Here is a 144,179-nt window from a genome sequence, read left to right as displayed (position 1 = left end):
ATGCAGGTTGTACAGTAGCCATAGAAGCTAGAGAAAAGAATGCTTTACAAGACCACTAAGCTGTCTGTCGTACATTTGTGATATGCCAGTTTCCTTTGGCACACCTGGCACTTCACTTTTTGGGGGTCGTCTTCACAAATTTTTTCAAATCATATCTGTAACCCCTTCATGTAGTCAAGCTTTCCCAGTTTCAGTTCTACTGGATCGCTGGTGGTTGACATTAGATGAGGGAAAGTCAGAATCACAGAACTATCACTAAGTTTAAATGTCTTGTCTGAGAAGAACCAATAATAGAGTCTCACTCTGAAGTTATCAAAATCAGGCACTTGGGCAGTGACTTGCGGCTTCAGAAACCAACAAAAAAAGGCATCCTTTAACATCGACATGTTACGCTGCCGGTTGCCGTTATAGTTTAACAGCGCCCGGCGGCTTCAGGGGAAAATGCGGCAGCACAAGGATGAAAGTTAAGGCAGTGAAAGTCCAACTGGGGCGGGCGGCGGGGTGGTGGTGGTGGATGAGTCCAGCAATCGCCAGCCTTCACCCAAGAGAGCAGTGCTCATGTCCCGTAAAATTCTAAAACCAAACTTTGTTCTTTTTTCCTAAACCTAGCCACATGCTTTTGTTGTTGAAGGGGGGGAAAAAAAGTCAATTCGCAGCGTTGTACTGACGTAGTGCACTTATTTTGAAAGACACAGTATGTAAAGGTTAAATTTCCTGTGAAAATGGAAGTGTATTTTGAAAAAAGACAATGCATGTAACAGGCAGAACTTGACACGGTGTCGCCAAACGTCAGCAACCAACGCACCCAGGGTACCTTGCATGTCGTATGTGGGTGTGGAAAGTCCATGACTAAAACATCAATATGTGATGAGATCGGAGTGAGAATGTGTTGAATAATACTTAATGTTGGTGCATAATAAATAATTTTGCATTAGTCTTTATTTATGGGCTATTTGGGATTTTTTGGTAATACATACTGTGTATATATATATATATATATATATATATATGAAAGCTGGAGCATTTGAATACTGATTTGGATGTCGATTACCATGGCAACGATGGAAGTGTCAAAGCTTCAAAGCCTTCGGGCCAGCCCTTGGTTCCAGCAGCAGCAACACTAATCTTAGTGTAATAGAGAATTTACTTTGCACCTTGTTTGACACCTTTAGATACTCAGACTCATCATCTGGACGTTTAAGAAAACTCAAAGAATCGCAGTGTGGGACAGACATTTCTGAAAAGTGACCTCTGGAATGCGCTCCCACTAAAATATGAAAAGCACATTTTGAGATCCGCAACTGCAACAATTTATTCTGTGTGTCAGACCTTTTAAATCCAATGTCATGGCTCCTCAGTTGAACATCGAATGCTTGTGGATCAGTCCAATGTTTCAATGCCAAAGTGTCTGTTGCAGCCAAAATGAACTGACTAAGAACAGCAGGGTATAATATTCAAGCACCGGAATCACATGCTGGATTGTTTTGACTTTTTTTTTTTTTACTCTATGTAAGTTAGAGTGTAGCTTTGTTATTTATTTTTCCGACCCTAAAACAAGCTGATGGAATAAGCCAGTAAATATCTTGTAATACTTAAGCAAATTACATTTTTCCCCTCATGGATTTTGGAACATTTGTGCAATTCCTCTTTACATTCCTCCACCAAACATAAACTTGCATCTGTGCATTAACGCTTCAAACACAGACACTCACACATATACACACCAAGCAAAATCCATGTGCCTGTACCTTAGAAAGAGTCTGTCTGTATGCAGCATGCAGTAGTACCTAGGCTATGTTCCCTTCACCCAGCCATCTGGTTTCAGTTCAGACCCATCTGGATCTGTCTCCAGCCCAGGCATCTCAGGAATACATTTTGGAGGGGTGCCCACATCCGTTCACACAGACAAGTGTTTTCAATTACTCAATTTTAAATGTCTCTAAAACCCAAGTCATTGAACTTCTTTTTTTTAAAGGCGGCAGCGGTGGTAAACACTACTCTAAAAGAGCTGCTTCAAAGGGAGATGGCTGACCAGTACATAAGACGTCGGCTGAGTTACACCTTGACGACTGCGGCAGCGGCGTGTCACCACTGAGCTCTGCGAGCCGAAGCACAACCGCAGCTTGCAGACTCTGGGATCACAACACATACTTGTTTGCTGATTTCAGAGCTACCGCAAAAATCCTCTCAGCCAACATGAAGCAACTGGAGAGCCGAGGAAGTGATGAGAACCATGCAAAGGGCTCATCTCATATTGTAACTGACAGGATGATTCCACAAGCTCCCACACCAAAAGGAACGCGTTAGCTTTATGTGTAGTTGAGGTTTGTATCACTAAACTCAGAAGATAGTTTAGGTTTATAGCAATTTATCAATTTTATATGAGCCCCAAGCTCTCATGAATTGATATTGATGAATATCTGATCTGTGTTACATCAGTTACCAATTTCTTAATCATAATTTATGGCCACTGCTGATTCCAATCTGCCGCATTAATACGAATCAGAAATTGGATAAAAGATGGTGTTTTGGATTCTTCTCCTACATTCTTCATTTTTATTTAATTTTCTAACATTGTCTGATGCTTTTGTGTTGATAGACAGTGTACAGACAGACAAAAAAGTAGGAAAAGAGGACAATGATAGCAAATAAACTGACACACAGCACAACCAAAGGTCAGTTTTTATCTGTCTTAGCCAGCCACATTATCTATCACTGACAAAGAACTTTCCCATTTCTGTAAGTGTATGTGTGTGAGTACATGTGCGTCACATTAATAGACCCTGATGAATTCTGCTGTGTCAGAGTGACGCTTGTACCTGAATCTATTTTAAATTGTAACCAACAGCACTTCTATGACTAAACCAGCGGAGATCTTCCTCAGGATGCCCATGGGCATGTGCTCACACAGCTACAGTATTTCACATGGCTGCGTGATATGGTCTATAGTGTAGCACTTATACATTTTCACAGGCAGTGGCAGTTAATCCAAAGGAAATACTGCCCCTTTTTTTCAATTTGCATGCTAATACCGCTGCAGATTTAATCTGATATGAGCTGCACAGTGGTAGCCCTCATATAAGTTCCCCATCAGGCATCCAGTCCCCATCGTTCACATCTGTCTTGCTGTAGTCCTACAACAGCATTCACGTTCCTTGTCAAATGTTCGAGGCCTTCTTCAGACCGACAATAGCACCGCCTCAAAAATGTAGCCTCCTCATTCATTTCGATGAGATTACCGCATTGTCATAGAGAGGAGCTCTCTGACAAAAAATGAGAGACAGGAATAAAAGAAAAATGCAGAGCAGTCCAGGAGGAAAAAAAGTTGATCCTGGCCCAACTTCTGCGAGCACAGTGCAATGTCATCCAGCAATGCACTTTGTTGGCCAATGAAATACAAACAAGCTTCAGCTTGTTAAGCATTTACGAGGCTTGGATGCACATTAAACTCTCCTGGTTGGATTATCTATAGATAAAATTAGCAACGGCTTTATAATAAATCCCGTTCTTTTTAACACAAGTCTACAGCAATGCTGGTGGCTCTGTGAGGCTGACGTTAGGCACAGAGGTCCTATCAGTTAAACAATAACATCAACAGGTACGTTTACAATGGAAGTAACATTTATTAATTAGTAAACATAGCTAGGGCTGATGGCAATGTCATGTCTAATGCATATATTTGGTAATATAACAAAGTATTGTACAAATTACAGGTTTGACCTGATGGTGATGCTAAAGGAAAAGCTTCGGGATCATCAAAGTCATTAGTATTCATCATCTGAGGACCATGAATGTCCGAATCAAAAGTCATAGCAATCCATTCATTAGTTGGATTATTATTATTAAACTGGATCAAAGTGGACCAACACTGTGTGCATGGGTTGTTTAACAACACTTTAACTAACAACACACAACACTTGACCAGAGAGAGATGCAAAACAACTGTAAAGTCTGTGTGTCTTGCTGTTGTGTAGGAGAGGTGGTGGAGCCTTTTGCATATCTGTGCCCAGAGGCCCATTGTCACATAATCCGCCCATGCTCACTGCATAACAATATTTTACCCTTTTGTGTCTCCATTTACTGATCCAAACAAAAATGGTAGCTTTAAATTATATTCTTGCTCAATTTGTTTGATGTGAACAAAGACTAAAAGGCCCTTCTGTGCAGAGTTTATATGTTCTCCCCATGTCAGCGTAGGTTTTGTCCGGGTACTCCGGCTTCCTCCCACAATCCAAAGACATGCAGGTGAAGTGGTGACTCTAAATTGCCTGTAAGTGTGAATGTGATATCTATCTATATGTTGGCCCAGCAATAGTCTGGCGACCTGTCCAGGGTGTACCCTGCCTCTCGCCCAGTGCCAGCTGGGATAGGCTCCAGCCCCCCCGCAACCCCCAACAGGATAAGCGTTTACGGAAAATGAATTAATATTTTTATTATGTTACACGAAACAACCAAGATCCAGAAAATCATTTCCAACTTCGCTTTATCTTAATAAGGCTGTCTATTGTAAATGAAAGACAAGCATTATTTCAATCCACAATATCCATGTTACTAAATTAAGCTGTGGCGTTGCTCTATTATTATAAGTGTCTTATTCTATAATGAATAAATCTTAATATGAACTTTGTCTGTGCACACATGAGCACCTCTGCTTGCAGTCTGTCCTCTGTGGTTAAATCGATTTCCATTAAGAACCAGTAGTTAATTGCATGAGTTTAAAAGTTAAAGAAATTCTCTGTGAGGCTCTTCTGTCTACTAGAGTTTGAGTGTGTGTGTGTGTGTGTGTGTGTGTGTGTGTGTGTGTGTGCGTGCGTGCGTCTGCAGGGTGCTGAAAAAGTAAATAAAATCTTAAAAATCCCCACATGCACCAACAAGCCATAAGTCTCACCATTACGCTAATTCCAGCGTTGTGTTTTATATACAGCTTTAGTTCTAATGACCAGAACTGAACAGAGCCTGAAATCTGGAGAATCATTGTGGTTTTGATTTATGGTGCTGGAGTGTTTCTCAATGGTCTTGTGGTATTCATCGCATCTATGCGTAATCCCTAATCAGGGTTATGTACATAGCACTCCATCAAGAGGCCTTCAACATCGCTCAGAGAATGTTGACTCGGTAATTGAATTTGAGCGTAGCTTATGATGGGAACATAATCCAGATGCCAGGATGTTTATGGCGTTGTTGCTTTGTGGGCAGCAGTGTACACAACCTCTGTCTCTCGCTGTAGCCAAATTTTCCATAGCCAGTGCATCCTTATGGTCAAAAACATCTTGAGTAATTTATAGTAATGAACTTGATGTTAGCAGTGATATGCATCATGTACATTAATTACCGCGCTGTGTCAGATGCTGGCGGAGAACACATGATTGATTATCGGTCTTGCTCAAATGTGTCTATTGTTATCTTCTGTGACTAATTAAAGGAACATCTGAATGAATGAGTGGAGATGATTCCCTACAATGCATGAGGGCCAATGATTAGATTGATGAATATGAAAATGGTGTGAATCACACGTGCTCTCCACCACCTTCATCAAAGTACCAAGCAGGGAATGTCTTTTGGAAGATTGGTGGTTAGTCACAGGTGTAGATTTCGGGGAGATGTAGGGAACAGATGTAGGGTGTCAAGCCTAGTATTTCAAACAGTTACATACATAACGTCATGATTTATGTCCAATGCCGACGTTCAGTGTTAATGTAAGAAGTAGTGTGTCCTTTAATGTTGTTGTTTTATTGGCACTTGACTTGCCACTGATCATATCCCCTTGTTTTGAAGAATCTTGGCCAACGCAGCTGACATGCACCTCCTCAGTAATGTACGTACACGTCATAACAGCGTCTCAAAGATGGGGATTCTTCACTGCAGAAGTGCAACCACCATGACAACCACAAATCAAACCAACATTACTACAGTCATTACACGTAATTAGACTGTAACAAGTAAAAGGCTGTGATCGATAGAGCACAAGCGAAAAATAAAACAATAAACAGAAACAAAATTTTTACTACTAGGCATAAACGAGCTGGACATGGAACACAAGGAACATGCGGCTCCAAAACCAGCACGTACCGATCTTGCACCCACTGTAACTGACTCCGCAGCCACCTCTGCATGCAGCAGTTTGTCATTAACTGTTGCTTTTATCAGTTCTTTTTCATTGCTCTGTTTATGTATCCGAGCCGCTTGAGCTAAATGTGTGGGTTTCACTTTCCCAATGCTCAATTAAGATTGATTACATAACTTGTTTTGGATTATGCAAAGTGCTTATGAGAGGAGAATTTGATATTAACAATTCTGGTGATTACAAAAGGACAATTATTCACTCAATGGCAACATAAACTACTTTTATACACTGCTGCAGTGATCTGGAGGCCTGTGAAGCACAGCCTTGACCTACCTTTTTGCAAATTTGAGCTCCAAAAGAGGCAAGAAGCGTCTTACCAAGCCACAGCCCACTGGTTTCATGGCAGACACCCTAACCACACAACCGCCGCAATGGATAATGGAGAAAGCAATGGGATTTGTAGTAAAAGCGCTGTGCATCCTCACTGAAATACAGCCTCCATGTCTTCCAGAGCCTGAGCAGCTTGGCCAATCGTTGTGAGTGAACGCAGATGGGAGAGATGCCCAGCAATGGAAAACGGGGAATAAACTAGCTTAATGAAAGCATCATGGCACAGTGAAAAGCCAGTCTAAGCCATCAGTGAGAATGCCCCGGGGGTAGGAAGATGGGCTGGTGTGCGTGCTGGGGGCTGGAAGCTTGCCTAGATCCAGGAGCTCTGTTGGCCCTCTGTGGGCTCATGGCAGTCCACTGCGTCACCATACCCTCCCTCCTGGGAGCAGCCAGAAAGCTGATACACCATGTTACAGGTTAGGCCCCGAGGTACCAAGTACCGTATCAGGAAAATTAGATGCTTAGTTGAGAATGGCAGCGGCCCAAGCTTGTCTTTTACAGATGGAGTTGCATCTGCATTCAATGTCCTTGACAGTGTCTGGAGGAGAAAAAACACTTAAGACTCATGTTTTAATTCTTGTTACAGAATAGACACAACAGTTATCATGACTGATGTTCACCATCAGCTGTTCAGTAAAGAATTGCAGCCAACAGATAGATTTCCCAGCTGTTCAAGGTTGCGTGCAATTGTCACCTGATAGTTTTCTTTTTATTTCACAAAATAATGCCTCCAGGGATTTACTGTGAGTCATGCTTGAGCTGGATGTTTTACTGTCACCTCTGGTAACAGCTGGGTGCCTCATTTTAGGAGCAACATCTAAGCTACAACTTCTGCCTTTTGCTATATCTGTTTTTAAGAGCTGAATTATCAGTATTTGTATGTTGGCCGAAAGGCTCCATGTATGTGAAAGGTGGAAGTTAGCAGCTAGCAGGTGAACATAGTGGAGCATTTAGCAGTGAAAAGCAAGACAGAGTTTGTGGAAACCAGAACAGAGTTCAAATGAGAGTGAATATTGCACCTTTACCCAACCAGCCCACCACTTTCTTCTCACTAACACTCATCAATTTTTTCTTAAAATCCACCTAAAGTCACATTTAGTTACTGTATCACTTTTTGTAGACAAAAAAATTCAGTGTGTTTTTAAATGTCTTAGTTTTTTGTTATTAAAAGAAAATCCAGCTGGAGTGTGTTTGTTTGGCAGCAGCTGGCTGCCAGAGTGCTGGTGTTACACAGCAGGGAATAAAAGACAAAAGTAGACAAACTTGTGCTATAGCACATGTACCGGGCAGACAGCATGTTGTTAATGGCACTGATGTGTGAGGACTACTTATCTGGACAAGTGCAGGCATACATTTACATGCTGTTTAATTAGCTAGCTAGCCTGCAAACTGATGTTAGCGGTGCACTTGTCCCACTGAATGCTTGTTTGGTCTCTTGTTAAACAACCTAAGGTGCAGGACTATGCGCATTCATGTTTGTGCACATATGTGAAACGACCACAACCTCTTAACATTATGTAATGTGTTAATTATGTGACGAAACAGTCTCAGTTTTAATCATAATGTTTGTGTTTCAAAATGGTTGCAGTTTGTTTATTTGGCACCAAACATAATTGATTAGGTTTAGGGGCAAAAAAAAAAAGGTCAGCCTCAGAAAAAGATTGTGGTTTCAGTTGGGTTGTAACTACATTGAATACATAAGTATATATGAAGTTAAATTAAGTCAACACTGACTTTTGGTTTCACATGGAACACGAACAGCAGACTCCTGGGTGAAAGTCCTGTGTTTGACCATCACCCCGACCACCTCTGTACACAGACTGTCTCACTCTTTGTAAGATCTATTGACCACCAGCCACTGGATGAAGTTGCCCATTCCAGGAATTTGTGTGTCCATCACATGGATGTAATACTAGATGGATACCGGATGAGATCGCGGATACAAGCAGCTGAAATGAGTTTCCTCCGTGGGGTGGCTGGGCTCAGCTTTAGAGATAGGGTGAGGAGCTTGGACGTGTGGAGGGAGCTCAGAGTAGAGCTGCAGCTCCTTCATTTCGAAAGGGGTCAGTTGAGTTGGTCCTGGCACTTCCCACTGGTAGGAGGCCCAAGGGTAGACCCAGGACACGCTAGAGGGATTACATATCTCATCTGGCCTGGGAACACCTTGGGGTCCTCCAGGAGGAGCTGGAAAGTGTAACTGGGGAGAGAGACGTCTGACGTGCTTTGCTTGGCCTGCTGCCCCTGCAACCCGGCCCCAGATAAGCGGATGAAAATGGATGGATACAGGACCCAGTCCAATGAAACTTGCTCACCTAGCATATACGCCCAAAAAGTTTCTAGCTTTCGGATTATGCAGCCCATTGAATATACACAGTAGTGCTTCTCCCGCTGGCCCTGCCCAGGAGTTCGCGCTGGCTCATACACTTTACACTGTGATGATGTCATGGATAATTAAATTGTTTTTCTCGGCTAGAGGAAAATTTACAAATTTAAAACCTCAATGGATCAAAAATTTGCAATAGAAGGAGTCATTAGTGATCTTGTTTGCATTTCGAATGTTCTATCAACAGTTTTACAGATAATAGTGATCTATGGGAAAATGCTTTTTGGCCATGGGGAATTTTTTTGCTGCATTACCGTGATTGGCCACAGGGAAAATTTCTAAGCAATGCTGAGCAGAATGGGGGCCTGGTCCACCTCACGGGATCTTTATTGACTTTCCTTTGGCATTTCTTCCATGGTATTGGTACATTATTATAACAAATGCATGCCACCACCATCGTGAGGTTGTGGTCATTTCATGTATTTATGTGAGGCCAGGTTGTGTTTGGAAGTTAGATAAAAGAAAAGCTAATGTGGGTTGGTGTTCAGTCTGTGGCTCTGACTATGGCTCTGGCTGATGTCTGGCACAGTGTGACTGCTCTGCCTCTGATAGAGCGCTGTGATCGGTTGTATAGAAGGTCTCTATCTACATAGACGGACACTTAATGGTGTTCCATTAAATTAATGCAAAACTAACATCATGAACACACACAAAAAAATGAAATATACATTTCTTCATTTTGGTTTCAGATTATTTTTTCAAGGGAGAACACAGGAGAAGTGATTTACAGAGCAGTATGTTGTAGCAGACAAAAAAATCTGTTGGACTTTAAGGGTTATATAATTTTCATTCACAGTCCTACATAAAGATCTTATTCATGGAAAAAGGAAAGTGATCTAACATCTATTAGTCTCTGTCAACAGCCTTTTAATTTAGTGTACTTAGTATAAAGGGTTTTTTCCTCTTTGACTTTCATTCCTGTGACTATAAATAAAGTCTGTCAATAGAAGCCATTTTTCCCTCTCCACAGGGTGAGAGCAACCTTCATGATGAAGTTATCTTCTCCAAGGCTCTGCTGCACAATGCCACCTATTCACTGCTTGCTGTCTCACCTCGACAGATGTCTAGCTCCTCACCTTACCTCATCATCCGTTTATATGCATGTATTTTATTTTTCTAGAAAGCACAAGACTGTTTGCCTGGGAACCAGACGAACCTGCAAGCTCATGTTTTATTTGCTTTGGCAGATGTGTCTGGTCCCCCTCTGCTTTGGACAGTTTTCCAGCAACTTGAGATGTGCCAGGCCAATCACAACCATTTATCTAATGTGGGGCGTGTTTGAGACAAAGACCATGAAGAGGAGCGCTTTTGAGGTATTACCGAAATAAACCAAGATAGCTGCAACTGATTTGGAATTTTCTGTCGAAGCCGCTATTGCCTCAGTATTGAACGAACTGGACAGTGTATTTTCACTGGAGGAATAACAATTAAATGCACTGTGTTTGCCTTACCTCCAAGAGGATTTGTCAAAAGTTAAATATACTAACTCATTATATACCATCCCATCTACTCATGCTGCAGTCTGTTCACATTTTCCTGTAGCTCAGGCGTTGTTTCCTTTCCATCTGCCTTGCACCAACTCCCTCCCTACTGTGCTTTGGTCATCTACAGCAGGCGAACGTGGTCATTGGTTGCTCAGCGCTACGTCAAATGTCGATAACTTGTCGTTGTGTTAATACACTGTATTCAATGCAATGACAAATAAAGCTTCTGTTCTATTCTAATAACGTCCCTTGGAAATTGAAAATGAACTTAGAGGTCCAAGACTAATTATCTCATTTAAGGCTCATTTATACTCTCTTTACTTATGAAAGTAGATACATCCATGTCAAACATTATAAATTTCACTGCCCTCATACTTCATGCATTCTTTATGATGACACAGATACAGCCAACAAATGGACCTAGAGGGCAGAGTCAAGTTTCCCACAACAAACAACAAACAAGGCGACGGTGAAGGATTATAATACTGTACCTTTAAACTGGGACAGTGGATGGCACAAACTACTGGGCCAATCAGCCTCATATTTTGTGTGCACATTTATGACTGTATGCTCAAGGATATCTCTTGGTCGAGATGATTAAAAATTGCTGACAAATCTGTTTAATTGACTGTTTTATATTGTCACTGACTGCTGACTTGTCACTCCTCCTAGCCAGCCAGTAGGGACCGCAAGCATTTATACTGTACACTGCTGGACCTAGGTAAGGAATTTCATTCCCTCATGTTCTTTAACATGTTTACATGACGATAAACTAAACCTTGAACCTTGAAGTTTTCCAGAAATCATCTTGGCTAAAAAGAACAAGACTTATCATGTGTTACAAACCACATTTTAGCCTTTGTCGTGAAAAACTGACATCTATAGAAAAGTTTGGTCTCATTTTGAACGAGAGCATCTGTAGATCAATTCCATACCCAATATGTTATGATCCACTAAAGTTAGGCACGTTACGAGATTAGTAAATCCCCATTTTTGGTTCTTTGCTGCCATCTTGACTGTAAGGGAGCCAAGAAAGACAATTCCACCGAGTAGAGCTCTACGCAGTCGGCTGCTCTGCCTTACCCATGGCGTCATATTGTTGTGCTGTAGTCTACAGACAAAGTTAATACTATTCAAAGTCCAGAATGCATGGATCAAAGATTTGTGTTTATTAAAAATACATGACTTCTCATAATTACATAGTGGGCTATCTGTGTTTCACATACAGTACTTGTTATCTGGAGAAATCGATCTGCTCAATGCAACAAGCTGCAGCTCTGTCAAAAATAAACTTGTATATTCATTAGTTTCTGGCACTTTCTAATGCGCTGCGGTGCATCTGAAAATTACAAACATTGTCCAGAGTGGCCGTGATGAGGTCTAACACCTGCCTAACAGAGATCTGCAATCCACGGAAAATACTTTTCTAAGTTGCTTTTGTGATTTGGTCCAACGATGTCAGGCTACAAGACCATATGGTTTCACTTGAATTTTATTCTGAAATCAGTAGATAGCATAAAGTTTGGGTGTGAGATGTTACCAGAATTGTAAATTCACACACTTTATCACACTTTCATCTTTTATCTGTCACACCACCAATACATTTATATAACACTCATTTACATAAGTTAGATTTCTACTGCACATCACACAACAGAGACATATGGACACATCAGTCATATGTATGAATTTGCGGTTCAGGGGAGGGACAGTCATGCATTGTCTCAAAGGCACAGAGTGAAAGCAGTGTTCAAGAAAACATCTGTTAATTGTTAGAGTCATGTGGGAAGAAGATATTATGAAGATTGTCCCCTTATAAATGAAACTGAGGGACTAAATCCAAAAAGGCTTAATGCCTGCAAGAGCCAACGCTGTGTCAACCAACAGCCACGTGTCCTGTCAAACTGTCCTTTTTTATTTCAGACAGCACTTTTTCGCTTTTTGTAAATCCCTCTGTATAAGCCAACTCAGCTAAAAGCCATAAATGTAATAGTTGCTGTCTGTGGACAGTATGGGGCATTATCCTCAGTCTATTCAGTGTCAACTCTACTGACAGAAAGGCCATTTACAACTTCCAAATATATCCTCCTACATCAACCGGCAAAGATGGTGAAGTTGCTATGCATTTTCCACTGATCCATCAAGAACTGAATCAAACTGAGAGCCAGAGAAGTGCAAACACGGCAAGGCTGGTTCACGGTCTCTTTGTCTCTTTGTCTCTGACAGCAGGAGGGCGGATATTAACACACAAACAGGAGATAAGGCAGATGAATTAAAAGGTGATACTAAAAGACATTCAGGAAAGACACGCTCAGTTATTTTGTCGCTCATCACTCATCTCTACCACAACAATTACTCCTAAATGAGATTAATAACCACTGTTGAAGCTGTGTAATATTTTCCAGAAGATGCAGCTTCACCACATGTTATTCCAGGCATAGAGATAAAAGTTTTGAAGCACATATTGCTGCCGGGGCTATTGTCAGTGTAGAGTTGGACTTGAATTGGTGTTAACTGATTTTTTTGGCCACTTAAACAGTGGAACAGACACAGCACTGAGACAATAAGTTATAAGTTGATGTAGCAAAATAAAAGTTGCCCGTTTGAACATCCAGCGAACACAGACAAACATTAGCATTCACTATTATTTCTGTCCATCTGTAGTATAGGCCTACTTCGTCTCCTTTTAGCTCTGTTTTTGGTCTCCACCAGAGAGACATTTACACGTATCTTTTGAAAGCATTATTCCAGCATCAGCAGGTAACATGTTTGCTAACTTAGTTAAAAGCAGAATGATCAATCATCACCTCTGACCCACTAGTGTGTGTGGCCATGTTTGCATTGGCAGAAACCATGCCCGCTGCTGTGTTTCTTACTTTGCTGGAAGTTTCTGGACATCATCCTTGGGGCAGTGGTGTGTAGCCCTAGTAGCTGATTTGAGGGGGGACAAAGGGGGACACCATCTCACTTGTTAGCAAAATGACCAAAATTCATCCCCCTTGTTAAAAGAATACTTCACTTGCAAAATGACCTTTTGTATATTAATTACTCACAGTCTGTTGTGTTTCATTAAGAAAACTTTGTTTCTCTCACATGCCCACATGGGTTAGGGTTAGGGTTACCCTAACCCTAACCCCACAAAAAAGGTAAACATTCCCCATGAATTGAAATCATTGGGGATCACATTTAACCACACCACAACTATATCAAAACATCTCTTTTGTTTGTGAACAGATGTTTTGATGTAGTTTTTTGAATTGTCCATTCACTGTTTCCTTCACAAATTCAAGGTAACACACAGTGAGTAATTGATATACAAGTGGTCATTTTGCGGGTGAAGTATTCCTTTAACCAGCATGCAGGGTGTGAGGGCAGGACTCTATAAAAGCGTAGCGACCAAGAAATATCTGTGGGTCACAAATTTGGCACAACTCACCCTTATCTGCCGTACTCTGCCTCTAATTAGATTACCCTGTAATTCTTACCCTAACCCTAACCAATCTAACTCATCTTGCCTAAATCTTAGCAATCCATCCAACTAAGGCAAGGAGTATTAGCCAATTAGAGGGAGGGTCCAGACCCAGAGCTTTCACCAATAATAATCAAGAATTGTTCAATTTTGACAGAGTATTTCTATTTTAAGTGGCACGACATTTGTAGCACTAGTTTGGCAGACCAGGAAACTCACAGACCAAGTGAATGAGTTAAATCTACTGACATGATGCAACTGAAATCTGTGCAAATCTGTGCATTCCATAAGCACTGTGACTCAAGTCAGTGAGTAAGAAACACACATACAGGGTAGTGAACAAGTGAATCAGAATGAAGTCATTTCACATGGCGTGTTCTAAAGAGAGAAAAGTAGAGCTTTTAATCAAGAATGGGCAAACTCTTACATGTTCACTTCAAAACCAGTATGTTTCATCACATGCTCTGAGACCATGGCGATTATTAAAAGCAGGAATGGGAAGCGCCAGTACCAGACAAGAAACTGAGCATCTTTGGAGCAAACATATCCACTCAGATCCGGGCACAGAAAATAAGATATCTTGCGTATTTGTATGTATATATATTTGTCACATGAAATCATACAAGGTACAACTCCACAGAAATGGCACTAAAACATCATGCAAGGTTGAAAATGAAAAAAAATTACTACTGTGTAACCCCCAGCCATTAACAGCATGAATAGTGTGAGGGCAGGACTCGAAAAAATGTAGCAGCCTAGGGTTATCTTTGGGTCACAAATTTGGCACAACCCACTCTTATCTGCCTTACTCTGCCTCTAATGGGCTTACCCTGTAATTCTTACCCCAACGCTCACCAGTCTCACTCAACTTGCCAAAACCTTTCTAATGGCCAGCCGGGGGCGACGCCACTGCTTGCAAAAAGAAAAAAAAAAGCTAGACTGTAAAGAAGTCATAGAGAACGCGACATTCTCACTTGATTTATTAACTCAGTAAATAATAACTTCATAATAACTTTATCTTTATCACTAGTTTAAAGTCTTCTTCAACAAACCATGGTGTTCATTTTGTGAATTATGGTCCTATTTGGTAGAGTAAAACATGCGATAAAGTGAGGTAATGTTTTACCACAGTGGTAACATTGGGTTCTCAGTAAGATCCACCTTTAGCCCCTCCACAACTCAACCCTCTTATCCAAATATGGTCACTTCTGGCTATGACTGCAAAATGCTGAACTTGAGGCACCCATTGCTCACCTATGTGGTCCACAAACCAGTGGGTGAGGTCACGGTGGCTATGTCCATTAGTTTACACAATCTAAGGTGCCAGATCATAAGCATGCATCCAAGAGGGGCCCATTGAGCAGGTGCCAACTTTGAATGTTGTCATTCTACTTTAAAACTGTTAGCATGCTAACATTTGCTTAACAGCCCTAACAAAAAGCATAGCTGAGGCTGAAGGGAATGCCATTAGTTTTTGGTTAAATATTTTGTTATAGAACGAACTAATAGGCTAAACAAAGATTTTGACCTGATCATGGCACTAGAGAATGGATCAGCAGATCATCAACGTTATTACAATTCATCCTGAGGGGAACATGAATGCCTGTAGCAGATTTTATAATCCATTCAATAGCTGTTGAGACACTGAAGTCTGGACCGACGTGATGCACCGAGTGACATTCCCATCCTTAGTGCTAAGAATATATTGATTGGTGCAGCTTTAAATGTAAGGAACCCAGCATTAAGACACTTAACAACATGCAGGATTTTATGTTGAATGAAAGGTAAGAGTGGGTTAAAGGGATATGAAACACATACAGTCATAATTAGTAAATGGTTCATTGTTTAGAGATTTATCATCTTTCAGTTGGACGTATTGTGTCCAGCGGACGTGCTTGATCAGAGAGTTAAAACCATGCGTCCAGTGGCTTTGGCGCGTATTCACAACATCTTTCTGTCTTTTCATTAAACCTGTTTTGGAAAGTCTGAGACCAGTTTACTCCTTACTGTCCACAATCATTAGATTTAGAAGAAAGGGGACAAGAAAGTCTTGCTGAAGGTATTTTCTTGCGTGGCTGGTGTATATGTGTGAGTCAAAGGGAAAGTAAATGAGTGCTGTTTTTATGACTCCTTTTCTGTAGCACTTTGGTCCCGTGGGTTTATATAACTTTGCAGCATAAACCACATCGAACACTCACAGTGAGTGGGACGAATAACGAAAACAAGAGGGGTCCTTGTAACCTTTCATGTGAGCATTCTTGGCAAATCCATGTTCACTTCCCTGAGACATTTTAAATTTCAGCTGCCCAGTTGGAGAGCTCTTGAAAGGACTGGAGCTATGATGCATTAATTGGCTCACATGTTGCTCAGAAGCACGTGGGAAGCGCTAACTTAAGTGTACTTTAATGGTCATATTGCAGATTTGATAGTGTTAGGTGTGTTTGAGGCTAGGAATAGGCAAGCATGTGTCCTTTCCTTACTCCTACATACCACATGTGTCCAGAAAGGGACACAGTGAAACTGATGATCTTCACTCTGACCAGTGTGTTCAGAATCTTTGGTTAATTATTAGAGTTCAACAGACTCCACCAGTAATGTTCACGGCCTTCTCTCCTGGTATTTGTTAGTGAGTGTGTTTGCATTCTTGTCTAGGATGACAGATAAACCAGCTTTGCTTGCATGGAAAGCAGAATTGAAGAATGGCTTTGTGCGCAGTGGGGAATGTGTAAACCACAGTGTCTACAAATGTCCTCAGTGGACCCTGGTGAGGTCTATCAGGTCCCTGCAGTTTCGAGATGTAATGGTTTACATACGCGGCACAGCGGGACATCATTACCAGCCGCGACAGTGGGGCTGGTATTGTTTTCACCTTGTGATGCTATGTGTGTGTGCGTGTGTGTGTGTGTCATTATAGCAAATTGTGGTCATGGAAACACCAACTGTAGCGGGAACTACCACAGAAGTGGTTTTGACTATTTAGTGGACAGATTTGTCACCGCGATAGAATCATAACCGTGCAAGATGCAGTCACGAAACTTTACAGGTGCGCTGTTGAGATCACAGTGAAGGCCAGGTTTGAAGATGTGTGTGATCGCAGCAAGGGCTCTGAAAGTAGGTGCAGGAAGGTGGGAAATGGTTATTGCTCCAAGCCCACATTCTTTGAAGTTGCTGATTGTTGTATCGTGGCTGGTGTGACCCCACTGCAAGATGATCCAAGTTAGATTTGATTTGAGGCAAGTGGATTTTCTTCATGTTATTTATACAAGGCTGTGCTTGGTTGGAGGCTTTGTTTTTTTTTTTATAGCGTAATGATAATAATCACCTTACTTTTCGTTCTGGCGTGTAAAGTATACCCCCGCAGCCACAAGAGGCAGGAGGCCCAAATATCCAGTCCAAATGGACCCAACCTCAGCCCGTCAACAACTATTATGATAAGAATAAAAAAAATGTGTTTATTGTTTTTGAAAATTACGATTACATAGAGTGCAGATCATGATATTGTCTGCATTTGCAGAACCAATATTGGCATGAAATAAAACAAATATTTAAAAAACAATCTTTGCTGGTGCATAGTTTTCTTTGTTTTACATGTCAGAGTCAATCAGGGAGGTTAGGAGGGCAACAGGTCAATGAGGATGCAACAGGAATACTTGATTGTAAAGACGTTGATCAACAGGAGGAATGCATTACAAATGAGGAAGACACCACATTAGTGTTAGCATTAGATGAGAGATAGCTTCAGCATCAATTTGAGCTACATAACCTCTGAGCACGAGGTGAAAAAAACACTTTGCACCGAGTTTCTGAGTGAGTGTGGACACTGAGAACTGAGATAAATAAAATATTTGTGGTTTAAAGAGAGAACTTTTATTAGTATTTGTGAATTCTGTGGATAGTGTGCTTCGGAGGCTGTGACCAGAGCTGGCGCAGGAGGAGTGCTCTGGGACTCGCCACTGTAAGCCTTAGGACCCAGACTCACATACCCCCAGAGAGCGTCACCTCTATCACATTAAAAGCTCACCTAGCAGTATAGCTTCATAATGTGCTAACTGGCCCTCTTTACACCCTAGTCAGATATATATGCCCATGGTAGACACATCACAGTTTTACATTTTATTAGACCCTTACCAGCTCATCTCCCATGCTAAGTTTGTTCCATACGTTAAAAGAGGTGTGTATAACAAGTTTAAACAAAACTGAATTGAGTCAGTGGGCGACACCTATAATCTCTGTCCAGTGTTCTGAAGTGGTCTGTTAAATTTTGTTGTCCGTTAAAAATTATGAGTATCCTCACTTTGAAAGAGATTAAAATTCGTCTGCTCTGTGCTGCAGGAAAGGGACACTCTCAGGGTTAGCTGTGGGGAGGCCTCACCTGTTTCCCTTACGGTGCTGTTTCCTTCAAATCTTTGAGAGGCGATAAGGGTTTCAAATATGATAATGAATATTAGCATTGTCAAACTTATCACTTTTTCTTGCATGTAACACTTCTATTTATTCTTAACATGCAGCATTTAGGACATGTGGGCACAACTTTTGCAGAACATCTTCTCACATTATTTGTGTTGGTAAAAGATTTATTATCATAGAAGAGAGCCAAACAGATTTTTCAAGTGATGATAAATCTGTTTCTTCATCTTCAGTATTGTGGTGTTGTGGGGGTTAATAAAGATTTTATAAAGTACTTGTATTTATAATAAAAGCTCAGATGGCATATGTTGTTATCTTAGCTGATGTCATATAATCTGAATAAGATAAAAAAAAAAACAGAATATTTATCCTTGTCTATTTTTGTTAGACCCTTTTGAAATACTGTATTGTATCACAGTGAAAAAGGACCTTGGAGAGGATAATGTGAAAGTATTTAATTCAAATAGCATATAATAAGCTTTTGATTAGTAGCCCAGGCAAATTAGTGGTACGGTTGTTTCAGCTTGGCCTTCTCTTTAGTGGTTGCAACTCTTGTTGAATCGACTGAGTAAAGGGAAAGAGACATCTGAACTTCAATCTGCCGGTGCCGCAGAATTGCTCCTCTTGATGTTCAGTCCACTGGTAAAACATAGAATAATACTGTTGTATTTTTTAAATAATTAAAAGACTTGTCTGTTGCACTCAAACAGCAAAACACAGGTCTAGAATGAAGTCATGCAACATGAGAAGTTATCTAATGTTTGTTTTTCTCCTGTTTTTCCTCCTCATTTCTTTTTTTTTTCTCCTCTGTCCTTCGTGCACTGGTTGGGGAGGAGGCATGATAATTCAAAGCGAGGTTAAACTGAAAACTGCACAATTTAGAGACAGCGGTTTTATGTGGAAAAGGAGAGGCATGCACTTAGTAACACATCCAACAACACTGGCGGTGACTTTGTTGGGGGCGAATATTTTCCATTAAGAAATTCATGAGCTTGTAAACAGCTCAGATCCTGGGAAGCATAGTTACATCTGGGTTGATAACCAGCGTGTTTGGAGAATGCTACTCATTTTGTTTTCATTGACATACCGTTTTCTGTTGTTCTGCACAAGAACAGCTCCCGGCTCACTTTGCAATAAACCTGGCACTAATCCTGTAGGAAGCTCTGCAGAATCCACCTCCGCTCCAACGTTTGTTAAAACTTTTTTAGTAGATTACAGATTAAGTGAGTGTTTCTGTGTGTTTGCATGTTCACATCGTTCCTTTCTTTCAGTACTTGGCAACCTCTGCCTGTGTGTGAGCATGCAGGTGCACACAGAGAACGGGTGAAGAAGATGAGTCAGTGCAAAGTCAGTTAGCAGCTTTATAGAGGATGTTTGCAAACTTTAAAGGGCCACCTGTGAACAGCCATAAAGCTGCCATTGTGCCAACCGTGTGTGTGAGCTGAGTCACATTGTCTTGCCATTCTCCGCTTGCATTTCTCATGCTTTCTTCTCTGGCCAGAGTTCTTTGAGGTGACACTGCTCTCTGTGACTGATGCTGACATCGCAGTGGAAAAAATCCCCCCCATCTGTGGATGACGTCTTCACGGCTTGCACGCGATAGATTTTAAATTTGAAGCATAAAATCAACCAGAATTTTGTTTCAGGTGGGGAATAATTACCAGGGTCAGCGCTAATTGAAAATAAAACTAAAAGAGGCAAAGGGGCAAACATAAAATAAAGCACTTTAGGAAAATTGAGGGCCATTAAAACGCCTAAAGAGGTCTTACCATGTCTTCATGCTTATAGTCTTTACTGAAAGTGATTACTCACAAATGCAATGTTGGTCCATTAGAATATAGCTCTATAAAGCATAGCATAAGGTCATGCTCTGGATCCAAAACAAGTCTGCATTACAGACTAACTACTTATTGTAGTGGATATTTTTTAATGCTGTATTTTATCTCTCTTTTTATACCTTTAATTGGGTGCAAAAATCTGGCATTCATTTTCTGTTCCCCCGTCGCCATGTGTGGTGCCAGAGGTTTTCAAGTTAAAGTATCGGTTATTTTGCTAAATATGAGCCCCGCTGTTACTAACTTTAGTGCGTCTCGTACACTTTATTTGTGTTCTGTGGAAAAGTCTGGCTTTTATGATTGAGAGTAAAGATCATTCCTGCAAAAATCCATAGCAGAGGGAGTAGTAACAGCAAATGCATAGGTGAGTGAGTCTTTGTTATGAAACAGGCAACATGTCAATTAAATGACAAAGTATCACATTGTTACGTGTGAGAGCATTACTGATAAATGTGCGCAAATACCAAGAAGCTGTGAACAACTGCCCTCTCGGCACTCACAATCATTAACACCAATTATTCACATCTTGAACGGGAAGCTGGGCAGCTTCCCGTTCACTTGACTTCATTTCCTCCTGTTGCTGTTACTGCGTTGTTTATCCTGTGTTTCTTCCTCTACGAGTCTATCCGTCATGAACACTTCAAACGCCTTGCCCTTCAGTTTGCACTAAATAGTCTTTCCCTTTCACACTTAAGTTGGTTCCCATGTGTCTGGAAAGCAGTTCAATCCTCACTTGCTCATACTGGGACTCATCAGCATCCCAAAGATCCTCTCTCCAGTCCTCCCAGGATGCACAGCTGCTTTTCTGCGCTCCACTTGCTGGAAAGTCTATTTTTGTGCAGATAATATTAGCTACATCCCCTGTTTACTCAATGCTGAAAACTGAACCATTGTATGTGGAGCAGTCAGGGTCTCTGGTGGCTCAGAGTCACGGCTACAGGCAGACACTGTTAAGGGCGTAGGATTCCCTCAAAGAAGGATAACACCGTCCTCCCTGCTCAGTGACTCGGTGGGTGTAGAGAGACTGCAGGGAAGGAACAAAACCTGTGAGAAATATAGGGTGACATGGTTACGTCCTCTAAAGTGGAAAAAAACCTACTAACAAATCAAGCATTTACCTGTACTGACTATCTTGTTGAGCATGCAGTTAATAGGCAGGCAACTGGATCTGTTCTTACAAAATTATAGATTATAGATTATAGACAGATACAGGCAAATATACATGGATGTTGGCTTGTACAATCTGCATGGTGATCACAAAATGTAGGCAGATGGCAAGATTTAAGTTATAGGCACCCTCACTACCACTGATGCCGAAAGTAACAAAGCTTTGGACTTTTAAAGGGACAGTTCACCCCAAAATCAAAAATACATTTTTTTACATTTTCCTCTTACCTGTGGTGCCATTTATCAGAGCCCGGTCTCACTCTGAAGTTGTCGAAATTCGGCACTTGGGCAGTGACTTATGGTGTCAGAAACGAAAAAAAGGCGTCCTTTAACATCAGCATGATACACAGCTGGTTGTTGTCATAGTTTAATGGCACCCGGCGGTGAAAGTCCCACTGGGGCCGGCAGGAAGGTGATGGACGGGTCCAGCAAACACCGACTTTACCTGAGAGGCTGATGTTTGCGTCGTAAGATTCCAAAGCCAAACCCTGTTCCTTTTTCCTGAACCTAACCTTGTGTGTTTGTTGTTGAAGGAAAGAAAAACGTCAATCCGCCATGTTGTACTGACGTAGTGCATTTATTTTGAAAGAGACTGTATGTAAACAGGAAATTTCCTGTGAAAACGGAAGTGTATCTTGAAAGAAGACAATGCATGTAACAGACAGAACTTGACACGGTGTTCCAGAACATCAACAACCAACACACTCATGGTACCTTGCACGTCGTATGTGGATGTGGAAAGTCCAAGAGCAAAGTCAATATGTGACGAGGTCGGAGTGAGAATGTGTTGTTTATCAATCTAGATAGTTTTGGTATGAGTTGCCGGGTGTTGGACATATTGGCCGTAGAGATGTCTGCCTTCTCTCTAATGTAATGGAGCTAGACGGCACTTAGGTTGTGGCGCTCAAAGTGCCAAAGAATACATCTGAAAAACTCAACAGCAATTACCACGCCGCAGGAAGCGTGCATCTACTCATATACAAGAGACTCATGCTCATGACAGCATAAGATTTAAACATTAATGGTGTCCTCCTCAGCTGAGTTGTAATGTTAGCTAGTTGATGCACACTTCCTTCTGTGTGGTGATAAAATTGGCGGGCCTAGTTTGGTAGACAGAAAATAGTTCCAACATGAAAGTGTGCACAACAAAGTCTGTGGATTAGTAATCAGCTTTTGATTTCTGGAAAGCGAGATACTGATGTTCTTCAAATGTATTTTATGGCCCTTTGAGCTGAGTGCCATCTATTTCCATCATATTTAACAGGATGCAGACATCTCTACGGTTGATATCTCCAACACTCAGCAACTCCCACTTAAACAGTCTAGATTGATAAAAAGAAAAATATGTGTTTGTGATTTTGGGGTCATCTGTCCCTTTAATGGTGTCTGAACCATGCTAACATTATATTGGTCAATAAGTCACATTTCCATCATACTCCTGCTGTTGCAGATTATCACAGTGGTTAGATGTCAGCAACTGAGACTCTAACGACTTCAAGAGGGGGATTTGTGTTTTCTAAAAGTTGTTTGGAGTGGTAATGTGGCAACGTGGAGCTGTTAATTTGAGCATTCACCACTTTACAATCGGCGCCTGATATAAAGAAAGTGTGGAAGTGATACAGTTTCAAATTTACTTTATCTTGGTCAAACATTGCTTCCAAGAAAACCACAATGAGTTACTTGTAGAGTGGGAAATATCCTTCCCTGTTGCTGCTTTGTGACTCAACGTGAATAAGGTGGAAGTGGTACAAGGCAACAGGGAACGGTGCTTTCCTCTGGGTTATGAGTGCAAAAGTTTGGTGTGTGTTCTCGTTGAGTCACAGATCCTTTTCCAAACCAAACTGGACGGGGGCCACGTTACATCTTAAAACTGCTGTACAAATGAGATTCAAAGACTGGCTCTGGCCCACCGCGCAGCTCTGTATCACCTCAACGTTGGAATGGACTCAATTTTAAAGATTTAAAACCTGCAACCTTTTATTAACCTGTCTGACATTAAACTGGAGACTGTTGCTCTACCACCTTCCGCACAGTCAAGATCAACAACATCCTTTGTGATAGTGGAGGAACTGACTGCTTTCCTTGGCATCATGTCATACACAGGGAGATATTTTTAGGCCGTCCTGTATGAATTAGGCAGTGTTTGCTGTTCTCTCTGTGGGGCAGTTCAGATCTACCTGATTCTAAGGTTGCTATTAGCCCTTCTAATAAAGGCCAGATTGTGGGAAAACTGGTAATTAATGTGACCCGGCTGTGGCTTGCTGACAGACGTTCCCACCAGCGGTGTAGGACAGAGGCTGCTCCATTTTCCTATCCACAGGAAAAACACTATCAGTTCCCTCAGTGCTGCAGACTCTTTACTTTGCATTATTTTCCCTTGAGAGATTTAATAGCCTTCTATCTTACTCTTGACATCAGCTGCGAGATTCAATGGCTCCATTTTGAATATGAGTCCATTCAGTGCTTCTGTGGCAGAAAGGCAAGAGCAAACCCAACGCTGCAGACATAGACACAAAAACCCAGTCATATGTCTAGATACCGCTGAAAGTCACAGTGACAAATGAGAATAGTGTTTTATCATGCAGATTATCTTCAAGGTCTCAGGTTTTTAGAGACCTATACACTCTTGGTTAGTGTCACAGACCCTACCGGGATATTGATTTATATTTAAACCTTATCTGATTGTACGAAGGTGGAGTTACTGTATGTGAAAAAGTGACAAACGTGGACCTTCGTCTCTTCTTCAAGAACTTAACCATCAGCCCAGACTTTCTTGCTCCTACATGCTGGCACTTGTTTGAGCTGTATATACCTGGACTGGCTCCTCGGGGTCTGGGTTTTATCTCACACATGTATTGTCTGATGTTCTCATGGCTCACAATACGCAGAAAAATACTATAGTGGAGATTATCCAGAGAAAAGTAGGGGATGTCCACTTCTCAGAGCTCGGTGGGCTGCTTGGATTTCCTTTCTAACAGTGTTAAATAAACACTGTAAACTAGCACTTTTTTTTAATATTAGTAAAAAGCAGCTATTGTCATTTTTATATTGACAATGGATGAAATTACTACATGAGCATATAACGAATTCTCATCGGCTCTGCAGTCACCTTCAACTCTACAGAACGTTTTAGCTGGTGTAGTGGAGGGTATATGCAGGTATAACCACTTCTTTGTTTGTCCGACAGTATACCCACCTATCAGCCAAAAAGCCACTGGAATATGTGGGAGAGTATACCATTTCCTCTTTGGTAACCTACCCATCTACCTAGTAGTACGTCCACTCCATCAGCTACCACAACACCTACACATACATTTCATATATAAAGATATGGTGCGCATACTGTATACTGCACATGTTCCTTACACTTACTTATTCTTACCGAATGTTGCATTTAAATATAAAAGATAACCATGTATTTTCAAAATGTAAAAAAAAGGAAACTCCACATAAACATACAGAATTTTTGCTAATATGTTGCTTTCATAAACTTGCTTATACAGTATGCATTAAATATATATTGTCAACATATATAATGGCAACATATAATACTGAATAAAAATTCACCATTTAGAGACATGTGTAATATACAGTATGCTATATATGCTACCGTATGCTATTGTATATATATTGTAGACGTGGTGGCAACATATAATAGTATATAAAAAATTATCTTTTACATATGTACATGTACAAATTTTACTATGGGTATGATATATTATAAATGCATATCTTTGATATTTCCAGAGAATGTATGTATGTGTTAATAAGATATCGTTTTGTTGCTGACATATGTGGTAATGTAACACTTGTATGTACGGTGTATATGGTATATATTACATTTCCGTATGGGAAATGTGACTGAAAATACAAAAGTTTATGATATCAGCTTATTCTGCTGACATCTAGAAAGAAAAACAAATTTAAAAGATCTGTTAATGCCATTTTCACTAGAGGGGCACTCAGGGAGCACAGACCTTCACCAAGGCCAAATGGCCAAACTCAAAATGTTAAAGAAAGTGAAAAAAAAATTGTGTATCCACCCTGTGATTCAGATTCCAAAATTTAATGGGTCCTTTCTTGGCCAATGCTGAACCCTAACATGAAGCTTTATAAAAATCAGGTCAGTTCATATTTTTCTTAGACCTGTTGACAAACAAACCAAAAGAAAACATGACCTTCTTGACAGAGTTAATTGATAGCAATGCCACTTCCTGTACTTTTTTTTTTCACGGGATGTTCTTTTTAATATTCACCAGAGTCTCATCTATTAGTATAGCTTGGCCTTATTACGTAACTTATGATAGTACTTATACAACTTCTATAAAAGTCAGTCAAATACATGGTGCTAGCATCGTGGGTGGTAAAAGGTTAATTGACAGACTCCATAAACCAGGATGCATAGCAGCCACAAGACCCTGTGGGCTAGTATTTTGTGGATCAACTTTTTTTTTGAAGTAGAAAAGCTGTGTTCATTATGCTATGGCTTACGATATTCTACAGCTGAATGCATCTCCAAGAGCTGTCCTGGGGCACTGTGGGGAATTAAACTATGATGTAAAAGTTGGCAGAGAAAGCTGAGATTAATGATATAATAACTAAAAATAACCCGCTGAAACCAGTTATAATTTCCATTACTTTTGACAAATTTAATGCCGCTCTCTGCAGCGCCACACTCTACCTCAAACGTCAGATCTTTTCCACCTAAATCACATTACAAAGCCTCTAATTGGCATCCAGCTTTGCACCCTAAAGCATGGTGAAACATGTCTGTCTCCGTGGTCCTCTGTTAATGGAACAAGCTTGTCTGCATGAGACCGTTTAATTCAAGCTGCTGCGTGATAATTTCTTCTGGGTCTGCTTGGTGCCAGGCCAGCAGGTGAGGACTACACAGCCAGAGCATCCTGTCCCATTATCCACAGAGGACCTCGACTCTGGTTCCCACAACATGGTTTTTTTTTTGTTTTTTTTTAATAATTTGGCTTGTTCCTTTGAGCTCACTTCAAACACACAGGTATGGATTTCATTTGTTTGGAAGAAACAGCTACACTTTCCAGGCTCTTTGTTTTTTATTCACAAAGAAAATATGCAGCAATTACGTCATTTTGAATCTTAATGATTTTTAAGTGCTTTGTGGAAATTGTAGGGAGCTGGGAGGCTTAGAAACATAAGTTACTGTGGTTGCTTGTGCTGCTTTAGAGATGATTTTTATTTATTTATCTTTTTAAAAGAAGCAAAACTGTGTTTAATTCATGTATTTTATTTATCCTTTAAAATCCTCCATGTTTTAAACATGAATTTTGCAGCACCTCTGCAGCAGATGCACCGACAGAAGTATGTAACAAAGGTCGTCAGCTGGAATCAAACTCACCACTCTGCTAGTACACAATACAGAGTGTGCTGAGCTGAGAGGGACACAAAAAGTCACTGAACCTCATAAACATCACTCAGCATACTGCTACAGTGGAGCTGAGGCACAAGCATCGCTCACAGCGGGACGATGTGCTCGAGGATAATCAGCTCAATAAAAGTACATCTGCCTTTCACACTGCTGTATACTGGGACTGCACAGGGACACAATGTCCTGTTGTGCTTTTATGTGTCGCTCCTCTTGACAAATACTTTCATGCTGGAGGATGAACATTAATCTATCCCTCTGTACATGAGGGTTTTCTCCTAGGGATGCGGGTTATTGCTGGGTTTATTGAAGGGAAATGCCAAGCGAATTTTGGAAGAAGTTCTTTTCATGTTCATGGGCAGCTCTGTCTCTTTTTTTTTTTGGAAAATGGTTTCATTAATGAGCCTTTTACTTGTGTGTAAACAGAGACACTGTCACAGCATCCATTTTCAAGGCAAGGTAACTGAGTTTATAAATTTCATTAAACGTGAACTCAGTGTGCTTTGCATTAAAAGGGATACAACAAGATAAACAGAAGAATAAGAAGAATAAGAAATATAATACAGAAAAAAAACATGGAGATTTGGGTACAAGCTCCACTTACTGGAAATTACCATGTGCTTTTAGTCACATCTTGTGGCCTTCATCAGCAGATGGAGATGGATCACAGTCTGCCCCCAAAATTCCCCCAAGTTTTATGTCATGACTGAAATGTCATACTTAGGTCATATGATAATATCTGCATCATCTCCATGACAACTTTGCTGACTGATAAAGGCCACATGCAGCTGACAGCTCAAAACAATATCCATAATTTGATTTTGTTCTAATTGTTTGTCACACTGCTATTTCCAAACTCAAGACACAAGACATTTTCTGCCACAGATCTGACAGTGCTTTTCATGTGTAAAACTGTAATTCTGATTTACATCAAGAGTTATTGGGAAGTCTCAACTCATTCAGCAGAAACATTACATTTCAGGCTGTTCTCATGCACTGTTGTACATTTTCCTATGAAAAGTGCCAAAATTCGTGCATATCCCATGTAATGATAAGCAGTGTTGGGTAAGGGTTACTTTAAAAGTAATCAAAGTACGTTACTGCGTTACTTTTTAAAAAAGTAACCAGTTACTTTACTGCGTTACTCCCTGAGTAAAGTAACTCAATTACTTTAAAAGTACTTCCAACGTTACTCCCAGAGAAAAGTAACTCAAGCACTTTTAAAGTACTTTTGAGTATTCTACATTTCCTATTGGGCAATGGACCACAGGGCGCTAAGCCTACATTTTTTTGTCTCCAAAATTAAAGTTATGGACCACTTGCCCTTCACTGAGATCCAATTCTCCCATCACAGCCGTCACTTTGACCAGTAGAAACACACAACGATCTGCTGCCGTAGACAACTGTATGACAACAACACCCCAGCATTTTTAATATTTCCTCTAGGGATGTTACCACACAGAGTAAAAGGGGGAAATGATGGTGTGAAACAGCAGAGGCACTTTGTCAACCCGCTGAGTTAACGTTACTGTCATTAGCATCAAGCTAGCAAACAATGGTACATCCTCACAGTCGGACATTAAGTAATAACATTTACAAATAGCAGCAGGGCTTTTACTCACCACAAATGCAGAGGCTCCCAGCTTCATTTGAAACAGACTACATTATAGACGGTCCGTTATTTATTAATCCCTCTGTGTGTTTATGTATTTACTCAGGGCTGCCCCTGACCAAATTGGGGCCCTAAGCGAAATTTTATTTGGAATCCAACATCCCAAATATATATAATAGGTACAAAATGACTGTACAACAACTTGCCATTTAACTTGACAACCTTTACTGGCAATAACAAATGTACTGTAGCTACAGTAGTTTGGCTGTATGAGTCAAATAAAATAAAAAATTCAACCTGAAATAAATAAATAAATATTAAATAAAAATAACTTCAAACTGAAATAAATAAATAAACAAATCTGAGTCACAAATAGCCATCAATTACTCATCAAAAGAAAGTAACTTCCACCACCTCAATCCCCCACCCTTGATTAAACACTGAAAATAAAAAAAAGAGGGAGACAGGTTTTTCCTATTTAATCTTATTTTGTAATATTTTTCCCTCTCCCCTCTCTGGAGGTGTCCGATCTCCCTCAGCCCTCCGCCTCTCCCACCTTAATTAAACACTGAAAACAGAAATAAAACACAGAGACATTCTTTTCTATTTTCATCTAATTTAGCTATATTTCTCCCTCTCCCCTCTCTGGGAGCATCTGACCTCCAGGCCCCGCACATACTCCCGAGGCTCGGGTCTCCCCCTCCGTGGAGCCCGCCCGCCCTTCCGTCCCCGCACATACTCGTGAGGCTCTTTTGGACGACATGTCGACAACTCTTCACCTGCTGCAGCTCTGCAAGTGCCTGCCAGCGCACCCCTCTTATAGTTCAGATGTCGAATGCTGTCAATCATTGCAGCGATGCATGGGCGGTCAGGTCTCTCCTCTCCTTCCTCGAGCTGATTCTATGCGCGCCTCACGGTAGCGCATGTGCGCATCCATTGCGCATATGCGCAAATGCGTCCCCTCGCGCAAAATGTGGCCCCCCGTGGAAGATGAGGCCCTACGCACAGCGCATGTTCTGCGTTTAGGGAGGGTCAGCCCTGTATTTACTTTTTATCCGCGCCGCTGTCTTTGTAAAGTTAACATATCGCACCGTCATTTCAAACTCAACACTTGTTTCAAATTAAAAGCCCCTTATAACCTCGGCTAGAGAATCTCTCCATTTTCTAAATAGGCTTTTATTCTGAAACATTTGTCAGAACTTCCTGTGGAAGATACAAAAGCTTGACCGTTTACGTGTGGCGCTTCAAATGAAGCTCCTGCCATCTGCTGACGCTTTTAGGTGACTACAACAACATGTCGGCTGGTACATGAACAGACACACAGTGACTCAAATAATAGTAAAATAAAAATAGGACAAGAATAACCCGATGATATCACACACGCCATGAAAGACGACCGGGGATAATTGATGAGTAACAGCGTGTAGTGTGTACCAAGCATAATGCAAGTCCTGAGTCTGAAATATGTCTGTCAGCGAGTCCTGCTCCACCTATTTAGACTCCACCGTAGACAACGGCAGCATTTCTCCTACCACGTAGCGAGCCACAAGCTCCGTGGCTTCTTTCAGACTGATAGGTTTAACGTCATCTCCGTTATTAGAACCAAACGACAGCCGTTGCTGTTTCAGAGCTGAAGGACCAGCGTTCTAAAAGTAACGGAAGTAACTGATGGCTTGTTTGAAAATGTACTTAAGTATTTGATTACTCAAACAGCAAACTAACGCGTTAGGTTACTCGTTACTGCAAAAAGTAATCAAAGTACTCTAACTGATGATGAGCCAATAATCTGTGCATAACCCACATATTTTGGAAAGTTGTGGTCACGTGTGAAGTAGAAAGTAATGAAAGTTAGGAGGCAGGTCGGATGGGTAGATTGGTCTCAAAGCACAGGACTTTCCCCCTGGACTTTTCCCCAGGAGTCCGGTGTTCGGAACGGTGTGAACTCTGAATGAACTTTGAGTCATTTTAACATACGTCCTCACCATGTTTCTCTGTCTAAACATAACCACAGTAATTTTACGTGGCCTAACCTAAAGATGCCCAACCATGTTTCTTTTCTTGAAGCTAACCACAGTTACTTTACGTTAACAATGTAACTTTATAATAAGGAAATAATGTCATTCGTGGGGCACTAATTCGAAGGATATCATATGAAGCACTGTATGAGGATACATTGTACATTTGTACCTAACTATGTAGCATTCATTCATTCAATCATTTCCGTAACCACTTACCCTCTTGAGGATTGCGGGGAGGCTGGAGCCTATCCCAGCTGACATTGGGCGAGAGGTAGGGTACAGCCTGAGCAGGTTGCAAGACTATCACAGGGCTGACACATAGAGACAAACAACCATTCACGCTCACATTCACACCTACGGGCAATTTAGAGTCACCTATTAACCTGCATGTCTTTGGACTGTGGGAGGAAGCCGGAGTACCAGGGGAAAACCCACGCTGAAACAGGGAGAACACGCAAACTCTGCACAGAAGAGCTCCCTCCCGGGTTTGAACCAGGAACCCTCTTGCTGTGAGGTGACAGTGCTAACCACGAAACCATAGTGGCACAGGTACTTTAAGATTCAATACTGTAATTAACGTGTGGTTAGGTTTAGACACAAAAAAACTTAAGGTTAGAAAAAGATCATGTTTTGGCTTGAAATACCCAATTTCTGGGGTACAATCCCAGCAGGAAAAGCAGCAATTTCTTGGCAAAAAACAATTCCTTTCTGTGGCACTAAACCCACTCGAAGCATACCAACAGGTCACCACAAAACACCCACATTTGTAGCCTAAAAAACACTGGAAACAGTAATGACTTACTGAAACAACCAGTTTTGTTGTTCTCGAACAGTGGCCGCCTCACCTTTGCAACACACCATCCATCGTCCCTTCAAACCCTCCAACGTCACTTTACAAACATTGATATGATATGTACGAGGCGAGCAAAGCGAGCAGAGACATGTTACGCCAACATATTGTACTCACAACTGAGCGTGGTGTCTTCAAGCTTCACAACATCAATATGATATCTTTTCTCGGTTTGATAGTTATTAGTCTTTCAGTATTTACAAATATGATTAGGACTATCACAGGTTGCATCAAATTTATTTTATGACAGTAATCTTGAATATTTGAATGTGTTGAGCAGGTCATAGTGCCCTGCAGTGTTACCACAGTCTGTTCAGGGTAATTACTTTTTATAGACCTCTCTTGCTTAGAGCCTGGTGTTGAAAAGTGAAGATTCGGCCCCTGCGGTTGAGGATTTACTTCCTGTGTATGTGCGTGCTGTGTGCACTCTTCACTCTCATGTCTGCTGCCGCTCGCAACGCTGATTTCAAAACATGTCTCTGAATAAGAAAAGGAGAAAATGCCAAACACTGTAATTTGTCAACTAATTTTTACAATCGAGCCTGTTTAAAGTTACTGAATTAGCTCTGGCCAGACACACTGTCTTGACACAGAAGAGAATCATTTCACTGAATTATTTTTGGAGAAAGTTTGCATTTAGTGGAGGAGAGCAATAACCAGCAGCGTGCGATGCTGCAGACGATGGGAGGAGGACTGAGAATGGTGTGCGGAGACACTGTAGACACGGGATGCCAGCATGAAAGTCCTGGAAGTTGCTCACATACAAATGAGTAAGGATGAATAAGAATAAAAATAAATGTAAAAAGAAACCTGGTGTGAGAGCCCAGGACTGCCAAGGTGCCACCTGATGTCTAAGAAAATGGTTCGCCAATTTATTTTAGTAAATAAAATGTAATTCTTTTAAAGAGGATCTGTGAGCTGTGGCTAGATCTTTGAGTCCTGAACATTTTTATTTCTTCCACCAGGCTTGTCCACTTTGTTCAGCGTGTTCTTGTGTGTCAGCTCTGCATATAATGGTTAATATAAATATCTGAGCACAAAGGCCCTCTCAGAGTATTTGACACAAGCTCAGTTATTTGATTATACAGCAGCAGACTAGATTATATAATTACACAACAGAAATGAGAAAGAACTTTTCGCTCTACTACTGTATATTTGCACTCCACAGCAGTAATCCAGATGACACCACATAAGAGGTTCCCAGAGCTGGAACAATATTTTTTGGATTTCCTGATTTTTGCAATAAATAGTATTTTAGTTCTCAGAAACTAATTTTATCCATGAAAATAGTGAACAAGTACATTTGGCAAGCATCTATTTATATGTTTTGCATTAAGCCCACTGCGGAAAGTAACAATGTTGGCTCCCCCAATTTTGTAAATTACATGGCAGAAAGTACAACGTCTTAAATCTAAATTTGGTTGTTGTTGGCTTAGGTGAACATGTTTTGGCAGAACAAATTGTAATAGTTTGTTTTATGAATACAGTTTTTCAGGACATGGTGCCTTGGGAGCAGAGACGAGCAAAGTGAGCTCGCGCTGTGTGGGCAGCAAAGGGCCGACCTCGGGATGGGACAAAAGGTCTGAATGTTCTCTTACATAAACCAGTCGAACCAGTGCATGAAGCTTTTCAGTCCATATCACCAGCTTTATGTTGATTGTGGTGTCAGTCAATCAATATATATGTTTAATTTGTTATCAGATATTATCTTAACACAATTATACAATTAAATTAGATCTATAGTGATGTTAGTTTCCAAGGCAACCAAACCAGACCGTTGCTTTTTAACCATGGGATCTCAATGTCCAAATGAAATATCTCAAAAACACTAAGGATTGCTATGAAATTTGAGATTAAAGGGACAGTTCACCAAAAAATCAAAACTACATATTTTCACTCTTACCTGTAGTGCTGTTCATCAGTCTAGATTTTTTTTGGTGTGAGTTGCTGAGTGTTGGCGATATCGGCCCTAGAGACGTCTGCCTCCTCTCCATTATAATGGAACTAGATGGCACTCGGCTCGTGGTGCTCAAAGTGCCAAAAAAATACATTTGAAACTCAGCAGCAATGTCTCTTTGCAGAAATGATGACCCGGTTACTCAAGATAACCCATAGAGCTTGTTGTGAGTAGTTTCATGTAGGGACTATTTCTTTCTACCAAACTACACCCACCGACGATATCATTGCACAGAAGGAAGCGTGCATCTACTCATGGATGAGAGACTCGTGTTTGTGACAGCACAGGATGTAAACATTCAGCTAGCTCACTGATGCTAGGTGAGCTACATAGATGCACGCTTCCTTCTGCGTGGTGATACAATTGGAGGATGTAGTTCGGTAGAGAGAAAATAGTTCCTACGTTAAACTGCTCACAACAAGGTCTGTGGATTATCTTGAGTAAGTGGGTCATAATTTCTGGTTTTCAAAAAAATTGCTATATTATGTTTATAGTGAGTTTTTAAATGTATTTTTTGGCTCTTTGAACACCAAAAGCCAAGTGCAGTCTAGTTCCATTATACTGGAGAGAAGGCAGGCGTCTCTACGGTTGATATCTCCAACACTTGGCAACTCACACCAAAACAATGTAGACTGATAAACAGCAGGTATGAGAAAAAAGCATGTATTTCTGATTTTGGTGTGAACTGTCCCTTAACATTAACATTCCACTCAGGATGAATTGTAATAATTTTGTTGATACCTCAACTTTTCCTTCAGCACCATCGCCGGGTCAAAAATTTAATCCCTCCAACACTTTTGTTTATGACCAAATCCTTGCAAAACTAATGACATTTCCCATCAGCCTCCTCTGTACTTTGTGTTTACCGCCTTTGTGATGCCTGTAAATGAATCATGCATAAAAGTATGGATACGGTTTCTGTCAATCATGAAATCTGGGCATAGAAAGCAGGGTTTCTGGGATGTTAGCACAGTCTTTGGCCTTCTTGAAGTGTTGTGGTAATTATCAGTGAAAGTGAAAGAAGATGCCAGAACCTTTCACCCTCACAGTTAAAGCCAATGAGTGAATGTTGGTGCCTGTTGTATGAAGTGCTGTAAGAAATGTATGATGCATTTGTTTTGTTACTCTTTTGAACAAAGTCTCAAACTTTCATTTAGTAAGATAAGATCCTGTCCTCCATTCTGAACAATTTGGAAAAATTCTTCAGCTGATGAGAACAGAACAAATCTGTTCAAACGTCTCCATGTCCATGGTAGGACAGAGCAGCTCCTCATGTCAGTGGTCTCCCCAGGCCTGTAAGTTGCACCTGACCGCTCCTCCCATCTGCCTGACCCTGTCTGTCTCCAGCTTGTCCCCCGGTCAAAGCAGCCCACCCTCTGCCTGCCTCAGCACTGCATGCGAACAAGTCCGGATCTCGCCTGGGAGGAAGTGGAATGTTTTTACTGGGAAGTTTGGGATTTGACGACCATTGCAGGATTTTCATTCCATCTCTCGGTAGCTGCACTCCAAAGGAAGCCCCCTTTTTTTCTTACATAAGTAAGCCATCGCCAGTGTGGATTAATGAGCTTTATCCCATGCAGAAAAAGCAAACTGGACTGGTTTGTCCAAAAATTGCAGTACAGAGTGTCCATGACTGAGCTGCAGCAGGGTCCAAGAAGAAAGACTCTCCTCTCTCTGCTGTCCATTGACAAACTGCCATATAACAATTTTGTTGTGAATTACAGCACTTTTCTTTTCACTGTTTGGAAGCCTTTATTTATCAGTGAAATCTGATCTGCCAGTGTTTGTCCTTTTCAGTCTGTCAAACCGTGTTTTATTTCTGTTACGGATTTGGCTTGTCACTCAACCTGTGGTAAAGCTTGAGTGAATGTTGCTGTTGAATATGGAGGTGTGAACATCCCAGTGCAGACGTTATCTCCAGTTCCTGAGGTTACTGGTATTATCTTCTCACACTGTGTAATCTACCCCTGACATGCAGTGTGTCGGATGCAGGGATACACGTGAGTGTGTGACAGGGAGAGATGGACATTTCTTTTCCACGCAGGAGACCCCCGGGGAATTTCCTGTATTTTTGTAACCCGGATGAGAAGCTGTTGATAACACGAGTGTGTGGGCGCCAGCAGGGAAGGTGACATTAGCGACAACTCAGAGGAAGAGGAAGTCAATCAGCAGAGCGAGAGGGAGGAGGACAATAGCTACGTGGCATGAGAGGAAAGCCAAGTGGGGAAAGTGGGAGCAAACACACACATACACAAGGTATCTCTGTCTGCAGGTCAGAGGCAAAGAGGTGCTGCGTCTGCACGTGCATGCATGTGTGCTCATTTGGGCATGGCGTGTGTCTGCACATTTAAGTGCATTTGCATGTGTGTGTGTGTGTGTGTGTGTGGGAGTTTGTGTGTGGGATTGCACAGTTGTCTGTTTCGCACCTGGCCAGGCCAGTAGTGAGTCAGCAGTGGTGAGAGGTTGAGCTGTATTCCCTGTCACACAGCTCAAAGTTGTGTTAACCTTTAAGACAAAAGGCTGTGACGTGTGTGGGCTTCTGCTAATCCTGTGAGGAAAGCCATCTGAATGTCATGTATTCTTCTAGCTGCCATCAAAATCTGATTTAAAATGTGTGGTTGAGGTCTCTGGGGAAACCATTCAGCAAGTCTAACTGAATCGTAAGGGCATTTCAGTCTCTGTGACTCTTCCTGCTCTAATAACACTTAGGCTACAGTTCAATGAGAGCCACCCAGAGCACACAGGAAATCGTTTAGTGGAAGCTTGCACTTCCAAAATGATCTGCTGTTTTGATGAGCTGCTGTTTGTCAGTAATTGAAGCCGACTGAAATTCGTGTTGATAAAAGCATTTGTTACAAAAAGAATCGAAAATCAAACCTTGTGGGGAAAAAATGACTCTGTAATAATAATGAGTGAGGGACACACTCATGTACTTTTATCTCTCCAAACTTCTTTTTTACTTCTCTGTTCAGTTCTTTTCACAAGTGTAGATTTTAAAGGTCTAACGTACAAGATTTTGCGGTGGATATTGGCAGAAGGGGAATGGGGGAATACAAGTATGTTTTGTTTTTTTTTTAAGTTAAAAATCACCTGAAATTAAGAAGCCGTGTTTTCATCACCTGAGAATGAACTGTTGACTCTAGATAGGGTCATTCACATTTTTGCGTCAGCCACCGCAGTTATATTTTTAACATGAAACAGCTATATTCATTGTTTTTACTGGTTTAAATCAAGATAAGATAATTCGGCTCCCAGTAAAAACATCCTAAACGTCTGGATTTGAAGTTCATTCATCAAATTCCGTAACCACTTATCCTGTTAGGAGGTCACAGGGGGGCTGGAGCCTATCCCAGCTGTCATTTGGCAGGAGGCAGAGTACACCCTGGACAGGTTGCCAGACTATCACAGGGCTAACACATAGAGACAGACAACCATTCACACTCACATTCACACCTACGGCCAATTGTCACCAATTAACATGCATGTCTTTGGACTGTGGGAGGAAGCCGGAGCACCTGGAGAAAACCCACGCTGACACTGGGAGAACATGCAATTTCTGCACAGAAGCGGCCTGTCTACGACGAGCCAAACAGCATCGGAGAAACACTCATTTTTTTTAACCTGAATCTGCTTCCTTTGTTTTGTTCTTTGTTGTTTTTCAGTTTAAATCACCTGGTGCAATTGTGTTGGAGAGGAGGAGACCTCGACAGATAGTTCGGCTCCATGAATGTCTTCATCAGAAAAAAGGTGAGCACACATTTGCAGGTGCTGAGTAAGCAGTCTGTCTGTGACATGCCAAACAATGAGAAACACAGATTTTTAATGGCAAACTGCTTTGTTAGGTGTTTTTACCAGTTTTAATCACCTGGTCTGAAGAGACCTCAGAGGATCATTTGGTTATTAAATTAAAGCAATGAACACTGAAGGGATCCTAACCTGGAATTCATGCCTGGCACATGGGAGAAGTTTTAGCTGGTTGAAATCTGCAGTCCTCACCTCTAGATGCCACTAATCCTACATACTGCTCCTTTAAGGTGAGACTGGAGCTCTTCTCAGATTTAATAACAGGTTTTACTATTGAATTTACTAACTGGACAGCAGCCACTACAAAGACATGAAAGTATGAAGCAAATCACTTGGGTTACAGTTTTCTGCACCACATTTCCTTGTTTCATTAACCTTGTCAAAGCATATTTCACAGTCTATATGAAAGAAAAAAACACAAGAGGTTTTTAAATTTTGCTGTGTAAGGACATTTATTTGAAAGAGGCCAAATGTTTCGCTCAAATACAAGAAGTGACTTCAGGACAGGTCAACAAACTGATTGTGCTCGAGGGCACTATAGTGCGAGGGTTTCGTTGGACAGTATTTCAACCATGCAGTTTCATAACAGAAAAAGGATATCAACAGTCACCCTATTGAAGACGGAGAGAACACCCCCCTACAGAAATTCATGGTCCTCTAACACTGTATCCTAATGAATTTGATGTTCCTCTTACTTTTCATCTAGCATCACCATGAGATTCACCTTTGTGGTTTTCAGTGAAATGTCTCCACAGCTGTTGGAATTTAGTTCAGACATTTGCAACTCAGGATGAATTATAGTTCATGTTTTCATCTAGCGCTGTCATTGGGTTAAATTTCTAATTGTACTTTAGCTTTTGATCAAATACCTGCAAAACTAAAGACATTCCCATCAGCTTCAGCTGTACTTTGTGTTTACTGCCAATTTGCAAATGTTAGCATGCTAACTAAGCTGGTAAAGGTGCTAAACAAGTATAAAAGTATCCCTCCCATATATTCTTATTTTATTCTCATTTTGCTGGTGAGCATATTTACAAACAGTTACTGATTATTCTTGCATTGTATGTCTTTAAAATACTCCATTTGGTCACTACAAACATGACCGGATATGTTCAAAACTGTCATTAAAAACACCCACTTTTGTTGGTCTCTAACAGTAGTCTGCTTCTGTCGCTTGGCAGCCATCTTGCCTAGGTGTCACGCCGTCTACCATCCCCTCCTGCTGCTGGTGAAAAACTCAGCTCATTTACATGTAATCTAAACTACATCATAAATATGAAACCTAGAAAATGGAACATATCCGTGGTTTGCAGAGATGTACAATGCCAACATTTTTTGCTGGTGATGGGGCTGGAAAGAATGCAGGTTTAAGGCACTTCTGTATTGGCTTCACTTTTTAGACTCAGGGATAACCCTTTGATTAAAACTGATAAACATCAGGGTGTTAGCATTATCACTGTGAGCATGCTAACACGATGATGTCAACATTTAGCTCAAAGCACTACTGTGCAAAGCCACTGGCATGGCTGCAGGCCAGAAGGCATCACAGGTGACACAGCAGAACTGGCACAGCAGTCATTTGTAGGCAATCTCCTACGTTTATCCGGCTTAACAAGGATGGATCATAACTACCCATTTTTCTCTGGAAGAATAAAAGCTCCAATGTGACGTGTGCTTTCCTGTCACGTCATCTGGGCTGGACCATCAACACTGGCAACAGTAATTCTACACCTGAAAAAGCAGCCTTTCAAGCTGGCTGTGAACATGACAGTTCCTCTTTTTTCAACCTTTTTCATGTGGGCATGCTGTTTCAGTCGAGTCAGTGGGGAGGAAGCGATAAAGTTGCTGTAAGATGACTACATCAAAAGCCTTTAACCTGCCCTAACAGACCGCACAAGTGATGTACAAAGAGAAGCTGGGGTTAGAAAAAACAGATTTGAAAGACGGGGTAAATGAAAGATGAGCTTGATGTCTTGTTTAACAGTGACAAGTAGGCAGAAAAGTGAAGTCTGAAAACCATCAACACAGTGAATGTTGGCTGCATTTGCTTGTGTTTAGAGAGGCTTCTATGGAAACCTTCCAAATGAAGGTAAAGATGATTCACCAGTCTGGGGGTGATCATGACATTAGGAGTGTTGTTAGAAACACTATGAGTAAAAAAAAACCCTCTGCCCGTGGGATGAACTGTCACATTTCTTTAGATTCTTTTAGACCACTAAATGGATACCCTTTGGGAGGGGGAATCAGAGTGATGACAAGCCAGAGTTACTTTCAGAATGAAACTTAATTATCCTCTATAGACAGATTTTGAACACTGGTTGTGAAAGAATGGTGGTGACAGCCAATCATTAGGATATATAGAGCTCAAATTATACTGAGGGTGTGCCCAAACTGATCACTAAGTGAATTATGAAGACATATCTGACCCTTGGGTGTGTAGACACAGATGTTTGACAAAGATAGTGATGTCCAGATGAGTAGAAAGTGGTAACACACCCAGAGTCACCTACTGTACTGAACACTCAGCCCATAATTCCAGGCTACGCCCGTCATGTGCATGCCAAAGACAATCAATCCCTAGTTGCTGCCATCGTGGCTGCTCGCTCCCAGGGTGAGAAAAGGTCCTAGCTTTGCTTGGCTTGAGGTGAGCAGCAGCATCATAAATTCAATTTTGAAATAACAGAATCCAGGATATCCTGTGGTTAACCACCAAGGCACAGATATCCGATTGTCTAACCAAAAGGAGAACCCACGCCTGTAATCCTGTCGGCTCTGATAGATGGAATATGGATGTTTGAGGAGATTTCATGAAAACAAGAGTGACTCCAGATGCCCTTTGCCGTGAGGAAAATTACTTATTTAGTTTGCTGAGTTGATTCTTGATAGCACTTACTTGGCGAGTTTGTACTCACATACTTCAGAGCGTTAGTTGATTGCTTCAGAACATTTAAAGGGACAGCTCACCCCAGAATCAAAAATACATATTTTATCTCGTACCAGTTGTGCTATTTATCAGTATTCCCTCCAATATAATGGAAGTAGATACCACATGTCTTGTGTTGATCAAAGCAGCAACAAAAACATGAAAAACTCAAAAGTGATGTCTCTGTCCAGGAATCATGCCCCAGATCAAAATAATCGACAGACCTTGTTGTGAGTTTCATCTACCAAACTACACCCACCAACAATATCACTGCGCAGAAAGAACTGTGCATCGACTCATGGATGAGCGGCTCACGCTTGTGACGGCAAGAGATGTAAACATTAATGCCGTCCTCAGCTGAGCTGTGACATTAGCTAGCTCAGTGGTGCTAGACGAGACATGTTAAGTGTGCCACCTACCACTGGGAGATTTGAAAGGCATCTAGAAGCAGTTAGCAGCTAACTCAAAGAAGGAGAACAGCAGCTGAAAACATCAGAAAATTGGGAGAACAATGAGGTTCTCCAGGAGCTCCTTACCCTCTGAGCAGAGGACGAGATCAGCCTCCTTATAACAATGATGGTAAATGATTGTTATTTCAGGTTATGCTCTTAAGCCATTGTTATTGTTGGTAAAGCGCTGCCAATGCTCATGTTATATGTCACACTAGAGCTGGTGCTGTTGTGTTATCTGTCACCCTCGTCATGCCTCTTTTGCTTCCAGAACACTGGCATGCTAAAATCACACACCAGAGCGGCAATATGCCACCACTGTTTGGTTCTTAGTAAAAAATAGCATAGACAGTGCAAAAAAGGGACTTTGTAGCTTTGTTGCTGCAGAGATTTACTTTCTTTTTTCTTATTTTGCCGCTGTGAGCGCAACAAGCTGAGTGCCATCTCGTTCCATTATATTTGAGAGAAGGCAGACATCTTTACAGCCAATATCTCCAACACTCGACAACTCATTAAGAATCTTGAGTGTTGCTGCAGAGATTTACTTTCTTTTTTCTTATTTTGCCGCTGTGAGCGCAACAAGCTGAGTGCCATCTCGTTCCATTATATTTGAGAGAAGGCAGACATCTTTACAGCCAATATCTCCAACACTCGACAACTCACACCATTAAGAATCTTGAGTCTAATAGGACTACAGGTAAGAATAAAAAATGTTTTCTTTGTTTGTTTTTTTGAGTGAACTATTAACTATTAAGCCAAAATATTACTACTGTATACAGCATGATGATCAAAGTTGACACTGTATACTCTTTTATTTTGTAATATGTCTCACAGCATTGTCAGTACAAAACAAGCGGGTTTGTGCATACTTGTGTGTCACGTCCTACACTGGAACCAGCCACTGTTGTGATACGAGGTGAAACTTCAGCAGCCATGCAAGCCCAGCCCCGACTACACAATGAAGACATCCTTAGAGATGGCCTATGTTTACTGCCGGGTTGTCAGGGAGTCCTCCACAGTCTGGCAATAAGGAAGGGGATTATTTGCTTTGGCTGTGGAAGAAGGTTCTAATCAGATCACTGTGACATTTGAACACACTATTTGTCCTGCCCGCCAGCCAACTCTCTCCGTCCCTCTCCGTAGTTTTTTTTCACCTTTCACCTCCTCACCTAGGAGTCTTCCTACAAACAGTGTCTCAGGTTGTGAAACGTGTCTGAATGAAGGGTTTGCAGTAAATGACTACCAACCCAATGATTACACTTTTCTGTTGTACATCAATCAGAATAAAATGGCTTTGTTGACTAAACCACTCTCGCACTAAAATCTTGCCAGGCTGCATGTGTAATTGTTTTCTCTCTCATTTGCTCTTCCATTGTCTTCCCTGCTACCCAGCATGTGAAAAGAAAGAGGGCAAGATAAAGTAGATCGCTCAGGTTGGGGAGAATTGTCATGTCTAATTGCCACATCGTCTGCCTTATCTGATCTCGCGAGGCTGTTATTGTAATGAAACACCGGTGGAGACGAGCCAGGAAAGGTGAAGATTACACAGCGTGAGCCATTCATGGCACAATCCATCCCTTCATTGCTCTGGGTTTTCCACACTCTCAGTCCAGGAAGTATAGCGGGGCATGTGAGGGCTGGATGTGGGCTGGAGGAGTGCTGAGGTAACCACTCTGATAAGTGATGCATCTCTGCGCTGCATTGTGCATTGTGCTTCAACATGACAACCCCATTGTGAGGACGTGCTGTAGAGTATTTTCTGAGAAGGAAAGGTCAGGTTCCAGCCTGTCGATACTTTAGTGTGTCAGGCCGATGTGGATTTCACACCTCTCCAAATGACTGTTATTAATGATGAATACGTTACTTCAATAGATCAGTTTTGTTTGTGACAAGGTTAAACCAGAGGCCTGCATGTCTTTGGTGCACACAGGTACGCCCCCTTGTTTTAGCTGTTAAAAGGCAAACCTTGTGAAATCCTCATTAGCTGTGAATTATAATGCTGCCCTTTAGTGCCCTGCCATGGTTTCAAAAGGTATTGCAATATTTGATTTTTTTCTCATTATCATTTTTTGACAGCTTCTCACAATTATTATTATTACTTTTAAATTGTAAACCTTTGTGGGTCATTAAACAGAAACATAACATGACATTTTCAACTTTCAGAAGACAAACCTCCTTTATTTCTAAACTGCATTTCAGATGAATCTCACAGTCACTTTCCCAAAAAGCAAAGGAGTTAAGCAATGACGTAAGTCGTCTAATGTCCAAATGTCTTCTAGATACGTGGGTCTGGAGCAGATGCATTGTTTTGCTTTCCAGTTTGGATTAAAGAAGGAATTAGTGGTTGAATTCAATGGAAAGTAATAGCAATGGTTTGAATTATGGTTTGGACTGAATGATGGGTATCACTCATGTCTATTAAGCTGAGGTTTGTTTACAGACACAACAAAGCTACATGTAAGACAAGTGATGGAGGCCTCCAACTCTGGTTCTGCCACAATTCATCCTTTTTAATGACATATAAAATATTGTGTTGAGTATTCAAAGGTGATTTACAGCCTGTATTATGCGATGCAGTTGACACTCTGCTGTGTGTCCTCAGCGATGACAGCTCACAATCAGCTGTGGCTTTCAATTCTTGCTCGTCTCAGGCAGCAAGGCGTCTTTTGTTTGGTTCCTCACAGTCTTGAGGAAGGTCATGATGCCAGAGCCACCGGTGCCCCTCTCCTCTAATGCTGTGGGTGCTCTGCTGATTATATCCCCCTCTACCTCCTGGCTCTGGTTTCGAAGTTGACGGGCACGGGCAGCGGGTACAGTGATGAAGCGGCTGACAACATTGAGGTGGTAGTTGCGCAAAGCCACCAGTTTTGTGACACAGTGCTGATAGGCTTGGTTTAACTGCTCGCTGGCCTGCTGCAGGACAAAACTCTTCAGGGAGGGTTGCAAAGAGATGTCCCGGATTAGCTGTTTGTGGGCAGGTGGCATGTAGTTCCTCATGCGGGTTAGAAAGGCACCTACATAAGGGCAGTATCATCACAGTGAGTCCTTCTCAAATCTCTCTGACACTGTTGTAATCAGTAAAAGTAAAAACAGCCACCTTACCACTTTGTGCTTCATGTTTGACTCCCAGAAGTTCATCAAAGCAGTGCAGCAGGCTGCTCTGAGCAGCACTCCCACCTGAGTACTCCATTGGCTCTGCCTGGACCCCTTCGTATACCAGCCCCTTTGGCATGCAGGAGTTGTCTTTCCACCTAAGCATGTGTACGTGAATACAAACACATTTCAAAAAATATGTTTCACTTTACCAATGACTGAGCCAGATAAAAAGGAGAGATTTCTGTACCCAGACAGGTAGATCCTCATAACGCCATAGAAGACTGAAGGCTCCACGTACACTTCAGAAAAATCACATCAAACAAAATATTTGTCAGTAGGGAAATACTACTACTTTTAAATGTTAGGGTGATTACTAGAGGTGTACCGATACCACTTTTTCCTTCCCGATACCGATTCCGATCCCTGAACCCTAGGTATCTGCCGTAACGAGTACCGATCCGATACCAGTGCATAAAATAAAAATGGATGGGATGTGAATTGTTGTATGTCTCAACTCCTAAAACTTTATGTAAAATATTAAGAAATGAATGCCAAAAATCTTTTTTCATTATTATTATCCAGTGTTGACACAGATCAAGACACAGGTTAAAGTGCAGCCACACAATTTGGTAAAAAAGATATTTTAAAGGCTGCAGTAGAATGCTTTTTAATCTCCACTCCGTTTCCATTCCGTTTGTCTGTAGCGTGTGTATCATAATGACATGAGGCATTACGTGGTATCGGATTGGCTGTACTCGCCGATACCGCATTTCAGGCAGTATCGGAGGCATTTCCAATACTGGTATTGGTATTGGTACAATTCTAGTGATTACCTTGCATCAGTTTAAGTGCATCTATCATGTCCAGTATAGACTGGCTGATGTCTTCCAGGGCTCTGGCCACAGCCTCAGTGTCTCCTCTCCTGACACCATTGATCACAATGGGAATGTTCTGCAACACAGCAAGTTACAGTGGTTTTGTTTTTATCTCAACATAATCAATCCCTGTTTTTAATAGAGATGCATATTGTATGAACTGATTTATTTTGAATATATATTCACCCTCAGTGCAGGGACTGCTGCCAGCTCCACCAGCAGAGTAACCATAAAGAAACCTCGCACACTGTCTCCTCCTGGGAGGCTGAGCAGCAGCTCCAAGTTCCTGATCATGATCATAAAAATTCCTGATTATGATCATAAAACAATAATTTGATGCAAACATGGTAATATTTGGGTACGAGGACCAGATGTAAAGTGGTAATGTACTTACTCCATGTTGAAAGGCCTGGCACAGGAGACATAAAGATGGAAAAAAAGAGGAACAGATTTACACCTGACACTTGTTCAGGAGGCAACCAAACCACATACAGTACAGGCCAAAAGTTTGGACACACCTTCTCATTCAATGCGTTTTCTTTATTTTCATGACTATTTACATTGTAGATTCTCACTGAAGGCATCAAAACTATGAAGGAGTACATGTGGAATTATGTACTTAACAAAAAAAGGTGAAATAACTGAAAACATGTTTTATATTCTAGTTTCTTCAAAATAGCCACCCTTTGCTCTGATTACTGCTTTGCACACTCTTGGCATTCTCTCCATGAGCTTCAAGAGGTAGTCACCTGAAATGGTTTCCACTTCACAGGTGTGCCTTATCAGGGTTAATTAGTGGAATTTCTTGCTTTATCAATGGGGTTGGGACCATCAGTTGTGTTGTGCAGAAGTCAGGTTAATACACAGCCGACAGCCCTATTGGACAACTGTTAAAATTCATATTATGGCAAGAACCAATCAGCTAACTAAAGAAAAACGAGTGGCCATCATAACTTTAAGAAATGAAGGTCAGTCAGTCCGGAAAATTGCAAAAACTTTAAATGTGTCCCCAAGTGGAGTCGCAAAAACCATCAAGCGCTACAACGAAACTGGCACACATGAGGACCGACCCAGGAAAGGAAGACCAAGAGTCACCTCTGCTTCTGAGGATAAGTTCATCCGAGTCACCAGCCTCAGAAATCGCAAGTTAACAGCAGCTCAGATCAGAGACCAGATGAATGCCACACAGAGTTCTAGCAGCAGACCCATCTCTAGAACAACTGTTAAGAGGAGACTGCGCGAATCAGGCCTTCATGGTCAAATAGCTATGGGGTGCCGTTTGTAAAGTGTCTCACGCTGAAAATAACATCAACATTTTGCCACATTTAGCTTCAAACAATGTTTAAAAAAGTATTGTGATTTTTTTAACGTCACCTTTTACCACATTTACAGCAATATTTGTTAAATTAGAAATATATTAAATAGTTAAATCTAAATATTAAATGTGGCACCTAAATGTTAAATGTTAAATCTAAATGCTAAATCTAAATCTAAATGTTAAATCTAAATATTAAATCTAAATCTAAATGCTAAATCTAAATCTAAATCTAAATGTTAAATCTAAATGCTAAATATAAATATAAATGTTAAATCTAAATATTAAATCTAAATCTAAATGTTAAATCTAAATGTTTTGGGTGAAACTAAATATTTAGCTAATATGCAAATTCACACTGCGGTCACGGAAGTACCAAAATAAAAGCTCGAGATGGTCAGACTGTTTATAGAATCAAATAACGAATTAAAACCAACTTATGGAAATGGACACTTGAACATACATTAGCGTGATAATAACTACCTAAAATAACAAGAAACGTGTTTGGAGAAATTTTATTTGACGTGTACTTTGAGTTGTTAGTGTCCCTTCGGAGGGATTAACAACCTAAGCTAAGCTAACAACCGTCAGTTCTTAGCCCGTTTGCAGTGTCTGTAATGACTCATTAACTCTTAAGCGGTCCGTGAAAAAATATTTTTTCCAGCGGATGTCTTAGTTACAACATGATTGAGCTAGCAAAGCAGTTTTGTGTTGCGATGTGTGGTATTTATTCAGTTTTGAAATCACGATGTCTAGAAAGCACCAGTGGCGCAGCAGCAGCAAAGCTATCAGGGCGTCATCTGTTAAATGTCTCCCATTGTCGGATCGACATTAAACTACTCAGTTAGCTTAATCATCTTGAAACTAACACAGCCGCTGGAAAAAAATATTTTCTTCACGGACCGTTTAGAGTTAATGAGTCATTACAGACACCGCTAACGGCGCTAACAGCTAACAGTTAGCCCCGCTAATCTACGATAACCATGTTATTAATTTCAGACCGTGATAGTAATGTTTGTTCAGTCATAGTGTTTATAGGCTTTACAAACACCAGATCAGTCTAAACGGTGATACAGTGACGTGAAAAACGTGAGATGTGCATATATATATGTTGCCAAACTCCGCTGGTTTTCTACCTGGAAGTATTTGTAAACAACAAGGTGATTCCCTCTGAAGGGACACTAACAACTCAAAGTACACATCAAATAAAATTTCTCCAAACACGTTTCTTGTTATTTTAGGTAGTTATTATCACGCTAATGTATGTTCAAGTGTCCATTTCCCCCGATAATTTGGTTTTAATTCGTTATTTGATTCTATAAACACTCCGACCATCTCGAGCTTTTATTTTGGTACTTCCGGTGACCGGCAGTGTGAATTTGCATATTAGCTAAATATTTAGTTTCACCCAAAACATTTAGATTTAACATTTAGATTTAGATTTAATATTTAGATTTAACATTTATATTTATATTTATATTTAGCATTTAGATTTAACATTTAGATTTAGATTTAGATTTAGCATTTAGATTTAGATTTAATATTTAGATTTAACATTTAGATTTAGATTTAGCATTTAGATTTAGATTTAATATTTAGATTTAACATTTAACATTTAGGTGCCACATTTAATATTTAGATTTAACTATTTAATATATTTCTAAGTTAACAAATATTGCTGTAAATGTGGTAAAAGGTGACGTTAAAAAAATCACAATACTTTTTTAAACATTGTTTGAAGCTAAATGTGGCAAAATGTTGATGTTATTTTCAGTTTGAGACACTTTACAAACGGCACCCCATAAATAGCTGCTAGGAAACCACTGCTAAGGAGAGGCAACAAGCAGAAGAGATTTGTTTGGGCCAAGAAACACAAGGAATGGACATTAGACCAGTGGAAATCTGTGCTTTGGTCTGATGAGTCCAAATTTGAGATCTTTGGTTCCAACCGCCGTGTCTTTGTGAGACGCAGAAAAGGTGAACGGATGGATTCCACATGCCTGGTTCCCACTGTGAAGCATGGAGGAGGAGGTGTGATGGTGTGGGGGTGTTTTGCTGGTGACACTGTTGGGGATTTATTCAAAATTGAAGGCACACTGAACCAGCATGGCTACCACAGCGTCCTGCAGCGACATGCCATCCCATCCGCTTTGCGTTTAGTTGGACGATCATTTATTTTTCAACAGGACAATGACCCCAAACACACCTCCAGGCTGTGTAAGGGCTATTTGACCAAGAAGGAGAGTGATGGAGTGCTGCGGCAGATGACCTGGCCTCCACAGTCACCGGACCTGAACCCAATCGAGATGGTTTGGGGTGCGCTGGACTGCAGAGTGAAGGCAAAGGGGCCAACAAGTGCTAAACACCTCTGGGAACTCCTTCAAGACTGTTGGAAAACCATTTCAGGTGACTACCTCTTGAAGCTCATGGAGAGAATGCCAAGAGTGTGCAAAGCAGTAATCAGAGCAAAGGGTGGCTATTTTGAAGAAACTAGAATATAAAACATGTTTTCAGTTATTTCACCTTTTTTTGTTAAGTACATAACTCCACATGTGTTCATTCATAGTTTTGATGCCTTCAGTGAGAATCTACAATGTAAATAGTCATGAAAATAAAGAAAATGCATTGAATGAGAAGGTGTGTCCAAACTTTTGGCCTGTACTGTACATAACTGGTCTTACCCTTCTGGATCCCTCTTCTTCCAGTTAGCCAGCACTGCATCTGCATGGGTGAGAACTGGGGGAAGTCCTAAGCGCTGTGAAACCTCCCAATATGGGACCGCCAAGTTATGTGGAAGCATCTTAGGGGAAGATTATTGAAGATGGAAAGTCATTCATATAAACTGCAGAGCAACTGATAGCAGGCAGGGAAATGGGGAAAATAAAGTCAGTATGACTGAAAGAAAAACTGAAATATACCTCAACTGTGTTGTTCTCTCCCTCCTGCCAGACGTAGCCCATGGTCATCACACTGAGGGCCAGGTGGGCCAGTCGTAACTCCCGGTGGTTTTGCAGAAACTGGCTGCTCAGCAGCGGCATCTGAACAGTAGGGGTATCATCACTGAACCATGGCCCCATAAACATAGTGAATTGTCCCTCTCAGTTTATTGTTACCTTGTTAATACAGAGGCGCAACTCGTGAGAGTGCACAAGCTCTGGGACTCGCAGGGCAATATCCATCCATGGCTGGTAGTAAGGTGGAAGCTCTTGCTTTGAAAGTCAAGTTGGTGCATAACAAGAAAATGTGGATCACCGTGGCAAATGGAAATGAAAGAGAAGAGTGTACAGATGTGAAGGTGCAAATGACAGAACAATCTAGGATATTTTTATGTCTAATTTTAATGCCTCTTACATGAATTTGCATTTCATTATTGTATGTTGCTACATGCACAGTGACCTTGCACTTGGGGTGTGATTTTGGAAACAAAATGCTGCCTTAGGAATAAAGTTCATCACATGAAGCAAGCAGGACAAATGCCAAATGTCAGATTCCCTTGGCCAAGTTGTGATTAAGTTTACAGTTTTATGACAGATAAACTGTGAGCATCATTTCTATTTGGGAGCGTATCTATGTTCCCAGGGTTCTATGTTCCCCACTTAAGCCTGCAAAAAAGGTTCTATGTTCCTCGCTTACACAAAAAAGGTTCTATGTTTCCTGGGTTCTATGTTGCCCACTCAACCAAGCGGGAAACATAGAACCCTTTTTGTGTAAGCGGGAAACATAGAACCCTTTTTGTGTAAGCGGGGAACATAGAAGCTTTTTGCAGGGTTAAGTGGGGAACATAGCACCGGGAAACATAGAACCCTGGAAACATAGGGATGACCCCCTTGTGTATAAGCTAAAATTAAAAACTGTAAACAAAGACAGAGAAGGAAACTTATCCATCAGGCTTTTCCACCTACCAGAGGATCAGGGAGGATGAAGCCAAACTCCTCGGAGACATGGTAGGAGTCCAGAGAGAAAGGACATTTAGAGTCTGATTCAGCAGCAGCCATAGAGAAAGAAACATAAACCCACTGACAGCGCAGATCGTCTGACTATCTGAATGGCTCAAGAGACCTTAACCTGTCTGGACTCTGGCACAGAGTTTGCTTTTAAACTGCTATCAATAATGGTTATGCAACAGCTATCCCCCATTTCTGCTATTGCACATGTCGACACAGTCACGTGTGGTAAATCAGTACCTATGCTTCACTTTGTGAAACAGTAAATAGAAGAAGTAGAAGTATTCATAATAAAAAGAGGAATTTGTTGCACATTATATCACATCATGCCTGTATTTGAACTATCATTACTTATTACTTAAACATCATCCTTTTTGTTCCACATCAAAGTGGTTACTGAGTACTGCAACATTACTTTAAATATGTGAAGACAAACTTCTTTATTTCCTTTAGATCTGTTGCTGTGAAGACAGCATTAATTATAATTAGTGACCATTAGTTATGCTTTTTGTGTCCCCTAAAGTGAAATGCAGCATCACACTGATTAGTTAATGCGTGCTGAATCATTAGTTAATTATTACCTTCATTGTCTTCTTTGTCTGTCTTGAGAGGTGATACAACCTTATTGACAAACAACTAATATCCTTCTTTCTTACCTCATGATGGATCCTTCCAGTAATTACAGTGTCAGTGTAGCAAATGGGATTTACTAAGAGGCACAGAAGAGAGTATATTTAGCTAGGAGTCCAATGTGTGAACACAACAGAGTGGAGACAATGGTAGGTTTTATATTGTAGTAAATTTTCTTAAAAAATGAATCAAACAAATACAAAACACAAAAGCAGGCCTTTCAGATTATTGTGTTTCCAGAGTTTGATGATTTTGCTTCTGCTCAAAAGTTCAGGTTTGGTTGGGTGCTTCAGAGTTTGGTTCATTATGTTTATCCGAAGTTCAGCTCATCCTACCATTCTTATAGAAATGAATTCGAATTGTTTTAACAGGATAAAGGTGGTGTTTTGTCAGCATGCCAGTAGCAGTAATCCTAGGGTGCTGTAAAACAAGTGTCAGAAGTCTCTGTCTCTCTCCAAAGCACAGTCTGTCTGATCTGGATAAAATGAATGATTCATTACTGATATGTTAACTGAAGCATCATTGTTGTACGAGCAATATTCATACTGGTTATATAAACAATCTGATTGTATTTTCTCATGTTCGCTGAGCAACAGTTTTGTGTGAAAGTTAAAGGCCTGTCCCGGGAGCGTATCTATGTTCCCAGGGTTCTATGTTCCCCACTTAACCCTGCAAAAAGTTTCTATGTTCCCCGCTTACACAAAAAAAGTTCTATGTTTCCTGGGTTCTATGTTGCCCACTCAACCAAGTGGGCAACATAGAACCCTTTTTGTGTAAGCGGGGAACATAGAAGCTTTTTGCAGGGTTAAGTGGGGAACATAGAACCTGGGAAACATAGAACCCTGGGAACATAGGGATGACCCCGAATGCAGAGGACTGCATGCATCGTGTGTTGTCAAACACTGTGTGTTCAGATCAGTTTAACTCCCCTACCAGCAGGATTAAAGTGACGAGAACAGGAAATGACCTCAACTCACCTGGATACTTATAGTTTGGGACTGGTCTGTGATTGGCAAAGTGGTTGTTGGCTTTTTAACCTGGGTTACACCAACATTATGTTATCACTGGTAATTCATCATTACCTCATTATTACCTTACCAACACATCTGAGCACATGTTTAAGTTAAATTCAGTATAACCGTATAAAAATAAAAAAGGAACCTTCTTGTTTTCCCCATTGATAATTATAAACTAATTATTAGCTAGTGTATGATGTTTGATTGGGAATTACTCAAGAACTGACCATTAACTTAAGAATTAGTTACTCATTTGTTCTTTATTAGCCTGGGCTATTGTTCTTTGTGTATTTTATTGCAAAGTGTAATCAAAAACTACAAAACGTTATCTTGACCTCCACATCCAGACCTATGTCCTCCACTCTGTCCACATGCTCACACCAAATTCAGGGTCTTATTCATGTCTCATCCTTATTTATTCTTATTATGTATTTATAATTATATTTAATTTTATTTTTGAGTACGTGTGTTTCATATGTTGATTCAGATTCTGCTCATGCAAGCATCTTACAGTTACATAGCCTCCTCATATCATAGCTCTTTGTTTTGTCTTATGGACTGATTGCTTTAAAGTCAGTAGCCTAGAACACTGGTTCACAACCTGGGGTTCCTGACCCCAGGAAATGGCTGCCAAAGCTTTATGGGGAGGTTGCAAGGCCTTCTTGATTATAAGGGGTGTAAGAAAACTTTTTAAAAAGATGTACAATAAGCCTGTATCGCAATATATCATTCATGTCTGTAAAGAAGACTGAATGATATTGTTATTTTTAAAGTTTAGATCATCATCAAAGTTATAAACTTTAAAAATCTCACAAGATAACAGCACAGAGGAGACCTAACACAAGCTATTCACAGAGCCTTCATTCACTGCTAAACAGTCTCGTCCTGCGTTAGAAAAGTATGTGGTTAGAACAACCAAGGACCTGACAGAACAATGACCAAACATCAGGGAGAAGAATAGGCTGAATTTGTCCAAAACTGAAACCTATTGAGTATGTATGATTGTTAAATATGTAAAAATACATCGTGCAGATATTGAATTGTATAGGAAGTTTTTAAAATATCAGGAAACTCATCTCTGATACGTTATTCACAGAAAAAAGCACTCATTTTACACAATCTTCCTGCAGTTAGTGCGATCACTGTTTGAGTTAATTGTGCAGTTTATCAGCTGTTCTGTACTATTATTGTTATGCAATGACTATAACATGAAATATCCATAAAATATGTCACTTAGGGATCCTCAGTTTACTCAATATTCGAAAAAGGGGTCCCTTAAGGAAAAAGGTTGGGTTAGAAGACCATCACTTACAACACAAATGCTACATATCATTATGTAACATGTGTCATAGTACAGTGCATTAATTTAGCTCCCATTTTTTCTTATTATGAAGAAACTGATCCACCCTTTGCTCTGCTTTTATATCCACTCATGTATGTGTCAGTATTAAAGAGAGGATTGGAGGAAATTTAGACTGTCAGCCCCACCTGGTGGAGCAGACTGAACATTGCAGGAGTTACAGTAAAACATGCTTTACATATGGATAAAAGTGAGCAGTGAATCATTATAACACCACTCAACAGAACAACACCTAAAGTGCATTTAACAATATGAAGTGGTTGATATCATCTTTGAAACCTGACATGTTGTGTACACTCAGACTAATACCTGAATAAAATAGGAATGCAGTAGGATATAAATCTGTAAAAGCATTGTCACAGAATGTTGCTTGTTATTGAGGGATTCCTTCTGTGGTTAATGTAGTACAGCTTTGGCATAAATATGTTGTATAATTCACAAGTATAAAGGTCGACTGTAATTTGATCCTCTTGGTGCTGGGACAAAGTTACGATGTACAAACACTGGATTGCTTTGTTAGGCTGTGTAATGTGAATGATGTAGGCAGTTCGTGACAGAAATAAAAGATAAACTAGACTTTTTATTATGGAGTTAAAGCCTTCTTTAAACTGCATCATCTGAGGCTGTGAGGACAGACTTACTGAATCGGACTGCGGTGGAAATAACCTTTTTTTAACAGAGGAAACCTCCCACCGTCTGAGCAATATGGCTGTCAGTACTTGTGAGTGGTGAGTAGCTTTTTGATTTATCACAGACCAACTATGGTCATTTCTTTGCTTTGAGTCCTGAGGTTGAGTTATCACACCACTAAATGCCCCAAACTGCTAAACAACAGATAAACTAACAGCCAATAAGAGCCTTTAACAGTGTCTGTGTGTGTGTCAACACTGTAAAAGGCAAGAAATAAGCCACTCTCCTAATCATTAACACTCTACTAAGAATCGTCTTGGATACTGGCTAATGTGTGCTACAATGATAAATCTGAATCTTATGCACAATAGGTAGATTTATCACAGTAGCCTGTTTGGTAATTGTGACATGGCATTGACTGAGTTCTCTCTAGGTTTATCAAATACACTTTTTAGGATTGAAAACAAGTTTATTATCACAAACACAATGAATCACAGAGACTCAGTCAATGTGAATAACCTTGTTGGTCTTTATTAACCAAAATAGTGATAGAGATTGTGTTAACATGCAAAAAAAGAGTAACATTTACAGATAAAAAAGAACATGTATCTGAATCTATAACAAAACTGGATGTATTGCATTAGTTCAAATGCTACATAAAAAGATAGTAGTGTCATAAGGGTTATCTCACCTGGGAAGATTCTAATCTTTTATCAGAAAGGCAACATTACTTACTGAGGATGTGTGGTTTTAAAGCATTTTCCTGGTAAGAACAATCTAACAAAGAGGTGCTACTCATTGCATCATGAGAGGCACAGGATTGATTATTACTGGAGCTTGACTTGAAGAATTAGAAGTCAAGATGTCTTGGCCTCTACTTTAATTTTACCATTCCTTTTTAGAAAGTAATTGCACTGTGACTTGTCTGGACACAGTTCTCAACATGGAGGTGGCAGTGGCTAGTAGCTAACAGTGCTAACTCCATAAACAGTGCTAACAGAGCTAACTATGTTAAGTGGGTGGGAGCCAGTGGGTGCTTCACTTTCCTGATGTTGCTGTCCTGATATCAGCTGTAGGCTAAATGCTGTATGAGCACAGTGAAGTGGCGGTGATGAGCTATAGCCAGCAGGATACACACATGCACGTGTGGCTGGACCGGCTTACCACAACGAACCACAGAGAAGCTTGGATTACGTAGCATGACTTCATTCCCTGCTCAGGATGCCATGACACCACTTTTTCTTTACATAGCAAAGAAATTCTGGCACTAAATTGAGAAAAGGCGCTAAAAAAGGGCATCAAACATATTTCTATTATCTATGTTCATCATATTTTTAAGTATTAGACATGTATACATGCGCATGTATGATTTATGAATCAAGTTTTCCACATAACTTCACCTTTTTTTTATTGAATAGTTTTCTCCGAACCCATCAGAGGGACTCATGCAGAGTCATAAAGGCACAGTTGAAAAGAGACAGAGGAGTTAATTTAGTACCAGGCAACAGCTCATCATTTATATAAAGCTCAACAGCTATCATGACTCATGCATTTTTCCTTTTACAGCCCTCTTGAATGGCACAAGGATAAGTGGATGCAATCAAACAATTTTATTGTTTGTGTACCAGACAGTGCTGAGAGGGTCACTTTGGTAATAGTTTACAGATCACCAGTTACCCTGTGAAAAATGTAATAAGTAATGTAGCTATTTTAATTACTTCAGCAGAGCGATGTAACTTATTACTTGGGCTTACTCTTCTACAAATCTTTTTTGTTTTTTAAGATAATTTTTTGGCCATTTTGCCGTTAATGGACAGGACAGGTAAGTGTGAAGGGGGGTGGGGGGGTGACATGCAGCAAAAGGCCACAGGCTGGATTCGAACCCGGGCCGCTGCGGCAACAGCCTTGTACATGGGGCGCCTGCTCTACCACTAAGCGTCCGACACCCCTTCTACAAATGTTTTGAACTGGGAAATAACACTGAAAAATCCTAAAAATATAAAATATAATGCAGAAGTGTTGCACTCAAATTTGTTAATCAGGCTTTGCTGACCCCTGTTGTCTGAAAATATGCCAAAAGAATGAAGTCCTGCTCGACAAAAAGATGCTAAGCAACAAAATATATGTTACAGTACAAGGTTTTTGCCAAAAAAAATATATCCCAATGTAACCCCCCTGTGATCTCCAACATTTTGATCAGTAACTTTAATTTAACCTCCTGCGACCCTGCGTCCTCATCTGCGGACATAATGTTCTAGGTTTGCTGCACCTTATACTTCATTCTGCTCAACTTAGACCTGTTGTTCTCGCTCATGGACACCTTTTTGTGTATCAAGTGGTAGAAAAAACCCCAATAGAGTAATACATGTAAAAACAAGACAGCAGCCATCTCTGACACAAAAGTGGAAAAGGTGCAAAACCTGATCAAATTTTATGTTTGAAACTTGTTTATTTATGCTATATAACATTTGTAGTTTGATATGGCATACAAATGTGACCAATTTTGGCAATAGTAACAAGCTCCGATGCTGTTAATTAGGAAGTACTCATCTGAGGATAGTAGGACTTAATTATTATATTATCACAGGTTTTCACACAGGCCAATTAGATGTGACAGACTGTTCCTACAGACAAAAGGACATTCCTGGCATGGAATATAGAGCGAGGAAAATGAACAAATCACAAGGCTTTTAGATACACAGCAATTTTGCGTTTGCACAGCCACGCTCAGGCATTGAAATGGACAGTTTTGAACAAATGTTGCACTGTTTGCAATTTTGTTTTTGCACAACAATGTTCAGCCATTTACATGATGATATTTACATGATGATACTTTATACCAAATGTTTTATACTTAATCATACACTACATGACTATTAGGAATAAACCCATCAGACATGTGGACATCATTTCTTTCCTCCTCAACACTGGTGCCAGGCATCTAAATCCTTTCTTACTGACTTTGTGTCATGTATCTGCCACACATGCACTAGCCCCTACATGTGTGTGTATAAGCTGTTGTATACTGTACACACACACATGCACAAGTTAATCACTAGTCTCTCCACTGCATTAACCCCACCTGTCCCACCTAAAACTGTATTAGACCCGCCCCTGGATACAACACTGACAGTTAATGCTAGAGAGCTGATCATTCATGCTCAAGTCTGCAGTGCAACACTGTGTACAAGTTATTGAACCCGGCCTGGGTGCATGAGGGGCCTTAAATGTCCTGTATCACACTCACAACATAAGCATACTGTAAACTGTACAAACTGTGCAAAGTACAATCCACAGTCTTTAACGTGAGAGGTCAAAAACCAAAACACGTGCCGAGCTGGAGGCCAGTCTATGCAGGCTACTTAGGAGCTGTGGAATGAGATTTGTGCGACTTTAAAGTGGATCAGTGTTTTGTAATGAATGTTTTTTTTTTCCTCCTCCTCGTCGGTGCCTGCCTATTATTAGCTCCGGAGGCCTTACAGTAAGTGGAGGTGGTTCCATGACGGTCAGGGCTGCAGCTCTGCATCGCACCGACAGGCTTCAGATCAGCCTTCGTATTTTTGGCAATGCAATCGGACTTATCGCACTGATCCAGCCAGGGGACGTTTCCTGAAACATCTGCGGTCGGCCGCCCGTTTTCAAGCCTCGTTCACCTTGCCTCGAAGATGAAGTTAAATACGAGCTGCCGTCAGGTGCAAGCCGCATCCGATGGAGCCCTGCTTTTTATCTCGTTCATCGACCAACCCGATGCAGCAGCACTTCCTTATGTTGCGGTAAGACAGACAACACATACATCCTGCAGAGGAATCAATGTTTTTTCTTTCCTTGTCGCTGTTTTTGTGCGCTGAGCGTGCAGCCAGATAAACAGGCTCAAGAGTCAGTGACGGGGTGTTACATAAGGTGTAATGCAGCAGAGCCTCATGACTAGTGTCTCGGTGGTGGTGGTGGGACTGTTCGGTCCTTCTGGTAGGATATGCACAATTTGATCATGTTTGCTGTGGATGATAAGGAAGGGCTGCAAGCTTATTTAATGGTGATTTATGTAGGATAGTCTGGAGGCGCCGTGTGGGTTATAAATGTATAGGGTCTGACCATATGAAAATGAATTAATTCGGGAGTTGCGCAGTGGAGACTGTAACCGAAAAGGGCATATGAATGAGCAATATTAGAGGCGGTGTATCTCTATAGTGTCATACAGGCCCAGCCTAAGGTCAGACTGTCAGATGATTTGATATATATATGCCTAAGTGGAGGTGAGACCTAGCCTATAGGGATGCAGATTGTGCAGTCAATGAAAGGCTGGTTTTATGAATGGCTGCAAACGTCAAATGACCGTCAGAAAAAAATCATAGTAACCCGTAATAGTAATCTCTAGGGCATTGTAGACAAGTCTGAAACCCTGCTTTAAGAAATAAGCAATGCTTTCCTATTGTCATCCTAAAAGAATCTGGTTGTAGTGTAGGTGACCAAAAGTGAGGGGAGGGGGCCAGTTATTTCTGCACAGCAGGTGCAGGAACACCAGGAGCATCTGACCTCATTCATAAGAAGTTAGCACCACCTGACTCTTCTGATCAGAGGTGGTCATTCAGAGAGCAGTATCTCATTCAAGGAGGAGGATGCTGGACAAAAATCAGATAGTGGTCTGGCATTTAAGCATAGATCTGGTCAATGTTATGACATTGCTTGGACATTACAGTGAACAGAGTTTAATGTCCGGCGTGCTGTGGTGGCTCAAGTTACAACTAAAATGAGCTGATCACAGCAGTTGTGACGTTTATATGGTGCTGTTTTTCTAAAATAAGAAAAAGGAAACATCATCAGTGCAATAGATGGAAGATTGTAGACTGTGACACACGCACACAAAGGCTACAGTTCCCTTGGAAACCAGTCCAGCTACCTAAATGATCAGCCACCATTTTCAAGACTATGAAATAGTCTCTTTACCTATTCCCTCCATGTCATTTAATGAAGGTGTGTTTGTGGATGGCAGATTTCTAGTAGTCACTGTTATGAATTAGGCCAGTGATGATTGAAGATAAGGTTCTTGAGATGTTTTAGGCTTGTAGATTGTTAAAGGGATTACAGAAATATCTGCAAAGGAACCTTTTTTTTGTCCAGAAAATGAAGACTAAACAGATTTTGAAATGGCTTTCTGTTTTGAAACTGAATATGCCTTACAATTAAATAAAATGTTGAAAATTGGCACAGTACTTTTGCAGTGTTGCAAACTCTATAGATCCAAAAAAAAATCTCCCCCGTTTTGTTTGCTTGGCCCTTTAAATTTTTTTTCTACATCAGGAGCAAGGACAGGGAACTTGTGAATGGGCACAGGGAAGTCACGAGACCGTCCATTGATAGCTCTGCAGGCAGAACGAGCAGTGCAGATGAGGAGTAGTCACAGTGTCTAATATCCGTATTGATCCATGTTCCTGTACCGTTCGGGACAATAGTTTAGGATTTCAAGTGCTGATGCAGCTCTCTGTGCTTCTTTGCGTTTTGACAGGTCCCAGCTGACAGATTCTGATATGGACTATGAGAGGCCAAACGTTGAAACTATCAAGTGTGTGGTGGTGGGAGACAATGCAGTCGGAAAGACCCGCCTTATCTGTGCCCGGGCCTGCAATGCCACACTGACTCAGTACCAGTTACTCGCTACACATGTGCCCACAGTCTGGGCAATTGACCAGTACAGAGTGTGCCAGGAGGTGAGCATGCAAGCTTGTGACTTTTTAAGACTACATGCTTATTTTATCCTTATAAAGATGTATTCAAGGATTTAAATCTCTGGTCATTGAAGTAAACTAAACCTATTCACAAATATAACATTAAACATGGCTAAAATGCACATTTAGCTGTACACATTCACACTAGTGACTCACTAAAATGAAATATCCCTGGATGTGTCATCTCTTATTAGGTCTTAGAGCGCTCCAGAGATGTGGTGGATGATGTCAGTGTGTCCCTTCGCCTGTGGGATACTTTCGGAGACCATCATAAGGACCGGCGTTTTGCATATGGCAGGTGAGTTATTATAAAATTCAGTGTTAGTCTACCACTATGTGCCCTGCTGTTTCCTGAGTTTAGTGAATTTGTCCTGCATTTTTCCATCAGGTCTGATGTGGTGGTACTGTGCTTCTCAATCGCCAACCCCAACTCTCTATATCATGTGAAAACCATGTGGTACCCTGAGATCAAGCACTTCTGTCCCCGTGCTCCTGTCATTTTGGTGGGCTGTCAACTGGACCTGCGCTATGCAGACCTGGAAGCGGTGAACAGGGCACGGAGGCCTTTAGCTAGGTAGAGGGATTCACGTTTGAACGAGATTCAAATAGGTTGTTTGAGATTTACCCCTCTTGTGCCAGAACTGCCTTTGATGTATTTTCTTGTTTTTCAGGCCCATTAAATCCAACGAGATTCTTCCTCCAGAGAGAGGTCGGGAAGTGGCCAAAGAGTTGGGAGTGCCATATTATGAAACCAGTGTTGTTGCTCAATTTGGAGTCAAGGACGTCTTTGATAATGCTATCCGAGCTGCGCTCATCTCACGCCGACACCTGCAGTTTTGGAAATCTCACCTCAGAAATGTTCAGCGGCCTCTCCTTCAGGCACCCTTCCTGCCACCGAAACCTCCCCCACCTATAATCACTGTGCCTCCTCCCCCAACCACCACAGAGGAGCATCCAGTCGGTCTTCTGGAGGACCCACACTGTGCTGATGTCATCCTGGTCCTGCAGGAGCGACAGAAAATCTTTGCACACAAGATATACTTGGCGACATCCTCTTCAAAGTTCTATGACCTCTTTATTATGGACACGCAAAATGAGGAGACTGAAAGGCCCTCTCGTGGTCCTCTCTCTGGCCGAGAGCTGCTGATGCGTGCTGCTAGCTTTGATGTTTGCGAAAGCAGCGACGATGGAGACAGGGCCAACCTGAGGGCATGCACTAGTGATGGGACTTTGAAAGACTCTGAGGGGGCCCGACGGGGCAGACTGCTCTCCTCGTGGAGCCGAGCCTTCGTCAGCATCCAGGAGGAGCTGGTGGATGACCCTGTCACATACAGCCCCAGGCCCATGACTGTAGTGCACATGGACCAGTCCATGCAGCTTGGTCCTTTCCGAGCAGTACTTCGCTACCTGTACACTGGTCAGCTAGATGAGAATGAGAAAGAGCTAATGCACATTGCACACATCGCTGAGCTGTTGGAGGTCTTTGACCTGCGGATGATGGTGGCAAACATACTTAACAATGAAGCCTTCATGAACCAAGAAATCACCAAAGCCTTCCATGTACGGCGCACAAACAGAGTCAAAGAGTGCTTGGCCAAAGGCACCTTTTCTGGTGAGTGGAAATGATTCATTTGTTCGTGTGTTCTGCTCTAAATAGAGTGGACGCAGCTGAAAGTGAGGTGTCCTTTGTGTCTCATCTCTGTATTACAGATGTAGTATTCAAGCTAGACGATGGGACCATCATGGCCCACAAGCCTTTACTCATCTCTAGTTGTGATTGGATGGCAGCTATGTTTGGCGGGCCTTTTGTGGAGAGCTGCACTAAAGAGGTAAGTCAACTTACATGACTTGTTTATTGGGCTGTAAAATTAGACCAACAGAGCTCAAGTACAGACCAAAGTTGAACTGCCTTGCCATGCTTCGAAGCTTCGATAGTTGCCGTGATAATCGATGTCAAAATAAGAATTCGATTTTTTTTTTTGTTAGTATATATGCATTACCACAGATTGCATAAATTAAGAAATAGCTACACAACATTATTAATTATGCATCAACGCTTATTTTTTTTTTTTTTATTACTTTTTAGTTATTCTCAGACAAGGACATTTAAACTTAGTGACCGTTTGTGACTCTGACTTGCTCTCATCTATCGTCAGTCACCAGCAGTCTTGCCAGAACCTCTGAAATTGGGACAATTTGACCACATGTGACAGGCTTACAGATATGCTAGTGAGTCAAAAATGTCAAGCATCTGGAATAGTATCAAAATTTGCAAAAATTACCCCCCCAAGTCAAGTGCCAGATCCAAAGGAAACTGGTATGCCACAAACCAAGAGTGAGCTTGGCAAACCACCTGAAAACAATAAGTAACAGCGTAGCCATCTTGCAAATTGGTGTATTGGTGTATTGGCAATTATGGTGTGCTAACAAAGTCACATTATTTCAGGGACATGCACAGACGTCTTGATTTCTCATTTAAACTCCCGCCCCATCAAAGCTTTGATTTATCATGAATATTTCTTACTGAAGCTTTGATGCCCAAAAACTTGTATTTGGGATAGCCTGAAACCAAAGTCAGTACAGGGGTAACCTCCATGTTGCTGTCATTTCCAGTGGACTTGTTATTGCCAGTGACATCATAGGGTCACATGCTACAGTGACCAATGGTGATTTAAGACTGGCTCCATGGGCAGGACTTCACAGCTAGGTTTGTAAACAGTGTGTTGTGGGAGGCTGAGTCCATTCTGGCAGAACAACAAACATAAGCTGCCATTTTGTGTGGGCTTAGGTTACACAAAAAAACCCACATAAGTCCAATTTAAGTTACACAAATGAACAAATCATCTGTGGAGTCCAGTGATCACAACACAGTCGACTTATAAAGCACTAGCATTTAAAATGTAATCACTCTATAATTACACAAAGCACGCTAGTGCAGCAAAGATCGTTACCTGTACTGAGCCAAGTAGAGCACCAATGAACTTAGTGGTCTGCATACAAGGAATAATTTAATTAGAGGATTGCTGGTCTGTTGTAATACAATTACACTGGCTTCTGTGATCCAAACATACTGTAGTTCTGTGAGCTCTGTTTGTTTTTCCGCCTTAACAGAGAATGATCCCAGTGAAAAATAATACATGTGAAAAATACCTCTGCAGGTAGTTTGAGAGTTAGATATTGTCATTTAAAAAAAAATCAAAAGTCAATTGGCTCTTCAAAGCTTTTGTTTAGATGTACTGAACACTTATCAGCTTTGAGACACTTCATGATATTTTTATTTTTTTGTGTGGCTATTGTTGCTGCTACAGCTGAAGCAGAGCTGAAAAAGTAAATCACAATTCTGAAAATAACTAGATTTTCTATCATTTTATTTTTATTACATCATATAAAAACAAGAGTGAAAAGAAGATTTCTTCTCCGTTTTCTATTAAATGCAAAACACAGCAAAGTCTTTGAGCCCCCGATTCATGACTGCGTCACATGTTCCTGTTTCTAAGGTGCTGTTTCCCAACACAACTCGCAGCTGTATGAGGGCTGTGCTAGAATATCTCTATACTGGGCGGTTTTGTTCTCGGCCTGACCTGGATGCAATGGAGCTTATTGTTCTTGCCAATCGTCTTTGCCTCCCCCACCTGGTTGCACTTACAGGTACATTTGGTATAGTTATTACCCTGTAAACCACAGGATTGTATTACAGAAAGCCATTGTGATAATGCACACAGTGACCAGCCTTTATGTTTCTTTCAGAGCTCTACACAGTAACAGTATTGACGGAGGCAGCGATGATGGGGGCTGACATTGACGGAGATGTGCTGGTGTACTTGGATATGGCCCAGGTAAAGTTACCTGTCAATCATCAGTAAACAGGGAGGGCACTTAAAGCTCTTTATATAATGCTTAGGCAAATTGTTGTTTTTTGTTTTTTTTTTTAATGAGGGCATTTCTCAGGGAGAGTTGCTCTGGAGGCTGAAATAATCTTTACACCTCGTAGGTGGAGCCAAAGAAACTCTGTTTTTCAGAGTGCTGGTCAGCTGTTTGGTGTAGTGAATGGCAACAGATCTTTGGAACAGTCGGCACTTTTAGGATACATGGAGCCAGGCTCAGCACTTCAGTTTATCTCAGCTGCATCTTCAGCTGCATTCTCAATTCAGGTCTACCTCTTCAGTGTCATATGCAAGGCTGGATTACCAGTTGGACAAAAATGCGCGAGAGCCATGTGTTCATTTGTTTAGTTGCTCTTTTTTTTTCTTAATATGCACCACTAAAGCAAAAAAAAAAAAAAAATCTAATCTTGAAGCATTGTCTTAAAGATGTTTTTTTGTGCTATACTAATGCGTGCATGCTAAAATTAGCATTAGCTGATGAGCAACACAATATGAGGAAACTCACAAAATGTATGTACAGGCAGAGCCAAACTGGAATCCCAAGGTCACCTAAAACGTCCACTGTACTCACTGTTGTCAAAAATAAATATAAAGGGCCAGTGTGTAATATTTGGCATGGTTTATTGTCAAATCTGAATCTGAATCTGAACATTCTACCCATTAATATGTTTATATAAGTGTATAATCGCTATAAAATAAAATTCGTTTGGTTTTCGTAGCCTTATAATTATGTTTAGCAAGGGCCTTGCTTTAGAGAGGTCGCCATCTTGCGCCGCCATGTAAGGCAGCCCGAGCAGACAATCCAGCCAGCCAGAGAACGCGTTTTGCGTGTATAAATGAACCAACGAAGACAGCGGAAGGAAGGAAGAAGGAGGAGGAAACAGCAGAGAGTGTTAGTAGTTCGTCGATAGAGAGTAGTGAAAAGTTTTTTTAGTTATAGAGTTTTCGAATGGACCACACTTACCACGCAACAGGAGAGAATGAACCCGAACCGTCATCTGCGAGGAAAAGAAGACGCACCGAATCCCATTCTGTGCAGGTCATTTACCCGACGGGAGGGGTGAGCGAGTGAGCCCTACAATCTAGAAATTTGACCACTGATGTCACTGTTTTCAACCCATTTTACACACTGGCCCTTTAAGTTTATTTCAAATAATGAGGTGTCTGTCAAAACACCACCGCAACCATGCCTTTCATGTACAACAGTTCCCAAATGCAAAATGACAAATAATGAATTTGTATGTTGACAGTTCCACGGTGCCCAACAGCTCACTGGCTGGTGTCTTCATCACATCTGCACCAACTACAACAGTGTGTGCCGCAAGTTTCCCCGAGACATGAAGGCCAAGTCTACAGGTAACACACAAGTGTGATCTGGTAGCACATGACCGACCTTTAATGTCCTCTCTAAACAAAGTATGAACAGTACAGTATGCCAACAAACTTGTGTGTGTTGTGTGGCCATTTGGATCATAGCAGCATAAACTAGAAGGGCACTTTGAGAATGCCAAAGCTAATAATCCAGTCTTCTGTGATATGCAAATCTGCAAATGCAACCACTGAATATGTCTGATTATATTTCTTTAATATCTCTGGTGGAGTTAATTGCAGACAGTTCACATTTGGATATGAGTAAGAGTATAATTAGTTGTATGGTATGTGTGTATGTGTGTGTACACTTTAGTCTGAGAAAAGCTTTGTTAGAATTGTGGTTCTCCCATGAAACCACTGTGTCCAAGTGTCCAAGATTACTGTTACTGTTACACATGAATGTGGATTGTGATATAGAGTCACTGTATTTCTACAATTGCTTATGTTTTGTCACTATTGAACTTTGTTACCATCTGGTGGATTTTAAGATCTATCGTATTTATTCCATCAAAGCCAAATGTCCTATCTTGTTAACAAAAGGGAAAAAGTTTTGTATCAACCCCACGATTTGGATGTCGTCCAAAATTTCATGGGTTCTTTCACCAAGTTTCATGAGAATTAGGCCAGCAGGTTTTTTGTATAATCCTGCAGACAAACAGACAAACAAACCAAACTAAAAACAAGACCCCTCTTAGGCAGAGGTAATTGAAACGTGTTAAATAGGTTTTAGGATAGTTGGCCAAATTAAATGAAATCTGCAAAAGCAGATTCATCTCAGTGGACTTATTTCACCTCAGTAAGAGATACATTTAGTTTTGAGCACTTCAGAATTAAATAATAATTTCATTATATAACCAGGGACTACTAAAATTGATAGTTACTGCCTACACTGTACTGGTTTGATCCATCATCCAAAAATATTCTTGTGTCATCTGGTCCTTAGGTTGCTCTCTTTTCCAAAATAAAAAGATAAATAAATAAAAGTCTAGTGTTGCAAAATCGGTAATTACAGTAGGCCCATACAATAGCCTGTTAAAGGGTTTATATGTGACATTCAGAGCACTAATATAACAGCAAACCACTATTTGCTTTGTAAAGATATAGTGGAGTAATGGTGTCCTGAGCCGAGGATGAAGTCACACGCCCTCTGTGTTGACTGTTGTAATCTGCGTTTCTCCGTAGTTTAGCACTGTTTATGGAGTGAACTGCTAGCTGGTTCAGGCACCTTCAGGTTTTGAACCTGTCCAGACGCTCTGAATTTTCCATAGAGCCACTTTAAGTTTTTTTTTTCCTTTACAAATGCTGTCATTTTTGCTATTACACTGGAACTTAAGGTCGTGTTTATATATAGAAATAAAGTTGTTATAATTCATACACTATATAACAGTGGTTCCCAACTGGTCCAGCCACGGGGTCCAGATTTTTCCTTGATCAATATATAAAGGTCCACACAGTTTAATAATTTAACAATGTCATCCTTGCTTTTGGCCACATGGTCAAGCTAGTTTTCTGTTTCTGTCAAGTAGCTGTGCGTTAATCAACAATAATAATAATAATAATAATAATAATAATAATACATTTTATTTAAAAAGCACTTTTCAAAGTTCTCAAAGTCACTTTACAGAGACAGTTCAAACACATCAAATAGAACAACAATTTCAGCAAAGACATCGAAGACAAAGAGGAATAGTAATGGGAGTGAAAAAACAAGTAAATAAGTAAATGAATAAAAGTAGCTAAACATTAAAAGCAGAACGGAACAGGTGAGTTTTGAGTAGTGATTTGAATGATGGAAAGTCAGTGCAGTCACGGATGTGTTTTGGGAGGGAGTTCCAGAGGGTGGGGGCAGCAACAGAGAAGGCTCTGTCCCCCCAGGTTCTGTGCTTGGTCTTTGGGACGGTGAGAAGGTTGGCATTGGAAGAGCGGAGGCTGCAGAAAGGGGTGTAAGGGTGGAGCAGGTCTGTGAGGTAAGAGGGGGCCTGGTTGTGGAGGGCTTTACAGCTGCAGCAGGAAATGGTACTACTGCTCTCTGCCAGAAATTCACTGTACTTTAAAATAAAGTGTGGTTTTTACAAACTTGAGATGTTTGCGAGTCACTTGCAGTCCACTCAGAAGGGTCCCGCGACCCACTTTTGGGCTGCGACCCACCAGCTGGGAACCACTGCTACTGTATATAAGATTTTCTCTGTAATGTATTTCTAACAGAATGGTTATTGTGAAAAATATGCAAATATCACTAAGATTTGTTTCTTCCAATGTATATGTGCTGCAATTTGTTGTTGTGACCTTATTGAAATGCAAAAATCATTGTGAGGAAATTCACTTTTGAAATTCCTACATGGCCTTTTCATATTTCTAAAATAGTTTATTCTGATGCAGAGAACCAAGAGTACTTTGAGAAGCATCGCTGGCCCCCTGTGTGGTACCTGAAAGAGGATGACCACTACCAAAGAGCACGCAAAGAGCGCGACAAGGAGGACTACCTGTATCAGAGACGGCAATGCAAACGCAAGTGGCTCTTCTGGAACCTTCCTTCCTCCCCTAACTCAAACTCTCCCTCCTCTGGCTCATCCGCTGTCATCTGACCGAGTGGTAAGGGCCAGGCCCACTCTGAAGTGCATCAGTGTGGAAGTGGGTCGTAAAAGATACAATAAAAGAGAAGCACTGCTGGCTAGGTACGCCCCAATTATTCAGGCACACAGTCTCTCCTCCTGTTTGTTTGCCTCTGCAGTCAAACGGCACTCCTCCAGGTCTGCAAGGTCAGCTTAATCTGGCGGTTAAAGTAATGAGTTTTGTTCCTTAGATTTTTAGCTTGGTGTACATGAGACTCAAACCTCAGTGATATGAACCTCACTGACATATGGCACAGTGTAACTGGCGCAAATAACAACTCATAGTGATTGTTATATGTTCCACCACCTGAGTTTTAAAAATAGGACTCTGCTGGCACAGAACTTTCCACCTATGATCATGATTATCATCAATTAACCTGAACTGATAACCAAGTGCTGCTTATCAGCTGCAACAACCAGCAATTCAACACAGAACTTCTCAGTCTCAGAGATATAACACTTTGCCCTTAAGTGTTTGTACAATCTACCAAACTATGTGTACAGTATGATCTCGTCAACAGGATGTAATGATAGTATGGCCTGCCAGGAATCAATTAGTGCAGTCAGTCACTCGAACCATGCTAATTATGATCGTGTAAGCATAAATGAAAACACTGGCAAGTTCCACTCCTGTTTATTTGTGTAAAGTCATTCTAGTTTTGAATGTTTTTGTACGGCTTGCACAGCTAAAAGTGATGTGAGTCTGGACACGCTCAGCATTTACGTATTGTGATTTTGTGATTTGTGGCCTCTTGTCACAAAAGGGCTTTAGTTTACATGAATGCATCCAGTGTCCTGAGACACAAGAGATCCCAAATCAAGGAAAATATCTGTATTTTCTGTAAAATGCCAGCAAAAAACAAACCGCTATGATTTCATATGTGTTGCTTGATGAGGCTTGTTAGCACACATGTTTCCTGAGTCCCTCAATTTCACACTGAATGATTCCATCAGCTTGATCACTGGAAGGCAACACGTAATGCATCTCGGAGCCATTAGCAGCATTTCCAGAGCTGAAGCGACCGCATGTTCATCATGTGCACCGTAACTTGCTGATGGTGTGTTTGACGAATCAATCATGGGTGGTGATTTGGCCTTTAGAGATTTATCTTAGTCGTCGATCAGAGGATGCCCCCTGACTGTCTGCAGTTGGCTGTGCTAGACTTGTACATGCAGGAGGCTTCCTCATACCTGGATGTCATCCATCCTCTTCTACACACCTCAAGCACTTTTTGGACTCTTCTCCGCAGAGACACACACAAGAACCTCCAGTAGCAGCATCCCGATGAGCGGCACTAAAGACAGAAGTGTCATGACATGCTGCGACAAATTTAAAAAAAAAAAAAAAAAAGGGAACTGGGGAGGATACAAAACCATGATATTTAAAATGTTTAAAAAAAAGGTTGTGAAATGGTCTGGATCAAGACATCTCTCTTGATTTATTTTGCACAACTCACAGTATATGTTCAAGATTGTCATACTGTTGTACTTGATTGTAGTATGGACTGCATCTCTAAGCATGGTGCTCAGTGAAGATGGGTAGTATTGTAAATTGTACAAAATATCAGACGAACTGCAAGTAACTTGCATCATTCTAACGTGCTGTTACTTAATATTGTGCACTGCAGGCAGTGAGCAGAATCGTACAGTATTACTGAGTAATACATATACACTGTACTGAATATAGACTTGACTTGCATTTAGTTACTGTGCAGCTACAAACTGTTGTTGAAAATAACTGAATACTCATTGTGCTGACCTCCAGTTACATCTACTATATGCTGTAGTATACATGCAAATTACAGGCAGTTCAAACATACAGTTGACAAATAGTAAAATAGGATTACAGTGCAAAGTAACGTAGACACATGTTTATATAAATGACATAAAGATGTATGGTACATCCATAAAACATGCCATTGTTATCAAAAAAGTCTGATGGCAGCATTATGTAAAGAAAGGCTAGCATTAATCCTGCATAATGATATGATTGGTTAGACTTTTCCATACAGTTTTTACTAGACAGATACATAGAGCCCAACAAAGAGCTTAAAATGATGGAGTGGTATGAATCAGTTCAGTGACAAAATCAGTTTCTTGCTTGTATTAACTCTCGACCTAATAACTACACTGCATGAACAGGGCTCGCCAAAGTAGATGACGTTTATTCACTGTCACTTAAAGTGTAAGATATAGATTTAGAGTAGTGGTGCTGGTGCTCTAAGCAGTAGCTTTAAATTGTTCTCGATTACATCAACTTCTGTTTATTACTAAGTGAACATAAGAATCAAGTCTTTGGCGCCCATGGTCGGACATTAGGGTGAAGGATGAGCCACTCTTAGAGCCAGCTTTATCCTAATTCTGAATGTTTTGATTTATTAAACTGTCTGATGACACAAAATATAGTTCAGTATAATAGTTTAACAGCAGGACGGTCTGTTTTGTTAGAATTTGCCTTGGTGGTGTGATTGATAAATATCATAGACATGCATTTCATTCCTCAGTGCATTGCATTTCTCAACGAGTCTTCTGCTGATGTTTTGCATCAACAACACCTCATGCCTTAATGTACAGTGTAGTGTATGGTATCGAATGTAAAGTAGTGTTACTGTGCTTACTAGTTTGTTTGCTCTGTGTTCAGTTACCATGGTGCTCTCTAGGTTGTGTGTGCGTGTGTGTGTACCTGTAAATGTACATAATCCATAATTTGGATGTAAAGCAATCGACTTGTGATCGATTCCGTGAGTGAGCTTCAGTTTGAACACTGCAGAGGGTTTAAGTCCTTTTAAAGCCGTAAACACAAAACTAATTAAGGACTATCAAGGCCACACTAGACTAACATAATGACAAACCATTAATTTGTGACATTAACCATGTAAAGAATGCAGGGATTTCAAATCTGTTCTATTGTTTTAAAAATCGCTTTATGCTAACAATCTCCAGTTTTGGAGTCTGCATAGCTACAAAATGCGGAGACAGCGTGGCCATCGGGAGTAAGACTGTAACTCAAACATGTAAATAGAAATTGTGTGATGACTTGCAATTCAAACTTGGCATAGCAATTGATACAAGCTATTGCATAGTTTAACATATGTAATGTTTTTGTACTATGCATACTGAAATGTCTGACTTTGAAATTTCAAACTTGCACTGCTTTGTAGCACCAGGTTCTATTCAAACTGCATTAGATGGTATAGCAACATCATTATTAGATATGTAGACAACATCAGGTAAAAAAACTATAAATAAATAAACAAATAAAAAAAAATTAGATCATAAATTACAAACAAGTTGTCACTGGGGCCCTTTTCCATATGTTTGGGTGCTAATTTCACCGCTGCAGAGAAGCACAAACCAAAGGGAGCTTTAGCAGCACCAGGAATATATTATATATGCTGCACAATCACTACTGCATAGTTTAAGAGGCCTTGTTCTGAAATGGTTGAAGATTAAATAAATAAATCAATAAAAAAAAACATTAAATGACAAGAAAAAAACTTGAATGTTTTCTCAGTGTTCAAAGCCTGGATGACGTTTTCCTTAGTCATCAGGTATTTTTGTTCTCAAGAGCTGTTTTTATTGTTTAGGAGCTGTAAATCTGAAATTCTGTAGCATGTGTTCTTGAAAATGTGTAAATAATATTTACTAAATAAAAAAGGAAGCAACGTGAGCAGTTTCAGAGCCCTTTTTAGTCATGTCATATGACACTTGTGCAGACTCACGGGTCGGCAGAGGTCGGCAGGCTCGTGCACAGCGCGGAGGAGGCGGCAACAGCTGCGCGTGACCCAGAAGAAGAAACCTGCAGCAAAACACAAGTGGACAGCTTCTGTGACATGGTAATGTTTATCACAAATAAATAGTTAAACTGCAGTTTATATATAATGACATTTAAAGCCTGCTCTCTGTCTGAACTAATACTTTAAACTGTACCGTCTGTGTCGACGTGTAAATGATACACTGTTTAAAAATATAACAGCTAAAAAAAGTGCAAGCTAACTTTAAGCTAATGTTAGTATAATGCTAACTGGCTCTTGAGATTTTCTTCAAGAGTCAAGAAAGACTGTCACTCTGAGTACAGGAAAGTTAGTTATCAGAACATAACTTGAAGTATAGACACGACAGGGTGTGTCTGTCTCTCCACTGACAGGATGTAACTTAAGTTAGCCACATGTCACTATTTACTTTCCTGTTAAATATGGAAATGCACTAGCAGCATGTAGCCTGATACATTTTTTGCAGTGTGTAAGTTAGTGTCTTTTTTAGTTGAAGCAGAATTAACTCACATTTAAATGCTGTAATTTAACTGTGACATTGAGCAAATAAGACCAATGTTTAAGTAAACCATGAGACTTCGTCTTACATGCAGCACTGCAGCTGATGTGTTATGTTGTCAGACAGGTTTAGGCAGGATACAAATGAGCTCTGACAGGCGAAGACTGCACAGCAGGTCAAATAGAGTTTATTTAATTCAGATAGACATTTTAAGTCATGTTTGAGGAAGAATGACTAATATATTCTAGTTCCAGTGTGTCAGATTTTAAGGATCCCTACTCTTCTTTGTCTTATTATTGGTATTAAACACAATATTGTTGGATTTGGAAATGTTATTCAGACTAAAAACCATTTTAAAGAAAGCTTAATTTGCTTTTGGAGCTTTCATCTGTCATTTTAGACTATTTTGACCTTTTATACACCAAACAATTAGTCATTTAATCAAAGTAATTCAGCAGATTGTCAGAAGTGGACATAATTATAGCTGCAAGCTGACATTAAAGCTGTAGGTAAGACGTACCTCAGTTACAGTTACTTTCTGTCACTAGCAAATAGCGGTTGGACTCACCAGAGGATCCATGATAAGATATTATCATGATACTTAAGTCAAGATACAACATTTTTGTGATTTTAAATATGTTGCGATATGCTGAGTCCTGCAATACAATATATTGCAATTTATTACCTATTTTACAACTGTAATGCCCCCAGAGGAAAACTTTGTCAGCACCTGTTTTATCTAATAAGATAAAGTTTTCAGTGTGTTCATCTCACTTAAGCTATTTTTTTGCAGCAGCAAAATGGATTTATTGGACTGAAAAAGCAACTGATTATATTATTCTAGAGGGCTACCTAAAGTTTCATTTGTATTTGTAATATTGCTAATTTATATATGAAAAAAATCAATACTTGGCACTGTGACAATACGATATAGCCACACAAAAACAATGCAATTCTATGCTGTATGGATTTTTTCCTCTACTCCTACTGGCAAACACAATTTTTATTCACTGTTTTACAATGCTTTAACACCTGAAAAAAATTGACGTTGTTGCATTATAGTTTTGGTTCAGTTCCTGTTCTCACTGACTTTTTGCAAACGAACCAAGAGCAGTAAACTTCAAGTTCTACCAGCTGACAGGTAACTTGTCGATTACACAATTTTGGCGTTTGTCCTCCAGCATCATCAGTGCATCATCAGGACCCATGTGGGAAAGTTTCTGGTGACTGACAGAAGTTTATGCAGCACTTTAGTGCTTCGAAAGCACTTATATTTATGTTCTTTGGTGTCACAAAGAGCTCATGGAGAAATAACAGATTGTAAGCATTATTAATAGGCTATTATTAGACTGCAAATCAATCACATGTTGTGAATAATGACTAACAGAGACAGAATGAAAAGAAGGCATCTTGTACAGTAATGATTCACTGTCACACTATTTTCAATCGACTTAATGAACTGATAAAGTACATGGTGTTGGATACAATCATGGCATTTTTAACAGCTTTTAATTCAGGGGAAACTGATGTGCATGTGTTGCCATGGTTACATGTATGCATTGACGTAAATAGGTTATGAGATATACATGGTCTGTATCAGGATCAAGTATGAGATCGCGGACAGATTTCGCGATCAGCAGATGGATTTATTTTTAGTATATTTTAGTATATATATTAGTTTAGGTGCTGAAATCATGCTGCTATCATATCGTATCTTCTATCATAAAATTCTGAGGTTGATTTGTTTTCTTTCACACCACAAACAAACTGCACCAGTCTGTTTGGAAGCAGACTGAGACCCACTTTTTCGAGTGGTCTCGGATCAGTTGTTTGCTCTGCACCAAGGACAGGCCTCCATTGGCCTTTACTTTCAGGACATAATTCAGTGTTTAAAATTACAGGCAGTTCTGTCAGATTCAGTGGTGTAGTGGAAGGTATACACAAGTATAGCCACCTCTGTTTCTGGCTGTTTCAGCCGTAAAGCCATTGGAATATACAGGAGAGTATTCCCACCCTCTCCTTGGCAACCTGCCCATCTACCTAGTTGTACAGCCACCTCATTGACTACCACTACACCACTGCTCACATTATATTGCTTCATAAAACAGCAATACTACTTGAATTTAACAGATTTAAACAAAAACAAAACAATTCATTTGTCTGGTTAAAATGATTACTCCTTGACTTACTGAACACTGCTGTTCTGCAGGCTGTGCCGGCACTGTTTCTGGTGTTATGTGCCTGTGTTTGGGGGTTCTGTCATGTGGAAGCAACACCAGACACCCTGAGCTCTCTGGATTCTTCTTTCTGCCAGTAAGTAGCCCATAATGCTTCAGAGCTGTGATTGGGATTTTACTATATTTCCCATCCCTCTAGACTACTCTTTCCTGGGTGATAATGTATGAACAGGTGAACCATGCATTTTCGGTATCTGCAGGGCTCCAGACCACGGCCAATTAGTTGCATTTCACAGTGAATACATCCTCATGTTTAACGGCTCCACTGTAATGGTTCAACTCTCTGCTACAGTAACTGCTTAAATCCCAGTATTGACCAGTAGCTTCAAGTTCACAGCAAAAACATCAACACTCCCAGCCCTCGACAAGCCGGGTGCTTCAGTCTGTCCACTTTGATTTATTTCATTATAACAATATTTTTTTTTTTTTTTTTTACTTTATTATAACAGTAGGTTGTTTAGCAGTGTAGCATTTCAGTAGTCTACAGTAGTTTAGAGGAGATGTTAAAATATCGAGATACATATCCTATATTGCAGTGTTGCCTAAAAATATTGCAGAATCATCAGTAGTTCATATCGCCCAGCCCTTTACCCTGGTATGAAAATTGACATACCAATTGACATTTGCTTGTTTACAATATTGAAAAAAAAAAGCAACTAGACAGAGAATCTCACCTGCGTGTGCGCATCTCCTTTCCGCCTCAACTGCCTGTCAGACTTTTTACACATACTTCTATTAAAAAATGTTTTCTAGTTACAATAAAGCATTTGTTCAACCAACAAAACTGTTTTATTCCCTTATGGATCATCCATTCATCCATTCATTCATTCATTCATTCATTCATTCATTTTGCATAACCGGGTCACGGAGGGAGCTGGAGCCTATCCCAGCTGACATTGGGTGAGAGGCAGGGTACACCCTGGACAGGTCGCCAGACTATCGCAGGGCTGACACATAGAGACAGACAACCATTCACGCTCACATTCACACCTACGGCCAATTTAGAGTCATCAATTAACCTGCATGTCTTTGGACTGTGGGAGGAAGCTGGAGTACCTACCTAACTGTTAATATTACTGAGACACTGTTATAGTTTTTGATACCATTGCAAACCTAACTGATCAAAGCATAGTTGCAATGACAGGTAAACAATACATAAAGAACATGGCAGAGGCAGAAGGATCTGAACTAAAGCTTTATTTGCTCAAACAGTGGTGTACTTGTGTACCTGTTTAAAAAGTTGGCTATGTTTATCTCAGGGTTTACTTTGCCCACAGTTCATAATGTACTACTGAACGGTGAATGACTGTCATCTTTCTTTCTCTCTTCAATAAAGTGGTGATTTAGAGGTAATCTATCCACAACTAGTCATCGACAAATGCCTCATAATTCCGAAGGACGGGAAACTCAGAGAAAAGATCAGCACAGTTTGGAAAGCACCGCAGATTTACTTTCCTGGAGCACACAAGGTAAGAGATGTATGTATGTGTGTCAGTGTTTTTTATGACATTTGTTGTTTGGGGGCTTGTTAGAGTAAATAGATCGCTCTTGTCAGCTGGTATTTATGTGTATATGTAACTGGTGGACTCTAGTGATGTCTGCGTTGTGTTGATATATGAGAGGCCCAGACCGTGGATATCTTCGGAGTCGATCTCCGCTTATTCCTGACAGCAAGTGGTAAAAACAAAATCTTCCGTCAAACACAACCATATAAACTCAAACCACTCTCCCACGGAGCACAACAGCAAAATGGGCGCCACGTTACTTTCAATTAAGCACAATAAAACACAGAAAACATACCTGACAGCAAGAGGTAAAAACAAAGTCCTCCGTTGAATACAACCATATAAACTTGAGCCCCTACACAAATTATGCAACACAAGATTATGTTAGCATAAAATTAACTTATAAACATATCTTAACAGCTCTAAAACACAGAAATTACCATAAGAGCAATGTTGCTTACCTCTCCCAAGGAGCACAACAGCAAAATGGGAGAAGTAAGGCGGGAGACGCCCCTTTATAGGTGGAGTACCCCCAAAGGTGAACGTAGTGCTACAGAAACTGAGTATCAAACCTTCCACATGCTGACTATGGAGGCCTACAAATGTACATTTGACTTTGTTACACATATTACTGCTGTATAATTGACCCTGTTACATATGGATGTTGTAAGTCCACTACTGTGGGTCATTAAATAAGAAAATATTTCCTACATTTTTCTGAGGTTGCTGAACTGTCACAGAAAAGAGATATTTTACATTCTCTAAACTGATAACCATCAGTGGTACTTCTTTCTATACTAAAGCCAAATATAGCAAATGTATTTAATCGTCGTGTCTTTGTGTCTGCTTATTATTCCCTAATCTCATCAGACATAAGCATATCTCGGACAGAGAGGTCTAAATTCTGCTTTTTGTTGGCATTTTTTGAATTGTTGTCTTTGAGTGAAGTGTCATACTTTGCAAATACACACATGCTTATGTTTTTTAACACTTGGGGGCAGTAACAGCTCAAACAAGCCGCATCTCCACCTCGACAGAACAGGCTTTAAGTTATTGTCACAAGAAACAAGAGATTCACAGCACTATGAAAAAAAGTATAACCATGACATAAAATTTCAGTAATATTTTTAATATCAGGTCATTCTCCAGTTTTAAGCTTCTCTGCCACCCTCTGTTAGCTCCATCACCTGCTCTGATGATGGGCCCACTGTAGTGCTCTCTGTCACCAGAGGGTGGTGCTAGCACATCATACTTGGAAGGCCTTCATGGATAATTGTGTTAAACCAAGGCAATGTCCTATCTACAGTTTATACTATTCAGAATGTCACATAACATAAATTGTAAAGTCAATAATACTGTCATTGATGTCCGTAATTCAGTAACTGACTTTGACTGATATATTCTCAGATCTCTCTTTCATACTAGTGAAGCGACAGACAGTAAATCTCCGTCCTTCGTTTGGTGTCAATGCAGTTATTAAATTGAATTGCAGCTGAGAGCACACAAAGCTGTGCATGCTTTAGAGGACCAGTATATGAACCAGTATTCTTTAGTGGTAACTCTTGTTTAATAAAAAAATATACATATATATGTCTAAAAACTATACTAACAAACAGTTCCTCTAAGATTAAAATTGATTACTAATTAGATTTCGTGTATATAAAGTAAATTAACGTAGTAAAACTACAGCTTGAAGTTTAAGGTGTTGTGTTACAATAATAGATTTAGATTTGACATTCATTATATGCTTGTGCTTAATATGATTTATAGGATATAAATTGCAGAATATTTGTTGGTAATTCAACAAACGACATGCTCATGAGAGGGAATGACATTAACATTACAGCCTCTTAATAACTTTCATATCACATAAACTGGAGAGAACAACATGTTTGGAAAATGGGTCGATATATTACGTGAAGTAGGGCTTGAATGTGGTATGTGTGGTATGTTCCTCTAAATATACTTACTCCTGTCATGCCAGATATGAAATGATCACAGAGATTCATTCACATGGGCAGCATTAATTTATTTATATGTACATTTTCAGTGAATCGTGTTCTTGTATTGTTGAGCGACAAATTGAGTGAGACACAGTTTCCAGTCCTCAGAACCCCTCCTGAAGTTGACAATGAAATTTCATCAAGCGCACACCAAATCCTATATCTGGAAATTGAAAACTTAAATTGAAAGCCACCTCGATTTAGGAGGTAGTTTATGAATTCCAGAGCTAAGCAGTCTAGCTTGAACATGATCTATTGCCCTTCTCTTGCCCAAACTCCATTTGATCTATGGTCGTATTATCTATAATGCTGTCTTACATGATTCTCTTTTATTGCCAGAATCAGTGTCAGACAGCAAAACAGATTACATGTTAGATTAAATCAATACAAACTTTATTTACTGGGCTTTGAAATGTAATTCTCCATTTCTCCTGACACTTAAGTAAGCACGCACTATTGAAGGATCAGATTGTTGCCTGTGGTTCTGTGGTTGGTCTGCTGGTCCACCACGCTCTCTGTCACCGTGCCATGCTGCCAGCGTTGCTGCTATTCTCTGCCACTCAGCCCTTGTACCCAGTAGCAAGAATACAGAAAAGTGGCCGCTCAGTTTCAAATCCACCCACTGTAACACCCACTTCATTACTGGGACGGGATACATGCCTGCTGAGTAATTGTAATGGAGCGCAATGGGCAGTAGTCCCATAAACCCGCCTCTAAATAGGTGCTTATAACCAAAAACAAAAGCAAAGGGCCACAAAAACTGCAGATTTCTGTGTTCAAACTTCAGAGCAGTGAGTCGACACTTGAACTTGTGTGTTAGCAAAATCTGGCATGTGTGTTGGTGAAGCATTTTTAGAACTCCTAATTATACTCATAAGCTTCAAAAGCATCGACAGTTTGATACCAATGGGACGTGTGTTGGCTAGTGAGACTAAACTATAGCAGCATGAGTTGGTTTCAGTTAGTCTCGTGAATAAAGTAAGTGCAAAGTGGTAATAAGGATTGGAAATTAAACAGACCTGACCATATATTATATCATGGCAACATGTTAAACAATTATTATAATAGGTGTGAAGTACAGATTGCTGGAGGTGGCCATGTGAATTTTAAAAGGCATGGACTTTCCTTCACTTAGTTTTATGAATACAGTAACTTCTGCAACAGTAAAAAATTAAACTGTAGTCTTCATTTCCTGTTGAAGGTTTTGAAATGCTGTACCGTGTCTGTACAACAAAGAGTAAGAAAAGTTTTGCACTTCAGGATGAAACTGTTTTAAGGGGAATGACAGTATATGACATAAGTCTTATTAGGATTTAGTTACATGTTAAACACCAGTACATTTTCTGAAACACCAATTAAATGGGTAATACCAAAGCAGAGCAACAAATGATCACCATCATTTGTTAAAATGAGATATAGCTTTTCTTAACCGTAGTCTTAGTTGTAATATCCAGAATTACATAGCATGGTGACCTTATGATGAGTGTCTTTGGGGAAATTAAGGTCAGTACTTGAGCTGAAAAACGTGTCTTCTAGCTCCGGTTTTACACACTGATGCATTTTCTTGGTATGAACCAGAAATATCTTTTTCTAAAAAAACAATGTATAGATTCATACAAAAGTATGACCCTTTAATAGTGTGTGTCAGTGTGTATTTCTATATTCTCTGCCCTCTGCCTGTATTTTATTTTCTTCTTATTTCATGGGCATGTACCCTCACAGTGCCATTACTGCTTTTTATTAATTGTTTAATAAAGGTGCAGATTAATTATGGACTTCTGAAAGAATGTCAAAAGGATGCATTAACATCTTGTCCAGCTTAAAACGCAGACTCTGAGTGTCTCAGTTTAACATTAATATTCTCTGAAAGTGCCAAAATGCTTTTAGGAATATTCTTTCCCTCAAAAAGGAAGAGCTACATGACTTTTTCATATTGCTCTTTATATATGTGGCTACATGGCAGCTGATCCAGGTGTGCTTCTGGCACAGGCAAAGACTGTTAAAGCAAGTTTACACTGTCTTTAACCATAGCAGACTTTGTGTTTAATTGTGCTTTTACAGCCTGAATTCAATTATTTTTGTTTTTATTTAATTTATTTTACATGTAAAACAAATTTCTCACTATTTACTCATGTCTGCATTTCTCTTGGATACATTTCCCTGGACATCAGTGCAACATTTAGCAAAAGTAGGCCACCTTAATGAAAAATGTAGTCTCGTTTTCAGCTAAACAATTAATGTATTCATTTTAGAGGGCAGAGAGTTTGGGCCCACATGCATCCATTCTTGTGTTTCACAGCTCAGATCACTGACATTAATGATTGCCACATATTATTTAAAATAACTCTTTATTGTGATACAGGCGTGCTCATCATTCCTCGATGAAGTCAGTGTAAACAGCACAGGCCACAGGAGCTATCTTTACCTCGTAGTTACTCCAAAAGTGGAGACAGTTTTTTGGAGTTGTTGTTTTCTTTCTTTCTTTCTTTCTTTTTGTTTTTTTTTTTTTTTTTTTTTTTTTTTAGTAAGGACCATAGCCACAGGGCACATTCTTAGACATGGGGGATTTCAAAGCCTTGTTTTTGGGTAGACATTTCTTGCATCTGGTGGATGGAATGAGGGTTTAAACCATTACTGCGATTAGAGCTGCCTCACTATGATCTCTTGAGCTTGCTTACTGCTGCTAATAGCTGTTTCCTCTCTATTTCCCTCTATCTTTTTCTTTTTTGCTTTCTCTCTCTCTGTGAATGATTTTTATGCTTTGCTAAAACATGTGGGGGCGTTGAGAGAGGATTTAAATGCAACGATCCCCCTCCTCTTTTTTTTTTTTTTTTTTTTTTGGTGAATCTCAGCGTTCTTTTCTGCAAGCCTCTGATGACGACAGGGCAGCTTTAAGCCTGGCAGTGCCCACGGCAGGCTGCCGTCTCAGCGCTGCCCACTCTCCTCTGTGTTGGCATGCTGGAGAAAGCGAGGGTGGGGTTCCTCTTTAGCAGACCCTGTCATTCCTAGGAAAGCCTACATGTCCACCCATGCAGGATTCCTGATAGGTCTTCATGTCGGGGATGTGAGAGCGCAGAGATAGGGATTTTATTTTCAGTAGGCGATGGTCTTCTTTCAGCGAAGAGTCATGGATGTATATTTAGATAAACAGGCGAGGCACTTCCTTGAGCCTCTACGTGACAGTGAGGGTCAACAAGTGAAACATGTTCTGTAATATCCATCTAATTGCATATTCAGTGTCATCAGGTGGGTGTTTTTGGCTCTGCTGGATTAAATAAGCGTGTTTGGCCGAGATTCAGGGAGTTTATTTCCTTAGCTAATGTTCCCCTTTGTCATTATAACACCCTGTTAAGCTGACCCGTGTCCCGCTCCATTCAGTCATTGCCCATTACTACACAACATGTATATGATTCATGCAGCTTCCTTAAACGGGAAAGAATTACAACCTTCTGCTACCAGGAGCGCTGGATTGATTATGCATATTCAGTGGAATGAAGAGAAGCAATAAACCTCCTAAGCCACCTTTCCACACAGAAGAATAATAATTTGCACCTTATGAAGCATGGCTGTTGCATGCGGACTACCACAGGTGCAAGCGGAGGTTTGCAAAAGGATTTGAGCAGATGTCTCCCATGCAAGTGAGATTGCATCTGACACATCCATGTCTTATGGCCAGTATTTTTATATTTTCTCATTTCTTCTACCTCTTTTTTTCTGTATTTTCTCCCTCCACTCACCCATACGTTCACTTGTACACATGCAGTATGTTTTTATTTTTGTGAAGCGACCCTTTTGTACCCTGTTGTTGCAGTAGCATGGTATTCCTTCACCTTACATTTGGTTGAAGAGCGTAGGCAGCAATACTTTTTTACTCTGTGGCTGTGAGTAAAATATGATTTCAATTACCATGAAAATGTATTGTATTATCAATGGGAGGATAAGAACAGATTAAGGAAGCTCTGGGATGCTCTTACAGATGACAATGGTCAGGTTTCTATGCAAGCTGCGCTATTGGAGAAAATGATAGATTTGCACCGTTCGACAAAAGCTCTGAGGAAAGGAGGTGGTTCGACATGTAAAGCCGATTCAACAGACCCTGATATGTTTAAGATGGGGTTATTTGCTTCAGAATGTGTTAGTATTGATAGAGAGGTCAACTTTACTTACATAAAGTCATTAAAATGTCGAAAAAAATGTGTGCAAAAGTTAATTTCCACGTGTTTGAACAGGGTGCAAATTTTCAGCATGAGACCACACAAGACAATTATGAACATTCATTAATTAGATCCAAATTTGCAAAGAAGCTGCAGCGCACAGGCAATAGCAAAGACTTAGAGGAGCAGCGGGTCTTTAATACCACCTGAACCTGTGCCTCCTGATTATTATTCAGTATTCACACAGAAATTCTATCTTGTCAGTTCATATACATTGACGGCAAGATCTGTTCAAACAGAGATTCATAATCTGCATGGGAAGTGCATCTGCTGCTGTGGATACTTAGACAAACATACAAGATTAAATTTCTATTTATATGAGCCACAGAAACCTAACATTTACCAGAGAATCATTGTAAGATCTGGAGAAGAGTCGGTCGCACTTTGGCTCAGTGAGAAACTTTATTAATGTGATCTGTCCAGCGGGGAGATGTCTGCAGCCTTATGATCTAAAACATATCACCTTTTAAAAATATTGAGACGCTCTGTGCCGTTTTGAGTTTGTCATTTTTGCTTCGTGCGTTGCATGACCTTAAGAAATTTCTGGGCCTCCCATCTCTAGATGTTAAGGCACTTTTTTAATAGGCTCCTTCCTTTGTGAAGAGGTTTGGGACATACATTTAAATACGAGCATACTTTTTAGATGCTATAATTTGTCTTAAATTAAAAGAGTTTCAATATAGTTACTCCTCAAGACTCTGTGGACAGGATTACTGTGGTGCGTATGTTCGAAGCTAAGGTAATTTACTTTTTCTCTTTTGACAGCCTCTTTTCTTTAAGAACTAAGTAATCACAAAGTTAAAAGTGATGATTTGAAGTTTACTTAAGACCCAGATGCTTGGCTTAGTGGCATTTTGCCCAAAATGTTTTGTGCTTCTCATTTGTGGTCCGGCGCAGGGTTTAGTTACAGTTGTGTCCCAATCCTCTGATTCACCTTCTTTAGGAACAGCTTCAGGGCTGCTCATAATGCTTAACTCTCCATAATGCCATCCCCTTCATCTCCCTAGTGGTCTTATTGTCTTAACTCTGGATGGAGAGACAGAGTGGTAAGAAAAAAACAGGTTAATACACGTTTGGCAAAGGGAAAATAAAGTATCTTTTCTAAGATGCACTCTATTCAAGTTTTCCTTAGAGAATGCTTTTCATCAGATGGTTTCTGTTTCTCCTAACTTGTTTAGTTACCTTGTGGCTCTGTTTGTTTTTTTAACTGTTTTTTAACTGTTTTTTTTTTTTTTTTAAGATATTTTAGAAGTGATTCATTTTGCTTTTGACATTTAAAGACTGTTCGTAATGGTAGCAGCAATCAGGTCCATTGATGCGTTGATTGATCTGAGAACAGGGGATGAGAAAACTGCCTTCCTTGTCATTTTCCTGATCCTGTAGTTTGGAAGCAGAGAAAATCAGAGAAAATGTTATGCAAATGATTTGTTAATCCCTTTACATTATTTGTTCCATTTCTCCCTTTCGCTTTCACACTCAATTTCTAGCACAGCGAGCTGACAGGCGGACACCCTCAGATTGCTAATTCTTAAGATAGGAAAAAAAAGTCAGCCATCCATTTTGTATTTAGAATATACTTGCTTCAATTAATTAATTTGACTTGAGTGATTTACCAGAAAAATGCACAAAGAGATCCTGAGAGCCCTTCGAATACTTTACTTTAAAGACCTTCAACTTTAACCTCTTTCTCTTCTTCTTTGTGTTTGAGTCTTAACTCTAAGCCGAGAGAGCAGTGGCACATGAAACTGTGACCAGTGTTTTTTTTTCTATAGTTTTGTTGTCCCAAAGGTTGGTGTTAAAAATAATAAGAAAGAGGTGGGATGGTCTTAGATTCAAGAAGCTTAAAATGCAAAATCTCAAATAAGCCCAATTTCCCCTAGCCAATCCGGTTGCATTTTGGTGGGCTTGTGTTGATCGTCTCAACTGACTCACATACCGCCCCTCCCCAAATAAAAACACTGAAGATTTACGTGGCTTTTCAAAAAATGTATCTAGACATTTATCCAGCTTAATCTTCTTAACATATTAAAGTGATTTGCTTTACCCTGAAGTGGCTGAAGCTGCGAGCTCACCGCCCCTCATGGCACTAAGACCTGAGAGGCATTGTGGACATCTTCCGCTCTTGAATAAGAGAAAGGTGGGCAGAAGTCAACCTGCTTCTCAGCTGTGTAGCTGTGGCTGTCCCCGCTGTGCGTCCATTTTATTTTTTTTGTTCTGTTATTAGTCCAACTGTTGCACTCAGTCAGTGTTCTTAGGCACATGGCTCTGCCAGAACTGCCCACACTGTGGTGTGGAGGTTTGGAGCTCTCAGCTTTTGAGCTGAACTGAAAGAGCTCTCTCACAGAGTAGGTGTTGGCAGGATGCTTTGTTTCTTTCTGTGAATGTCATGAGAGGTATGGATAATGAGAAAACTGAAGCGCAGTGATGGCATGATTTATCTGGGTGCCAACTTAATGCCTGACTGCAGATCTGGGCATTTTCAGATAGATGATGTGCTTAACCTTTTCTTCAGACGCGACACAAATCTGAGAATCAGTAGTGACGGTTACAATGTGTTTTCCTTTAAAACACCACTTCACAGGCCAGGCAGCTAAAAGGTCTTGTTCAAACTCAAGTACTGCTAATGTCCTTATTTGGCATAATGCTCTATGGATGTGCTTCAGGGCGTTCGTTTTGCCAGATCGCATCAGTGGAACTGTAAGTTTAAACTTAGAGACATTCATTGTAGCTGAAGCCTCAGTCCATTTATTGTCTTCATGGTATTTAGCTTCATGTCTGTCAAAGTTAAATCAGACATGATGGGGTCAAAGTTAATGTGGCCGTACTACAAGCATAATTCTTTTTATTTGCATAAGAGTTTAAAGAGTTGCCTGATTTATAGAGACATTTTTAAATGGTCTTAAAAATTACTATAAATTGGTTTTTTATTTGTTCTGTGTGGTCATTCTCATTGAGATACATCCAGATAAGCTGCTGTACTAAACTAAGATCAAAAATAACATTACAGAGCTTTAATACTACTATGGCTACGAATTCACATATTTAATATGTTGCTTATGTTTCTTTGTTTTCATAATCGATTAACTTGACGATTTATTACTTGGTCATTTGATTAATTGTTTTGTCTTCAAAATATCAGAAAATAGTTAAACCTAGTCCTAAACCATAGGGTACCATCTTTAAGCTGCCTGTTTTGGTGTAAATATTCAGAATTTGGTCGCATAAGACAAAGAAATTCATAAAATCCTCTCAATCGAGAAGCTGGAATGGGAGTCTATTTGGAAATTTTGCTTTAAAAATTACATAAACAAACAATTGAATATCAAAATAGTTGCCTATTCAGTTAGTGTTGATCAAATAATCGTCACTCGACTAATGACTGACTTTTTTGCACTGACTCATCAATTATATTTTTCTGATTTCATTCATGTTCTACCCCAGACTGTTTTGAAAATACATACTATGTAGTCAAAATAATACAATGTTCTTGTCATTTACTTTTTTCACTAATGAGATAATTAAACAAAATGACAAAATGAACATAATACATAATAATGAAAAAATGTCAGTCATTTTAAATGTTTTCTCTATGCACAGAAGAAAGAGTCTTAGTCCCCCACTTGTGCATCACTGAATCTACCACAGTTTGTAATCAGTGACATACCAAACTCTAGTAGATGAAGACATCATTTACTCTGGAAGTTTGCATAACATGATAATATAGTTTGCAGGAAATGCTGCAATTTAACACTCTGCTAATAAGAGTGTGACAGCATGCAGTGATGACTTATTCTTGCAGTGAACACATGTCTCTGTCCTATATGTGCTGCTGTGCCACGATGTGTTTCTGTAAATGTGTCCACTTAGTACTATACCTCATGAAATGAAATTTAGTGTTTTGCTCTATCCCTCCTCTTATTCAAACTGACAGATACTTGACCTCTTGTACTTGGATTGAATGTCTGACAGGTGTTAAAATCATACACTGGGGCTGTCTATACAAAATGTTGTTGAACGCAGCAGAGCTCCACACAGACGAGCACTTCAAACAAACTATGAGTGGTTGCTTCTTTTCATATCACAGAGAATAGGAGAAATTGATTGGAACTGGGAGGCTTAGGACTGGATTTTCCTCAACCATAATATTTTTTCTTTAACAACTGCAGCTTAAATTTAGATTTTTTTTTGGCTTTGTTTTTTATTTCTTTGTCCAAATCCTATCGAGTGGTGCTTCAGGTTTTTCCTTGAGTAAAAAGTTGATATTGTTGTGGGGAGGGAGAAAGGACTTTTTTCATGTGTGCAGGAATGTAGATTTCTTCCCCCCGTGAAATCCTAATTGTGCCTTGGAGGGCTGGTAGGGTATCTCTGCTCGGCTCAGCTCAACAGGATTTGTGTCTGTGTATGTTAGAGTATGTCTCTTAGCTTGAATGCGGATATAACCCTTTCATTGCACAAGCTGCTGATATTTCAAATTTGCCGATAGGCTGATCCTGTGCATCCGTAGCTTTTTGTGGAAGACATTGAAAGTTTTTGTTCAGGAAGCTTCCATATTTAGTTTTATTTCCCTGAAAAATTTGATATTTGTTAAGAGTTAATGCAGATAACAAGTGGACCTCATTCTGTGGATCAATCGTATAGGAAAATTAAGCTCCTGAGAGCAGGTCTATAGTGTATGGTCAGATTGAGAATATATCTCAGGTCAAAACTACATCTGTCCCATGTGCTTCTTGAGTTATTGCCGTGCATTTATCTATGCAAATCCAGGATAAGATCCTATCTGCCTGCAGCGACATATCCCCCTGGATTTGGTCTATGTGAGTTAGGCAGGTTATGGTTGACAGTCAAAAAGGAATTGCAACAACATATATGCAAAGATTATTGCTGTAGTCATTAATTGTTGCTTGAAAGGGGATTAGGATTACCAGTCCTATAGAGCACTCTAACACCTGTCCTTCCTCACATCTAACAATGTGACTTCAGTTTTCCTTATTTCAGTATCAGTTCAAGTTGGCAAAATAAAAAAGGCTGATTTATTCAAATGAATCATCAACGCTGGAAATGATTCAATATGTGCCACATTCAGATGGGTGATATATTATTCCCTTGGGGAGAGGCAAAGATGGAGCTGTGGAGCTGTTTTATTTGTGCTGTCTTTATCAGTGTGTCAGGCAGAGAGGCTGAGCTTGTTCTCTATGAATGGACGAGCCCTTGAACCATAAACCTGTACCTCCTCTGATAACAGTTTTTGCATTGTGATATAAGTGCCATTCTCTGTGATGTCCCCTCTGACAGCGCTAAATATATCAACATACACAAAATGATCTGTCAAACGAATTATTTTATTTCAACCAGTTCTCCAAAACTAAGGATTTTCAGAGATGCGTGTGCAGTGTGTGTTTTTTGAGGACATATTGTGGATTTTGTTAAGGATTCAAATCAAAGCTCAGTATTGTGGTAGCATTTCACCAAGCTTTGCTATTCATGCTCTTAATGTTTTGCCTGTAGGTGAACATTTTTACTGTTCTTTTTTGTATTCCATACCTTGTGCTGTCTGTCGTTTAATGCTATTTCTGCTGCTGGGACCTCAGACTGCTCTGACGTCTGAGATTGCCACATCTTCTAAGGTGATAAGAGTGCTCCCTGAATTACTCAGAGCCCGTTTGATGACATGGCCCTGATTGTCAGACGGGTGGGCTGGTGACACTGGAACACAGACGGTGCTTGTCTGTTTGAAATATTCTGTTTCAAGCTTCCAAGCCCTGGGCAGTCCTCTCTCCCAGTCTCCCAACACCCAGCTTCGCCCACTGAAACAAGACTCTTCCATACTGGAAAATCTGGCCCTGTCAACTGGCAGTCTTGACTAGGTTCAGCCCACACGCCAAGCACCCCCCACCACCAATTCCACCCCTTAATAGGCACTAGAGTTTGCCACCCCATGTAGATGCCTTTTGGTCGCCATCCATGGATGGCGTCAATAGCATCTTCCTACACAACAGTGACTGAACGGAGGGCACAAGAAAATGTGGGAATAATTTACACTTTCTCACTGTACTACCATCAGAAACCATAATTAATCATGATAGAAAAAATGTGGAAGCCATCTTGGCTGGTGAGACACACAGTGCCTGTGAACAGGCCTGACACCTTTAACAGCTCTGGTGGCCAAATAGGAATGAGTGTCAGAGTGCTTACAACTAAGCTCCCGTCATGGCAGCATGTATCCCGTCGTCTTCAGAATTGTGTTTGCTGCATGATGTTTCTCCATGAAGTGTAACTGTTGTAAGCCTTTCATATATTATATTCTAGACAGTCCTTAAAAGATGTGGCAGTAAGTGTCAAAATAGATGCAACAATAGCAACAATTATTCTCCTATTAAAATAAACAAGACTGATTATTTTGCACAAGCTTTTCTCACTCCAAATAAAAAATGGAACAATTGGTTTCCACAAGAATGAAATAGCTGTCAAAATAAAATGTGATGACCCAGATAAAGTTAATTTGTAGAACACATGGTAAATATGAGCTCAAGGTGTTTGCAGCTTTGAAATTTCATGTCATGCACTGCATAAATATATTTTTTTCAGTTGCACATACACTAACAAAACAACCGCTATGGATCCTTATTGTTGTCTTGTCTTTTCCTCCATCATTCCCCCTCAGTACTTTTGGAATCAAAATAGTTGATTTAGATTCCCAAATCCTGGTGAAGTAATTAGAATGTGCTCACCATTAACTTTTATAGGCTGCACTTGGTGGTAAAATAGCAGATCTATGACTCCCAGTGTTTGACATGCTTGACAGACTAATTATGTATATGAGTCCAGTGCTGCAATTTGCCCTGTTTGACTGTGTTGTGTTCTCAGCAGCCAAACTACACGACAAAAATATTTCCCTCTTGCCTCATTTAGCCTGGCTGCATGCTACTTCAGAGTACCTGTTAGTGGTAGTTACTGTGTTTGAGCATGTGCATTTGCAGAAATGCTTTCATGGCAGTGAGTAGGTGTATGTGTGTAAAGCCACCACTAGAAAGTGTTGAAAGCCTCAGCTAGCAAGATCGCATCCAGGGTGACTAATAAGCTTAACATGAGCACGGCTGTGTTCGCAAGCATGGTGCGGTGAAAGAGGTCTTCAGTGTTGAGAGAAATGCAGAAATGGTTCCCTAGGCTGCTACTAATTCCTTCACCCCCCTCAAGCCTCAATCAGACTGTGAACCATCTTACTGTTAGCTATGGCTTCATAGCAGTTCCAAACTGCACCACTAAAGTACAAGGCTTTGCAAACAGAGTTCAGGAGAGACTGCATTCAGACATTTCTATAGTTTATCAGAGAGCTGTTTAATTGTGGTTTTACTGGCCAAAATTAATGGATGTTATTAGTGATATGAGACCAAATGTCATCTTACATTTTGGATATTGTACTGTAAGTGTTGCCTTTTCGTGGTTTTAAAGGTTGCATTACAGTGATGAACTTACCAGACTCCAGCTGTTTATTTGCCCTCACTCAGTTTGTCATTATATCCATTAGGGATGGGCATTTTAAGTAACAAATTCACATTCCTTTTCCTAAGAATAGTAATGTAAATTGGCCAACAACAGATTCTAAAAGTAATTTATCCAACAATCAGGCAACAATCAGCCTATTAAAAACATAAATTCAAAGTTAACGCAAGAAAAATCTGCAAACTTTCTGTTGCTGCTGTGACATACCTTAGATGCAGCGCTTAAGGACCGTCTCAGGAGTCTGGAGCCACTATCTTCCTGATCAGTTAAACATCTGCCCAGTTAGCATGAGCTAACATCTGACACCGAGCCATTTAAGGGTCCCAACAAACTCACAATAACACAGAAATGTCTCCACTCTGTCAATCAGTCAATCAATTTTATTTATAAAGCCCAATATCACAAATCACAATTTGCCTCACAGGGCTTTACAGCATACAACATCCCTCTGTCCTTATGACCCTCGCAGCGGATAAGGAAAAACTCCCCAAAACAAACCTTTAACGGGGAAAAAAAACGGTAGAAACCTCAGGAAGAGCAACTGAGGAGGGATCCCTCTTCCAGGACGGACAGACGTGCAATAGATGTCGTACAGAACAGATCAGCATAACAAATTAACAGTAATCCACATGACACAATGAGACAGAGAGAGAGAGAGAGAGAGAGAGAGAGAGAGAGATGCAGGTAATGACAGTAGCTTACAACAACATTGTTGAAAGTAATAATATTATAGTTATAGTTCTGGCTACTGTGGTACAATATGTTGAAAGTATGTATTAATATCTGGCAGTGTACATGTGTGACAATAGTCGTATGTGTATAATAACAGTAGAAGTAAGTAAAGAAGTGACTAATGACTAATGATGGCAGCAGCAGCAGCAGCAGCAGCAGGAGGCATCTGGCAGGACCACAGCAGCAGCACAACCACACACGTCACGCTGTCCAGGCACCGCTGCGATATGAGTTAATCTGAGAGACAGTGGAGCACAAAGGCTCCGGAGAAGAAGCCGAGTTAGTGACATCTAGAATGGCCGTGTTAGCAAGATGCAGTAATAGAATACGAGAGAGAGAGAGAGAGAGAGAGAGAAGGAGAGAAGAAGAAGAAGAGAAGGTGCCCGGTGTATTATAGGGGGGTCCTCCGGCAGACAAGGCCTAAGTCAGCCTAACTAGGGGCTGATACAGGGCAAGCCTGAGCCAGCCCCAACTATAAGCTTTATCAAAGAGGAAAGTCTTAAGTCTAGTCTTAAATGTGGAGACGGTGTCTGCCTCCCGGACCGTAACAGGAAGATGATTCCACAGGAGAGGAGCCTGATAGCTAAAGGCTCTGGCTCCTGATCTACTTTTGGAGACTTTAGGGACCACGAGTAACCCTGCGTTCTCAGAGCGCAGTGTTCTGGTGGGATAATATGACACTATGAGCTCTCTAAGATATGACGGAGCTTGACCATTTAGAGCTTTATAAGTTAACAGTAGGATTTTAAATTCAATTCTGGATTTTACAGGGAGCCAGTGCAGAGAAGCTAAAACAGGAGAAATATGATCACGTTTCTTAGTTCCTGTTAGTACACGTGCTGCTGCATTCTGAATTCTGTCGTTAAACCTGTTAATAACAGTTAGGTAACATTAGCTGTGTGATGCTAACAGTTAGCCCCTTCACTGTGTGTGTGGGTGGACCAACTGTTCCTCAATGTGGAGCTCACACACCTGCAGCAGTAGTATCTTGATAAACAGATAGAGAGCGCCAGTGGGGCAAGGAGGTGCCGAGCAAAGCAGTACACTGCATGCAGCTCTACAATGAAATCAAATATCACCCGTTTTTAAACAGTAAAAAAAAATATGTGATGTTAACATGAGGCAGGTCCCACAAATATCCACAATATCGATAATTGTTTCACCAAAATCTTATTGTGTAAATATTTAGTGAAAGCACCAATAGCCAACCCTACAATATTGTAGCAGTCGTCTAAATATTGTGATGTTTGATTTTCTTCATGTCGCCTAGCCCGAGATGTTTCAAAAATCTGCATGTAACTCAGAGGCAGAGAACATTTATATTGAATGTGCACAATCTATAGGCTGTATAAAATATTGCCTTGTCTCATCTTACCTTCTGTCATGTGTTAATATGATTAAAATGTATCATTGTAAGCCATGTTTTTATATTCAAACAGACAACATGTTTATGTGATTATGTAATTATGTAAACTTGTGTTTCATGTTCCGCTGTGATTCCAGTTGAACCGATACCTCTCGTCATGCTGTAGCTCACTCTCCTGCTCGGCTACCTAGCGGGGATCTAGTAGCTGTGTTGTCTTTAGGCCTAGAATATGCATTTGTATCCACATGTGACTTTTCCTTTGACCATGTGGCTCCTCGAAGTGTGGATTTATAAGCCACTTCGCACTCCACTCCTGTGTGGGAGGGAGGCTGAGTTAAAAATAGGCAGGTTTGGAGGTAGTGAGCAGCCCGCACTGTGTGAGGCGCTTAAGAACACACTGAGGAGTATTGGCATTCTCTTTGCATATCATTTATATGTGTCAATAATCAATCTGAGTGTTAAACCAGTAACTGTAGTTGTTGCTGGCTCTTGTGAAATTCCCCAGATCATCTTGTATAATATTCTCAGAAGCATCAATAGCGCTCAAGTTGCACTAAAGTGGCAGGAAGCTCTGAGATTATGCTTATTATTATTATTTATGATGGATTCTCTGCTGAGTTACAACATCTAAGACGTCAAGTGGCTACAATTACAAAACACCACCTTTAGCTTCTCCACCCTGTGTGCTTGTGTTTGTGTGAATGTACAGTGTATATTAGTATTAGTATTAAGCTCTCCATAAAGTTTGGGAGAGATGTTTTCCCCCAAATCAAAGCAGAGGAGGCTGAGATATCCTGACTTTCAATTCATAGTGATCTCTGCCTTATATAAATTTGATTTCTATACTATTAATGTGTTTTGCCAAATACATTTTGTGGGAAATGTAACTGCAGCTTGGGTTATGTTCAGTGTTTTTACGGGTTTTAATATATCTGCTACATATGTACAAATGTCACATATCCGTGGTTTACAAACGTACAGTAGGAACATTAATTCAGGCAATTGCGTTTTATAACCACCAGTAGTGCTATGGAGCACTGTTTGCTTTCCTGCTTTGTTTGGATCATGCATAGGGACGCTGGATTCACATCCTCCCATCAGTTTCACGCTTGTCAGATGATTGACAGCTGATGACGGACACGGTTCAACAACAATGGCAGTAAAGAAGAACAGTGCTAGCAAGGAAACATGCAAAATTTAAAATATAAATATTTGGCTTTTGGCTTTGCAAATGCTTTTTAGGAAGGAGTTGCATTCAAAGTGTTTGTTAGAACTCAAGGACACAAAGTGTTTTGGTAAGACACACTGAATGTAAACATAACTTTTGTTTGTTTACAAGAAAACTCCACGGGGCACATTTAAAAATAATAATCATGTTTTGGTTTAGTACAAGCAGATGTTGTGTTTCAAGAACAGATATTTTAGGTAACACAAAAGAAATATGTTGTCTATATATACCAACATTGGTTACTCCACTCCCCATAATGCAACTCTATCTATTTCCTTTAAATGGAAGAAGAAAATGCATGTCTTTCAAACTAGACACCCCTCTGTCAAAAAAGTGTGTAGATCACTTAAATGATGTCACTTAAGTAACTTTCTCAGGCTCCCCAGTGACTTGGGTACCTTAAGACTGTAGGCAGTGGAAAGGTATAAGTGGTCATGTGTGTATTTCAAACATGTATAAACTACTATAAGATAGATAAATAGATAGATACATGGCAGGCTGATTCAAATGACAAGACTTAATATAAGATACTTAAAATTGTTATAGATTAAAATACACAAAAAAGCCAATGGGATTATTTCCATTGTGTTGCTCTAGTGCAGTACAAGCTAGTAGACTGAAAGTGTCAAGCAAGACTTACATTAAACTTAAAAATCACAAACAAACATTAAAACAACAGGCATTTATATATCTACAGATTATTAGACAACCAGTTTTTGAGATCTGAGTTAAATCTCATTTCAGTTGGGTTTTTAACCCTTTTAAACCTGCCAATCACGCACCAGTTGCAGGTATCCAAGCTGACATTTGTATTCATGTCACCATAGTCATGATAACACCTTTCTAACATTACAGTAATACAACATTGTTTAACGAGAATCCCCCAAATTCAGTTTTTTTCCTTACCCAATTCCTCTGTTGCAGTTTACCAATCTGCCCTTTATTACTGCCTATAATTTCATAATTCTGCTGGCAGTGAGGAACAATGAGGTTTCAAAGCTTCTGCAGATGAGAGGTAGGAGGCGACTATTATTAATGACCAAAGAGGACCTCCTCACCTGTAAGGATGGTGACCTCTAGGTGAGTGCCACAGCCCCCCCTTCTATCTCCATCTCATTTTTGGGTCTACGGCTCCCCCTCTCTCTGGTCAGGATTCAATTACTGCCGTCTGACTGACCCTTGACCTTCCCTCCAACAGGATGAACCTCCTCTTCTGACCCTGACAGTGGTTCCACTGTTAACCTTCCCCATCATTTTCTCCTCTGCCCCTCTCACGGCTATCCTGCCTCAGAAATGAGACATTATTACTTTGTCTTTAGTGTAAAAGTCCACACAGCTTTGCTTTATGAATCCATTTGATACATTTAGTATTCAGTTTAATTTCAGATCTTCTTTAAATACTGTTTGGCTGCAAAAACAATGAAATTGTAGGTGAAATGTATTTTCATCGTCCGAAAAATTTACTTCTACAGTTGTGTTTTAGAGTTTCTATTTTTCTGTACTTACAGATCGATCTTTCAACCTTGCTCTAAGCTGCAGTCGATGGTTGTTAAGCCATCGGCGTGTCTTAATCACAACACAGATACCTGTTAATTACCAAACGAGTTCAAGTATTTTTGCTACTTAAATAGGGATTTGAGATCGATGCGTTGCTTTGCCCCGGGTCGAGCGGTGAGCACAGTTGACCATTTAATGAAACGTTGTGGGTTCTGTGCGCAGCGGCTGAAGGAGATGAAGAACGGGGAGGATAAAGCAATGGGTATATTAATAGGCAGCTGCACGGACGACACTGTTTGGTATTGGGTCAGGGATAAAGCATGAACTTATAAACTCACAGAGGGGCCTCTCCTCCCTCCCTCCCTCTCGCTAACTCACTCTCGCCCTTCGTGGTGTCATCAGTTAGCAGAGCTGGGCTCGATAGCCCAGGCAGCTCTACGAGAGCAGCGATTAGACATCTCTCTGATTCTCATCCCCAGCAGAGTTCACTCAAAGGTAAGCCAGTAGTTTACATCCTCAGAGACACTGGTATTCCTCTGCCTTTGTTCTCCACCGTCTTCTGCTTTGCAAATAGTGTATCTACTCGATGCTATTGGCATGGAGTGGGAGTTTTGTGTCATCTCTTGAAGATACAACAATATAAAAATTTATTTTGAAAAACTACACCTGCGTTTCTGATAAATATCACAAAGAGGAATTAAGTTCATGTATTCAGAAAGTGACCCCCCCCCCCCCCAACTCCATAGGTGTCACTAAAAAGAGCACCTCCTCCTTTCCTCCCTGCCACTGACCAGTAGCCGTGACAGAGACGCCCAGTCAGCTGCAGGGGTTTATTCCAGCCGCCCTCCGTCTGAGGTGTGGTCCCATAGGGCCGTTTTGCCGTGATCACAGCAGGCAGTGGGAGGTTAATCCCAAGAGAATGCAGGCTCGATCTCCCCCCACCTCCAGCCTACACCCAGGAGCCTCCTGTATAATGGCCCGATGGAGCTCTGTGGTCTGTGGCCAACACCTACCCAGATTTCACTTCTGCTCTGAGCTCTCAGATTATTCTGACATTTTCAAAGTCCTTTAGAAACCATTACAGAGCCCAGCAGAGTGGGCAGCTGACCTCTCATCTCTTTTACAAAAATGTAACTTAACCAGATTAAAAAAAAGATTTAACACAGAAACATTAAAACAATTGGAGTCTTTCTTTTACTAATAGCTTTGTGTGTCCTCCAAACTATAGAAAATTAACTGTAATCAGTGATTTGATTAGCTGCAGTGTTTAAGCAAATCTAAATTTCAAATTATCATCAGGGCTCAAATGTTATGTTTCCTCATTAGTATTAGTGGTTAATACTGATAACATATTTTTGGAAAATGTGTTCCTTCCCATCTCCAGCCATGAGAATTAGCCCTGTTAAGACATGTTTTGATATACGTTTAGTTTGTTCGAGCCCTGATAAATTATTTCAGATGGCAGAATATGCATCTGTTTTTCCCTGGAGTCTTTCACACATATCTGTGCGTAATTAATGTGGATTTTGACAGATGGAGAAAAAAAGTGTCCTCGTAAGAGGGAAGGGTACATGGCACAATGTGTGAAGTGCAAGCATGGAGGGAGCCTCTTGTATTATTTGCTGCCCGTGCCAGCTGGACCACCAGATTCTTACAGGTAGAGATTCAGGCACTAAATATGTGCAGAAAACATTGAAATTCGGTGCCCACCATAAATAGGCCATGTGTTTGTTGTTACAGTTGGAAATTAATGTGAAACGTTCTTAATGTTCTAAATTTGGCTTTAGGAGAACTAAGCTCGTCCTATACAGTGTGTCTCCATCCATGGTAACTTTCGTGAAATATCCAATAAAGTGCTATTTCTTTCAATGATAATTGTGACTGGAGGTCATTTTAGATTTAAATGCTTAAATTGCCTTTTAGTCTCTGTGTGAGTGCGTGTGTGTGTGTGTGTGTGTGTGTGTGTGTGTGTGTGTGTGTGTGTGTGTGCGTGCTGTTGTTTGAAACCATGCTATTTCTGAATGCATCAGGGTCTGACTTAAATATTAGTGTAACTACATTATCACAGTGTTTTTGCCTGGTAGCAAACATGTACAAATGAGGATTACAACTCTTGAGAAGGCAACAGGTCATGGTTGGTAAGCTGCCCGGGGGGGTCACTGATATAGAGTCACTTTTGACAGGCTGTGGAGGAGGCTCTATTGTTGCTGGTGTGTCTGGATGTTACCTGCAGGCACTATCACTGAGACTACAGTATTATCCTATTATTAGGCTTAGTTGTTTACGCTTATTACTGCTTGTCAGGTAGGCAGAGAATCCTTCTGAAAATGAGCATCTGCAGAAAAATACATGACTACTTCTTTATCTCATTCAAGTACATCGGCTTACGATAATTTTCAGAGGCCTTTAAGAATGTCTCGATAGGACACAACAAACAGGAATTTAAAGGTTTATGTTTACATGTGAGCATTTGATTCTGTGAAATGTTTCATTGCACCACAGACAGTGTTGTTTGGCAGTCGGTGTAAGAATGTAAGAAGGGCTGCATCTGTTTCATATGTATTAAAGCTTGATATCATTATGGTCTCGCTTCAGTTGAAAGTACATATACAGTAAGAGGACATCATGGATTGAAGCAGCCTCGATTAATGTCTCTGTTTGTAGAGGAAGTGAACAAAATAAAAAAAGCCCATCATATGGTCTGGCAGATTTTGGGCACGGGACCAGGGATGACAAATGTGCTCTCGCAATAATTCAATCTGCTCTCATAATTCTCTAACTTTTAGGGACAGACAGAATGAAAATTTTCCGGCAGTCAAGCCGCCAAGTCAACGTCCAATAACTGTGATCAAGTGTTAGTTAAGATGCTTTTTCTCTCACTTTATCTATTGACAGATTGAGGGGTACAAAGATACTGGGTAAGTGGCAGAAAGTTACTGTGAATATGTTAACGAGAGGATTTGGTTTCGGATCCAAAATGTTGTCATTTTATTGATGTTACAGTAATGATATTAAGTTTAAGGAATAGCAGAGAAGAGACAGAACTGTACTTTTGCTATAAGAATGAGTGCACTGCAGTCTGTGATGAGCGTGGCAACAAATAATATAACCCCATGTGTATTTCTGCCTTTTTATAACAGTTTTATTTCAAGCTTTTTGTAACAGTATCGTCTCATGTAATATTTTTTTTTTTCTCCAAGCAACATTTTAGCCTTGACAGCTGAAGTAAGACTGTGTTAAGATTATGTGTCAAGCCAACAAAAGGCACCCAACCTTCTGGTATGAACTGTTTATCAGCCTTTTGTCGACAAATCAAGTAACTAAGTAAAAATCAAAACCACCATTTTTATGAATAGAATAAAATTATGAATAGAGTGAAATTCACGCTTTTCAGCATTTTCGTTTTAATAAAGCTAAGGAAATAAAGTGAAGCATCTGTTTTGAAGTATTTAAACTAAGTGTTGTTCGCTGCAGAGATGGCTGTCAAGCCTTGGGCAATGTGATGCACAAACAGCACATGGCTGCGTTTAGAAAGCGAAAGGGATCAGGTACCGCTGTTACTGGAACTGCCTCTGGGCCAATCACAATGTGTGTGGTAGTGCAGTTAAGCACTTTGTCTGTATTAAAAGCAGTAATGTATGAATCCCTCTCTGTTTGCAGAAAAAGATGTATGTTCTGGTGATGGTTGATCCTGATGCTCCGAGCCGCACCAAACCAACAGCTGCTTTCTGGAGGCACTGGCTGGTCATGAACGTGCAGGTACAGTAAGTCTGCAGTAACCTCTGCTCTCACTTAAAAACAGCCACGTGTTTTGGTGATGGTGACACGGACAGCATTTGTTATTGGATTAGGAGCTCATATAGTACAAATTTATGAAGTAGCATTTGGGTTTTTTTTTTTTTTTTGGTGAAAATTGTGTATTTTCATAATCTCGGGGTCTCGCTTGGCATGGCTCGTGTTTACATCTGCACTAGGGCCGATCGCAAGGCTGAAAAATTATGAATGGTTTTTAAGCCTAACTTGGTGATAAAAAGGATGCCAAGTTCAAAAAATGTTAATTTTTCATATCATGTATCTTGTGCAATAAATGCCTGTGACAAAAGTGTGGGAGTAAGTCTTTCTAAATGGCTGTGAAAGTTTGCAAGGCCCTGTCAGCAGCAATTTCCCTCTGCTGCAGAGAGCCTGGGACGTGTCAATGCAGGCGTGTGAGACTGAGATTGAGGAGAGCAGCATGCGAGGCGCACACTCTTTCTCCCATAGAGCTCCAGTCCCTCAGCTCCCCCTCCAGTGGAGAGATCTTGGCAGAGTGTCCTCCCTTCATCTGTTCCCCCAGGCAGAGCAGCTCCCCCAATGATCCACACTTCTCCATATTTTACACCCCCGAAATGGGCACCGCTCCGATCCCCTTATTTCTCTTCATATTTCACTCCTTTTTATCCATTCGTTTGTGTGTTTTCACATTCTTGCATTCTAACGCCAAATGCGTGTTGAGTTGTTGATTGCCTCAAATATTTGGAGGTTTGCAGACATTTTATAATCCCGCGGGAACCGGGAGATCAACCCAGTAGATTAAGACTAGTGGTCTGAAAAACAACCACACAAAGACGCTTCAGCGATGTATCACTGCTCCCGTTTCATTTTATAAAGCGTAGTTGTACACTAAAGTAAATGCCATATTGATTCGAAGATCCAAATGTGATGTATCTGGGGTATATATTTTAGTAAACCTCTCAATGGGTATGAATTCAGAATTTTGTGATTCAGCTCATCAGCGCTGCGCTTTAGAAATGATTTATGCAACCACGTTCCTGCCTGCCTGTGAGACTCTTTACCTCATATCACTCACATACATCAAATACAAAAAAAAACAAGTAATTTCCACTTTATGAAATTGCATTAGGCATCACCTTTGCTTCTTATTTTTGAGCCCATAAAGTCTGCCTGGCCGTGTGACCAGCTGTGAATAAACAGATGTCTTTCAAGTGCTCAGACAGACCACATTCTCTCTAGCAATTCAATTTCCTGTCACTTGTGTGGGTGTTGACCTGCGTTGCCCATGTAGGGATTGGCCAGTGTGACGGGATGTTTTTCTGATTGTGACTGGTGGTTGGTCAGAAGGGTTAATGAGCCTTTTGAGTGATGCCAACCTGTAGTGGGAGGTGTTTAATTGACCAGGGTGGCGAGGTGACATCACACAACCTCAGTTTTGTTTTTTCAAGTGTCAATCTGAATGTGTTGGATTTTAGTTTCAGGGCAGTCGTGATTTAGACAGCAATGTAGGTCAATTTATGAATTAATACATATATATAATTCTACAAAAAAGGATAAACTAGTGAGAAAGATGATTGAGAAATGATTCATTTGTTCTCTGTAATTTTCTTCTGTATATAAAGTGAGGAGAGTGAAGTGCTGTACAGTGACACGCATTTCACTATTTCTGGCAATGTGTTTGATGGTAGATTTATTTGTAAAGCAAAGTAGTTTCTTTAGTTGAAGTCAGGGGTCATGCTTTCAAATGTCAAATGGATCAGTGTTTTGATCCTCACTCGTCAAACAGCACAGGCTGCAGCAGCCATATTCTTTTCATATATATTCATTAGTCCAAGGTCATGCAGTCTTGCCCCAGTTTGTAGATGTTTCCATAATTAGTGTGTGTTCTTTATCCATAGCCACAACTAAGAAGGTAAAAGATTTCCTTAATGCAGCCGAGAGTGAAGTGAGGTCAGGCTGGACTGAGCAGCACGGCACCGTAGATTTACACTGATTCTTCAGCCGAGGTCTCATTAGAGAAGCGATGGCAACAGAACAAGGACGCACTGGACTACCCCGTATATTATAGACTCATCACTCACCTTGCTTTGAGCTGAATTATGTAGCCAGCGCTTCACTTATCAAAACATGTGCTGAGGATCTCCTCACTACGTGTCAGCCATGCCAAAACCCTCTTTAACCGCAGAGAGAGGTGTTTGAGAGCCTGACATTTGTTGTCACACACTGTGCAGTGCCTCACATACTTAAAGTACTCATCCACAGCTACAGTGTGGAGCCTTATGTGGAGCAGAATTTAGCATTAGCTATAGAAACAGGCAGGTTTATTGGTTTTCATGAAGAGGAAGGGCTTTGATTGTTACACTTGAAACACTTTTCTGAAAAATCTCCTTAAATTCTGGAGGGATGATTAAAAAATTTTGAATTATGTTTCAAAGAGAGAACATTTTTGTGTTATATACAGCTGCAATGATTAATTAATCATTTGTCAAGTATTAAATTAATTGCCAACTAATCTGATGTTTGATTAATTGGTTTGAGTAATTTTATTTTTAGAAAAATATCAAATTCTCTAAATCCAGCATTTTAAATGTGAATATTTCATAGTTTCTTCACTCCTTGATGACAGTTTACTGAATATATTTGGGTTGTGGACAAACAAGACATTTGTGGATGTTGTCTTGGGCTTTAGGAAACACTGATAGACATTTTTTCACCATTTTCTGACTTTTTATAGACCAAAGAACCAATCATGTGATTGAGAAAATAGTCCTCAGATTAATCGTCAATGAAAAAAATCATTAGTTGCAGCCCTAATGTAAGAATTTATTGTCTTGTATGACAAATCTGCCCTACAAAGGCAGAGACAACAAGAGAAGAGCCAAAGTTTTCAGACTGACTTGCAAAGAGGATAACTTTGCAGCAATAAAACATTGACATAGAAAAGACCCACAAACGTCCACGTTTACTAATATTTAGTAGCAGTTACGGCTCCTCTGCTAAGCTAGGCTTTTTTTTGCTAGTTGTTTTTACTCTCTAAGGCAGGAGTTAGGTACTATCTTGTTTATGTGGGGTGACAAACTAAATTACTGAAGTGTTGGTTCATTAAAAGCGAAATATTTTATGTACAGGAAACAGGTACATATAAGACTCTAAGATTTAAATTTAAATTTAGCTTTAGCCATGGCTAGCTGTAGATGTAACTTAAACAAGCTCTAACTGGATTTGGCTGTCTTGCTTGCTTTGATTTTATTTTTAGCGTTTTTCTTGTAGGGCTGTGCGATATGGAGAAAATCAAAAATCACGATATATTTGACCAATTACCTTGATATCAATACTATGATTATATCGTATAAATATTTACACAATTACACAATTTTTGGTAAAGAATCATAAGTAAAGTGAATATTATGACTAAGTAGGTAAAGGCAAATAATAGAACAGTCTGGTAAGTTCAGAAAATTACATCACACTACTGTAATGTAGCCTTTAACACCAGGAAAAGACCCTTACAATATTACTATATTCAAAATATAAGACGATATGTAGTCTCATGTCACATTATCGATATAACAACGATATATTGCCCAACCCACTTTCTTGTTATGTGTTTCTGCATCATAAATAGAATTATTTGTGGCTGAAAAAATCTAATGTTAATAAAATATCATTGCAGTGTGAACTTGCATGATTAACACATCACTAAAGACTGTGATATTGCACTCAGGGATTTTTGTGCCTTTTGTGTTTAGCTTATTGTTCAATTTGAAAATAGTTTCTTTTCATTTTTTTTTTATTGAACAAGTAATGTGTTGGGTTTTAGCAGTATACTGAAAGCAGCAAAAAGGCATAGCACAGTACACTTTAATACCTGTTTATTTACCATAAGTAATGTTGTCATCACAATGATATCATCGTGTATTTTCCTCATATTGTGCAACTCTACTAAATACGTACCTACAACATTTTGGCTTTGTAAGCCAGAAACAGCTCCTGCAGCGGCATATTTGGTATGAGCTGGGCACATTCACTAACTTACTAACTGTATTTATACATTAGTTAATCCATGTAAGCATGAACACACATTTCTAAATGTGCATAATAATCACTTAACTAGACATGTGAAACAATCGCATTTTAATGTTTATGTTCAGTGTCAAATCTTTTATTTAACTGGCGGTATCATTTATCACATTATTGCTATTGAATGCCAAGAACAATTTACTCCAGCAGTTAAGTGTAAACTGTGCGGCTAGGTGTCTCGTCTTCTCCCACCAGCTGTCCAGTTCCTTTTAGAACTCACATTATTAGATGCTGTATATGCATTTTCATCGCAACTGCCCATTTTCACTGACCCCTCGAGCTACAGAAACAGTAATTTAGAATCTTCTGCAACACACTCTGTGTTTTACATCAATTATGGACAATTACCAAAATAACCATCAACAGATTGTTGTCTAGCTCTCGAAGTCGAATTCCAGATTGTGAGCCTCTCCCTCCCTCTCTGTGCTCTCCCAGAGTGTAAATCAATGCAGATGTTCCGGTACGGTCTCGCAGCGATAATTACTGTAACAAGCAAATCATTAGTATCTGAATAGAGGCAGCTTATACAAATACAGCACTGGGTCTTACTTTTACTTGTTAATACTTATTCTCTCATTACAGTTTTGGCAGTTTGTGAGTCAACATGATGCAATGTGAACTTGCTAAAGAGTGCTCCTGCTAAAGCTCTTTACTGCTCTGAGAAAAGCCAAGGTGTTCATTATTGCTGTAAAATCCCATTTAAATGGCGATGTATAGCCTTAGGTTTTTATGGATTTCTTACTTTTTATGATGTATGAAGTTTCTCCGCTGAGGGTTTGCCTCCATGACAGTTTCACTGCCTAAAATTACTTTTTTGCAAAGTGATTCTATAAAAAATAAATTACATAGTGCGAGTATCCACCAGGAGCAAAAGCATTAAGGCAATAAGCTTTGTTGATTGGATTGGATTGCATTTGTCTTATTGACAAGCTATATGAGATACATTTTAAACAAGACAAGAGGTTCATGATCCATTGTGTTCTGCTCGGGCTGTGGTCATTCAGTGTCCTGTTCAGTCAGTAAATTTCCAGATCCGCTTCTCAAAGGTCTTTGGACTGGAAGCCGTCATATGTTTGTTAACTTCCTCTCCCTGGCTAATTGAAGGCCAGTTGGACAGTTCAGCACACAGCATGCTGTGCTCATTATTATGGTGCATGAGGGACATGCGTGCTTTTAACATTCATCTCTGTTGTTGCAGCTCCCGAAGGGGGACAGAGCCTGTGTTCTGCTGCTGGTCAGGCAAATACAAACAGTGAAGTATTGTGACTGTTTCAGACCAGCTGGCTTTGTGTTTGTGAATTCTGCGGCCTGCAGAGATCGTCTGCTCCACACCTCAAGATGTCCTTTAACTGCAAACTATTAGGCGTGTAATTCCTTACTGCATTTCATTTAATGTTTTCCTCTCAAAGGGACAACACTGGTCTTAGTTTGTTTCTTTGTTATTATCAACAATTAGCCTCAACAGGCCAAATCCCCTCCCCAAAAATGAGTTTTTATTGCACCCGGTACTGTTTGTGTAGCTTTGATTATATTGAAGAAATACTGTGCGTCAACCAGTGGAATGATATGGCTTTTTTATGAGCATTAGCAAGTTCATGTGAGAGAGCTATATTAGGTTGTGGCTGCACAGACAATACTTGCAGAGGGATGAATTAGTTTGGGTTTTTTCAGGAGGTTTTACACTGAGCACTCAGCTTATCCTTAAAAAGTGCATCCAGAACAGTCCTTCAGTCAAGGCTGCTCCTCTTTGTCTTGTCACAGAAATATTTATGTATATCCACTTAATGATGTATGTGTCTCTATCTTGTTACAGTTGATGTGAAGTTTTGCACAAACAGTCAGGTCATTAGTATCTGAGCAGCAGCAGCAAGTGATAGTACTGAGTACTGAAATTACATTTCTAACCTCTGTGATAGCCTTAGGGTTTGTTTTAGCAAAATACCTTTCCAATATTGCATATAAACATACACAATTGCATTGTTCTTTATCCTGTAATTATCCCTACTGTGGCATGTTATGATTTAAGCGTTTATTTTTTTGACAGACAGCTGCCCCCATATGGAAGCCAAAAACAATTTCCCAAAGGCCAGACGAACCATAGCTAGCTTCATTGTGAGAACAAAGAACCATTGGTATTATTCATAATTAAACTCTTATTGTGTACTCTGCTGAATATTTCCATTCTTCTGCCTCTCTCCTGCTCACTCTCGTTTCCCCTCGCCGTACTTTGCACCTCGTGCTGGGAACATCTGTCTGGCGTCAGAGTGGAGCCTGGCTGTGCAGATTGGAGCAGGTAGAGGAGCACATTGTAGCCCAGCTAATGATGAGAGTGTCTGCCCTCTCTCTTGGAGGAGACGCAAGCTGCTGCTTCACGCTCGCTCACTCCACTCATACGCCCAGGGAAACAGATTTCCAAACATATGCAGTATGTTTTTAATCCAGTTGAGCACTTCATTTCCCAGCAAACACAAATAACCTTACGGGACATCCATATCTTATGACAAGGGGGTGGGCGCAAAGGAATTGAACAATTTTCCTTTTTAATGTGATTTTTTTTTCCCTCCAAAGTTGCTAAACATGCTCATAACCCAGGTTAACAGTTTGCTTGTTTATGGTTTCACAAACTTTTACACAGACGTGCCTCCTGGCTCCAAGTCATATGAAGCAACTTTATCCAATCTAAACTCCACTTGGTGCACCTGTTGTCATCCTTTGTTTAAACTCAAACTGACAGCATGAACACATGTTCATTGTGTGAAGTGCCGTAAAGAATTTGAGCAGATTGTTTTCCATGATATATGTGTGGAGTAAGTAAACTAAGTATGTGAATAAGAGTTATGCCTGAACTTAAATAAATGCTTCAGTAAATTACCAGGAAGTCAGAGAACAGCTTGTATTTTGTATTGTACATTTTACATTGCAGCTTGAATTAGTTTGACCCTGATAAAGTTTGCATGTGGGTCATTCATCTTTTTTCATGACTATCTGAAACCTCCCTTGGTACAAGTCAACAATGGCCCTTAACATGGAGGCTCAGCTGGAGGTGCTTAACATTTAGAGCGGTGCTCATCCTGCTGTCAGCTACAGCCAGACAAATGTCAGAGGTGGTACTACATGGAGTTCAGCCTGTGGAAGTCATTCCCTCCACAAACCTCATCAGACTCTCCTCACAGCCCTCTCAGCCAGATCAGGATGCTAGTGTTTGTTAATTTGGCTTTTTTAGCTTAAGCTTGGATTTTTCTTTTTAGGTTTTTTAGCTTTTTGACTTTTTCTAAGGTTGTACTCTTTCATGTGTGTTTCATCTGCATGTTTGTGCTGTCTGTGTGCATGGGTTTGTGTGTTTTTGTGAAGAAGATTAAAAGAGGCTAATGGAACTGGTGATATGTGGGGAGCAGGGGTGAGCGATATGGCCAAAATTTTCTATAACAGTGTACGTAATTTTGTATCACATTAACAGTTTACATCACAATACTGTAATTGTTTTGTGAATTCAGTTAAGAAGTGGTTTGAAATAACTGTACCCCACTTCTTTTGTTTGCAACTTCCATACAAACAACAAAACAACTGCCTCACTTAAAGGGCCAGACACACTAAACCGACACTAAAGAACAAATGGCGATGAGGGCTCGCTGTCACCTGTGTCCCGACCAGAGAGTTGCACCTTAACACACTGCAGAGACTACAGCCAACGGCCAACAAGTACGTACATTCTGCGCCTGCATGATAGGAAATAACTCTCCATACCAGTAAGAGGCAGTAGTCTGTATTAGTCATTCAAAAAGGGAAATGGGAGGACCATCAGGACAGATTTGAATTGCTAGTCAGCCAGTTAGCACATTAACGACACAACCCGATATTGAAAGATCAAAGGATATTTATCATGCACTTGTGAACAAAAACAAACAGTTACGAACCATTTCTGCTAAAGACCTCAGTAGCAAAAACACATTGTTAGCTAATATAACAAGTTTGTTTTGATCTCACACCGTCTTGACTTTGACTTTTTTCTTTTTTTTTTGTTTTTTTGCTTTCCTCACTTCCGTTGTTCTTCTCGTGCACTGAGATGAATTGTCAATCAGAGTGATTACATTCATCAACGGGCTTTGCTGGGTCCAATGCAAATTCAGCGTGCTGAATCTGCCTTAAAAAAAGTAGACAAGGGCTGACTTTTGACAACAATGTTGGACACACCGCAAAAATGCCCTGAGACAACATTTAAGTTAAAGCCAAACACTCAAAACAGTAAAATTCTGTCAAAATGGACGCGTTAATGTTCCTCAGAACAATAATTTCAACTGTTACAGGTTTCTGTATTAACAGCTTCATTCTCCTCCTTTATCTCTGCCCAAATCATGCTACCTTGCAAGGTAGTGTTATTCATGAGATTCATGTGTGAATCATAAGATCACGCAAGCATCCAGCCCTGATTTACTACATAGCCTGCCCCAGATAGCTCCCGCAGTATAAACAGTATTGCCAAATCACCCAACCCTAGTGGGAAGACATGCCCGGTTTGTACCTGAACTTGCTGTCACTGTGGCCTGTGTCCCTATCTCTCTACTACATCTGGACCCCCCTGGTCTTGTGTACAAACAGCCTGTAATAATTCTATCGATCTTAACTTACTTGCAGCTTATTAACAAACAGGCTCTTCTTCAGTGTGGGCTGCTGCTCTCACTGTTCTCCGCCACCTAAAGGGAGAATTACATAAGAATCCTCCGCTCAATTGTCAGCTCCATCCCCCGTCCACATACAACAAACACACACATATGCACACACACATATACACACACACACACACACACACACACACACACGATACTGTAGCTGATAACCTACCAAGCCTCTTGCCATCTCTATAACAACTGACCTTCCTGCTGTGGTTGCCGTGGTGAGATGATTGAGGAGGTTTCACTGCATGAAGAACGTGAGCTGCCATGGTTTCCTATCAGAAGCTGTGAATGCTGTTTGGACAGCGAGGAAATAATCATCCATAAATTATACATGTTGCCTAATAGTTTCTCTAAGAGAACTAAATTCCTATTGATTTTACCACGTGATTTTAGTCTTTTTCTCAGGGAGAAAGAAATTAAATCTCTTACACATTCATTTTATTTAAGGAAGTAGGCCTACTGTGTGTCAGTGTGTTACTTTAATTTGTAGCTCGCACACTGTCCTGGATATATCACGATTAGTCTCCAAGAAAACAAGGACAACCTGGAAAGCCCCCTTTGATCCAGTCTGTCACACTATAGCCTGGTAGGGGAAAAAAACAGAACAGATTGGACCTTCTCCATGCAAATGCAGTTTAAAACCAGTAGCTCTGCACACATAAAGGCGCTTCTTTTAATATGTGCCCCCTTTCTTCACACCCACGACCATTGTGTATAAAATCCTGTTTTTCCTGAAAAGATTTCTAGTCGCAGCCGCAGACAATGTTCCCCCACACAAGCTGTCGTCTTTGTCATACCCCCCCACCCCCCCACACCCTCCACTTCAGTCAGTAAAGCAGGATCTCTGGCAGTCGGCCCCGCGTGCGAATTCATGTGTTTCAGGGTACAGGTGGGGGGCTCGCCGGAGTCTGCCTACCTGTTCCCCTGTAAACTGGTCAATTTTTGACTGACATGGGCAAGGGGGGGGGGAGCAGGCATGGAAACCAGAAGGGGGGAGAGAGGGGCGGGTAAATGAACAAATGTCAGGGTTAGCGGGGGGTTGCTGGGGCCGCGGCGGTGGAAAACGCTTCCTCTTAGGGGTGTCTCCTGATAGGGTGCGGTGAAGGGGAGTGAGGCATGCTGATAAAAACAACTCACTAACAATTATGCTCACCTAAAATAGCCCTTACTTAAGTATATAGCATGCTTGCCAGTTAATTGTACACAAAAACAAAGACTTCACAAAAGACCTCCTGCAGCCAATGTATTTTCTTTTATTTTGGCATGATAATTAAGTGTGACAGCTATGAATGCAAAGTTGGCAGATATTATAGTGGCCTGTCTAACTCTACGTACTGATTAGGATTGTTTGTATTCCAAAAGTTATACCAAACTATAAAATTAGAAAACTGCAGTATAGACAAAGAACTACATTGTCTAATGAACAAATAATGAGAACTGGTCTGGCAGCTCAGATTGTGTATAATAAAATAATGTGCACTCACATGCCAGAAACAGTGCAGCTGGAGTCGAACATGATTTTATAAATATCTGAAGAGTCTGGCCATCACTGTTATCCAAGCTTGGTGATGGAGGTTTGACAATAATCTGTAGATGTTTGCTCAGTTTTATGAATATTAAATTAGTGTTCCTGTTTTTTGCGAGTATTTTGAGCACTTGACAATAACAAAAATTGTGCAAGAGATGAGTCCGATCTCTGCAGATTAAACCCCATATCTGTGCTTAACCAAGCCGCTGTCTGCCTGGGGTTTAATGACAGTGTTCCTAGTATTCTCAGGAGATAATGCTTTTCATAATGGCAAGCAAAGAGCCACCATCAATACAATGTGCTCAGTAGAAGCCAACATTTCATCCGTGTTACACTTGAATAATTTGTGTACCATTGCTGCATTTCCTCTGAATTGTTCTCTGGATTTGTTCAACTTGTTCTTATTGATATGCTGTAGGACTAACAACCATAAAATCTACTAAGACCTCTGATCTGTACTATTGACCATTATCATAGCCAAGAGGTTTGTTACAATGTGGTATTTTTATGCTACACTTGGTGAGAAACCTGTTTACATTCCAGGGTGCTGTATAGTTCACTTCTCTCCGCAGCTCAGTCGGATTCCAAAGCACTGTATAGATTTCTTTCAGCTGATGAAATTAAAAAGACAGCAGTGTGTGTGTGGTGTGCCTTCCAGCAACGCGATTTGCCTGTGAGTTCACGATACGGGTTGAGAGGGGAGTTCCTTTGGGGGGGATTAAATAGCTCCCTCTCTTCCTTCCCTCCTCCCCTGCCCTCCATACTTGCAGAACACAAACAGCTTGCAGGGCTGTATAGTACTTGTACAACATGTTTGCCACAGTGCTGCTCACAGGTAACAATAAGCCAAGGTCAAAGGTTAAGAGGGATTGTGGAGCTCAGATTCTTGTGTGTTCCTCTGGCAAACATTGCGCACACAGGCACAGGAAACAGTGCCCATAGTATCGCTGGGAGAAAGAAAGAGTGAGAGACGGAGAGAGCGAGTTGGCTCGGAAGAGAGGGTATCAAAAAGAACAAGACCGGGGCTGGTTTCATGAAGATGTGTGAGACTGGGCTATACGGTCAGGACATCCTTAGATGAGTCTATCAGGGTAGGACAGTGTTGGTTATGCTCTCAGACTGGGCTGATACCAGTTAGACAGCTGCACAAGAATAATGACTGATGTAAAGCTTAAAAAGAGCAGTAAACAGTTTGTCCTTAGTAATAATCACACCTGCTGACAACTGGAGACAGTCCTCTCCAAAACAGTGACAGCAGTAGTAGTTTTTTTCAAACCATTTAAAATGACTCATGCTTATGTGGGCAAAAGTAACAGTATGGAAAGTGTTTGAACTTGACTGATGTTCTCTTCAACGTAGGTTTATTTTACCGTAAAAGCAAGCTCTCCCTAACCTGAAATTATTGAAGTAAAGATTTTTCTAATCTGCTAGTATGAGTTACCTAAAATCAGGGGCGGGGGAGGTATTCAGATCTTTTGCCTCCCACCCCATGTTAACATCGTTAACTCTGTCAGCACTGTTCACCTTGTTAGCATGATTAACCACTAGCCGCCAGCTCAGCCACTTCCATGTTGAGAGCCGTGTTCAGGCTCCGACCTTGAATCAGAGATGTGCTCTCTGCCATCTCCAACGACAAGTTAACATGCAGAATTGGCCACAAAAAAAAAGCCAACAGGGGCTGACTTGTACCAATGATGCGTGACAGTCCACAAAAACCAGGGAGGCAGAGGCTCATACGCTTGGTATGTCAGGACCACTCACCATAGGGGCAGTGGTTCAGAAAACAGGTCGTCCTTTAATCCAATTCCAAATTCTAGTATGAGGATTTTGGGGTCAGGTAACCTCCAATGTCACCTGATGGCAAGAAAAAGAGCTGTGAAATGCCCTCATAACTGTTGAACTTTTCCAGAAAGATTTCCTTGTTCTAAAAAAAAAGAGTTGGAACTTAGTGATAAACAGAAAATTTGTTTTACCTAAGATGTCAAAAACTACACAGCTTTTAGCAACTGGTGAACTTGGATGTCTTTCTGAACTGTTGGTTTGATTTAAGCCGTGGTAAAAGTCTATCTTTGTGAAACCAGATCCCTGCCTCCGTCAGGCTCTTTGAATGGGAAGGAGATTATCCATTTAATCTCTTAATCATGCACACAGTATACATAGTTGGTCCTTTGCCTAAAACCTCTGTCCTGTTCAGATGTATCACAGCCACCTTTGGCGATGATTCCTTTAACCCACAGACCAATTCAGGGTAGCGCCAACACTGTTGCACATGTTTCTCTCCAGCTGTCAGTATATTATACCCTTGGTGCCCTGTTAAAATGCAACCCAGACCAACGGTGCATAAAATGGATTGTGGAAATATGTAGATTTTAAAATAAAGCTTTTTAAAATCCCTCATTGCCACAAATGTATTCAGAATAAAGGCAAATGTTTCATAACATGAATTAGGTTACTGTACATTTTGCACAGTATATGTTCCCCCAAAAAGTAGGAATTAATAATGAAGATGCTTTTTGGCCTGAAATTGCTATTCAAACAATTATGTACTTAGTTTCTTCCAACAAATGCATTCCACATTATTGTTTTGCCTCATAGCAAAGCACCCAAAAGACTAAAACCTTTCATTTCAGCAAAGGCCGCTATTGGTCACCGTCAATAAAAGCATAAAAGCATTTATTTCCCACGTTTGTCAAATTAACAGCATACTCCATCTCCCATAGGACTTGTAAGGTTCATTAACCTTTCTGTGAAGTGGGACAGGTTTCCAGCAGTTACCATAACCTCTGTCTCGCTCCTGCCTCAATTATAATAGAAGAATTAAACATCCAGCGATTCAAAACAGTAATGCTGCCTCTTAAATCCCTTTGTACCAGCTCTCAGTTGTTAATGACTAAAGACACTGAATGAACTATAGAGTTATCAACAGATATAACCGCGGACAGAAGCATATCAAATGGCTACTCTCAGCAGCAGAGATTACTGACTGCATGTACAGTTTTGTTTGATGGCCAGATTTTACTGTTTCTAAAATTGTTATTCAGTTTTTAAAAGGCATGTTGCCTCATTTTCTATGGCTAACACAATGTTGGATTAATAATACATAAAACTACTGTTACACATTTGGAAAACTATGCCACATCCATTTGGGAACACTTGTGGCCATTTATTAGTTTAGCAGTCTTTGCAATTTGTGGGATATGTCACCCAAATTTTCCGGTGTAGTTGCACCGTAGCCCCCCATCCTTCCAAAGTCAAAAGAATAGACTGACCTTGAACTAATTAAGTGGTCAATTACACGCCTGTTGATCTTTTTTAATTTCTTAATAATTAGATTAATTGTGTGGGCAAAGAGTTCGTTCTCTTGTCCACCTACTCCTCCTTCATCCTCCACCTCTTCCTCTCACTTCTCTATTCCTCCTCCTCCACGCCCAGGCCCACAACGCCTCAATACTCATTTATTTTGTGTCACCGTTCTCACTTCAAAAAAACTGTTTTAATTCTATGCCGCTGACTGTCTTAATAAGCTTAGTCTTCTCTTCCTCTCCCACCCCCTTACATCTCCCCCATCCTCTCATGTATTAATCAAAATCCAGCACGTGCCTGGATGTATTTGTGGGCATACAGCTCTATTATAACCTATTAATTTACCATCTCTGTGGATTTCTGTTGTTACCGCCGGAAACTGCTGTAGCCATGGAGCAGTGAGGCCTCGTGTTGGTGTGTGCGTGTCTTCTGATGCTACTTGTAGGCAAGCTCAGGCTGGGATTTTCCAGTGCCACCCCCGTCAGTGGGAAGCCCTATATGGGGACATGTCAGCGCCTTGTTTGCTTGTTGTGCTGATGAAGCTGGGGGTGGGGCGAGTGGGCAGCCTTGTTCAGGTTCCAGGATTCCCTTCAAATGAGTCAGCCAGCCCCCACTCAAACCGACTGTTACCTTGGGAACTCAGGCTTGGGCTTCCCTCAACAGTACTAAAGTACAGACTCATCAGCACCCATAGTCACACACACAGGAGCTTGCGAGGGCTCGGAAGCAGCACCCAGGTTGGTTGAAATTATCTTATTAAAACACTCTCACTGTAGCCTGTACTCTGCCCTGTTAGGCCCAATCTGCTCTATGAGAATGAGATGACCAACCCAGCACGGCCACTTTGTTAAGGCATATTTGTAATTTATGCAAATTAGACTGAATAGATGAGTGTGATAATGAGTTTGGGTGGCTAGTTTCTTAAGTCAGTGATTTGAGTAATAGTATGCCTCCTCACTAATGAGCCCGGCCAGGTAGTGTAGGTTTGGTACATCACAGTGATGTCAGTGATGGCTGGAGTTCACTTAATAACTGGACTGTTTATGTTTCCAACTCAGTTCATTACCAAAGCCAAATGAGTTTCTTTACTGAAGCCATTAGTCCAGCAGGCTATTGTTAAGTGAGTTAATTTGTTGATGCACTGGAGCGGATCATGGGTGACTCCCCCACTGGCTTTCACCCTGTCCTGCTGAGGCCAATCCATCCCGCTCAGCTGATCACCATTAGGTTGCTCTACCAACCAGTCAACCCAGACTCAAGCCCATTAGGCTTTTTCACAACATAGGCTCATTTACCATGACCAGAGACTCCAGAAAAAATTATTATTAGGTTTGTGTTTAATTTAATAGTGGTCAATATTATCACATTTCTTCTTGTTCAAAAGAAAATTTAGAAGTTTATTTTAACAATTAATAAATTACATTTTAAAAAATCTGTATGAAAATCGGAATTTAACCTGTACGGTATTATTTATTTAATGCATTGACTTATTTAATTATGCCTTGCCCTGCGCCGGTGACAGCTGTGGCCAGAGGCATTATGTTTTTGGGCTTTCCATCTGTACGTCCATCTGTCCATCTGTCCATTGGTCCATCTGTTGGCCTGTCTCATTCTCTAACCATGATATCTCAAGAACTTTGAAGAAATTTGACACAAACATCCACATGGATATAAGGATGAACTGATTACCTTTTGGTGGTTGAAGGTCACTGTAACATCATCTGCCTCATTTCCTCAAGAAAACCTTGAGGAGATTTTTTTCAAATTTGGCACAAACATCCACCTGGACTTAAGAATGAATTGATTAGATTTTGGAGCTTAAAGGTCAAGGTCATTGTTACTTTGTATCCACCTCATTCTCGTGAACACAATATTTGAAGAGCTCCTTGAGAGAAGTTCTTCAAATTTGACACAAATGTCCACTTAGACTCAACAATGAATTGATAAGAATCTGGTGGTCAGAGTTCAAAGTCACTGTGACCATGCGTCCGTCTCATTCTTGGGATCGTAATGTCTCAAGAAGGCCTTGAGGGAATTTTTATCAAATTTGGCATGAATGTCCACTTGGACTCACAAACGAACTGATTAGAACTTGGTGGTTAAAGTTCAAGGTCTCTGTGACCTAGGGCTGTACCCAACACAGTATTACCTGAGTTGAATCAGATTCTGCCATTTAATACAATTGTGATTATACAAAAGGTCAAAGGTCAACTTTGCTGTGAAACCATAATGTTCTGCAAAAACACTTTTTCTGGCCGTTACTCGTCATAACTCAGGAACAGAGGGGAGACATTTGGTCAGAGATTGAATTGGTGACACTAATCTTGGGTGCTGTCCTTAAAACATTGCTGATTTTATAGCTCTTCTGTGCTTTCAGGGGTAAGATGTGTGTGAGGCATCCATGTTTTTACAGACATAGATGTAAACTGTAGGTGAATCTTTACTGGTTCATGGAGGTAAAGAACCGTGAGGCAGTAATTCTGGTTTCAAGTTTGATTTATTTTTATTGTTATGGTATTTTCCATATTTGATTTGGAGTGGGGGAAGCAACCACACACCTTATGTCAAACAGAATTGTCAACTCGTTTGCTCTGTTTGCATCATCAGTCTGACATTGTGTCTATGGATCACAATATCAGACAGGCGGAGGAAAGTGGATTTGATTTTCCCAAACCACTTACTAGACACCCCAGTATCCACCTAAAAGCACGTGATTTTAAGTCCACACGGATACGTAGCTATGCCAACATACCTATATAACATACCATGAGAAGAGTGGAGCAAAGTAACTAACTACGATGTTGGGCAATATTGAAAAGACAGGATTTAGAGCAGCCTTGATAGCAGCATCTATCTTGTCTAACATTACAGCATTCACCGTCATGGTTATTACTACTCATTCGTTCCAATACACTGTTTGACAACACATGACAAAGGCGTTAATCCCACCTGTAGAGCCAATTAGCTAATTCAGTTACCCCGCAGCACTCATTGGCCATTTTTAAAAAAATTCTAACCGAGAAACTGCTGTTTTATGTCACGATACCAGACAAATGAGTCACCTTAAAGTCAGTGGAGTGAGCAGATTCAAAGGTTTAGACCCAGGCAAAACAACTACATTGCTAATTGTACTTTGCAAAACATGAATAAAACATACCGTGCACATGCTATATGCCACACACATCTGCCAGCTGTTCAACCAAGGAGTAAAGGTTGCTTGCTATAAAATAAAGGCAGACATTACTCCCCATTCATTCAGCACTGGGTTTTGCCAACGTCTGTTTGTGTGCTATTTTGAAGAAGATAGCAGGTCCCAGCTAATTGTGACCTGCATAGGCCACAGACCAGCTTTTGAGGAGAGCTTCCAGTGGAGGAATATGATGTAGTTTGGGTTTGCAGTGCAGTTAAAAGGGTGAAGCCATCTGTTAGCTGAGCTCTAATACCATTCTTCAGCACTTGGTTCAGTCTCTTCACACTTGTTTTGCCTCATTTACAGAGCCATATATATGAGTTTGATTGCCCTTTCCCTCATGACTTTCACAGAGATGAACTGTGGGCCATTGTTTATGGAAATAGAAACCATTAAGCGAAAAGCAACTCTAGGAAGTCTGTGACCATACGGGTTGTGTTACAGTCCACAGAGACCCCCTATGGCCTCTATAAGTGAAAGTCATAGACTACAATGGGAAAGCATTGCTGGAATGTTATGCCATAGAGCTCCCCATAAATGTGGTTTCAGATGTGCTCCCGGTTCCTGGAGGGGGTTCCTTACGCTGGCCTCAGCGTGTCTATACCACACGAGAATCGCTACGATGACTTGACCAAGATGCATGCCTGTCTGCAGATGGCATTAGTCGTGTTGACTTGTGTCAAACCTTACAGAAGCTGACAAGCTCTTTCATCATGGCCACCACGATAACATTTGCTGCCATCTATTGATTTGTTATTTTTGGAGCTGGACCGTGTATTAGGAGCGCTGTTGGAAAATAGCGTTCAGTTATACATTGCACTGCGTTGTCAGGGTGCTGAGTGTACCCTGGGCACAGATGGAGCAGCAGAACACCGTACAGTCAAAGTAAAAGTAACTGTTCATTGCACTGGGTCTAAGTTTTATTCACTTGCCTCTGCAACATCTGCTCCTCTAATCCATCAGTCTGATCTGATCAGGTCGTTCAATTTTCCACCCCGTGACTCAAATTTCATTAACTGCTACTGAGGAAAAAGAAAACTCATGAAGAGTTCTACCTGCGCTGTCTTTATGGACCCACAAACATCTCCAAGTCTGGGGGTGGGACACAGGCTGATACAAAGGGGCACACACAAAAAAAAAACAAAAAAACAGAGAGTTTGCTGGGGTCATGGTTATGTTACCTACCCAACATTGTCGTTGTGGTAGCAACTTGTCAGTGGTTGTTATGCAAAACTGGTGATTCACTGTGAAGGACGAAATTAGCTATAGAAACCAAAACTGTTTTTGTGCCAAGCTGTATACATGTTTTTTTTCTGCTGTAAAGTTGGGCATTTTAGCATGGAGGTCTGTGGGGATTGACTCTCTCTTGGAGCCACCCTCTAGTGGCCATTTGAGGAGCGGCAGGTTGTGGCAGTTCCACGTTGGCTTCATTTTTCCTCCTCAGAGGTTGCCGTTTGTGTCTAAGTTGGTTGTTTCCAGGCCTGAATCTGTTTATCGATGTCACCATGTTCTCCCAAGCCATACTGACCACCAATGAAAGCTTAGTGGTCTGATGTGACTGAGAGGACTGTGGGGCTAAATGGTCACCTGACTCTGGTAGTGGAATTTTTTTGCCCAGTGCCTGGTTTCTTCCTTGCTACCAAATTCAGGGCAATGCATCGACCTCCAGTGTCTTTTCAGTGTCAGCTAAGACTTTTCTTTGCAGTTTTAGTAGTGGTGGCATAGGGTGGTGCAGTTAGATGACCATCTACATAAAAGAGGGACTGATGATTGAAGGCTGAGTGGCAGCCCAGACCATTACATAAAGTGGCCTGTTGGAAGCATAAAGTCCAGGCTGAAAAATATATGTTACCAGGAAGGTGAGTGGAGCCATAGCATTCTGCAAAGCTCAGAGTGTCCACTACACCATGATAGGGTTGCTGTAGCCTGAGAGTCGGGACTAAGAAATTGGACAGACAGTAGATCGTAAGGATTGTGCAGAGGTGAGGTGAAATAACAACCAAGCTTTTTTTTTTTTTTACCTATAGCAATTGCCTTATGGCAGAACTGCAGTCAACAACACTGCGCAAGCAACATGTACCACAGCAGTCGTACTGCACAACATCAATGCATTTAAAGGAGCTGTACGCAACATTCAGAGCATTAATATAGCAGAAAAGCACTGTTTGCTTTGTAAAGATTAACTGGAGAATTGGTGTTCTGAGCAGAGAATGAAGTCAGGCTCCCTCTGTGTGTGTTGTCATCCGAGCTTCTCTGTGGGTTTTTGTGGTAGCCCTGCGGTAGTGTGTGTCCCTGTAAGTGTATTCTACAGGCTAGCGCATCACTGCCATTCTGCGCTGCACTCATAGGGCAATTACCGCGGATCTCAGAATGGCGTAGCTGCAGAAGTGTAGCGCCCAGCCTCAGGTTTTCCCCCAGGTAACAATAGTAGCTCTGTCAGCACTGATGTCATTGTTAGCACAGCTTATGGAGTTAACACTGTTAGCCGCTAGCCTCAGACACCTTCATGTTGAAGGTGGTGTACAAACTATCCCTCCCCATACTCTAAATCATAGATATGCTCTATGTGTCACATACAGCTCTTTATATCCCTCTTTGCTGTTAAAAACAAATTCAAATTTACTTTAAGTGTTGTTTAATGTTTTGAAGAACCAGCCTTTGAATTGGGGCACAGCTTGAAATGTTAGACCTGTGATAGATTGTGACAAACCTGTTCAGTGTGTCACAGACTTCTCTCTCGGTGTATGCTGGGATAAGCTCCAGCCCCCCTGCAACCCTGAACAGGATAAGTGGGTTAGACAGCGCATGGGTGGATGGTGTTGATATGACAGGAAAATAAAATGGGATCATGAGTAACTAAGTATTCTCAGTTGTTATATAAGTTGCTAAATCTTTTGTCAGAAAATTGTAGCACACAATGTTCGTAAACTCGTAAGTCAGTTGATCTCACTGGTCTCCTTTTAGTCATCATATCAGAGGATCTAGTCATCCAGTCATTTTAAACTCCCAAGTGACAGATTACATTGAACTCCTAGAATAAATAAGGTTGTTAAAACCAGAAACTCAATGTATTTTCTTCCTGAAGATAACTAAATCCCCTAGTTGAGCAGTGATGTGATTCTTACTGTTTTCTCTTGGAGAAAAAAAACTGTGTTTAACCTGTAAACGGTGAGGTTCCTTGTGAGACACAGACTTTTAATTCACAATAACCCTGCAAATGAATGGGCTGATTACTGAGGCGAAGATGAGGAGGCAGTCATAAGCACTTGGCTTGAGTGGAATAGGCAAGGGGGGGGTGGAGGGGTGGCTGTGGCGGTACAAGTCCAGCCTCAGAAATAGAGCTGTGAACACCATCTGTCATGCTCTCTCTCCCCGTCTGTTAGCCTGACTGCAAGTAAAAGGGAGAATGATGCTCTCAGAACTGTATTAGAAGGACGTGGGTGCTGATTGTCGTAGGTGTGGGTTTACAGGGTGTGCAAGGGAGGGGGAGGGAAGTGGTGTGTATACAAGGAGGTGCATGAGTAACTGACAAAGGGAAGCACTCACCCACACAGAGAAGGAGAAGGGTTCTTGGGCAAGTGGGTATTCCTGGTGAAACCGCACCCCTGCACCTACTCACCACCTCCTCGCGGACTCCTACCTCTTGTCAGAGGATTCCCAGCGGAAGTTATGTAGACGCATTATACAAACACACTGCTCATCTTCTGTTAGGCTTGGAGGAGTTAACAGCTCATGTATAATACTGAGTTTCATTTCACATGTTGAGCAGGCTTACCTTGGTGATAACTGGCCACTTTAAGACCCACAGGGAGGACATCAATGTCCCAACAATGATCATTTCCAAGAATTTAATTGTGTGGATTATGATTATGGTTATGGTCTGGATCAGTCTTGGTTGTACTTCACTTGGAACTGAGAGCCAGAGTTGTTTGCGCTGAATATTGGTGGTTGGAGTATCAGGCTATTACGTGACCCACAGAGAAAAAAGCTCTGCTGCATTGCTTTTTCCAGATTTTCAGAATTATTCATTGCTCATAACGTGTAGGTTGCTCGGGATCCTTTCTGCTTTTGTCTGAGTCAGAGTGTGAAATAGAGTCAGTAAAACATGAAGGCAAGCTGGGCCACGATGAACAACAGGGAGAGGCAGCATGAAGTGTCCGTAACACCGCAGCTGGACTAACATTAGTTAGAGCTACTATCTAGAGTGGGGACGGGCTCCTACATTTGAACAGAGCAGAGACAAATGAAGAAATCTACTGTGGAAATTTTGGATTGTGGTGGATTATATGTTCAATCAATTCTTTGTACAGTAATTTTTATACTCAAATCCACAATGCTGTTTATCATGATTGCCCTCCACAGGAAGATCAAAGGTCAGGGTTAGCTATACCACAGCTTGTAGGGACTTTTTTACGGGTTACCAGATAACATGGTTCCTGTTGCAGAGTCTTGAACTTAGGCCTTTGAAAGGTGGTGTCCCTACTCACTACACCCCCTGCTGCCATAAATATATCAGTAGATGGCTGGACCGTTTCCAGCATCGTCAACACAGTAGAAAAAAATATGAAAGCAATGGTATTGTCACGATTTAAATTTGTATTTGATATGTATGAGTAAGTTAACAACAGAAACAAAGCATTAATACAAAGTCCAGGCCTCCTCTGATTCAGCCATAATTTCTCTCTCCCACTCAAGTTTATTGCTCACAGAGTCTCTTATATCAAACGTAACGCTCTCCGTTTGAAAAGAGACATAACTATAAGCTTCAGAGTATGTTCTTTTTTTTGTTAAATTTGTGAAATATACCAGCCATTTTGATGCTTTTGGTTTTTATTTCTCTGTCAGTTTCTGCCTCTCCCACACTGCTGAGTGTGTGATTCACTATCACAGCCACAAGAATGGGTATTCCCCTCGTGTGAGGATGCAAATTGTAGTCACATTTGGTTTGAACTAATAACTCTCACTCGAATTCAGTTCAGGTCATTTGTGTCAGTCTGAGTTTGTTTCATTTACATTTGGATATAAAAAGAGTTTGGCTTTTCCCTCGACTAAATAAATAAAAAAGACTGTGACATTATGTAAACTATAGATTAAATGATTGGCAGTGAAACCTTCATGACTGCTGTGATGAGTGACAGTTTGATGATTGTCAGGGTTTAAGGTTTGGTGGTAGGAATTATTTGTGGTTATTTATTATTTATTCAGAATACTTTCCACAGTCTTCAAATCGTACCTCATTGCAGCAGTGCTGAGCTTCTCTCTGTCATCTTAATTGCAGAACTTTATAATATGACCCTGTTATATGATATACTGTATATGTATGTATGTATCTTTTATCTCCCACGCATGATGAGTTTAAAGAGCAAACATTTATCTCTTGTAAATATGTGTTTAAGTAAGTATAAATTAATAAATACATATTAAGGATGTGTGCAGAACAATCCAAAACATACAATATGGCCACAGACTGAGTTGGTGTTGTATATTCAGCTCTATGAATGATTGAACCTCGAAGACATTATGTGACTCATAAACATATGAATTTTAAGTGTAGCGCCTGGATGAGAAAATATTTAGAAACCCTGATAGTGGGTTCCTTGGTAACTGCATAGATAATGAAGCAGCACTTCCTAGTGTTTTTCAACTTTCAGCTGTTGTAATGACATAACTTGCAAATTTCCAACAGTTGAAACACTGACACAGCAGCCGTGAGTACTCTATCGGGCTCCCGTGGCAAAGATGCACATTTTAATATTCTGCTGCTTTTCAACTGAGTGCTTTAAGATAAAACAAACTGCTTACAGAGACAAGAAGTGACTAGTAGATCTGTATGTCTGTATTATGGGCAAACAATACTGAACAAATACAATCGTCAATCACCTTATGTAATGTAACTCTGATCCTTGGCTTAAGGCCAGCACAGAAAGTCCCAAAATAGCTGCACAGTTTATTCTGACATTGATGTATATAGTAATTAAACCATATTTTAATGAATCTATTTTAGACTTTTCCTGTGACATTTGGTTAGAGATTTGTCACCAGACGTGATGTCTATATTAAAATATTTACCTTTGTGTATAGAGTGCATACTGTTGACACTGTTCTTGTTTTATTGGGGAGTTTGGAGTGTCTTGGGTGCGGAGTCTCAACGCTTTTGACTTTTCTAACCCAGAGCTCAGAGTATCATCCTAGCTGAGGATATAATCGATCTTAGATTAACTTCATCAATGTGTGATGTTGCTTTTGATTCCCTCTAACAAAGCTGTAATGGATTTACTATATGAAAAACTTTCTGTGGTGCAAGCAGCCATAACATCTATCATCCATGCAGCAAAACTGTGGCTGAAGTAACTTCAACCAGAGACCTACAATGTAAGTACTTGTTCACGAGCTCATTGGTGGCTCCAACGGACACTGTGTGAGCCTTGTAATCATTATGTATTCCTAATTTATGACATCATCACTCCCAGATTTTGCATGGGTGGGGTTACCAAGGAAATCGTTCAGCAGGGTCGTGAGGCATTAGGTAAATTTAATTAGGTCAAACTACAATGATTTCCAATCGCTCAAGTAATGCTTCAATCATTGGAGTCATCATTTTAGTCCATTCACGTGCTGTTGTTTCATTTTATGTTTTAGCCATGTATCTTAACATTTAAGATTCTAATTATAACAATACTGCAAGATTTACATGATATAGGCCTACATATTAAAGTCAGTAAGTTGAACCTTTCTTAATACACAAAACACAATCACCATGGCGAGCAGCTGTCAATCATTAGGTGGTCAGAACTTTTCACGCTCTCTGTCACGCCCCCACATCAGGGTCCCTGGGGGAGGCCGCCCACCATGTGAGAATGTCCTGTAGATTAGTGTGAGCAAGTCTGTCACTCCCCAGTGAGCATCAAGTGTCAGCAACCTTGACACTGCCCTGCCCTGTTGCAGCTACTGCGACACCAGATCTGCTTTGGAATAGATAAAAACACCGTAAACACAAAACTGATTATTCTCAAGGTTTGTATATCTTGAGAATATTAATATATGTAATCCTATGTGAATTCTGCATATGATTGACTTATCTTTCATTATTTGGCTGAGTTAAAATTTTGCATTCATTTGCTGTTGTTTTTACTCTATGTATTGTAATGAAATTAAAAGGGCAGAGGGTGCCGTGGAGAGTGAGCGAGAGCTGAGCATTAAGATGTGGGAAAATGTTGCACGCTCAGATGTTGACTACCTGTTGCTATGGCAATGGGTTTGGATCCTGCAGGCTGCAGGACTCTTGCTATTTCTAAATAAAGCTTTTTTTCTCACTGATCAGTGGATGAAGATACTCACAGTTGAAACTAATCTCCAGAATTTCACCAGGCTGTGTAAACACTTGTGCTCTGCACTCAAATACTTACTGCTAAACCTCCTAAACAGCAGTCACAGGATTATAGATGAGATGATGCACAATAGAGGACACATGCTTTGCTGCCGCTACATTTTGTACTGAAAGAGTCAAATATAAATGATAAAATTATGATTCATTACAAAGTGTATCTCAGTCATTCTGGCACAGATTTACAGACACACTATGTACTTATGACAATAGAGTTGAAACATTTTAATTGGCACTGTGTACCATGTTCTGCTCTAGACAGCATTTGTGATGGGTCCAGTTTCCTAGCTCTTCACATATGACAAGAAAGCAAACAAAATCTTTCTGTTTCCTTGTCAAGACTATAAACCAAACACTACAGTGAAGTTATTTATGGGATAACTGAAATCGGGGGCTCAAGTTGTGTTTACAACACTGTATTATTTTAATTTCCTTTTTTAAAAATGATTATAATTGCTGAGTGCAATATGTGTTTGCAGCATTCCCAAGATGATATAAACTCTACAAAATACGTATTTATGTTCTGAATTGGTTAAGTCCATGTCCCCACTGAAGAATGTGGCTTAATGTTTCTATACTACTATAAACTGTATTTTGTCCATTTCAACATAAGGATCCAATTAGACCGGGGGGGAAAACAACATGTCCTGCATGTTTTTTTGTCCTCACACACTGTCTAGTAACACAGTACCTGTGTTACCCTGTGGGGGGAGCCTGTGTGTGGAGAAAGAGAGGACAGAAATAGGTGCTGAGACCAGATATTTGATGCCTGTGATGGGGACTTCCATGCTTACCTCAAGTGGGTTTTGGGCCATTTCACAGACAACATATTTAGTCCTTTCCCTCCCACTCAAGGATGCAGCCGTCTTGCAGTAAGCAGCCAAGTCTATTAAACAAACATTCCTGTGTGCAATTTGCAGTGGCTGACTGTGTGCTTCCTGGGGATGAGGGAGTTTAACCTGACAAATATACAGTAGAAAATGCTTATGAAAAATATCTGTGCTTCACACCAGGTGACATGATGTCTGTTTCTAGGCAACAGGAAGTTAATATACAATTAATAATATGGGAAATTACTACCTGGAAATGTACTCAGTGGTTTAATTTGCTTGGGAACTGTCTTTTTTTATTTTTAGATTACTAGCGACAAATTATTGTCTTTTTCCAATCATCACCTGAGTCTCAGTGTTTATTGAATCCATTCTTGCTAAAATCCATTAATATGACAATATATGTGTGATTTAGTCAAAAGTCAGCAGGTTAGACTATAACAAAACTTGCTCCAGATAAAATTGGCCAGGGAATTAAATGGCCTCTCCAGCCTCTCTCTAGTTGGTAGGTGGTGCTAATTCAAGGACTGACCACTGAGATAAGCGAGTGCAGAATATTTGGCTGTGAGAGCACAAAACTAAGGGAATACTGGCATTAGATAGTGTTGTAGGAAGAGGTGTAATAGCTCACCATATTTTCTTTCTTGTTAATGGTCTTTGACCCAAAAGTGAACTGACCTAACTACCTGCCTGAACTTCAAGTGCTTTGTCTGACCGACTCTGTGTTTTTACTACCAGGGCAGTGCACTCAAGAGAGGACAGATACAAGGGGCAACCATCACTGGTAAGAATGGTTTTCAATTGCTCATTCATTAAATTGTGGTTTACATAAATTACCTATCATACTCATTAATGTTGTGTAAGCCTTATTTACTTGATTGATTGATTTAGTTTAGTTTAGTTGACAATAGTTTTTATATCATCACCAGTTTCAGTAATTTAACTTAAAGGTATACTGTGCAGGATTTTCCTGATACACATTACGGCTCGTGGGCCAAATCTGGACTCCAATAGGGTGCCAGCTGGCCCGCTGACCATTTTCTATTTCACAATCAAAACAAATTGATTCAAACTGGGATTTTTTACCTTTAATGTAAATAATGTGCCAGAGTGCAAAAGCATCAAAAAATAAAAAAAAGTAATGTCAGGGGAGGATCCATCAGACCCCCAGGAGAGGTCTGGCTAACCCCTGAATGTCCTCAAATCTTAAAAACACCCCTGCAAACACCTGACCTGTGTGGGTTTTCTGCAGCTGGATTTGTCTTGAGAAAGACGAGTAAGAACAGCAAACATCAACAGCAAAAAAAAAAAAAAAAAAGTTTTTTGAACTGGCCCCTGGCCCTCTGTCATTCTGCAAAAGAAGCCCTCAGGCAAAACAATGTGAGCATCCCTGGTGTAGACTCATACCAAATTAATCCCTCTTAATTATCACGTATGACCCACTAGAAACGTGTGGTGATGTGTTTATCTTCTGAGACCCTGCTTTCTTATTTCCTTTTTATTTGATTGTGTTCAGGATCTTCTGGGCACTGTGTGCAGTTGAGATGGGGACTTTATTAAAAAAGTAGCGACCAGGTGCTAAACCATAAGCAGCATGCAACCAAGATGGAGCTGTAGAAATCGCAGACACAGCCCCAAAAAAATGCAAATATAGTGAGGCAAAACGCCAAGTGAATCCGAGGTTGGCTTTCACTATGGCTGGCGATACTGTTTACAAATACTAACCAGCAATTCCTGCAAAGTGTACTTGTAACTTAATTTTATTATTGTTTATGTGTAACATTAAACTTGTTCCTTCATGACCCCTTGCCCCTGGGTAATTTTAGTTCCTACCTGCCACTGTTTTGCAGCAGACATCAGTGAGTGAGTGTAACGGGTGTAACAACAACAGCACTGTTGGGTGTGTTTACTGTGTTGCAGTGTTTGGTGTTGATTTAAGAGGATTAATTTAAAGAAAAACTGTAGCCCGCTTATTACCCACAACCCAGAGTGATTGAAGAATGCTACAAACACCACTGGTTTATTGTAATCTCAAAAATAATCCAGATGCATGAAGAGGACCGTTGAATAGAAAGAACTGGGATTTCAAAGATTTAGCTCATTGTTAGGTTTTAGTTGCATCATTGTGATAATCACATACAGTGTATTGCTATGTAACATCACCATTCTCAGCTCTCCTGATCCTGATTATTGTTTTTCCATGCAGACTATCATCGTCCAACCCCACCACAGAAATCTGGTTTTCACCGCTACCAGTTCATGTTGTTTGAGCAGCCTCCAGACGCACCAGTGTCACTCACCGAGCAGGAGTCATCCCGTGGTAATGACTCCGCTCACCAGCACCTTGAGTTCACAGCACTGTTGGCCGCTGCAGTATCATCGATCATATAGCAACATTGATCAACACAACTGCCAACAGTTAGTTGTTGAATCAGCAATAGAAAGATTGCACCAAGGCATTAAAACTCAGGCCCAAACGTTTCCTCTCAAATTAACCACATTATAAGTTTGTGGTTATATATATATATTTTTTTAGGAACGTATATAGGCTACTGCAGGTGTTTTTGTAAGCATTAGTAAGCAGATTATTCTATTTCCTGACATACAGTAGCAAGTTGTGTCATTTTACACCATTAGATTGATTTAGGTATTGCCTCATTTGAGTGGGCTTAATCCTTTACTTAGGGTGAAATGTTTCCATGTTAGGTTTCAACAAACCGAGACACCGCTGAAGCTGCTATTATTAGTGAGTTGATTTATTATATAACGTCCCAAGACGCTGCAGCCAGACACCATCTAACCATCCTTAAGCCCAGGTTTTGATCTGTGGCTGTGTTTTCTCAGGACATGTGTCGTTTCGCGTAATTCACAAATAATTATGAGCATTTAATCGAAGCATTTGGAGTTGCTTTAGAAAGATGATTTTCTCCAAGTGCTTGAACTTAACAAGGGAAATGTTAATGAGGTTAGTGAGTAAGTCTGCTGCAGTTTTAATGCCTGCGGGGTCAAGACAAGTATTGTTGGCTCCCACGCACACCTGCACGAGTCTGCCTGACCATGTCTCGTTATGCTCCGCTAAAACCTGAAATCCTTATCAACCATGTCAGCACACATGGAGAGTGTATATTAACTTATAACCTTGATTACTGTCAATATTATTACCAGATCATTTCCGTAGTCGTAACAGTCTTGCAAAAAGCAGAGTTGTTTTGTTTACACTTCAGGTTTTCTGACTTTTCCTCCCCCCTGAAGAAAAGTCTCTTGGAGGTGGGCAACCGCACTTGGATGTACAGTACCTCACAGGAGGCGTGCCCGTCTGTCTGTTCTACTCGGGTCACAGCCGGTGATTTGAGGGGAGATCAGGGCGGTTTGAGACTTCAAGCGCTGCGGCCGTGAATCAGTGGAGCTGCCAGTCTCTGCTGTTTGAAGTTTTGACAGCTATGTCAGCAAACAATCCAGGCACATTAGGCTGAGGTCTGTTTGATGTTGAAACCTCTGGAAAAAGAAATGTCAAAAGAGATGTACTTCGGTATATTTTACGTATCCAAACTCAGATTTGGGGAGGTATTGTTCGGGTATTCACTGTGTCAGAACTAGTTAAGCTGAAGAAATAGTGGCATGAATAATAGCCTGCTATTTAGAATATTTTATTTATATATTTATCTTGTGCAAAACTAACTGGAGCATCCTTATTTTCTGCTTCCAGCTCTAGTACAGTAGTTGCCCCCACATTATGAAGCGATTGAACGGAGTGGATCCACCCATCCTTAATCTACTGGATGAGTCTAACTCCCGCTGTTTGACTTCCTCTCTCCTGCAAACTGTTGTCTCTATTCACGGGAAATGAAATTAAGAAATTCACTCTTGGATAATCAAATGTCTCATTTGATGGGTCAATTCTGGGGAGGATAACTGCCCTCGTAAAAAGGGTAATAATGGAAATAGACATTGCGTAACATATTAAGAATGAAAGCCTCGTCACAGTATGTGAATAGAAAAATATTCAGTTTTACAGTAATTATGGGTTTGGTTGAATTTAGTGGTGTACCTGCTGTATTATTGTTGGCCTCCACTTGGCCGTGAGCACAGTATTCCCGCACAGACAAGAGGAACGGAGGGAATCCCATGTCTCCCCACCTCCTCCGTTAAGTATGTTCACTTATTAGCGTCTGTCCTCCCTCCATGTGGTATGACACAGAGAGCATTTTTCATAGCCCATGACATTAATTGATGTGATTTGCGAAGGGAGAGCATTTAGTCGTGGGTGGGAGACTCCTAATGATCGTTTTCCACTTCCAGTAGCGCAGTCATTGACTCAATTTTATCGCAAATTTGTTGTCTTTTTCTTTTCATCTCTGACCATCACTTAAGTAGTAAAGGGGGTGTACAATGAGAGGTGGAGCAGGGCTGTTGTGCGGAACCGTGGGAGTCTGGTGTGCCTCTCCTGCGATAAGGTTATGAATGTGGGTCAGTGAACTGATGAGGACAGCTGGTTTGTTACACAAGGAACTACGGGGGGTCTGCGCTCTTGGCACGGGGCGCAGGGGCGTGATCGTAGGGAATCCCCTTCGCTCTGGCTTAGGAAGGCTGTCCCTGACTGGAGGCTGCCCCTGTGCCAGGGTGGGGGGCAGGCGTGGGCACACAGGCCCTCGTGATACTTGTCAGCCACTTGGCAAGCCCTCAATATGTCCTGCTACTGTTTAGTGCCGCCGAGTCAGTTTGTCAAGGGAAACAGTGCTAGCGTTTCCCGGGTAGGGAAACTGAGGCCTTGAGAGAGGCCATCTAGTGTTGTTTCAGCCTACACGGTAGTTTGCACAAACACTGTTCACACATCCAGCCCCCTTTCTCCTGACTGGGACCTCAACTGTAGATTGATCACAAACAAACACTGTGATGATCACAAGAAGGACAGCATCAGAATCACTGGCACAAAATTGTGCAAAAGTTGAAAAATAAAAATTTATCAACTCTCGTCTTTTTTTTTTTCCTCAATTTTTTCTTGTAGTAAATTACAAAGCAGAGGATGTACATGATGAGCATGTTGTGTGAATGAATGGATCACAGTGGAGTTAGCTGCTGGATGGTGCACGTTGCTCATCTTGCCTCCTAGAGCCCCTACTGCCAGCTCAGCACACTCCACAGTAATTGAAGCCATTTGCAATGTTGCAGTGTGGTAATGGGCAGATCCATGTCTACCACCCACCCACAGCCTCTACCATTAATCAGAGCTGCGTGGAGTCAAGAGAGCCAGGATTTGGTTGCTACAGCAGGCCTGAGTTTCAGCCAGGAGTCGGCTGCCTTAAAGGAACACTTTGACGTTTTGAATTTTGGCTGGTTGTGTTTTTTTTTTTTTTTTTCTTCTTCTTCTTCTTCTTCTTCTTTTTTTCAAACAGATGCTTGTCGTGTTTGAGGTAAAAGTTTCTAGATTTTTTTTCTCAACTCCCCTATTCCATAGATTAAGGGAGAGCTGAAACAATAAATCAATCAATAAGTCCATCCACAGAAAAATAACAATTAATAATTAACATATTTTTTAAATAAATATTCCACCTATTCCCTATTTGAGAGGCTATATCTGCTGCTTTTCTTTTGTAATCAGCTTTGGACTGCTGGACAGATAGAACATGAAATTTGATGATAATAACTTTCTGACTGTGGAAAATTTTAATAGGCATCTTCTCTACTTTATAACAAATGATTTATTGATTGAAGAAATCACAGATTAGTCAGTAATGAAAAATAGAAAAGTGCGCTCAGTAGAGTGCAGATCTCTGCCAGGTGGATGTCTTCTAGCTGCCCAAAGTGATTGTGGCCACTCTAGACAATTTTTGTAATTCCTGCAGACATGCCACAGCGCGCTTCGGAAGATACAATACAATTATTAGGATTAATGTATTTATAGTAAGTAAAACACTCCCACAAATCTTTGATCCATGTCATTCATAACTGGACTTTTAACTTTGTTTATAGACTACTGCACACCAAAGTAGGAAATAACAACAATAAACACAGTTAAAACAGACAAAGAAAGAAAAATTTAAAGACATAGCCTTCTCACTTTGCTATGATAGAGGCACAAATAGGAAAAATAACCAAATCATCAAAATCTGCAAGTCTACAAAATTAGGCAGTGCAAAACGCTCTTCTGAAATGCTGCTGTTGTGGTGTGACGTCACACGGAGGACATACCAAAACAGGGTCCAGGCATGGCAGTCAGACAATGGAGAGCTGCATCCAGTGGAAGTGTCCCTCCCGGCCCCTTGGTGTAAAGAGTACAGAGAAGCTAACAAAAACGAGGACTAATTCATCTCGTGTCTTGCCTAAGTTTAGTAGATCATAATATGTCAGGTATGGAATTAATAACGACGAAGGCAAAAATGTGGCCTGTAACAGACTACGTGTGCTTTGCTGTTTTTAGCTGAGCTGATTCCTGAAAAAATTGCAGCCCCTATTGATCGGTCAAGAGGAGTGAACAGTCATCAGTTAATAACCACATAAAACAATCAATAAAACAGGTTTTTCAACAACTGCGAATCAGTGCAACCACCAGGAACCCCGAAGCATACAGTCGTAAATGAGCACACAAAATATAAGGCTGATTGATCCAGTAGTTTGTGAGATTAGCTGTGGACAGGCAGAAATACACATTCACTCATGCACATGGCCAAACACATGATCCCCTCCAGGTTTACACCCAGTAGAGATAGTAACCATTTTCTGAGCTGAAATGATTAGTTGATTAATCAGTTAGTTGATCAACCAAAAACTAATCAGCAACTATTCTGATAACTGATTGATTTGTTCATTTATTTATTCATTCATTCATTCATGTATTTCCAACATTGTGACAGGAGAAAAATACTAACCAAATATAATTCAACATGCAACATATCTCTTTAAGACTGAATATGCAGTCCCCGGCAAGGTGACAGCATTTGGTAACAATGTAGGCTGCTATATTGACAGCAGGCTGTGAGCTGAGAACGGCAGCCAAACACTGCGACACCATCCCTCGACCCAGGTCTCTCCATGGCAGTCATGTGCCCTGCTGAAGCATCTCACGAGCGAGACGTATCTCTGCTCCCGAGGCACTGCTCTGTGTCTGACTCCTGACCTCCGACGTCCAAAAAGAATTTTCCCCACATGATATCAGGATAACGTTGTTTTGACTATGAATGTTCAATGCTAAAGCTCAGTAAAGCTCCCTCCCTGATATGGCTCCTCTTACTCGACTGCGATGAACAGGATCACTTGGTTTTGAGTATTTTCGAGACACTATAAGAGGTTTAACAGGGACACCGCCCACACCACTAAATGTAGCAGTTCTGTGTCACCTCACAGCAGTCCTGATCTTCCTGCCATACCCAGACGGAGAAGCAAGGTGGAAACAAAAGGGGAGGCAGGAAGACTTTAACATCGCCCTCAGGTCCCACACTATCTGTCCTTTCCATGAGCAGGCAGATGGGAGAGGCAGAAACACGTCTCTGCACTACAAACAGACACCAGCCTATTTTAAGGTCACTTGTAAGTCTAGGCATTTGCAGGGTACCAGCCAGCGTGATAGCACCAGATATTGTGAATTTGCCTCACTTTGGATTGCGCCCAATGATTGCACAGCTTTAGACAGGATTATGTTTGTAAAGCCTTACAAGCAGCGCCTGGTTTTGACTCTCTGTCTGATCGTTAGTCTACTATAAAATGTTCCTCAGTGTGACATTCTCCGTTAGAGGAAATGTTGCACGATACCGCATGTTCTCCCTGTAAAACAGAAAGAGAAAGTTTGACTATTAATGCATGACTGTCATATGAGTCAAATCTGCCACATGACTTATGGGCTACATCCCTATATTCTGGGTAAAGTTTGTTGCCTCACCCCTCAGCTGTCTTTAAGGTGCTACCTCTAAGGGGTGAGGGACCTTGTTCTGGACATGCAGGGGAGTTTGGGGATCTGCAGAGGCGGTGCATTATCTCCCACTGAAGCACAGGCCAGAGGGGCCACTGGGGCCATGCCCTATCATACAGGCAGGTCACTTGACTCCATTGCCCTCTCTTGATTATTGGAGCCCTTTCTGCAGGCAATCCTCATTCACAGAGGGAACCCGGAAAGCTCCAGGTACTCATCTGCTCATCTCCCAGTTATTATTCATCATCTTCCCCAGCTGAGCTCAGACCCTGACCTGACCTTGTGGCAAACCTGGACACACTGGGGTGTACATCTCATAAGCTTAACACACAGGGAGGATCAGGATGGGTGCAAAAATAGTTGAGTAATAATTTGGTAATATTGTCATTTTTTGTTTGACTTTCCAATTCGAACACATGCAAATAAATAATTCAAGATTTGATAGGAGTTAAATATATTCTGAGAATAGCCTGAAAAATTGCAGCCTTGAATGAGACATTTTGTTTGAAATGTAAATGAATCCCTCCTATTTGTTTCTGCATTGATGGGAGGTGAGTGCACTTGGTGTGCGTGGCAGCGGTAAAGTGTATTTCTTCTCCCAGATCTCCTCCGCAATGCCGCAGGACACAAAATGTGGCTCCCTGATGGCGAAAACAGCCACAGCTAAGGCCTGTAAAGCAGCTGCAGCGAAAGGTGAAAAGCAGTAACGTTTCTATTCAGGCAGAGTCAGACTCAACCCCTAACTGTGAGACCGTTCTCTCTACAGATTTGGACCATTTCAATAGTTGGCTTTCTTTTCAAAAGATTAACTTTCCTACGCTATTCTTGAGCAGCTGTTAATGCAATTACTCCGCATACGGAAATACCAGAATGTCAGCGATTCCCTGGATTGCGGAGCATGCTATTGTCGTATGTATGCCCAAACATGTGAGGACACAGACAGACAGACAGACAGACAGACAGACACTCGCTCTCTAGAATCTGTTGAAGTTTACAAGTTTTAAGCACACAGGGTTTTGTTGCCTTGGAATGATAATTGTGAATTTGTCTTTTTTTTTTTTTTTTTTTTTTTTTTTGGGTAAAGGGAGGGGAAGCTGCAGGGAATCAGCGGTTGTCAAAATCTAAGAAGTGATATTGTCATACCAGCCGGATGGCCGTCTGGTGTTTGTTTAAAAGGGGAGGGAAGAAAAAAAAACAGTCCAGGCGATTGAATCATATCTTCTTGCCAATACGTCCTTGCGTTCCCACCTCCATCATTACAGCAACATGTTTTATTTTCAGCAGTGCTGTTCTCAGTGACTCATATCCCAGAGCCATGTGCTGCTCAGTTAGGCCTCAGATCCCTTAAACATGGACCAAGCGGTCATGAGAAATACTCTTGTAATGCACCAGAGATTGCACTCAGACTGTACTAAATTTATGTTGGATATTGTCAGGATGAAAACATGTTATCCAATAAATGTGTGAGGTTTAACTGCTTTTGTCATTTTGATCTCTTGTATCAGCCTCAAAACAAACCTGGGTTTTGAGCACATTTTCCCTCCAAATGCACGTAAAGACTAATATATCTCTGTATTCATGTGTCATCCTTCTCTCACAGGTAAATGGGATCTTCAGGCCTTCGTCAAGAAGTTTGATCTGGGAAAGCCTGTGGCCACTCTGCAGTTTCTCACCCAAAACTACAAAGACTGAAAGATGCTCAGATACCTGAAAGAAGAATCTGTCAATACAAATATATAGAATAAGATGTTCCCCCACTTTCCCTGAATTAAACAGCATCAGTTCTTCAAAGCTTGCAACAGGTCAGCCCTCTTTGCCTCTATCTTATCGTTGAGTTAGAAAGAGACTTCCTCTTTGTGTTACAGCAGCTACAAGGTTTTGATGTTGCCCTGTATCTCTGTCACGTGGTGCGGAGCAAAGGATTTGGGAGATAGATTTTGACCTCACTGGGGATTTCTTATTAGTTTCCGAACACTGTCGACAAGAGAAGGAAGACGGCCCCGATATCACAACTCAGTGTGGAAAGAGTTTATTCTAATTCAGGCACGGAAACACGTCAGGGCCAAAAAAAGGAAGTGGGAGGTGAAACCGAGACCGCAACACAGCCGGATGCCGCAGTGGAACTTGAACCAAAATACTCTACAGAGTGACAGGACAGGGGGGAGGGGCTGCAGGGCCTGTGGTGTGTCGGGTGAAGGGAACTTGCTGTTTGTGTAATTGTTTATCATATTTCCATTGACCACTTTCACCCCAATCGGAAACATTAGGTGATTTCAGGTCCTTATTGTTCCCTTTTTTTTCTTTTTTTTTTCAAAGTAAAAGCAGCTCTAACACATGTTGAAGTGTCCTTGAATGTAACTTTGGAACAATGAACCTGTTTTGAACTTTGGACAGTTGCATAAGAGGCCTACCTGCCAGGTCTGCAGAGGATGATGGGGATAAACTTTTCAACCCTTTCACGAGAAGATACTTTTCTGACTCCATGGGTCTTTGTAGAGGGTGGGTCAGAGTACCCCCCATGAGGAATATTGGTTTCTAACCAGCAACTCTCCTCTGGGAGGGGTTTGTATCAATACCCCAGATGTCTGGAAAAGGCTGGATTTACATGAGGGACTTTGATGTTCCGATGATCAATCTTTAGTTGGTGGTTTCATTGACCCTAATTTGGTGTCTCATCAGTGGGCTAGGCAGGAGTAGGTAATGGAGGTTTTTGTTCCTTTGGTGGTTAAGCCAGCCTTGGTAAACCCCTATGTGCCCTCTCCATGAACTCTGGGAGATCATTGATCAAATTGTCCTGCATCTGCTTTGTTTGCTTCCCCGACTTAGCAGTCAAAGCAGCCGTGTCCACAAACAAAACAACCAAAACAATGCACATAAGCACACAGTTAGTCAGACAGTCCATTGCTTTTGAACAAATGTTAAGTATCCGTCAGTTGGAATATCGCACTTGACCTTGATTTACCCATCTTATTTGACTTATGAAATCACATTTTTAACAATTGGCAAGTGGAGTATAATTCCACACTCATTGTGAGGCATGCCAAGTGGGAGAGCATTCTTCCAAAAACCACCTACTTGAATCCATCAGTACACCATTGAAATGCCAAGATTTGTACTTCCAAATACACTGTGCATTTTTTTTCCCTCTATATCTCGGAGATATCCTGCCAAAACAGCTGGGTTTTGCCACTCGGCTTCCTTGAATGTGTTTATTTTTACTCCAAATGTCAGGAGAGTTGAAATATTCTGATTAAGAAAAACTGACAGCTGTAGTTCAACGGTGCACAGTATATTGCCTTCTCTGAAAAAAAAAAAAACCCTGCTCACATCCCCTGATAATATGGCGAAGGCATTTAATATTTTCTTAATTTATTCAAACTTACATTAATTAAAAGGAATTTGTATAATCAATTCAATTGCCTAACCGGCACTAAGTGATCTAATATGCATTCTGACTTGAGTCTCCATTCTTTTCTCGCTGCTGAAGAAGTGTGCAAGATTTATGTCACTGGAGACTTCCTGCAGTTCATCACTTGTGAGGAGTGGAGAGATGGATTTGAGTGTGACATCTGTTCAATGCATGTCAACAGTATGGTCCGCTGACCACTTTGCGCATGTATTCTCTGTGCGTTTGACCCCAGACAGACTGGTATTGTTCTGCAAATCGGACTGCAGAGAGTCAGTGCTCTCTGAAATGCTTGTCTCTGCCAAAATTTTTCACCAACAAGAAATGCAGAATTTTAAAATGCACCTTTTGACCTTTAAACATTATTGCTAAGGTATCTGCGTCAGCCTTGTGTCTTAATGCACGGTTTTATGTTTCCTATTAACTGTGAAAACTGCACATACCCAGACAGATAGCAGTGATTGGGTAGACGCTTAATGATCTTCAATTTCAAAATAGTAGACTTAATAGGAAAGTGAATCAGCATACCTTAATGGGTGATGTGATGATGAAAATGCGCCAAAAAGCTTCTGCACGTTTTAATTACCTCCTCCTTAGAAATGTGCAACCATTACATTTTTTTATAGTCAATCATATTGTCATGTGAAAGGCACGTTACTCTTATTTTAACTTCATTTAAAGTGAAGTTTCTCCACTGTGTGACTTGATACTAGTCATATCAGATGAAAGACATTCATTGTAAAGATTTAAGGTCTTTTGGGGAGTTTTTTAGTTATCAGAGTGTCATTTCTGGTTGATAGGTCAACCTAATAAATAGAAAATATCTCTCATGTCATGCTGTCAACATTACAGGATACATAGTCATAACAACTATAGAGGCTTTTGCAATATGGCATAAAGGATATACGGTTACTGTCGGTATAACCGGAACCATTTTATCTTTCCAGATCTCTCACTAACAGCAAGGAACAACAGTTGTAGTCTTCCCCCATGGAGCCTGGAAAATACAAAACTAATTTGACTATATATCCACAGTGCCTGGGCAGTTTTCCACTGTGCTTTAAAATGAGCTTGCGCTTCCATGGAATCCCCATATGCAAAGGAGCTGGGACGCTGCAATCAAAGGGATCTAACGCTGTCGACAAACACTGCAGGCCGGTCCTGTGTGACCCAGCTCACAGTCGAGGAAATAAGCCTGCAACAGGTAGGTGTTCCAGCTCGGCTGGCCAACTTTCCAACCACAGAGCCACACAAACGCTTCCCCTGAGGAGACACACCATAGCGCAGTAAGTCCTCAGTCTGACCTGAGGGGATTCTCTCATTTGTTTGCATCCATAAACATAAAAGACTTTTCCATGGATTTCCCGCTGCATTGATCAACCTGTGATGGACTTCATGGGCTGGACAAAATAACAGGGACAACATACAATCTAATGTAGTAATCCTGCATAAAACACTCCAGTTTATACGCTTATGATATCATTTATGTATAAAGTGTATAATTTAAGAGGTCATAGGTCATAGCCTTGTTTTGTATGACATTATACCATCAGGCTTTCCTATTATGTAGTCCAAACCAAGTGTAACTATTACGTTTCTTGGTAAGTTTAATTATGCAATGGTATTCAAATAAGTGTATGAATTCATTCTCTAGAGGTGTGTTCAAGTTAATTCAGAAAATATTTCATTTAATATTGAGGTATTAATTTGTTTCTGATGCAGTTTGCTTGATAGGAGTCAAACTTTTAATAAGCAGTCCAGAACTGCAGTCACTGTATCACAAGCTAAAAACAGGGACAAAAGCACATCACAAATGACCAATTTAACTTTATGTGCCTTTTGACCTGGACCAATGTACAAAAAGTGATACAGAGACCCAGTTTAGGGAGTGAGTCACTATGAGGCAGATGAGTAATTTAACATAAATAATCTATGTTTGGTCTGACACAAGAGTGTCTAATGTTGAATCAAGTCCATCAGGATCATTGTTGTCCGTTCTGTTGATTCAAGGCGCACAAGACTGTGGACAAGATGCCCTGAGAGGACTCTGCTCTGCCTGCTGGCGCGACTGCTGCTCGTAAAAACACACGCAGACGTATACATGGAGGACTTGCCTGTGGTAATGAGACACACAAGATCATTGGCTGCTCTGTTTGTGTAAGCCCCCTAAACACAGAGCATGATTCAGACTAATTCTCCCACACACTCTGTTTACACTTCTGGTTCATTGAGGTACTATTAATTTCTCAGGTCTGAATATTCAGGCTCTGACATTTCATTCAATATTTTCTGTGAATTTTTGCAAAAGGCCTGTGTGTTTTATGTTACAGCTACAGCAGAAAATAGTTAAAGTTCATAGCGAAGCAAATCCTCACTAAACTAGTAATTATGAGTGCAGAAGCTGATAACTATGATAGGATGGTGAAATGAAAACAGTGGATGACCTCAGAGGCTCTCAGTAATTTTTAGCTTTTTGTGTAACAATCTGAATCATGAGGGGGATATTTCTGAAACAGTATAAGTAAACCACTGGAGGTGATTTTTCACAAGTTGGCAAACTGCTGAAAAGCGAGCCATGACGCTTTGTCCACTGTCATCTCTTTGAACGTCTGTGGCTTCCGATCACTTTTCCACTTCTGCTTCACCCGGAACTCACATGTCCAAATACAGACGCGATGGGGCGGGGCCGGACACTGCCTTATTTGGAGTTTCCACTTAAGCGGTCACTTGGGCTCCAAGTCAAAGCAAGCCTGTTGAGGATTTACAACGGGCTTGCAATATTTACAAGCGATTAACTCCGCCAATTACTGTCTTTGTAAGTGTTGCTGCATGAAAAGGAGGCTTGGACAAGTGTTCTGCAATACAGGACGGGCACAAAAGTGTGTGAGAGCAAAATGACAAGACTGTTCAGAGAGCTTATGTGGACCAAAAGTAGTTTGAAATATAAGCCAACAAAAAAATATCTCCCTGTGTTAGTGGCAATTGAACAAACAGTATGCAGGCCAAACTTATAAAGTAATGTGTTTTACAAGTTGCTGTCTCTGTAGTCACAACACTGTCTTTCTCCTTCAAACACACACACACACAGCTGCGTAAAAAGCTCCCAGTGTCCCCGACAGTCCACTATGGACACCACTAATAAAGATAACGCTGTTGAATCACCGTAATGTTTTCCACAAGGACAGGAACAGAGGAGAACCGCCGGCTCATCCCGAAGAAGGACGCAGCTAGAGGTGCCATGTAGATGTGTAAACTTTGTAGCCACTATCTATCTATCGGAGCCTTTTGCCTCCGCTGTAGTTTCCACCGCCTGACGCGCGGAGAGCCTGGGCGCTGGGCGCTCTGTCCATATATGGTCATCTACGTCACGCAAATGTTCCATCCCCCTATTTAATACAGGCAGACTGGAGTCCCCTATCCAGCTCCAATAGAGCAAGTAGAGCTGCTCTTGTGCAACCAACACCACCACCTCCTCCACTGATTCACAGACTTCAAATTCCCCCACAAGCAGCCCATCAGCTTCCACAGTGATCAGATTAATAACAACAGTAGCCTGTGATCACACAGGAGGAGATAACCGGCGCTGCTCGTCCTCCGCGGGATACTTGGATAGCTACAGCAACAGGATCCATCCCTGCTCCTCTCCCATCTGATTTTTTCACGCCTGATCCACACCTGTGTTTTCCACTTTGAAAACACCCGCTGTTTTTTTGTGTGTAACTTGGATACCTGCGCGTTGTCCTTTTTATAAATGTCGGACTGAATATAACTGCTATGACAGGGAAACTAGCGGAGAAGCTCCCTCTTACGATGAGCAGTTTAATAAACACGATCCCTGACAGTCTCTACCCAGAAGAGGACATCCCGACGTCTATGAATATTTTCACCAGTACGGAATCTATTAACCACTATTCACAGATGAACACAGGTAAGATTTTACATTTACTTTTTTGTGTTTGTGTGTGTTTGGATTAAAGTAGTTCAAAGTGCGATGTGCGCGGAATGGCAACAGTTGTCTTGGGGCTCGGAGCACCTGTTTGCGCTCTGGCTGTTGCGCACAAAGGCACACTCCCGTACTGGATACTTTTCACGGGGTCAGGTGTATCAGTGCCCACTGTGAATTAGATCCACCTTAAAAATGACTTTCACCTCGGCTGTGTGATTTTGTTTTGTTTTGTTTCTTTTTTTATTTTCTTCCCGTGTCCGTAGCCGAAATGTCAGACTTCCAAACGCAACGTGATTAAGGCAACTATTCTCATGTCAAAAAGTTTTTTTTGTTAATCCACGGCTAAAATATTAAATTCAAGCAAATGTACCGTATTTACAGTGATTTTAATTCCCCGGAGCTGAGGCGTGTTTGAGGAAATGTCACACGAACGGCTGGGGAGAAAAAGGCTGTTTTACGCAAAGTCCACTAAAAACGCAAACGGCTCATGACTGAAACTGAAACCCGTGGGTTATGAGAAAATGCGTCTAATTAATGTGGTCAAAGTACAATTGCCTCTGATGTATTAATCAAACATGCACCCGCAAAGATGGGTCAACTACTTTGGACAATGACTTTCATTCACAGATTGAATTTTAGTAGGCGTGTGTGGCTGCTTTCCCCTATATGAAACATGTTTGGACGCAGGGCCCCTGAACCGTCTGAGTCACTAAATTGCGAGGCCGGTGATATTGATTGATTTATTGCTTAGTCCAGATTAATGTATATTTCTGATTAATTCAGACGCCTACATAAGGAGGACTTGTTAGTTCGGCTCAGTGTTTGGCATTAAATCAATCACTAATTGTCCAGGCTCACCTTCTGAGGTGATGGGTCAACGCTGCACGAAATATACTTAATTCCTCGTGTGGCTCAGATCTCCATGTGATGCAGTGACCACAATTAACATTCCCCTTGTAGAGCATTGTTATCATGTCCAAGTTTTTTTGTTCACAAATTAAAACAGCACTTCTGTGGAATTTAACCCGACATATTTCCCCCTTGAAAAGTGTGCGTTAATTAATTCTCCCAGCGCCAGGTCGTATAAATAGTGTACTGAATTTTTTAAATAAGTGGATTAAATTTAAGCGACACACATTTGGTGTTTCTCTATAAATACGGCAGTAAAATGTTTTTTATGTGACCCCTTGCAGAATTTATTTCAACAAATGGAACAGGGAAAAAAGATGTGGCAGAACTCAGGTGTGTGTTGCGGTTTGAAGCATGCCTGATATTGGTGAAATTCACATTGCAGACTCTAAAATTTGTATAAATGCCAATGTTGCATGTGCTATTTTTAGACAAATAACATAAATAGATTTTTAAAGTACAATGTTAGAATTTTACAGGTGGAGCAGGTGTGTGTGCTGTGCTCTTCAACACTGACCTATAAGAAAAGAGTGATGACTTTATTTCATGACCCTCATTCTGTTTAAATATCCCACAGCTCAGATTACCTCCAGCAGACTAAAGATTTAGAGTAACACGTATTAATATCAACTCAGGTTTGTTTTCTTAGTGTTATATTCCCAGAAAATTATGCCACAAGTGTCATTGTTCCTGTACCTCATGTGCTGAATGCTGTTGTGCAATATACATAATTTAGCTTTTGTTTGTTTCATTATGATTTGCCTTTAGTCAAATTCCAGCAGGCTGTAATTACTGAGAGTGAATATTTAAGCACCCCTGTGTATGATTTCCTGCAAATGAAAAGAGACGTCTATTTTAACTTCTGTTTAAGAAAGAATTCTTTTCAAATGTCTCACATTAAGCCCTCGGAGCACGATCAGCACATAAATGTATCCCCATTAAGCACATCTGCATGTGATGGTTTTTATGGCATCTTTGGAATAAGTTAAATGTGTGTGAGAGTGTGTGTGTGAGTGTGTGTGAGTGTGGAAGTGTGCGTATTCGGTGTGGAGTGTAAGATTCTGTACAATTAAAATATCAAGGAAATTTGTGAAAATGTTGTTAAGCTCACTAATGCAGAGATTGGATTGGAAACACTTAATTTTTTCCCCCCCGTTATGTGCAGATGTTCTATGCTGCAAATGTGTTTTGAATCCTTGAGCGTGATAGATGTGGCGTCTGCCTTATAATCCTCCCTGCTGTAAAGAAATCAGATCTTGCCATTCAGTTTGGCTGTCCTCCTGAGGGACACAATGACTGGATCAAAGGGGGTGTTTAGGTCTTGATTTATGAGAGCTTGTGGGATCTGAGAGAGAGAGACACCACTGTCTCACATGCAGCAGTCACTCACTTAACTTACAGGTCTGACAGCGCTCACATTTCTTTATGAACTGTAGTGGACTTCTTTTATTTTTGATTTCCTGTTGGCACAATATTACAGTGATATGCAGAGAAGCTGAATTTTGGACAAACCGAGGACTGACACTTCAAGTTCATATAGCTTGACAAAGTGAATTTTCTATTTATTTTTTTTGTACAACTTGTGCCACATTAGCACTTTTACAGGCTTTTCTAGCCAACTGATTGCATTTCATATTCATGTTTGTGCAGTCATGTGGATGATTTGCTCATGATATCTGTTTTTATTTGCTTTTATCTAGATAATATCATGGATCTGGGCATGGGAAGTGAGAAGGCAACAGCAGAGATTCAGTATGGATCCAGCTTCCAGTCCAACCGCAGCGGGCAGACTGTCACCTATCTGGGGAAGTTTGCCTTTGACACTCCTCCGTCAGGTGGCATTGGTGGCTCTGGCTGGTGCTCTGATAACAATATCATCAGTCTTGTCAGCGCGGGGATCCTGGGCGTTTCTCCATCGCCCGGCACGGTAACGACGCAGACATCTTCCTCCGCAGCCAGTATGGGCGGACAGACGTCAGATATGGAGCAGGTATACGGTCCGCCACTGCCTGCCTATTCCACCTGCAGTGACCTGTACCAGGACCAGGTCTCCTTCCACCACAGCCCCGCCACCAGCACGGCTCTAGCCTACCCTGGCAATGACTATCATTCCACATCCAAAGCCTCCATGGATGGCAGCCTTTTCTCCATGATCCCTGACTACAACCTTTTCCACCATCAGGGCGAGGTTGGCGTGATGGAGCACAAGCCCTTCCAGACCATGGACCCCATCCGAGTCAACCCTCCACCCATCACACCCCTGGAGACCATCAGGGCGTTCAAAGACAAGCAACAGATCCACCCAGGGTTCATCGGCGGGCAGCAGCACCCTCCTCAACACCACCCACCGCCACAGACTCTCACCCTCAAACCCATCCGACCACGGAAGTACCCCAACCGTCCCAGCAAAACCCCTGTCCACGAACGGCCGCACGCCTGTCCGGCGGAGAACTGTGACAGACGCTTCTCACGCTCAGACGAGCTTACACGTCACCTTCGCATCCACACAGGTCACAAACCTTTCCAGTGCCGAATATGCATGCGCTCCTTCAGCCGGAGCGACCACCTGACCACACACATCCGCACACACACAGGCGAGAAACCCTTCTCCTGTGAGTTCTGTGGACGCAAGTTTGCCAGAAGTGATGAGCGAAAGAGACACGCAAAGGTTCATCTGAAACAGAAGGACAAGAAGCCAGCTGACAAGAGCAGTGGGGCGGCTGGGAGCCACAGCTCGCCGCCCAGCTCCTGTGGGGGGCCAACAGTGGGAACGTCATGACCGTCACTACGTGCACTTGGACTGGACCCTCACCATGCCCCCTAAAGAGACTTAGGAAGAAGGGATCACGTCCACTATGAGATAAATAGGTGACTCTTTTCCTCTCTTTTACATCCCCTGCTGTTTTCAGTTCCTTCTATTTTGAGATGGATGCCTTTAGTTTAAGTCAGAGGGGAAAGGCTGCTACGCCCTTCTCCTCCAAGTAACTCAGAGCCTCAGCTACTGTAACACAGTGCCAACACACAGAAGGGCACCATGGCACATTCTGTCCACAAGGCCACTGTGTATCTATAGGTTTATCTACAGGATACACTGTTGTAAATTTTACCGAGAATTTCTAAATTGGAAGGAAGCCAGAATCCATCACAGGAGTCAAAAACAGACAAAATTACAATGGAGTTTAGTTTAAAGGGTGAGTTGTCTGGGATGTATGCATTAATTTTATTAGGCTGTTTAAAAGTGCAATTGGTTATATTTGTGTACTGTCATGGATACCTTATTAGTGGCACTTCTTTTTGTTGTTTTCGTTGAGGTGTCGTGTTTTTTTTTATAATTATTATTTTCTATTTGAATGTTGTTTTCTCGAAAGAATGTGCCAAATGTATTGTGGTGATACAGCCAACCTTGTTCTTATTATTGTGCCTGACATTTGCCAAACATAACAGTGATATCAGCTTACAGCACACGTCGAGTTAAAAGGAAGATCAGATTCAAACACCGTATCTCACATTTAGATTTACCTGCACAATTTGGTGAATTGTAGTTAACGACTGAATGGGTTACACAAAGCAACTGATGTCTTGTCCTATCACATGTGCTTATAAAAAGAAACATGCCTGCAGCAATCAATGCCTTTGCCAATACTTATTTATTTGTCGTCACTGAGAGACACTGTGTATTTTTGTTGCCTGTTTATGTGGTGTGACCAGATATAATTTCTGTTGCTTTTTTTAAAAGCTCACCAATACTGTTCATTTTTTCAGTTTTCTTGAGTTCTGCAATTATATGCAATATATTTGTGACATATGCCACCAACCGATAAATCAAGTTAACTAAGAGCACAGTTATACAGACTGAACTACTTATATAAATGACACTGGGTTGCAAACCAGCATTATATGAAAACAAAGCTGAATGAAGGATTCACAGTGTAAAAAGACGAAACTACTTGATTATAATCACAAAACGATGAGCAGCATATGGTAAAGAGAAAAATTAAAATGTCCAAATCCATGTTTACATCTTTTCTAATACAGAGAGACTGAGACTGAGTTGTAAAGTAAGGACTTGTTGTTTTTGTACAGTATACAAACATGTATGCAGGTAGCTACAGTAGAAGTTTCACTTTTGTACTCAAATGTCAAATGCACCATAACTCAGTATTAAATTGTGCATATATGTGCATGCCTACATGCACACTATGTAAATACAAATGTCTGCATAAACAAGAACTTTCAATTGACTGAATGCTTGTGCGGAATGTGTCTTAAAGTTTTAGTAATGTAGTTATAATACAGAATATTTTGTTGTCATAGGTCACTGCAGAAATTTTTCGGAGCACTGCAATAGTGCCAAATATGGTGTGTTATCTTCCATAAAAGAAAAAAAGAATAATAGCTTTTGCACCATTTGTACGTTTTAAAGTGGTAACTGGTTTAAGGAAGCACTAATGTGTTCTCTGAATAAACAGCAAGATTTTTTTTTTTTTTTTTTTTACATTTTAGCTCCATTATAGTCGCAATCACTTATTTTAATTAACACATTTTCCCCATCACATAGAAAACACTGGTTGTAGATACGAGACTTAATAATTGGATCCTTTCTTGGACAAAATACATTACAGAGCAGTGCCAATATTTTGCACATTCCTGATTGATCTTTGTCCTGTAGAAGGAAATCGCTCTTTTATCATTCAGTGAAACATTTTGTGTAGACTCATCTCTTCCATTGCCTTCTATGGGAACTTTAAAGTGTGTTATAACAATACTGACAAATGTTAAACAATGAGCACATGTGATGAACCTGCCAGCATAATTGCTTTTCCTTTGTTATAACTAATCTCTCTAAATCAGGAAGACTGCATTATGGCTCTGTGGAGCGAAATTCAAGAGTAATAACCTCGTCCATGTGTTAAGTTAGTTTCCGATTTTATCCTTTAAAATTATTGCTGTAATACCAGATAAATGTCTTCTGGTTATTGGCAGTGCTCTCTGACTATTAAGGAGTGTGTGCTGTATACAAGGCAGAATTTATATAAACATTGTTGTCAGCTGGAAAAAATATATAATATCGTACCAGTCAGGAGACACGGCAATCAGACTTAAAGAGAATATCGACTGACAAATGCAAAGGCCAAAAGAGAGGTTCAGAAAAGCAGTGCCACAGAGAACACAGTGCATGCAGAAACAAGCTTCCAAGGCCATGCTTCCCTTTCCTCCTGTAACAACCAGTTTTCACTGCTGAGCTTCCTGGCAAGGGTCCACTTATTTTCCAATTAATTTGGCCTCAGAGAGTCTTTTCTCAACTCATCTACATGGTTAAATGAACAGACCTCCTTGCACTTTTCCAGATAGTTTAAAAATTCACACACCCTGTAACATCCAACTGTAAATCAATAGTTTAGTATCATAAAAAAAAATATTTTATTGCATGGACGGTCATTGACAGATGAAACTTTTCTTGCTCATCCCCATAAAATTCAATTAAAATCACAAGTTAACATACTGAAAATGTAACCTTTGACACATGACATTACACAGCATTCCTTTTTCTAATCCCAGATAATTAGCTTCATGATAACGAAGATTCAAACATTAGATGTGGATTTTCCGAGTTAAATCCTGCAATGAGTGATGGCCTCTAATGTGAACATTGTGTAGCAGACAGCCTCATGGAGTCAGCACAAAAGAATATATATAGCTTGTGAGGTGATAGGACATACAAAATGTTTATCTAGAATAATTAGATGTTAGACACTGTTCATTATAGACTCATTTTGAATTTATTTGACCAAAAATGATGCTCTTGCGTGCTCTTGATTTGACACGTTGCTGGTGAGAATGGATGTTTTTAATTATAACATATAGAATGTGGCCTCCGCTAAGAGAAAACTGTGTTTATGTTTGCTTTGTGTTGAGGAATGATGCAGAGTGAGGCGGAGACTACACCAAACTATTTCCACATCTAAATGAAGCCATGTAATTACAACTTTGCAAACTCAATATTTCATCAGTCATATCCTCTCACTGTGTTTGTCA

General features: G+C 40.7%; 4 protein-coding genes across 6 annotated transcripts; 3 read left to right on the top strand and 1 right to left on the bottom strand.

The window, feature by feature from the left end:
- Window positions 1-42,497: 42,497 nt before the first annotated feature.
- Window positions 42,498-49,565, bottom strand: ido1 (indoleamine 2,3-dioxygenase 1). Its single transcript, XM_049578885.1, has 10 exons — window positions 49,399-49,565; window positions 48,610-48,705; window positions 48,415-48,534; window positions 48,178-48,296; window positions 44,576-44,590; window positions 44,368-44,467; window positions 44,140-44,257; window positions 43,554-43,605; window positions 43,313-43,461; window positions 42,498-43,224 (listed from the first exon to the last, which is right to left on the bottom strand). Exons 1-10 carry the CDS (start codon window positions 49,489-49,491, stop codon window positions 42,842-42,844), a joined length of 1,245 nt encoding a protein of 414 aa, XP_049434842.1. The 5' UTR covers window positions 49,492-49,565; the 3' UTR covers window positions 42,498-42,841.
- A 3,382-nt stretch (window positions 49,566-52,947) lies between these two features.
- LOC125890657 (rho-related BTB domain-containing protein 2-like) lies at window positions 52,948-70,329 on the top strand. Of its 3 annotated transcripts, none has more exons than XM_049579394.1 (10): window positions 52,948-53,174; window positions 58,580-58,781; window positions 58,994-59,097; window positions 59,188-59,373; window positions 59,471-60,411; window positions 60,510-60,628; window positions 62,297-62,447; window positions 62,547-62,635; window positions 63,934-64,039; window positions 66,434-70,329. In XM_049579394.1, exons 1-10 carry the CDS (start codon window positions 53,152-53,154, stop codon window positions 66,637-66,639), a joined length of 2,127 nt encoding a protein of 708 aa, XP_049435351.1. In that variant the 5' UTR covers window positions 52,948-53,151; the 3' UTR covers window positions 66,640-70,329. The 3 variants fall into 3 exon arrangements, with proteins under 3 accessions (XP_049435351.1, XP_049435350.1, XP_049435352.1); XM_049579393.1 differs by lacking the exon at window positions 52,948-53,174 and adding an exon at window positions 55,999-56,849; XM_049579395.1 differs by lacking the exon at window positions 52,948-53,174 and adding an exon at window positions 56,985-57,042.
- A 54-nt stretch (window positions 70,330-70,383) lies between these two features.
- LOC125890460 (phosphatidylethanolamine-binding protein 4) lies at window positions 70,384-132,217 on the top strand. Its single transcript, XM_049579113.1, has 7 exons — window positions 70,384-70,502; window positions 73,148-73,251; window positions 74,512-74,644; window positions 96,881-96,979; window positions 122,718-122,763; window positions 124,186-124,299; window positions 131,483-132,217. Exons 1-7 carry the CDS (start codon window positions 70,500-70,502, stop codon window positions 131,572-131,574), a joined length of 591 nt encoding a protein of 196 aa, XP_049435070.1. The 5' UTR covers window positions 70,384-70,499; the 3' UTR covers window positions 131,575-132,217.
- A 4,024-nt stretch (window positions 132,218-136,241) lies between these two features.
- egr3 (early growth response 3) lies at window positions 136,242-141,771 on the top strand. Its single transcript, XM_049579232.1, has 2 exons — window positions 136,242-137,216; window positions 139,844-141,771. Exons 1-2 carry the CDS (start codon window positions 137,063-137,065, stop codon window positions 140,920-140,922), a joined length of 1,233 nt encoding a protein of 410 aa, XP_049435189.1. The 5' UTR covers window positions 136,242-137,062; the 3' UTR covers window positions 140,923-141,771.
- Window positions 141,772-144,179: the final 2,408 nt, after the last annotated feature.

The sequence above is a fragment of the Epinephelus fuscoguttatus genome, linkage group LG6 (genome assembly GCF_011397635.1).
Source record: "Epinephelus fuscoguttatus linkage group LG6, E.fuscoguttatus.final_Chr_v1".
NCBI lineage: Eukaryota > Metazoa > Chordata > Actinopteri > Perciformes > Serranidae > Epinephelus > Epinephelus fuscoguttatus.
The sequence above is the reverse complement of the archived record's forward strand: the minus strand, read 5'-3'. Positions and strand labels throughout refer to the sequence as shown.

Bases quoted from the DNA above. Each gene is read 5' to 3' on its own strand.
- ido1 (XM_049578885.1), bottom strand. From the start codon at position 49,491: ATGGCTGCTGCTGAATCAGACTCTAAATGTCCTTTCTCTCTGGACTCC. The intron at 43,606-44,139 runs GTAATCACTAGA...ATTTTTCTGAAG, and splicing joins TGCACTTAAACTGATGCAAG to TGTACGTGGAGCCTTCAGTC. The intron at 43,462-43,553 runs GTACAGAAATCT...ACACATGCTTAG, and splicing joins ATGAGGATCTACCTGTCTGG to GTGGAAAGACAACTCCTGCA.
- LOC125890657 (XM_049579393.1), top strand. From the start codon at position 56,785: ATGGAGCCCTGCTTTTTATCTCGTTCATCGACCAACCCGATGCAGCAG. The intron at 56,850-58,579 runs GTAAGACAGACA...GCGTTTTGACAG, and splicing joins CAGCACTTCCTTATGTTGCG to GTCCCAGCTGACAGATTCTG. The intron at 59,098-59,187 runs GTGAGTTATTAT...TTTTTCCATCAG, and splicing joins CGGCGTTTTGCATATGGCAG to GTCTGATGTGGTGGTACTGT.
- LOC125890460 (XM_049579113.1), top strand. The intron at 96,980-122,717 runs GTACAGTAAGTC...TTTTACTACCAG, and splicing joins GGCTGGTCATGAACGTGCAG to GGCAGTGCACTCAAGAGAGG. The intron at 124,300-131,482 runs GTAATGACTCCG...CTTCTCTCACAG, and splicing joins CGAGCAGGAGTCATCCCGTG to GTAAATGGGATCTTCAGGCC.
- egr3 (XM_049579232.1), top strand. From the start codon at position 137,063: ATGACAGGGAAACTAGCGGAGAAGCTCCCTCTTACGATGAGCAGTTTA. The intron at 137,217-139,843 runs GTAAGATTTTAC...GCTTTTATCTAG, and splicing joins CTATTCACAGATGAACACAG to ATAATATCATGGATCTGGGC.